The following is a 144,179-nucleotide window of genomic DNA, read 5'->3' as shown; positions in this document are numbered from 1 at the left end:
TTTTCTTATGTGTCATAATTGGAAAAAGGCAGCTGGGATGAAAATGCAGTCTAGTCCAGGCACATACTGTTGGGTAAAAAATCATCCACAAACTTACCATTTTATAGGACCATACAATTTTGTGTTTAGGAACCTAGGCTAGGCAGTTCTGCTCTGAGTATCTTTGACTTAGGTCACTCCGTGATATTCAGTTGGGGTGGCCTGGCCTAGAGGCTCCAACACCACTTCCATTGCATGTCTGCCACTTGGTGGAGTTGGGTGGAAGGCTTTGTTTAGTTGGAACTGTGATCACAGACTAGTGGTCATAATTCTTATATGGCTAATCAGGGATCCCAGAGAGAGCATTCCAAGACACAGAAAGTAGAAGCTTCCAGTGTCTTAAGTTCTGAGCCCAGAGTCTGCACAACATCCCAGTATTTTCCAGAATATTGAAAGAAGACTTCACTCTCACTAACTTATCCCATGCATTCCATTTGTGTCCATCTCCAAGCCCCTACTCCTTCCTTCCCTAGACCTCTGAAGCATACCTCCCTGAAGTCACCAAGAACCTCCTCTTAGCCAAATTAAAAGGTTGTTGTTTTCTATCTGTATTTTATGTAACTTTTCTGGAAGAGCTGGCTTTGCTCAACTTTTCAGAAACCATCTTCTCGTGGTTATTCACAGTAGGTCATCTTCCTCTGCCTTCCTTTTAAATGTTGGTGGGCCTCAGGATCCAGTCCTTTGTTCTCTTGCCATTATTCTCTACCAATGGCTCTATACCAGGGACAGCTGTGCTCCCCAGGAATATTTCTGTGACATCCAGAGACAGTTTTGGATATCACAAGTAGAGTGCTACTGACATCTACTGGGTGGAGGCCTGGGGTGTTGCTAAACATCAACAATGCACAGGGCAGCCCCACACAAGAATGATCCATTCCTGTTAATAGTGCTGAGATTTAGAAACCATGTTGTGGTTTTAAAGAGAAGGCCCTGGAAAGAGGGTAAATCTTTCTAGCTTCCCCTTCTTGGAGAGTTATCTCTGAAACGGGGTCTCCTTTTTTTTTTTTTTTGTCAGATAGAGAGGGAAGAAGAGAGAAAAACATTGATGTGAGAGAGAAACATCGAGGGGCTGCCATCCACACGACCCCAACCGGGGCTGGGGACAAACTGCAACCAAAGTACGTGCTGTTAGTGGGAAATTAACCTGGGACTCTTGGGTCCACGGGCTGACGCTCTAACCGCTGAGCCAAACGGCTAGGGCAGGAGTCTCCTTCTTGATGAACAGCATGGTGTTGGGCAAGGATTTGTAGTCAATGCACCTAGGTTCAAATCCTAACTCTCCCAAAGTGGAGATCATAATTTCTATTTCGTAAAGTTGTCTAGATGATCAAATAAAGTAATCTATATAGAATACCAAGAACAGAGTAGGTTCTTAAATGTTAACACTTACATTTAAATCACATGACATAGCAGATGTTCCCCTCAAGGCTGGGCTTAGTTCCCCATTTAATACTTAGGAGGTACCTACTACATAATAAAAGTTGAATAAATATTTGCAGGAAGAAGCATGAATAAACTAGCTACTTTACCTCTTTAAGAGTTTGGTTGCCATGAAAACTCTTTAGCTAGAGGTGGTTTTCTTTCTTCTGTTCTTGCTGGAACTAAGGTTTAGAGGTGAGTTTCATAACTCTAATTGCATTGTAGCTTAGCCCTATCAGTATAATAACTAGTGAGGTTTTAGAAGGGCTAGGTCATTGGCTTGGCATGCGGCCCTCCAATTAGAGGGCTTGTGACTGTCCATAATATAAGGCAATAAACACGGGCAGCCTTATTCTCTTGTGGTCACAGCAAAAGTAGTAGAGAAGAAGAATAAACTCAAAGGCCTGTGCAGTATCTCTTGGTCCTTAGTATTGATATTAACTGTAAAAGGAAAGGTTTGCATTTTTGGCAGTTCTCTTTCCTTCTACTTTTTTGAAGCCTATGAGGAAGGCATCAGCCTAACTTTTTTTCTCAGATACAGAGAAAGAATCGCAGTTGAGACTACCCCTTTGGGATTTTATACAAGGTGAATCATTGGCATTTAACATCTTCCTGTATGCCCCTGTCTCATTTGATTCATTCTCCATATGGTAATGAATGTAAGTTTGTGGAAACATAAGTCTCTTATGCTCTATCTCTAACTTCCTATTCAATTTAGGATAAAAACAAAATTTCATAACATGCATATAAACCCACAAGTGGTTAGGCTTCTTCACCCTCTGCTATTTCTCCTTCAGACTTCAACTCCTTCCCTGAATATGTCAAACTTCCCCCAGAGAACTGTGTATCTCTCCTTCATGGCCTTTGCAAAGTTATACAATTATTTATTTGTTAGTGTCCTTGTATGATTAACATCAGTCTCTCTCTCATAAACTCTTTGTTCCATAACAGCAAGCATTGTGTTACAGACACGTTGTATCTATCCCTGGAGCCTGTCACACAACAGCTGCTCAGTAAGTACTTCTTAAATAAATGAATAATTAAGCAAATAGATGATATCATTAGTGGACATCACTTCCCCACTTCAGCCTAGGACCCAAACCCACATTTTAAGAAAGATGTAACTACCACTTCTAAAACAAAGAAGATGTGAGATAGAAACAGAACAAGTTCATTGATGATGATGATGGTGGTGATATTGTATAATGTTAATATGTAATTAAATAATATAGTAATTGCACTTCATAGTTAAATCTTAGTATTTATTGAGTGCCTACTGTCTACCAGGTGTTATGTTAGGTAATGCAGATACAATATGGAGCAAAATCAGACACGGTACCTTTCAAATTAATAGGTCCATTAATTTGGTACAATTATTTTCCCATTTTATAGATGAGAAATTGTGGAAGCTTAAGTAAATTGCCCATAATCATACATCCAGTAAGTTGATGGTGATAAAGCACGTATTTGAACCCCGAAGAGACTCCAAAGTTGTTAACCATTACATTGCATAATTTTTGAAGACAAGATTGTACGTGGCTAGTGCATCAACCTAAAAGATAATTATCTATCAGCAAATGCTGCAGATACTACCAGATTTCCCAGTATCCATAGTGAACTGAACACCACTGCATGCCAGACACTGTTTTAGGTGCTATGGGTACATTTTCTCTAATATTTATTTATTTATTTATTTATTTATTTATTTATTTTTATCCTCATCCGAGGACATTTTTCCATTTTTTGTACAGACAGAGTGGGAGGGAGAGAGAGGAAGAGAGAGAGAGAAGGGGAAACATCGATGTGAAAGGGACACATTGAGTGGCTGCCACCCGCACGACCAACCAGGGACGGGGACAAACTGCAACCAAGGTACATGCCCTTAACGGGAACCGAACCCGGGTCTCTTGGGACCGCAGGCAGACGCTCTAACCACTGAGCAAAACCGGCCAGGGCTCTCTAATCTTTAAAGAGATTCTTTTGGTAGGTATTATTAGCTTCACTTTACAGGTGAGTCAACAATGCCTCAAACAGGAGGAAGAGACAAGGAAGAAGGCAAAAATAGGTTGGATACTTGAAAACTTTCCAGCTTCTAAAGTCTTTACAATACTTGTAATATTGAGACACTGAATCATAGACTTTTATAATTGAAAAAAAATACCTGAGAGATCATCTAGTCTAAGCCCTTCATAGGACTTCTGATTGAGTTTAAAGTTAGATAAATCTCAGGTAGCTCAAATTTTTATTTTATTCGTATAATATTATGATTTATAAGCCAATCACAACTTGCCATTTTAGGAACCTACTCAGTTTTAATGAATTAGTAACCACTTCAATCAATTTATAACTACACTTGTATGTAAGAAAAATATAATTCTTTATAAATATTTTATATTTGTAATAGTTACTAATTTAGATCGGAGGTTACCAACGGGGTTCCTCGTGTGGAGGAATGAGGTATGAACAAAATTTTTATTATTCAAAAATGTCTCGGGACCTGAAGCACACACATATTAGAGAAGAAAGGCACATTCCCAAAGTGAGATGAAAGCCTTCCTCCTCCCCTCCCTCCCTGCCCCCTTTTTTTCTTTCAATCCTGTGCCACATTCTATTGTCTTGAACAAGTAAAGATAGAGCATCTTTTAAATCTTTTGTCTTCTGGTCATTAGTAGGATCTTGAATGCTTCTGGCTCCCCAGGCCATGCAAAAGGAATAACTGTGGATAGAAAAGATGACATTATTGGTGAAATTGAAGGCTCACCTGAATTTACTTTAATGGGGGACCCCAACTCCCCAGGGGGAAATGTCTGCAAAGATATCACTGGGAGCTCAGAGGAAAATATTATGTTCTAACCTTTTAAAAATTAATCCAACTATTAGCAGGGTTCCCAACTGTATTTCATTTAAGCCATGATCTGAAAGGTAGGATGATTAAACCAAGACAAATGTAGTGTCATAAGCAAATGTCATGCCATAGATTTACCTACCAACAAGACATTGGCATGGTTCAGGTCAGAGGTTAATTAAAGACATCGAAAGGTCATTCTGTGATTAGCTGAAAGCAGAGTTTTAATAGGGCATCAGTCCGACCCACACTGACAGAAGATTTATGCCAGCCACGATGACACCGCCACGAATCCTGCTGATAACAAGAGCCTCAATATTGGACTGAACAGAATGATGAATGGAGCACACATATCCTCACACTTCTCATTACAAGCTCTTTCACTCCTGGTGGCACTTAGCAGCATTTATTTACTGGGGTTTGAAGGTGTGGGACAGCAGAACAGTATATCTAATACTTTTAAATGTAGACTTGTGATATAAAAATGAAACAAGAGATAAGATTAGGTCTTTGAATAATTGCACAGCTTTTCTTCCAAGATTATATTCACTAGTACTAACATTATTTTTCCCCCTAATGTTCTTCTGGTGTGTGAACAGTTCAAGAAAATTAATTGTCTGAGGCAGAAGGTCAGAGGGAAAAAAATGCTGATAAGCATTAAACATGCTATAAAATAGTACCTCACCACATTTTGCCTTCCATAGCCCTCAGTATGTGAACAAAAGATAATATAAAGAAAAGGATATATACATTTCCCCTTATGCCATATTTAGGGCTGCTTAAATGCTGTTGTTATGTGGATTTGGTTAGGGAAAGGATCTAGAGAGGAAGCCAAATAAATGAAATATAAATAAAAATTAAACAAACAACTTATAATATTGCTCAGCTGAAAACAAAATGTAAGAGGAACTAAAACCCTGATGAATAATGTTTACTTTTCTATGAACTCCTTTTCAACATGTTATATATTTATCAAACTACTAGAGTGTAAAGTCTATGAATAAGTTCTATCATCCCTCAGCCAGCAGACACCATGAAAAGTATAACTACAAGAAATTGTAATAGTATAAAAAGGCTACTTTCTATGGATTCGAACATACCTGCTGCTGCAATTTCACAATAGAAAAATCAGACTCCTGCTTGGGCCACCGATCGAGGCCAGACCAAGGGAAGATCATAGCACATCTACCCCAAGTCAGTCCTCACATTTATTCAGAAACAATTGCATGCAAGGCAGCCTGCATGGAAGTGGGGGCGCTAGGGACCTGGGGGGGGGGGGAAGAGCGCTCTGAGAAGGTTCCTCTCCTTTCTTCAGGCAATTGGATTTGTGGGTAGAGAACAAATTGTAGGTAGATTTACACAAACCAGTAATTCAGCCCAGCTAGAAACCATGACAGAGGCAGACATGTGTGTGTCAACCATGCACACAGTATTAGGAACCACTTCTTGGCACTGAACAAACTAAAGAAGCATTTTGAGTGGCTGATTTTACCCCATCTGAGTGTATAAAAGCTGCTAACAATGAAGAGGATTTCCTTGTTGGCTTTTGAAAAGAGACTTCTTTCATCACCTGTAGCTTAGGATTTTCATTTGCCCTAACAAATGTTAGCCAGCAAAGTCTTCAGAACAGATAATATAGCCATACAGAGACTCTTGTCTCCTCTAGTCCGACCCACCAGGCGACAAGGCAACCTCCAGTACCGAAACACAGGTCATTGCAGAACAGTCCTCCCTGGGACCGTAGGTCTCAACCAGGTCACTTGTTCCACCAAGTGGCCATTAGGAAGATCAGTGTGATGGCCATCAGGGAACTGTCTTGATCAATTTTTGCCAGTCCACATTACAGAGCCCTTCAGTTTTGCGTGTGTGTGTGTGTGTGTGTGCGTTTTGCAACTGTTTTGAGGGTTGTCGGAATCAGTATATGGTAGATGAGGAAAGTATTAACGTTACATATTTGTGTACAGAAAGAATAATATTTTCCAGGCTACTTGTAAGAAATATATGGCTGTCCCTTTAAGGTTTATTTTACTTTCAGAAAAATTCAAAGCTAAATGATTTAAACAGCTTGTGCCCACTTTTCATGGCAAACCACAGGACTGAATGGTATGAAAATGACATGATATCATTTACTCTCTCCTTTTTGGTACTAGGAGCATCTTATGGAGAATTTGGATAAATTGTGCACTTTCAGACAAAATCAATAAAAAATCGATGATTAGCTAATGTTTATTAATAACCTTTTCTGAGATAGGTTTTACAAAAGATTCATAAAGGTACAAATCATAGGCCTTGCCCTCAGTGAGCTTAAAAGGTTAAATCTTTTGAGTTTTACAGTGTTACAGAGGGTGGAAAGGGAAGTCTTCATACAAAACATCAAAGCATGGGTTACAGCACAAAGTAAGGCTATATGATAAGTATTGAAGAAATGGTGTAGACCACACAGAAATTTTTCTGTAAAGGAAAGATAGTAATCATGTTAGGCTTGCATGTTATATGGTTTCTGGCTCAACCACTCAATTTTGCTCTTTTAAAAATAAATGTTTTATTGATTTTTTGTTTTTTAGAGAGAGAGTAAGGGAGAGGGAGAGAGAGAAACACAGATTGGCTGCCTCCTGCACACCTCCCACAGGGGATCCAGCCCTGACATGTGCCCTGACCAGGAATAAAACTGGTTACCTCTCGGTACACGGATGATGATCAACCAACTGAGCCACACCAACCAGGTCTCAGTTTTGCTCTTTAGGAAGAAAGCAGCTATAGACAATACATAAATGAAGAATTGTGGCTGTGTGCCAATAAAATTGTATTTACAAAAAAATGGCAGGCTGAATTTGGATGGAGGACCATGTTTTGCTGACCTCTGGTATAGTCATTAAGTAGTGTCGGTATTCAGAGAAATGAGGAAGTGTTACAGAGGGTGGAAAGGGAAGTCTTCATACAATAGCAGCAGGAGGATTATGTGGGAGTGAGTTGAGAGGTGATATTCTTGGTGGGAACACAAAAGCTATGTATAACAGGGAGGCTCTGTGGCGTTGTCTGTGTAAAAGTAGAAAAAAGGACTTGTTCATGAAAGTACCGCAAGAGGGAAGGGCATTTCTCTTCTGACAATCATCTGCCAAGAGATTAAATGCACAAGTTAGGTCCTGAGATGCACATTCCTAAAACCATGGACCCAATGTAGGTCCTCTCCCTTCCATCAGCCTCTCTTTCTGCAGGATTGGCATTTCAGGCTCCAGAGTACAATGATGTCAGCCCACAGGAAGAATGAAATTCATTGTGAGAGTGTTTGGGAGAATTCTTTTGCGATGTTTTCTCTGTGTTGTCAGCAGCCACACACCAATCTGAATGACCTAGGTAGTTCTGAATGTTTGTCTCTGATGACAAGAGCTCCTAGTTTAAGCTAAACTCCAAGTCAAATGGGTGGCATTTGTTAAAGTGTATTAATCAGAATACTAGTCTGGCCAGATGATGCCCGTAAAAGAGGTTCTGTGGTACAGACTATGCTTCCTCCTAGAGATCGACCAGGTACATTGGAAAATTAAAGGACATGAGAAGGTCTGTTGCAAAGAAATCTGTTTCAGTTGGATAACCATAACTTGCCTAAACATTTAGCCACAGAACCTTTTCCTGTGCAGCATCCCTGAACACTTCATAGAATCCATTTAGAAAAACACTACTATAGGGAAACAGATGTGGAAATAAATATTGCTAACAGTTTCTAGTTATGGCTTCAAATTAGCATGAACAAAAAGGGACGGGGTGATGAGAGAGAGCGAGCTTTGAAAACTCAAATGACTTTTGAGGGATATAAGTATAGGGTACAGTTGCAACTTCTTATTTATTTTAACTCTTTAAAGTCTACCGTTTCCAACCTCCTTGCAACATGCCCATTGCAGTTGAACAGGAATGATAAAATGCTAAGATGGGAGAGCAGCAAATGGGGAGCAGGGTATTTAAACATAGAGTGTTTTTCTTTTTCCTTGTTGTTGATGTTAAAAGCCTGGCTTTGTTGCCTTCTTCCATGTCCTTCTGGAACCTTTGTTTGACTGAAAGTATGAAAATGATTGTCATCCTGAGCTATTCTTGGCAGGCAGAACTGAGCTTAGAGGGAAAACAAACGTATGATTAGCAAGTACATAAACATCCCCATCCAGGCCTGAGTCCCCTCCTCTGCAGAGCAGAGGAAAAGCTGTGCAGAGGAGCGAAGCAACCAAGAATTCTGTTGCAGTATCTGGAGAATTCCATGGGAAATGGTGTGAAATTTGCTGCAAACAAGTCAGACTTTACAATCTAATGAAACAGAATTCTACATTAAAGAGGGTCTAGTTAGCATTTTATAGCATTTTCTTTTTTTTTTTTCTTCTTCTGTGAACTTCTGTGAACATCCTAATTTTTATACACTGTATTGCTATCTAGTTTTGTCAGTTCATTCACTTCGTAAGTATTTGTTAAGGACCTACTATATAACAAGTATGAGCAAACCGTCTAACAGTAAGACATGATCCCTGCCTTTGAGAGGCTGACAGTCAAGATGGGGAGTCACGGAAGCTCACACATGCAGTCAGATGTTGTAAATGCCATGCTAGACATCTGCGTAGGCAAAGGGGAATCCAAGGGAAACGGTTGGCAGTTCTACCTGCAAATGCCAGGAGAAGCTTTGTGCAGGGAACCAAGTCTGTAAAAATGAGCAAGTAGGCATTCACATCCTCCAGAAATATTTTGATGGTCAGTTTCATGTGCACTTGGATGATCAGCGAATCCTTAAGCCCATCCCACCCCTATACCCTTTGTATTTGAGAATATTGTATCAGGTATTTTCAAAGTAGAGCATGTGAACCCAGAGTAGGGGATGTTTAAGGTGATCCAGTAGAGTAGAGCATGAACAGAACAGTCAGAACTTTAAAAATTTCTATTTTTGAGTTTTGCAATATGCATATGAATACCATTGTAGATGTTTATAATTGATAAGCAAATATACATCTATTGGGGGTGCATGGTAGAAATTGTTTTTACTCATGGGGTATAAGATCAAAAAGCTTTGTAGAGCTCATGCATTCATTATTCATCAATGAAGTGATTGCAAGTTTCATCTTTCTTTTTTAAGATATTTTCTAAATTGATTTTTTTAGAGAGAGAGGAAGGGAGAGATAGAAATATTGATGTGAGAGAGAAACATCAATAGGCCGCCTCCTGCACCCCCCGACTGGGGATCGAGCCTGCAACCCGGGCATGTGCCCTGACTGGGAATCGAAGCAGGACCTCTCAGTCCATGGGATGATGCTCAATCCACTGAGCCCATTTTGTTAACTATTAGGCTATATTTCTTCCCCATAAAATGGCTGGGCTAGACATTTTTTTAAGTAATAATAACACAGTACTTTATGTCTCTACTGTGTTCCAGGTTCTGTACTAGGCATTTTGCACAAACTATCTCAGTTAATTTTTACAGTAGTCCTAGTGAGATTGAGAGAACTGTCCCAGCATGAGATTAAAAAACCAAGGAGCATAGATATTTAGTAATTTCCCCAGATTAAAAAGTGGCTAGACCAGGGTTAAAATTAGATGTAGTAGTACAACTTAAATATCAGTTTAGTGAACAATTAACAGTTTCCATTTCAAAGTCAATGAAAATAAATTACTAATGGGCTCTGTTTTGTTAAAGATGTTAAAAGTTAAATATTCATAGCCTTTTGCACTATAATTTTTATTTATTTATTTATTTTATCCTCACCCGAGGATATTTTTCCATTTTTTGTACGGATAGAGTGGGAGGGAGAGAGAGGACAAGAGAGAGAGAGAGAAACATCGACGTGAAGGGACACATCGAGTGGCTGCCATCCGCACGACCAACCAGGGCCGGGGACAAACTGCAACCGAGGTACGTGCCCTTAGCGGGAACCGAACCCGGGTCTCTCCGGACCGCAGGCCGACGCTTTAACCGCTGAGCCAAACTGGCCAGGGCTGCACTATAATTTTTCTATGAAAATGTGTATGCCTGTGAACAAAAGTGAACTGTGATGCTTATTAGATTTATTCCTAAACCTTTTATAATTGCATTTGATTTTTGAAAACATATCCCTTTGATTTTGAAAGAATTATTCATGTCTGATGATTTATCATAAATAGATAATATTTATTTAGTACTTACCATGTCAGACACTGGAAAATGAATCTTTCCACATAACAGCAAGTTTCCAGTTAAGTCACTGTTCAGAGTAATAGCTAGTAAGTGATGGAGCCAAACTTTGCATCCAGGCATTCTGACTTTGGCTTTGGAACCCATGCTGCTAACTATTAGGCTATATTCCCTCCCCGTAAAAGGGCATACAGTTGTCTGGACAAGAATGTCCACTGTAGCATTGTCTGTAATAGTGCAAAACTAGGAGGAACCTAAATGTCCATTAACAATGCCCCTCACTGTATTACATTCCCTATGGTACATCCATGTGGAATGGAATACAATAGATGCTATGCAGCCAATAAAAATGCTAATTGTATTGGTTGCCTAGGGCTGCCATAACAAATTACCACACACTGGGTGGCTTAAAACAACAGTAATTTATTCCTTTACTGTTCTGGAGGCCAGAGGTCCAAAATCAGGGTGTTACCAGTGTTAGGGTTCTTAGGTTCCGCAAGGTAGAAATTGAGGGAAAACCTCAGAGAAATTCCCAGACAGATTTTATTCAGCGTACACTCAAGCACAAGGGAGGCCGCACAGAGGGAAGGAAGGTCTGTGACCTGGCTTGGGGGTGGGCTCTGCTTGGCTGCCTTTATAAGCTGGGGCCAAAGCTGGCTAGGGACAAAATGGATTTATGTGAAAAGGTGGGCTTTTTGGAAAAAGCAGGCTTACGCCATTTTTCATTTCAGGGTTGGGTGACTTCCTTTTCCAGCCCAGTTGCCTGGTAACTACTTTCAGCTTGTGCTGTAGGGCAAGATGGCAGACTGCTTGTTACCACCACCCTAGGAAGCTCCTGCGGAGCGCTCAAACCTCCATCAGTGAACTCACAGGTCAGTGGTTCAAGCAGCTTCTGGTGTCTCCAGGTGTTCTGTGGCTTGTAGCAGCATCACTTCGTGTCTCATCTTCACAGGCCCTCTCCGTGTCTCTTTCTTCCTCTCCTTTCCCTTATTACGAACACCAGTCATTGGATTTAGGGCCCACCCTAAATCCAGTTTGATTTCATCTCTAGAGACTTCAATTAGAAAGACACTATTTCTCAATAAGGTCACATTTTGAGGTTCTGGGGGAACATGAATTTTGGGGGTATACTACTCAACTCACTATACTAATTTAAACTTATATTCACTGAGATGCAAAATGAGATATTAACTAAAAACCCATTATAAAGCAGTATGCCTAGCATTTCATTTTTATTAAAAGCATCTTAACATGTGGGCATACATGCACAGAAAAGTGTTTATAAGAGTATACATCAAAATGTTAATATTGTTTATCTCTGTGTAGCAGGATTATGAGCAAATTTTGCTTTTCTCTTTATCGTTTTCCATATAGTCTGAATGTTTTGCTATGAAGAACAAAAATAATCAGAAAACAATTTCTATGTATTTTTTTAAACAAATCTATATTTGACTCAGAATTTCCCAAACACTCCAATGACAGAGTATGAAATCCTATTGGTCTACACTTCTGATGCTCACAGAAAATCACTTGGGGGAAATCGTTAGAAAGGATTTTGCTTTTTGTTTGCACAGAAAAACAGTTTACTAGCTCTCCCAGATTTCTGACCTCAAGTCCTTTGTCACTGTCCCCCACCTCACCCCATTAACTACAAAAAGCCTCTAAACTCAATTTTTTACCTCTTGGTTATGGTCATACATCTTTTTCTTCCATAGAATCTTCAGCTATCAGGCAAAGGTTTTGAAAGTATTTTACAGTGTGAATCAATATCCCTTTAATTTTTTTTATGTGCAAAACCTCATCTTCTCACCAATATTGTGGCTGAAGGAAAAGATCGTGTCCCACTTCCTTGTCTTCTCATATTGTGGCACCCCATCTCTCAATGCTAAGAAAACCTGTGGTTATCTGAGACACATTTCTCTATGTAATGACACCTTTTAAAAAGAAATGTTTAGTTCCCATAATTGCCTAATGTTTTATGAAAAACTAAAAGGCTTTTCCCAAGAAATATGTTTTTATTTACAGCAGATCGGCTGTGCTTCTCGACATACTAGTTGTGAACATGCGCTGTCAGCTATTTGGATGGCATGGTTTCTCGGCTGACTATCTCTGCAGTAAGAGTTCCAGTCCCCTGGGATGTTCAGACTATTTTCGTCATTACCTTAGCAATTTAGTTTAATGTTTTGCCACATGAGAGATACATTGGGAAGCTTTTAAAATTGAGAATAATGTTGAGAATATTAACAGATCTATATAGTCCAATTTACCATGAGCTCCCTACCAGACTGAGAACTCTCTGAGGGCACAAAATGGGTTTTCTTCCTTCTTGTACCCCGCTGCCTCATACCCTGTTCAGCCCATAGCACTCACTAACTGAGCTTGCTGCTATAGCTTCCAAGACTCTAGACTTCCCTTCAGCCTTATTAAGCTGAAGCTCAGAATACTCTTTCTCCATCAGGGATGGGCAGTGCAGTGCCTGGCAGAGCACTAGGAGAAAAAGGGCTGGCAGATTCTTCTTACCCTGCTTCTGAGTATGCAAATTTGTCCCTGGGATATAGGGCGTGCAAGTGTCTTGGCTCTTAGCTCTGGACACACTTGCTTTTAGGCTGTGATTTAGGGATGCAAGAAGATGAGCAGTGGGAGAAGTAGCTTCTTCAGTGATTATTAAAGAATTAAAGATCAAGGAAATATTGCCAGCTCCCTATGTATCCCGCCCCAGTCATCAGCCAGTCAATGCATGTAGAACCACATGTCTGCATCCATCCTACCCCTCTCCCTGACACGCACATTCACTAAATGAACACTGTGTGTGGCCCCTGGGACCAGCACATCTACCACACACAGACAGACAATGTCCAGGAACCCAGCCCTCTTGGAGGGTGTTGTGATGGACTCCCTTTGTGTATTATTCGGTGAGTGTGTGGTGAGAGTGGAGGTTGGGGATAGCCAGGGCCAAATGGACTCAGGGTTTCTGGAACGTGGGCACAAACACTGGATCCCACTTATTTTTCATGCAAAGACTGAGAGGAACCCAGAAGAACTTTGGTTCACACAGTGGGGCAGCTGCTGCCTCAAGGCTAGGAGTAACTCCTTCAGCAGAGGTGGTAGGGAAGATCATAAGGTGGAGGAAATGCTCCGTCCCCTCCCTGGCCACATAAAAGATCGCTAGTGCCGAGCCGAATGTCCGTTTAGTGATTACTGGCATGACTGAACTGGGTATTGCTTCAGCAACTGTCTCTCAGAGAAAGGAGGTGACATTGGTTAAAAAGGAGTACAGATCACTGAGTGGCTTCATCCAGAGTCTTCAGGATAATGTCAGGAGTAGAACACAACTTCCTGCTAGAAGAATCAAAACAAAAAGAAAGCTGAGTCATCTGGGATGCTGAATCACTGAACAGCGTTCTGCATAATTGTTGGAGCAGGAAAGAAATGCCACTGTTTGCATCATTTCTTGCTTCCAAAGAAGAGAAGCTAAAAAAAAAAAAAAGATAAAAACAGATGTAAAATTTCTGTTTCAAGATTCCCAGTTGACACTGATTCCCAGATTCCTGTTAAAAACAAAATGTTTTCCAACGATTAAAATAAAATCTTACTGCAAAAATAGCAAAATTATAAAGGAAGAGAGAAAAGTAGCCTCAGATTTCTGAGAAATATTAATCTTCAAACTCCATTATCCAAAGACCTTGTACATCAATACTTGATTTGAATTATGAAGCTGGATTGTACCTTCATTTACATGGTATTTCCCCAAGTAGCCAGATAATATCAATATCTTGCATTTATATGGCGATCATCTTCCCAGATGGCTTCATTAAATTGTATGTTTTATGAGACCCACTTTCTGAAATGTGGTCATCACTGAATAAGAATGATGCTCCTGGGTAACTCAGGGCACGGGGAAAACCGTGTTTTGCATTTATGCTGTCTTTCTATCTGCGATCATAAAAATCTTCAGTTAGCAAGCATTTCTTGAGCATCTGTGTGGGCAGTGCCCGAGATGAGGCTCTATATGGTAATGTACAGAAGATTAAAAGGTGTGGTACCAACTCTCCAATACCTCAGTCTCTATACAGAACAATTTTTCTGTTTCACAAATGTGGAAACTTGTGGCCAGAGAAGTTGAGAGAATTGGCAAAGGTCAGATAGTGTATCTGTTTCAGAAATGGGAGTCTTAATTTCCAGGTTTGGGTACAAGTCATTTTGATAATAATATCTAAAAATGTTTAAGATGTTCCACTTATTTATGCATTTAATGGTTGATTCTTGTATGTACCCTGACTGGAGACTGAACCTGCAACCTTGGCATATTGGGATGATGCACCAATGAATTGAACTACCAGGCCAGGGCCCATATGATGGTCTTTCTCTTTCTCTCTGAAAATTTACTGGACTATGAAATTCAAAGATCTGGGCACCACCACTTAGGTGATCATTCCTGATATTTGGCCTTTATTGCAGCCCTCACCCATGTAGTCCAAGAGGTCAAGTACAGCTTTCTAGCAAGGAAAAGAACCACTGCATTTTAGGATTTTATTTCCCTGATCTTGTAATACTGTCATGGTTGTAAATCCTGGTAAGGCTTAGCCATGATGATGACAGAGTTAAGCTTGATATGCTAGACCTAGGACATATCCCAGGTCTTTCAACGATAATAGCACCCTAGAAACTGCCATCTGCTCTGCAGACTGTTACTTTACTTCAGAGTACATGCCACGCTGGCAGCAGGCAAGCTTCCAGCTTTATCAAAGTCCCTGCTTTGTACTGATTGAATAAAGGAACTCTCTCACAATCCTGTCTCATTCTCCTGATGTAGAACGACTGGATGGTTGGATTTTTACTCTAGTGCAGGTGTGCTGAGCTCCTTTCTCAGAAGCCAATCTTGGGTATTTAAAGTGCTGCTTAACTTCTTGCACACAGGCTGGGTCCACCCCTCTAAACCACCATGTAAACATTCATTTACCTCTGGAGGAAGTAAGTGTGGGGACACCGTGTTTCACTACACAACTTTATGCTTTTATATTCTAAAGTTGCTCCTCATGTCTCCTGGCTCCTTACTAAGCAGAATAAGGGAACTTTAATGGTGATACTAGGGCTGGTGCTGTTAAAAAAAAGAGGAGCTTTCTATGTTTTAATAGGCAACTTTCATACATGGTTTTACCGGAGCATCGTGATCTGTGAGCTATTAAAAATATTTTGGAAAAAAATACCTTAGATACACGAACTCTGATTTTATCTTTTTCAATCCATAGATAAAGGAAACCATGACCCAGATTAGGTAGTGACTGGCTCAAGGTCACCCAGCTACTTAGCTGAAGTGCAAGGACTTGAAGTTGATCTAGTGTTCTCTTTCCTACCTCCCTCCAATACCCCATTGGAATTGAAATCACTGCAATAGCCACTGCCAAGTACTTAACAATGGATATTTGATGGTGGTCCTTTAAGTCTGCACCAGGGTGGTTTTCAGTTTTCCCTTCATCAGCAAGGACATTGCACTGACTCTAATATTTCATGCTTAGCTCTGGATTCCCTTGGTTTTATATTTCTGATTCTTCCCTCAGTTTCTTGTAGGGCTTTATGATTTAATTTAATTTTAGCTTATGGCTGGCTTTGGTACCCAGAGGAGTGGTAATTTGTCCTTTAAATGATTCACCCAGGGGAGTCGGTGTTCTTAGAAAGAGAGGGGGGAGAACCCACAAGCTCCGTCCCTCAGAGGGCTCTGTGGCACTCACGGTTCTCTCTCCACAATCCCTTATCTCCTGCCTTCAGCCTGGTTCCTATAATGCCGCGTGTTCCTGCAGAGCTTTCCACAGTCACAAATAAAGCAATTTCCAGAGTATTTACACAGGGACCAGTGACTAATTATACACCTGCGAGCACTGCAGTCACCTGGACTAGCAGCATTCCTCTGTGGGAAGGTGTCTTCGAGTCACCTGCAGAGAGAAATTGGGGGCAAGTCCTGGCTCTGACTTTCAATGGTCCAATATGGGGACAGTTTATACCATCTGGGATGCACCTCAGGACCTTGTAGTACAGGCCTGAGCTAGAAGTGAGAAGGGTTACAAAAGAAGAGAAAAAAACGAGTGACCATGACTCTAGCAGATATTACTAAAACTGCCGATAAAACCAGGCAAAAATGTAGGAAACAGCTCACAAAGAACACGTGATGTTATAAAGTCACTTGCCAGGGTGTTCGGTATAGAAAGACAGGTGATGCTTTATGAAGAATTGGAGTACAGAATGGAGATTGTTGCAGATTTCAGTTAAAAGGGTAAGAGATGAATACTATTAAGTGCGACTGTTTAATGAGTGCCTAGTATGTGCTCAATTTTTTATCGTATTCTTTTCATTTTCTGTCATGTAACCCACTGCCATCCCATTGATCACTTATTGACGAAGTTTTAAAGAAGAACATCAGCCCTGGCTGGTTTGGCTCAGTGGTTAGAGTGTTGGACCGTGGATCAATGAGTCACGGGTTCGATTCCCGTCAAGGGCACGTACCTCAGTTGTGGTTTGTTGCTGGCCCTGGTAGGATCATGCAGGAGGCAACAAGTCAATGTGGCTCTATCACATCGATGTTTCTCTCTGTCTCTCTGTCTGTCCCTCGATGATAAATGAAAAATATCCTCGGGTGAGGAATAGAAAAAAAAAAGAGGTATATCAATGTTCTTCAGATTACACAGATAGGTAAGGGAGAGTGGAAATTAAAACCCAGGCCTGTCTGTTAACCATGGCATTATACCTTCCTCGCCCTAAGAAAAAGATGACAAGCACCAACAAGAGGCAAACACCTAGTGTGTGTACACGTATATGCTAAAGTAGATTATGCAGACAGAAGAAGAAAAGGATTGGTAGCATTCCATTATAGGGAAGTTAAAAAAAGGAATTCAATATCTCAAAGTTTAGCTTGGGGCAATACAGTGGGATGGAAGCAATGGAAGAACCCTAATAAATGGCTGCGGCTCAGAGGGAGCTCTTGGTTGAGTTCACACAGCAAACAAAAAAGTAATCATGTTCGAAGACAAAACAGCAATATAAGCCTATATGAATGTTAGATGTTAATGTCCAGAATGAAGGGAGGTGTGTGAAAAACATAAGTAACCAAAAAAGACGTGTACACTTATGTGGGGAAGGAAGAACAAGTAGCCGGGGCTCTGCTCGCTGGGCTCCACTAATCTGGTGGTGCTTTGAAACTTGTCTGCAAACTATATCTTCTCCCTTTGAATCTGGGCTTACCTTAGTAGTCAGTTGAACAGAGTATGGCAGAAGCGATGCCATATGACTTAAAGGTGAGGCAGCTGCTACCTGGTTTGATACGCAGCAGTGATAACTAGAACAAAACCTGGTGAGGTGTCAGACCCAAGCGTATCGCCCAAAGGAAAGAACCCATTTGCTGAGGTGGGACATTTACCATTGGGAGACCAAAGGGGTGTAGGCAAGGCTTGGGAGCAAAGAGGAAAGTCAAAGTATGAGCTGTATGAGGTGTAAGGAGGGAAGTAGAATTGAAAGATAAAAAGAAACCATGGGGTCAGACTGGAAACAGGTCAGACTGTGGAGTGGAAGTCTTCAGGACCAAAGTTATGAACAACACAAACGTAAGTGGGCTGGAACTGGCGTCGTGAGTCAGGCACATTTTCACAGGTTGCACAGAAATGTGCCTAAAGTATAAGAAGCCTGATACTTACAATGTTAAAAGTCAAAAGTAGAACCCCTTAACTGCTTTAATTCCTATTTTTTTAAAAAATATTTTTTATTAATTTTTAGAGAGAGAGAAAGGGAGAGGGAGAGAGAAAAACACTGATGTGAGAGCAGAACATCAACCTAATGGGATCGAGCCCGCAACCTGGGCATGTGTCCTGACCAGGAATAGAACCAGCAACCTTTCGGTTCACAGGACAATGCCCAACCAGCTGAGCCACAAAAGCTAGGGCTTTAATTCCTTTTTATTTTTATTTTTCCAGCTGAAAGACTGTCAGAAAGGGAAGGGAAGCACTAACATTTATTTTTAAAAGATAAGGTGGGTGAGGATCATGCACGGAAGTGTTGGCTGGTCAAGTGCATACACATCTCATGACCTAGGTGAGGCACGTTTGGGACAATAAAAGCATTTTGGGATAAAACAGAGGAAGTACTGTCAACAGTTTTTGAGAAATCTTAAGAATAAAGAAAGACTGAAAATGAACAAATGTCTTATTCTCAAAACAAAGGTGAATCCCGTGAACTCTAGGAGATGGGCTTAATATCTGGGAAGTCTTCTAGAACAAATCATTTAAGACACAATTTGCAAGCCAGCAAAAATGTCAGCAGAAATTAATGAAGATGAAATGGTTAGCTTGAATTTCTGTATGAATTTATCAGTCTCTAATGATGTCACTGAACACGAGCTGGGCGTATAGTAAACAAAGAGTGCTTTCTTATGAATGGATTTATGTCAACCGAAAGGCAGGGCTACCTCCGGGGCCCACCACAGGCCTCTGTGCTGGGCACTGTATTACCCAAAATGTTTGTGAAGGACTTGGAATGAGACTTTGATGGCACAGTGGCACACTGAGGCAGGCTGCAGGTGACATGGAGCAGAGAGCACGGGTCGTTACGTTGAATCATGGAATTCTCACCAAAAAGATCCTGACAGGTAGTAACTATGGCCATGGTTTAAGGAGAAGAACTTCAACAGGAAAATCATAAACCCTTTTATTTAGGCATCCAGTCCTCAACCTCAATGAAAAACATGGGAAAATACAAACACCCCAAAATTCTACCCACAACTATAAAAGAACAGGATAGAGCAAATGTGGCTTGTGCACATGAAAAGAATTTAAGAGCTGTTTAAATTTAACAACTCAATACAACTTAATAATGGGATGTAGCTGCCAAAAATGCTACTGTGGTAGGATGTTGTGTTAAAAGAACTTTCCAGAACAAAGGACGCAATGATGCAGCTCTGTTGTTTGTTCTGGAAGTGACTGTATGGAGGGGATGCTGACAGATTAAAGTATGTCTTGAAGAAAACAGCAATTATGGTCAGGGGACGGAGAACCCGTCATATAGAAAATGACTAAAAAGACGAGGTATATTTAGCCAGAATAAGAATCTGTGGTGAGTTCAGAGTTGGAGGATTAAAGCATTTTAAGGTTGTCACATGAAATGGAGTCAAAGGGTGGGTGCCATACAGAAGTTGAGCACAGCTGAACCCTAGGAAAAACTTTTTCATATCTGGAGTTATGTAAAGATGAAAGTAGAGGTCATTTGTCAAGAAGAATAGCAAAGTGATTATTAATACCCACAAAACTATAACTTTTCATGACTATCAGATGTACTCTCTATAATAGGAAGTACTTTAATGATGAGAAAACGAAGGCTCAGAGAAGTCAGCCTATCCAGGAACCCCCAGCTGATAACAGACAGCAGAGACTGGAGACCAGATCTGCCTCATTCTAAGCAGTGCTCATGCTTTTCCATTTCCCTAGGCTTCCTAACATACAACTGAGCTCTGGGCGAGGACACGGTATCAGTCTTTAAAATAACACAGGAGCTACGGGATCTACTGGAGCTGAAGTGTCTGATAAACCCTCTGAGAATATTAACCATCACCAGGACTCCCCAGGCCACCACTGAGCTACATTGTTTCTGAGTTTGGAATGCCTTGTGTGGTTCTATCATACTAAAAATATTATAAATCTAAGATCTTCTCCTGAAAAGTCCAACTTCTTTTAATTCTCTGGAATCATTATCAGAGCATTAACTCCTAGCCTTTAAAAAAAGCAATGTTTCTCAAATTCCAAAGAAATTAAATTTAAAGTCATTTCAAATAATTTTTTTATTTCTATGGCAATTTTTTTTGTTAGTTAGCTTTGGCAAATCTAAGTTCAAGAAGAAATCTAAATTCAAACCCTAGAGTTTCTGTAAGTGTGTTTTATGTCAATTACATCACCTAGCTTACACACACTTCTCTTGGAAAGTTTTTAACTATTTGATCATTTGTGTCCTCCATTTCTATCAGATTAAATACTCTGCTTTGTGAATCTCTCTCTCTCTCTCTCTCTCTGTCTCTCTCTCTCTCTCTTTCTAAATCAGAGAAAATTCAGTTTGAATAAGTGTCACAGAGCTGAAACAACAGTGTGGTGAATTAGCATGAGAGAAATCTCTTAGAGAACACCTTGTTATTCTTTTTTTAAATCCTCACCTGAAGGTATGTTTTTATTGATTTTTGGAGAGAAGGAAGGGGGAGAGAGAGAGAGAGAGAGAGAGAGGGGGAGAGAGAGAGAGAGAGAGATATGTCAGAGAGCAACATTGATTGGTTGCCTCTTGCATGTGCCCTGACCAAGAATCGAACCCACAACCTAGGTATGTGCCCTGACTGGGAATCGAACCCGTGACCTTTTGGTGCACGGGACGCCATTCAACCAACTGAGCCACAGGGCCAGAGCACCTAGTCATGTTTTTGTTTTATTTTTTTTTACCTCAAATTGTGTAGGCCCTTGTAATAATAGCTACTGTTGCCTCTTTATTCTTGGTCTCTATTATTGCCTCTCTGACAAATAGTTTATAGTCTATAATCTTTCCAGTTGTCTTCTCACCCCAGTGTTTTATATCTCAGTGACTTTGTCTTAGAGTTGTTCTGCATTTGCTTGCTCATCCATGGTGACCTTGTTTGAGCTTTGTTTAGTTTATTTGTTGCCTGACGATACAGACCAAGCCTTACAGGGACCACTGACTTTATATACATTCAATTTATTGACTTTAGTCATCACTGCTTTCTTACAGACACAAAAAGCACCCTGAAAGGGGTACACCAAGGCCACCCCTAAAAGGTGAATGCCCTTATTGCATTATTTCAGAGCTGTGGAGGTTCAACCTTTCTATTCCCCATCCAGTCCCCTCTTTGGCCATGTTTTTTCTTTTCTTTTTTTCTGTTAACAGCATTGATCTTATGGATAATCACAGACTGCAGCAATGCAACCCTGAGAATTCAAGTTAGTTTGCCTGCTTGTGACTAGATTAATTTATAAGCCCCTCTGTCATTCCCCCACCCTCTTTTATTCAGTCTGTTTGAATGTGGTATGCAGTTTATCACTGATTAAAAAATTAAAATGAGGTCAGTTATTGCAGAAAACATTTTATGAATTTATATCCAAGAAGATAAGCATCCCTATTATAAAATTGCCTCACATTTGTGAACTATTACTGAATAGTGAGTGACCTCAGTATAGTGAGTTACAAAATAATAACTTATATTAATATTCTGGGCATATTATCAAGGAAATGTATAAAAGCTTTATCTATTAATATCGCAAGAATTATCCATTACCATTTCAGAGTCTGTTAAACTAATACAGTAGAAAAAAATCTTTCACATGATCTAAAAGATTTAAAACAAGGTCCTTAGATCTGCTTTTTTTTTAAGCACTGGATTAAGACTCAAAAGATCTGATATCTATTTTGATCCAACTAGCAAACCTTGGGCAAGTCCATCCTGTGTGCCTCTGTCACGTCACACGACCGCCTCTTTTTCCTGGTAGAGCCTAGTTCATTCCTGGGGCCCACTGCCTCGTGCAGGTCCAGCCCAGCAATTAGGTGTGTGTCCACTAAGAGTCTGTTGTGATCGCTGCCAGTCGTGTCCTAGTAATTACATAATGTAACACAAAATTTGTAAATTGATGAAAACATAAAAGGGCAGTTTTATGTCTATGGCAAATAAATAAAAGCTATAGTCTTGGTTAAGGAGAATGTTACTAAAGAAACGTGCAGATATATTAAATGTGAGCTAGATATTTGTATACGACTGGACACAACATTTAGAAGGGTTCACTTTACAGGCATTTTACACTCTATCATTCTGAGACCATGTTAAACAAAATTAAAGACAGGAAGTTTTTGTATTGGTGGGGTGTAAATTTGGAAAGCAAATTTGCCTGAGGGCCAACTTGTGGCTACGTTTCCACAAGTACTTTCTTTCTTTTTTTTTCAATGTTTTTATTTTCCTCTGCTCTGCTCATTCCCTGCTATGGGTGCAGAGTGGTGTTACTTCATATTATTCTTATGACGATGGTACTGTTCTTTGGGGTCCCACCTTTCAAATTTGAGGCCTCTGACTCTCAAGTTTAGTAGGCCCAAAGATTTTATATTTGTCTTCTTGTCTGAAAAATCTGTCAAAACAGAATTTCAATATTTTCCAATCAGTGAAAACTTTCAGGGCAAGAGTGGCTTCCTTGCTATGCTCACTTCCCAGAGGCCTACTTCCCCTTAGAATGTGGTCTGGCAATCCCTATTTCCTTTTCCAGCTCGTAGACGATACTTAAAACACATTCCATCAAACACTTTTTTCAGCAGGAGGATTTTTCTTCATAACCTGGCCCACATTACATGCTATAGACTTTCTACAGGCTATTTACTCATGACTCTTGCTGAAAAACCTAACTGGCTTTTGAAATGGACATGTGTCTGTCTGCCCCCCACCTCCTTTTTAAATTTTAAATTTAATTTTTTTAAATTAATTTTTGTATCCCTCTGGAAGTGGTTGGTACCAAGTAAAGCTTAGTTTGCCATAACTCAAGCTTTTTCTAAAGTAAAACTGAAACCACTGGACTCTTTTGCATTACCTGATTCTGTCTCCAACATCCTAAAAGACCTTATAAATTTTAGGTGGCTAAATTGGTGGTAGGTAATGATTTCATTTCACTTCTGTTTCTTTATTTCTCTTGTCAGTATTTTGAGAAAGCTAAATTTATATAAATCATCTAATACAGTGCTTTCCAGTAAAACTTCATGTGATGACAGAAATGTCCATGTAGGACTATTTCATACTTGTTATGTGGCTAGTGTGATTGAGAAACAGAATTTTTAATTTATTTTGTTCTAATTAATTGAAATAGCTGCACATGGCTAGTGCCTACTATATAAAACAGTGCATATTCTAAGAAAAATTTTGTTGTGATACTTCAGGACAAATATTGGCTGTATAGGAAGGCTTCATAAAAATAGTTTTGTAACCATGGTAGAATCCAGAACACTAGAGACAATCCTATTTATTTGGTTTTGGTCTTTGTGCAGTGTTCTGATGAGGGCATACATAGAGTAACGGACATAAAAAGTCAAGGAACTTTGCCCTTTTGAGATTACAGGATGGATCATTTATTAATCTATTTATCCCTTTCACCTGAACTGGTAGCACATTCCAGGCACTTGGCAGGGGACCGCAGGAGGAAAGCAAAACGAGATTCCAGCTCTTGTGAAGTTTGCAGTCTGAGGGGAACACAGGGCGAACAGTTAATATACAATTTTAAATTGAGACAAGTGCTACAATGATAATGAGTATCTCCATACTCCCCCCCACCCCCCCAGGATATTTTTAATTTGGGAAAGCTTCCAAGTCCAAGGTTCTTAGAAACTTACTAAAGGCTTAGTAATCAACTCTTGGGCAATTATGTTAGCCTAACAATATCTCACTTCAACAAGGCAAATAAATTTGTGGGTGTTTGTATTAGCTATGAAAAGAGTTTTTGTTTGTTTTGCCATCTACCTTTTGGCCTATTCGTTTGGGAGACCAAACAACATATAAGGTTAATGGAAAAAAGTCTCTGAAGTCACAGATTTATCAAATCATTGATATTTTTGCCTATGAAAAGGACCTTAGAAATAATCTAGGCCAATCCCTCATTTTACAATGAGAAAAAATAAAACGAAAAATGAATTTACTGGACATGAACACAGTATGAACTTGCTTTCATAGTATCAAGTTTCAAAAATCCTTCACCAGTATTCTATTGACCATATTATACCAACTTCAAAGTAATCCAAATTGTTCTGATTTCTCAAAGTTCCTAGTCAATTCATATTCTGGCATCAGTTAATTTGAGATTTTAATGTTTTCTTGATAATAGCAAAAATTTAGTACAAATTCATGAGCTTGGCACTCAGATCTCATATGTCATGCCACACATCCTTCCACACTGCAGGGTCTCCATACAATGTTTCACATTTTTCCAACTGTGCGCTCCCACCAGAAGGTACAACCCCCTTATATCTGCCTACTTACCCTCAGTATCTACCGAAAGACTACAGCTTCCATTAGAACTGTTCTCAAACCTAGCCAGAAGAGGACGTTGGCTCTTTGAATTTCTCCTAAGATTTTGAACTCTGCCTTGTACTGCAGCAGGAATGACTGCACTGGATGTAAGAACCTTAGGAAATGGTGCCACAGGGTTCTTGATATTTTAGGCCTTGTCCCTTGCTGCAATAAAAAAATATTTAAACTAAAATAAATGCCTAAGTAGGTTCAAATTTTCCATAAGGTTTTTCTTGAAGGCAGTTTCTAAGTGTCTGAAAAGACTGGGTTAGGGAGACATGAGCTGGACTAAGACTCACACTGATTTACAGAGAGCCTTGATGTCCAGACATTTTGTCTTTTCTGGGTTATTTTTCTCTTTTATTTTTTTCTTTATTGACTTTAAAGAGAGAGAAAAGGAGAGGGAGAGATAGAAACACAGATGAGAGAGAACATTGATTGGCCGCCTCCTGCGTGCCCCCCACTGGGGATTTGGCCCACAACTTGGACATGTGCCCTGACCAGGAATGAACTCACGACCTCTTGTGCACGGGTTGACCCTCAACCACTGAGCTACACCAGCCAGGTTCTCTTTTATTTTTTAAATTCCTCATCTGTTCAGTATAACAATTTTTTTTTTTTACTGGTGGTAGTGTAAAAACCTACGAGAGAAATTTAAGAGCTATAGGAAACATTAGAGAAAACAAGAAAAGTCAAATAAATACTTGCTTAGATGCATTTTGTTGCAATTTAATCTCTCCTCCAAGTTTCATAAATAAACACACCCATAAAAAGTACAAACATAAAAATCCATTTAGTCATTTACCATTTCAAAGTAAAAACAACAAAGGAATTCCCCCAGTTGACACTCCTTTGCAAAGCTCTTAAGCAATCCCTCTAGGCCCAAATTTCATCTAACACTTTCCTCAAGACCACTGTAATCTGACCACATCCATAGTATAGTACTACTTCTGATAAATAAGTTGTAAGGTTCTGTATTTTCTCTACTTTTCTGTAAACATCTCAAGCTCTTCCTACTCAATCCGTGTTACATGGTCGAGTCTGGTGAATGATTATGAATGAAAACCGCATAAAGTGCTGTGGAATGGAGATGAGAAAAATATCAATTGCACTCTTCTCCTAAAAGAAATGATGATTTAGCACGGAAGAACAAAAGGTCAAGAATAAAGCCCAGCAAAAGCACAAGGGTAGAGAGTTAGCATCCGTGGCGGGAGAACCCGAACTCGGCGGCCTGGCTCCAGAGCCCTCGGTTGGGCTGCGAGGAGAGGGGTCCGCTGAGAGCTGCTCCTTCGAAAGAGTGTGCGTGAGACAGTGCACGACTCTCTGACACCGCCCACAGGGTCTGGGCACTCGTCACAACCCACGACCGCCTGGTCAGCAAACAACAGCAGATCTGGCACCCTCCCACGACGGTCCACGCCTACAACCTGCAGCTAATCTCAGGCGGACCGGAAGCCCTTTTGCCCCAGCTCGCGGGCCTACCAACTAGATCGGTCAGAACCGGAAGTTTTTCTGCCCCGATCTTCTGGGCGCGCCTTCGTCGGCCGCACAGGCGCAGTGGAGCTCAGGCCGAGTTGTGGGAGGGGAAAAGGAAGAGGGGGAGGGGGCGGGGCCGGTCCCAGAAGATGGCGGAGGCGGAGGCGGGGGTGAGTTGGGGTCCCCTGCGAAGCGCCATTGACTGGTGCTGAGGGAAGTGGCCGGAGGAAGTGGGTGGCCTTCGGGAAGAGGAACTCCTGGTGATTGTGCATCCTAGGAACCCTGCTAGCCAGTGCGGGGAGCCCGGGCTGCGGACGGGGCCTGAAGGGCGAGGGGTTCCGCTCATCTGGAGAAGGGTCGGCGAGGTCCGGAAGGGGACAGAGGGGTCGGGGAGAGGTCACCGGAGAGCCGAGGCTCCCCGGACAGTGGAAGGGTGTCCGAGAGGAAAGAAGGCTGGAGGATGGCGGGAAGGGTGACCCTGGAGATCTGAGGGGGGTGGAGGTCGGCGAGCTGTCAAGCGTACAGCTGACAGGACTTGGGAGGCTTGTAGCCGGCGAGACTCAGGCTTGGGAGGGTGGTGGATCCCAAACGGTAGATGCTTTAGTAAGTTTATAGTTCACAAAAAGGACTTTGGCATTTTGGACTGGAATTGGAAACCTTAGGAGAAGGTGTGTGGGTATGCCAAAGAGAACTCTTGTCAAGACCCAGGAGTCGGTTGGTGATCACAATCACCGTGGGATTTTAGAGTTGGGCAGTGGCTGATGGGGGGCAGGGAAAGGGTGCCAAAAAGGGGACAAGGATCCATGCCCAGTTAGTGTTGGTAAAAAGTTGTTGGAAGTATGGTGTTAGCTAGATAGTCTGGGAAAATATACCTCAAAGAGCTTACTATTTTGTAGGCTTGATGAAGAAATGCTTTAGGAAGGATAGACTTGACAGCTGTAACTGGTGGGGATCAGCATCGCAGTGGAGCTGAGGATTGCAGGGAAGACACGTCCCAGGCCTGGCTGGGTGCAGGAAGAATGAAGGCAGCCAAGCAGTGGTTAGATTGCGTTTTCCCACTTTTGGGTTTGGCCTTGATAGCAAACTGCTTTGTGAAAATGAATGAAGAGGGTGCTGCTGCTGATAGGGTAGTGCGTGTGTGTGTGTGTGTGTGTTGGGGGGGTAGTCATGTATTCTTTCAATTTTCTTGCCTTCATCCTTTCTCTGGACATGTTGAGTAGTATGTTTTGTTGGAGTCCTAGGTAGATATCTGATACAAAGTGACCAAGCCGTGAATCGTGAATCGTGTACATTTGGGAAACAGGTTGATTCGTTTTAAACTGACAACTGTTGCTTTTACATATGGTGGGCTGGAAAGGAAAGGATAAAATGTAATTCAGTAGTTTAAAGACAGCTTGTTTTCATTATCAGAAAATTATTCCCAAACGGTGGAGTCACCTTTTTAGAGACTGAGATTTGACATTTAAAAGCAGTAATGGGATGTGAATGCTGCTTGTTTAATGGTTTCTGTTTGGATTTTAATGTCGAGAGGAAAGGTGAGTTTGTGTCTTCAAGACAAACGTTTTCTTCCTGGAAGTTTTTAATGCCTATAACTTATAATTCACCTGTGTGTACTTATATTTAAGGAGAGTTTAACTTTTTCATTGATTTAAGTGGGTTTTTCCTAATGTTAATGCTTATTCTATTTGGTGAGTGCCATTCTTATTAAGAAAGCATATGGTGAAAAAGATGAGGTAGTAATTTAATTTTATTATTTAGTAGCCTATGTGACCTCAGCACCTGAAGAGATTGGTTAATCTGAGGGAGCAAACATACTTCTGTGACTACTAATCTTTGGAAGATGAATGATCTTGTTTGGTGTTAGGCGTTGTTGCAATTGTTGAAATGCACTTGGTTCTTAAGGTCACTAGGAGATTTTGTTTGTGTGTTTGTTTTCATTTCAATTGCCTGAAATTGTTTCAGTGGCAAATACCAACTATGATTTTCATTCACAAAGCCCAGAATCACTTATAATCCTCTTTTATTCATCTGGAAACAATATTAATCCACTAACAAGTAGTCATATACCTGGAATAACGTCTTTCCTGTTTTGATGATTTGTTATTTATCTATCCAAACTATTTAAACTGTATTTGTTGTTGTTGTTGTTCAGTAATTCACTTTATAGAAATTGTAGGTCAGGGCTCAAGGTAGAATTTTTCATGTGCTGTGGAAATTTTTTCTTTGTAAGTTTTTTTTTTAATCCTCACCTGGGGATATTTTCCCATTTATCTTCAGATAGAGTGGGAAGGAGGGAGACAGAGAGGGGGAGAGAGAGAGAGAGAGAAACAGAAGCATCGATGTGAGAGACATGTCAGTGGGATCCGTCGCTCACGCAAGACCCTGACTAGGGCTGAACCACAACCAAGGTATGTTTCCTTGACTGGAATCAAACCTGAGACTCTTTGGTCCGTGGGCCCACACTCCAACCACTGAACCAAATCGGCCAGGGCTCTTTGTAAGTTTTTGGAAAAACAAACAAACTTATTTTGATATTAACAGTAGTTTGTCAACATGACTTTAAACACTGTTTCTTGGTGGCACTTGTTTTTGTACGATGTTTGGCAATGGAGGGAAATGGGAAGTACTCTAGACATGGAGTCATAGTGCTTGGGGCCAATACTGGTGCTATCTGGTAACAGTTTCATGATCTCAGAAAGTTCCTTGGCCCATTCTAGTTTATAAAGTGGGGATTTAAAACACCTGCCTCCTTACCAAAAATATTATTATTGAGGCTCGGTTGAGATATTGTCCTCTAATGGGTATCTTTATACCAGAAACTTCTTTCCTGATCAGCAAATTATTTCTTGAGGGATCTAAAATTTTCAAATATAGATTATTTTTTAATTTTGGAGAATCAAATTAATTATTGATATAAGAGTAATATTTATAAGTATAAGCTTCTTTTTAAAAAAATTAATTTATTTTTATTTTTGTTACAGGTGTTTCTTCTTTTTCCCCCATTGACACCCTCCTCCCATGGCATTCTTTGTTTTAAGAGAATAATTTCAACACATAATTGGAAAACCAAACTTTAAAACAAACAAATTAGTGGATACTTTTTCCAGGAGCTTTCACTTTAAAATACCCCACTTCCCTAGTGCTTGACGAATATTATAAACAACATTCTTTTTTAGTAACTTAATTGTTCCACAGTAGAGAGTGAATGGTCTAGGGGAATTTCTTATTCCTTCGATGAGTCTGGCCATTTTCAGGGTTTCACTTTACATGTTTGTGGTAGCATGATCCAGTAGAACACAGCCTTCATCTGGTCACTTCACTTGACCATGTTGTGTCTCATTTGCTTCTCCAGTAAAATGAGAGAGCAGTTAGATCACTGGTTCTGACCTTCTTTTAAATCATGGACTTTTTGAGTACTTGATATCAACTGTGGCACTGGCTTCTCACTCAGAAAATGCACATATGCACAACTTTTTTTGTTTTTTTGTTTTGCATTAGGTCACACACCCCTTGGAAGGGATGATCTTCTATTTCTCTGCCATTTCTTAAATTTTAGGGTACTGTGATTCTAAAGCATTTTTAAACTTTTGTTTACAGTAATTATATACTATTGTATCATTATGTAGTCAGTCATAAAATTATATTTTTGGACTTAAAAAAATTAGCTTTAAAAAAAAGCTCATTCAAATAAATATCAAACAATGTTGTGTTATTTTTATTTTTTAAATATTTTTTGTTATTGATTTTAGAGAAAGAAGGGAGAGGGAGAGAGAGATAGAGAAAATCGAGAGAGAACATTGATTGGTTGCTTCCTGCATGCCCCACACTGGGGATCGGGTCCGAAACCTGGGCATGTGCCCTGACCAGGAATTGAACCAGCAATCTCGGTGCATGGGTCAGTGCTCAACCAGTGAGCCACACCGGCAAGGCTGTTGTGTTATTTTTAAAGAAAACTTTTGGGGTGAAGTAGGAAACTATAAACAAGCACTACCAGGAAAGGTTGAATAAACAGCTGTGGTAGAATAATATAAACAGTTTAGAAAGTCTCTAGCAGCCTTGAAATAGAATGAAGAAAGAGTCTCTAGCAATCAGTGGCTCTCAGTGGTGGGCATTGCCTGTCTGGGGGCATATGGAAATGTGTAGGGACATTTTAAAATGTCTTAAATTGGGGAGAGGGGATGTAGTGACTTTTTGTGGGTATAAGCCAGGGGTGCGAAGCATTTTGCAATGCTTAGGGCAGTTCTGCACGGCAAGGAATTGTCCAGCCCCAAATGCCAAAGCCCTTTGACAACCCCTGGTGAGTGAGTGTGAGATGGGGCCTACCACAACTGAAATAGGTTTTAAAACTGAAGTTATTTTGCTCTCTTAAAAACATTATTGTACATAAAATATCCTTTGCCATTAATTCCCTTTTGGAAAAAAAAAATCACAAACTTAAACAAATGATTTACTAAAGCAGTTTGGGTTACCAAAAAATGTATATCCAGTTTACCTTTGAACAACATGGGTTTGAACTGTGTGGGCCCACCTATGTGCAGATTTTTTTGTTTCAATACAATTGGCCCTTGGTTACTTCAGGTTTTGCATCCATGAATTCAACCAACTGTTGATTGAAAACAGTATTTTTGGCCCTGGCCAGTTTGGCTCAGCGGTTAGAGCGTCAGCCTGCGGTCCACAGAGACCCGGGTTCGGTTCCCGCTAAGGGCATGTACCTTGGCTACAGTTTGTCCCTGGCCCTGGTTGGGTCGTGTGGGTGGTGGCCACTCGATGTGTCCCTTTCATATCGATGTAAAAAAAAAAAAAAAAAAAAAAGAAAACAGTATTTTCGATCTGTGGTTGGGAATCCACAGATGTGGGAACCGAATGTATACATTGTGCTCTGCCATTTTATATAAGGATCTTCAACATCTGTGGATTTTGTTATCTGTGGGCAGTGCTGGAACCAGTCCATCGAGGATACTGAGAGCCAACTTAATTAAGTTTTTTTGGAGGGGGGTGGGTCAGAAATTATACACAGATTTTTGACTGCAAGGGCATAGGTGCTCCAACCCCCACATAGTTCAAGGGTCAACTGTATACTCTTTGTTCTCTAGTAGCTGTTTTGACAGCAAAAGTGGGGGTTTGCTGTGCCTACCGGAAGTTTAAGAAGTGAAGAATCAACTCTGTTGGTCTAATGAAGTATGTTTAGTTGGCAATATGAGTTTTTTTTTCCTCTAAAACGTTTGTTTTACTCCTTGATCTAGTACATTTAAGAAAATTTCAAGGTGTTTGTACATTTATTCTCATGGTCTTTGTGTTATTATACAGTTGCCTACTTATAGTGGCATTAGTACCTTGATAATACTATAGTTGAGATTGTTTTCTAATATCTACCTGTTAGTAGCAGTGTTAGACCTCAATTCTTGAGTTTGGCAAAAAAAGAATTCAGAGCCAAGAACTCTACCATAAGGTTTATTTGAAAGTCACAGAAGTAGAAGTGAGCCAGTTGGGCTCTGCAGACTCAGGAAACAAGTTATAGAGGCAAAAGAGAAAGAAAGCAAAGGTACTTGCCTGAGGGAAGAAAAGAGGGGGAAGACATGGGCTAACTCCAGAGAGGGGGTGGCGGGAGAGAGAATGAGAATAGCTGGGTCCTTTGTCTTAAGGGTTTTTATATGTTTTCTAAAGGTGGGAATTTTAGCAGTGGTATCAGGGAAGGATCTCAATAGAATATTCATCAGCTTTCTAGGTGTGTCCTTTCAGGCTAGAGTAGGGGGTCATTAGTCATTGCAGCTGGTCCTGATGTCAGCCATAGCACTGCTCCATCTGATTTTGCTGCTTTTCTGGGCCTGGAGCTGAAACACAACTGAGGCCTAGATGTTTTCTTTTGTTTGACCAAAACTCTGTCTCCATGGTCAACAGACCTGAGGATTTATTCCTAAGATTATTTGATGAATTTTATTGTCCTGAGGTCTTAATGCTTAAGGGAGTGAGTGGTCGTGTAAGGGAGAAGGAGGCAGGGTGCTGGGATGAGGCCAGTTAATCGGCTTTCTTTCTCAGTTTCCCTATTCTACTTGCCAAGGAATTTTCCTGGCTTCTTACTATCCTGCCTCATACCCATCTTTTCAGTAACCAAATCCTTTTCTACAGACGCAGGTGCCAAAAGAGAAGCCTGAGGAGTTAGGTTGGAATTTGCCTCAAGGTGTGGAGAAAAGAGAAGGGGTTTTGGAATCAGTCGGATGTAAGGACAAAATCTAGTTCTAATATTGCATGTCATGTGACCATAAGCAAGTTGCTAAATCTCTTTGACTTCATTTGTAAAATGAGGATGATAATACCTACCTTTAGGATTATTTTGAAGATTAGAGTCCCTGTATGTCTGGCATGGAATAGGCCCTCCATAAAGGGGTGCTATATCAATAGTCATGATGGTGATGATGATGATGAAGATGAAGAATAATTCTGTAGAAGAGAGTATGGTTCAGACTGACAAACCTCAGAGGCGATGGGGCGAGGCGGAGGGATGAGATAAACCAAAGAATTTACATGCATGTATGCTTAACCAATGGACATAGACAACAATGCTTGGTGTGGGGGCGGGATAGGGAGGAGGGTGTATGGGGGGGGGGGAGAAACATCTGTAACAAAAGTAAACTAATACAAAAAAAAAAAGAAGAATTCTGTAGTTACTGAGCACCTTGCTCAGTGCCTTAGAATCCATGTCATGCTCATGTGCTGTGTGCTGAATACTACAGCAAGGAGTAGTCTGCAAAACCAGGTCAGGAGGAGATGTTTTCTGGGCAATTTCAGTTGGTATTTAGAGTCTATTTTCCCATGAATCAGCTGTAACATGTACTGTTTTCTTGAGTCCTCTAAGCTGTGGAGCTTTATGCTATAGGATTGTGAGCACTAGCTTGAGGACACAATTACCCCCTTGAGTGTTAGGCAAAGAGCTTTGGGTGTGGCAGAGGCTCAGTAAAAAAAGTCTCTCTGTATTTATCACATGAAACTGGTAGGCTGTGAAAGTTGCTATTACTTACCAGTGTTCTCATTTTCATGCTGATTGTTTCTAAAGTCAGTACCCACTCCCCTCAATTTACACATGGGTTTTATTCCACAGTTCATTTGTAATACTTTGAAACTTGGAAACTCAGAGGAAATGCATTTTAAATGGTGACTAAGTGCTTCGTTTGCCTCCTAAAAGGCCTGTTGAACCCAATGTAGTTTGATTTTAAAAGGGTTAACCCAATTTCAATAAACAAATATGAATATATAGAGCTCCCACTGTGGGCTAGGCAGGTACCTTTCTGGGTGCATAGGCACAGTAGAGACTTGATAGTGAATAAGACCTGTATAAAAAATTTATAATCCATGAATCAACTGTACATATTATTATAAGGTAGCTATTAGAAGTGCCATCCTAACCTTTTAAATAAACTGCTTTGAGATTCAAAGGAAATACTATTTAGGTGCTGACTTCTGATGATGGCCAGGATATATTGTTGGATGGGATAAAAGTAAGTTACAAAAAGAGTCTGTATAGTATTTTCCCATTTTAAAAAAAGATAACATTTATAGAAAACACATGGAAGAATATGCAACATTTGGGAGGCTGAGCATCATGAATGAGGGCTTTGGAGCCAGATGGCACAGATATGAATCCCAGCTCATCCTCTTATCAGGCGGTATAAATTTGGTTAATTGACTTAACCTCTATTTTTTTTTTTTTTGCTTTTCTGCCTCATCTGTGAAATGGATATAATAATTACACTTACTTTTTAGGGTTCTTGTGAGAGTTATATGAGTTACCAGATGTCAAGTGCTTAGAACAGCTCATAGAAAGCCTCAAATGTTGTCTGAAACGCAAACATCACTTTGGTTAGAGGAGTGAACAAATACCTACACTGACTGTATTAGCAAAGTTCTAGGTTTTAGGAGTCAGAATCTATGTGATAAAGCTCTTTAGAATCTAGCTTCTTTCTTCACTTTCTTAGTTTCCTTTCTTCTGCTTCCTACTCTAGTTTTTCACAAAAGCTCCCATGATTCCAAGGGTGGAATGGGTCTAGGCGGGGCTGGGACACGGCTGTGGCTCTGGAGAGAAGGTCAGGTCTGCTTTCTGTGATTGTTGTGTATGTAGGTGACTGAGTGGTGTCTGCTTTTGGTAAGACTTTTGTGCAGAAATTCAAATTTATAAGCGTTAAACATTAAAACACATCATTTTGTTCCCCCCTGAAGGTTGTCCTCATGGGCAAGTCACATTTTATAGTGAACAGTTCAACATTCTCAATCAGAGTGTGTTAATTTTCTGTAAAGTATAAATTAATTTATTTTCTGTAAAATATAAAGATTTAGGTAGAAGAAACAGAAATCTGAATTATCTTCCAAATTCTAATGGGAGTATCTCGTATAACCTGCTCCCCTTTTCTCTGAGGTAGGGCAAGCTATTTCTTACTACTATTCTAAAAGTCTCTTAGTTTACTTATTCTGTCCTAGTAAATGTTAAGTGTTGCACTTTAAATAATATAAGGCTATTTTATTGTTGATCCTTTTAAATTAATTAATATTGACATTAGAAAAATTACATAATCATTTACTAGACCACATTAATGCTTTTTTCTTATCTCTTGCAGGATTTCTGGTAGGTCCTATTTCAGGGCAAGATGCGGTACTGTTGAAACACCAGTCTGCTTTGATTCACAGATAGTTGTCTTTTCAGCTGGGAAGCCTTTTTTTTTTTTTTTTTTTGGCTGGCTGGCTTACCGAACTTATGAAACCATGGCAGAAGGAGAGACAGAATCACCTGGGCCCAAAAAGCGTGGTCCCTATATCTCATCTGTGACTAGCCGGAGTGTAAATTTGATAATTCGAGGAGTAGTGCTGTTTTTTATTGGAGTATTTCTGGCATTAGTGTTAAATTTACTTCAGATTCAGAGAAATGTGACACTTTTTCCACCTGATGTGATTGCAAGCATCTTTTCTTCCGCATGGTGGGTACCACCGTGCTGTGGCACAGCTTCAGGTACGTGTAGGTCATTTCTGTAATGCTTAGGAAGAAAATGGGTGGATGAGGGTGGATTTTGTCTGAGCAGTGGTTTTTTGTTGTTGTTGTTTAAAGCAACTTTATTGAGGTTTAATTTAAATACAATAAATGTACCTGTTTTAAACAAATAATTTGATGCGTTTAGACAAATGCATACAGTCATGTAACTACCATCACAATCCAGTTATAGAACATTGCCATCACCCACAAATTCTTTGTGCCTTTTCGAAGTCCACTTCCCCCCCAACATCAGGCTTCCACTGATATTTCCATGACTAGTTTATGTTTGCCTGTTATAAACTGTAATATAAATGGGATCATAGAGTATGTGCTCTTTTGTGTCTGATTTCTATCTGACCTATGGCTTTCCCCTCCTTTTTTTTTTTGAGGACATTTTTTGATATTTTGTTCAGATAGAGTGGGAGGGAGAGAAACATCGACATGAAAGGGACACATCGAGTGGTTGTCACCCACATGACCCAACCAGGGCCAGGGACAAACTGCAACCGAGGTACACGCCCTTAGCGGGAACTGAACCCAGGTCTCTCCGGACCACAGGCCGACGCTCTAACCGCTGAGCCAAACTGGCCAGGGCTGACCTATGACTTTCAAAAATGTAATCCTAAAAGTCTGATTTCCGAGAGATGAGGCTTTCAATCTCTTAATTTTTTCCTATCTTCAGCCCATCTCATGTAAGTCTTATTTTAAATTATTTTGATGATGATCACCACTGTTTGGTTTGAAGCATTTTGTTTGAAGGATGTGTTATGGTCTTCTTTTTAAAGTAGATAACAATTACTGAATGTCTACTAATGTGCTTGGAGCATCTTTTACCCCAGGGAGCTGCAGGGCAACTTTGGGAGCACCGTGCCTATTTTGGGAGGATGAGGAAGCTGAAATGATGAGAGGATATTAATGAACCCAGGGTCCCAGAGCCAGTGACTATGCAGCTAGGTCAAATGTCCCAAGCTGGTGAAGGGGAAAAAGGATGCTACTCAAACCTCCTCTCCTCAGTGTGTCTTTTTCAAAGCCTCCCTACTGAGTGTGAGGCTTGGATGGAGTGCACTGGCGTTTGTTACACATTCTGGGATTGGGCAGGAGAATCTGACAGAGGTTTTACTTTACCTCTGTATGGAGAAGAATAGTGTGATGTGGGCACTTCTGCCACAAACCTTAAGCTTAGGAAGGAGAATTCTAAATGTTAATACAGCATGCAAGTCACTTGGCCCCTCCTTTCCTTCCTTTTCCTAGCCACTAGCTTTCTCACACTTGCAAACTGAACATCACATCTTTTCATTTGGGGATTTGCATTTCTTGCTTAACTATTTCTTCTGAAAGCAGTGCATTCCCTGAGGCACCTGGGCAAAAGAAAGTAGAGGCATTAGGAAATCTAGTTATCAGTTACCACTGCTACTGATTTTGTTGGGTAAGATATCAGATTTGTGAAAGTTGCCAAAGATGGAAAATGGATTCTTGTATAATTGCTGCCCCTCCCCATTTGAGGGTAAATATCAAGGAAAAATAAAGTAAATAAAGTAAACATAGTATATATGACTTTGCTTGTGTATGTAGCATGCTTATATTTTTGCGTATGTGTTGGTATGAATTTTCAAAGCTCTCGGCTCTTACTATCTTAAATCAGAAAAACTGATCATTGTCCTTTAATTTTCCTCTCCAACGAATATTCATAGACTGCTGCCATCACCGCTCTCTACATGTAAACAGAAGGGTCCTGGTTATTTCTACCTTTCTGTATAACACATAGGGCTGGGGAATTTGCTACTGGTACTTCTGGAGGGACAGCTGGTAGAGAACTTTGGTAAATTGCTTTTGATCTCATTTTCTTTCTCTACTTTTGTTTAATAATGACTAGTGTTTCAAGTTGATTAACTTCTTTATGTGAAGTGCTTTAGAATTGGACTTAGAAATCTCTTCAACATTATTGAGGATGACAAAGGAATCTTTATGAAGAATAAATAGGAGAAAAAAGACAACTATAATTGTGTGGGTAAAATAAGTAGAGAAGTTGACTCAGAAATCACAAATTACAAGATTGGATTCTTACCTATGAAACTAATGTCTAATTTAAAAAGAAAAAAAACAAACCTTTTCTGTTTAGCCGTGCAGTCAGTTACCCAGTTTCTGGAGAGCCCTGCAGGACTCCTCTCGACTCCTGCAGCTGGTTTCCACGTTTCACATCTCTCCTCTGTCTCTTTCTTGGGCCAGACCCTCTACCACTCTGCTTGGAATTTTCAGGTCTTCTGCCTCTGATTTGCCTCCAGTCTCCCCTCCCCTGTCATGTAGTGTACACTCACTGCTGTAAGAACGATTGTCTCTCTATTGGGGACAAGTGTGGTGGCTTTATTTTCCTGGTTCCCACGATCTGCAGGGTCAAGTCTCTCTGATATGGCCCTTGCCTACTTTTATCTTCCTCAGAGCCTCTCTGGATCCTGAGCTCCCTTTCTGCCTAACTCTTACAGTTTCAGGTGATACTGGGTGTTTTCTGTTCCCAAATGCTTCTCTTTGGTTAGAAAGCTTTTTCCACACCATTTACCTGCTAAACTGCTCTTGCCTCAAGGATCACCTCTTTGTGAAGCTTTCCTGACACCCTAGCACCTCTCCTCCCTCAGCATGTGCCTGGAGAAGACTGGGAGCTCAGTGGGCCCTGTCATTGCTACCCCTAGCACATTACTGTATTTAATTGTTCTGTGGTCACTTTGGGACTGGGGTCATATCTTACTCTTGTTTTCTTTTTAAATCCCCAGCAAATACCAAGAACCAGACACATTGTGGGAGCTTACGTAATTATTGAATGAAAGCATTGCCTATCCTATAATGGTTTTCCATGAAAGTATGTCTCACTCACTGGTTTTGTTTTTTCAGCCCCCTTTCCTGACAGATGTTTGATTTAAGTGTTTCTTTTAGTTATCACTGCATTAAACACATTACCATGTAAAAGTGATGACAATATTAATGTTTTACAGATTCTTTTTCTTTATAGTCTTGGTAGGCTCTAACTGGTCACTAGGAAATAAATACAGGCATACGTTGGAGATGTTGTGGGTTTGGTTCCAGAACACCACAATTAGCAGATATTGCATTAAAGCGAGTCATGTGAATTTTTCATTTTCCCAGAGCATATAAAAATTATGTTTATATTATACATTAGCTTGTTAAGTATGCAAAAGGATTATGTCTAAAATAACAATGTACATACCTTAATTTAAAATACTTTATTGCACCCTGGCCAGCATTGCTCAATGGTTAAGAGTGTTAGCCCACGCACCAAAGGGTTGTGGGTTTGATTCCCAGACAAGGGCACGTAGTTGGGTTGCAAGTTTGATCCCTGGCCCCAGTTGGGGTACATGGGGGAGGCAACCAATCAATGTGAGAGAGATACATCTATCTCTCTCTCTTTCTCTCTCTCTCTCCACACCCTTCTCTTCTACTCGTTCTAAAAATCAATGGAAAAAATATCCTCAGTGAGGATTAACCAAAAATAAATAAATAAACAAATTTATTGCTAAAAAATGCTAACCATCATCTGAGCTCACAATGAGTTGCAATCTCATGCTGGTGGAGGATCTTAGTTTCAATTAAAAAAAAAAAAACTGCAAAGCTCAATAAAGCAATGAAACGAGGTGTGCCGGTATCCCCCAAAAATATGGTTTTGCATCATAGAACCATCTGATTAACCAGACTTGTTTGCATGATTTTACACAGGCATGTTTATAACAGTCTTTCTTGTTAAAATAAGAAAGTGGAGAAAAAGGAAAAGAAGACCACAGATACCTGTGCTGAGCTCCTAAACAGTGGTGCTTCCCTGTGCTGTAGATATTGCTATCAGATTCTGCCATGCCTTTATTTCAGGGGAAGAAAGAAGACATTTAATGGGAAGTGACAAGCTTCCTTGAATTCTCCCTCTCAGTGAGCAACCAAGAACCATGCATACTCAATGGATTTGATTTTTATTGGCAAATCCCAAGGTTGGCAGCATGGTAGTTTAAATTCCTTTTGTGTTTTTGCTCTCTCTTCAGTTGTCTCTCACTTGTGAGTCTGACATCACATGCGTAAAAATATAGTCCATTTTACTTATTTATATCTTTGCACACATGTCAGTCCTCTCTATGTGATAATTTTTTACCTATGGCATCAGCTGCTGAGGAAAATTGACTTGGAATGCCTGATCGTAGTTGATTGTACTTAGCAACAGGCAAAGGGAAGAGAAAGAGAACACAAATGAGAGTGAGGAATGTCATATGAGCTGTTAGTCTCATGACCCCTTAAGAAAAAATAGAGGTAATATTCATTCAGATATGTTTCAACTCATAGGCATGCTTGTTGCCACTTTAATTTTGTAGAAACTTGGAAATGCTGTCAGTTAATCTTACAGGATTTTAGAGCATAGCCTTTTAAAAAGAAATATACAGTAAGTACTTACTTAAAGTCATCAGTTAGTTCTGCAACTTTAATGGAAATGACAGATAATAAAACCAGTTTTATCATAGGTTAATTGATATAAACGAGTTTAAGCTCCTACAATGCTATAATAAAATGATGGTGAATGAAGTGACATTATTCAAGGACCTGTTGTAATGAAAAACTTTAAAATTTACTAGCAAGTTTTGAACCTCTGCCGTACTGAAGTTTGTTATTAATCCCCGATGGTCTGTTAATCATCTAGATTCAGCGAAGGCCTCACTGAAAAGAGCGTCTTCAAGTGTTTTGTGGATTAGGAAATGCACGTGTTATTGCAGCCTCTTCATGCTGCTCCATTGGTCTGCTGGCCTGTGATGTTTGATATTAACTGATTTCCATTTTCCTTGGAGATTGAATGATCTTTTGTGAGGTATAGCTAGCCAACATCAGGTTAGGCAGAAACTTCTGACCCTTGGACACACCAATTTTGGTGCAGTAGTTTCATGATATGACATAGATGGTATTGGACATTTTAAACATGATTTTCAACTGATGTGATAATTGTGTCATTGTTTCCTAGTGGCAGCATGAACATTCTATTTTTGGGAAGATTAATAGGAAATAGCTACGCAGCTTTGACTTGTTAAATTTAATCTTTGGAAATACATTTTCCTTATAACTTGTTGAAGAAAGTTTTGGTTCATTAAATAGTCTTTTTTTTTTTTTTTTAAATGACTGAGCATTTTAAATCTTCTTCAACCAAATGAATAAAAAGTTGAGGTTTGACAAGTATTTAAGTTAAAAATTGGGTGTGAATATTTTGAGTCTCAATTATAGACATTTTGCATATACTTATTATAATTAATTACACAGCAGTTAAGATGTTCTTTCCAAAAGTAAGAAATGTACTAAAATGATTTCTTATATTTTAACAGTGAATTTACATTTTTACCAAGAATTTATAGTTCTTATAGACCATGTTTTCTCTAATTTTTCTATATGCAGAATGAGTCTTATATGTAGATTTTTGCTGCAAGTTTCCCTGCTTTGACAATGTGACCTAGAGTCTCATTAGAGGGCCAGGGTGGAAGGAAGTGTCAGATCAGGGCTAGAAGCAGGAGACTGAGACAAGAAGCTGGAGGGTCAAGGATGGTCATTAATAGGACAGCCATAGCCATCTGAATGTTGTGTGTATGATGAGCTTGTTGTACGTGTTTAACCCTTAGCTTCTCTTTAGATTTGTGGCATTTGATAGAATGTTTCATGGTTATATAGCTTAGACAGAACATTGCATAACCGCCAACTGGTATGATGCTTCTCAAGTCTCAGAGATGTTAGCAGTAGAAAAGTAACATGAGTCATCTAGTCCATTCTGCTAAATTGTGAATCATAGACTGAAATATTGTTTTGTCTGTTATAATATTGAATACTATTGCAATCGTTTATAATACTTTCTTCAGTGGTGTTCTCATTTTTTTTCTTTTGGGAGGTAAGTTTAAAATACATATCAGCAGTTGACATTAAGTATCTTAAAGAGTTTTTTTAAAGACTGTTTCAAATGCTTATGATGGTTATAGTGACTCTTAGCTTAAGTTTTGCCAGTATCACATTGGAGATGACTTAATTTTTTTCTCTTTTCTCCCCCCCCCCCACAGCTGTGATTGGGTTATTATACCCCTGCATTGACAGGCACCTAGGAGAACCACATAAATTTAAAAGAGAGTGGTCCAGTGTAATGCGGTGCGTAGCCGTCTTTGTTGGTATAAATCATGCCAGCGCTGTATCCTTTTTGCTGTAATGAAATGCGTAATAACAAAGCAGCTCCTGACAAACCAAAGGTTAACTGGTCCCTTGCAACTTCACTGTTGTCAAATTGTGATATGCCCACTGAGTCATAAAAAGAATGTGCGTCGTATTGCTGAAAAATCATGGTAGCATCTATATGTGCAGGCTTTAGCCTTTCATTTAAATCCCATTTTTTTCACTATAACTTAGAAAATTTACATGTTTAAAACATTTACATGTTTTTCTTAAATTAGGTTACTAAATTACTTACATATAAGTTTTGGTAACTCTAGCATTGAAATGTAAATTTTCAGAGGATTCCTTTCCTCTTACTTCATTTACAGTTTGCCAGTAAGGACAAGTGGTAGCTTCAGGAGCTGGTTTTTTGTTCTCTTTTGTTTTTAATTTCAAGAACCTATAATTTAAAAAAGAAAAAAAAGACAGACTGTCATTTATTGGTTTTAATCAACACTAGTAAACCACATAAGTGTCCTTAAATGTGGCATAGTAGAAATATCCAGCTTAGACCTTGGTGAAAAAGAACATTTTTCCTTAAGGTACTTTTTTTTTTTTTTTCCTTAATCCTCACCCAAGGACATATTTATTGATTTTAGAGGGGGTAGGGGGTAGAGAGAAACATCAATGTGAGAGAGAAACATTAATCGGCTGCCTCATGTACGTGCTCTGACAGGGGATTGAACCTGAAACCTAGGTATGTGCTTTGACCAGAATTGAACCCAAAACCTCTTGGTATATGGGTCAATGCTCCAACCAACTGAGCCACCTGGCCAGGACAGGTACATATTTTACAGGTACATATTTTGATCATTTAAGGATTCTGACATTTTATTTAGTGATTAATGGTCATTTTTATAGTGTCCTAGTTAGAAGGGCATGGTAGCCTCCCTTTCCCTTCTACCTCAGAAAACAATGTCTATCCCCGGAACACAAGTTTTTGTTCTAATAAGGTTTTCATTCTATCATCCTCTCTACTTTCTTCTTCCCCACCCCCAACTTCCCTTTGTAGAAGAGGATCTGGGAAATGCTAGTTCAGTCTTCCCTTTTCTCAATATGGTGTAGGGAGTGGATGTGGTGGGAGCTGTGGCATTGGGAAAAGCAGGAAGTGTGACTTGGGTTGCCCCAACTTTTCTCTTATAACTGCATTGAGCTTAGGGCTGGCAGTTGGTTAGAGAGAGGGTGGGTCATGTGGCAAGTAGATTGCTGTGCCTTTTACAGAAAGTATCGAGGTGCTTTGGAGAAGCTTGGGAAGAAGGACCAAGGAAAGAATAGGGTCCTATGTCCTGAAAACACCTTTGCCTTTCTGTTCCCAGATGTACTGGCCCTTGGAGATCTGTGGATTTGGAAGGCCCTCAGTGGCTGTTATTATGTTGGTTTTCCATTTCTTTTTGTATTAAAGAATTTCCCAACATGTTTAGTTTTGGGAAAGTCTTTGATAGTTAGGATTTTATAGCAAGCAAATGTAGTGGTTATATTATTGGTGGAGCGGGGTGTCCACGGGTAGAAGTAGGGAATCCCTTTCTCCATTGGATGCTAGGGGTTGGGGTCTTATGATATCTTGAGAAAAATAATTTTCTAAGGTTCTCACGGGAGAATGAGTGATTTTTACTTTCGTGGAAGTACATTCCTTGGTTTCTAAAGTCCCATTCCCCTTAAACTGGTGTTGGAAGAGATGCAGATGGGGATTCAGCAGAGTTAAAAGCAAAGCCAGTGCCCAGAGTTTCTGCTCCATGGTGGAGTTAAGTCTGGCACAGCATCAGGCTTCTTCCAGTACATTAGTGCGTTGTATGGGGGCAGATGCAGGAAGCATGCCCCCTGTAGCAAGGGAGCCAGGAGCTCCGGCAGGCAAGAGGGAAAACCCCTTTGTTTAGGAATTTAAATTTCAAGTCTTCCAGCCCTTGCAGTGGCCACACCCATTCTGGCCAATGACCTGTTCCCAGGTGTGACTGACAGACAAGTACATTCCCTATTTCATTCAGACTTTACTGGGCATGCGTCTATTTAGCCTTTCCTCTGTTCCTTTCCAGTTATCAATTAGTAACTGGGTTAATTCCAATGGTATCAGTTAGAAGCGCTTAAAAAGATAGACTCATAGAATATTATATCTAGAAGAAAACTTAGAAATCACCTAGTTCCACTTTTTTTAAAAAATAAAGATAGTAAGACAAATGAAAGCTAGAGAGGTTAGGTACTTTGTTAAGTCATTCATATTGTAAGGCTGCGCCACAGATGAGACCAGAGATCCTGACTCCAATCTAGGGATGTTCATTCTCCTATGCGGGAGCTCCACAGGTGTGTAAATGCTCTCTGTGGACTAGACTTTTTTTTGTTTGTTTGTTTTTGTTTTTGTTTTTATCCTCACTCAAGGACATTTTTTGATATTTTGTTCAGATAGAGTGGGAGGGGGAGAGAGAAAGAGAAACATTAATGTGAAACATCGAGTGGTCGCCACCCACACGACCCAATCGGGGCCGGGGACAAACTGCAACCGAGGTACATGCCCTTAGTGGGAACCGAACTCGGGCCTCTCCAGACCGCAGGCCAATGCTCTAACCGCTGAGCCAAACTGGCCATAGATTAGACTTTTTTATTGCAGACATTTCTGCTATTTTTAAGTTGAGAAATGTCAATAGCCTTATTCTGGAATTTTAAAAAGTTTATATGTCTAATTTAATTCTTTGCTTTGGTCATTCTTTTCTTTCTCTCTCAATCAAATACTTAAATGTGGCAGTCTTAGCTGGACATCTTTTAAGCAAAACCCAAAATGTTTAAAAATTTACAGCATAGACTTAGATTAGTTTGACTTCATAAAATCCTACAGTATTGTTTTTAAGATTGATAATTTACCTGTTTACCCTAGAAGCCTCCTTATTCTGCTTTAGTTCTTAATGAAGTTAATTTAGTAGGCAAAGATAGATTAGAACCCAGTTAATGTCAAAGTTTACTCTTTACAAGAATGTTTTTGCATAGAGAAATCAGAGCTCACAAGCTTTCTTTGTGGAGTTTTACATATTTATTATGCCTGCTAAAAAATAAGAAAAGCTTTTCCAGAAAGCATATTCATAACCTATAGGTTTCTTGATAAATCAAGTCTCAACAGAGAATGACCTTGAAGGAGTGGCCCTTAACAGCTGAGAAGTAAGCACACTGGGTATTGAGGATACCAGCTGGTTGGGTAGGGGAGGGGGAGTGGTGGGAAACAGCAGGGTGTTAAAGGAAGTAGGAAGTGGTTTCAACCTTTTTTTTTTTTTTGAACTTCTGCTCTCTTCTCTGTAGTTGCAGCGTGGCCAGTTAGTTTGGTGAGCTGTGTAGTCTCCCCTGGGGAGCTGGAAATAGAGCCAAGATGTGGCCTTTGGGACATCGATAATGTCCTTTTAATGATAGTTGAAATTAATTTCTTTAGTGTAATCCCTAGCAAAGAAATGAGAAAATTGAATGTGTAAAGCTTCGTTTTGCTTAGAGATTTTGGAATAGAAAAGGGCTGTACATTTGTGAATAGATGATGGAAATAAAATATCATTTGTGCAAACTGTCCTATACCAGAATGTCTCAGGCACCAAAATAGCTTGGCAGGTTGCAAGATAATGTTCACTTCAAGGCTTTATCCTCAACAAATTAAAACTAGAGCAGTTGACATAATAGAAAGGGATACTGTGTCCTTGGTGCTCTTGTTTCTGAACTGCATTATTATAAAATGTGTCTGTCAGTAAATCATATAGAAAATGTGGACCCTGTTAAATAGCTGTCAGCTCTTCTATTTTCAAGTTTCTGTATGACTCTCAACCTGTTTGAGAAGTAATATTGGTTTTCTTTTTAGCAAAAATGTGTTTCTTTAGTAAAATTTGTGTTCTGAGGCTTCCCATTAACATTTTTAGCAGAGAAAGCAGTTCTCATATAGTGGATCTGATCTTATAATTGGGAATGTATATAAAGTGTTTTTTTTTTTAGGATCTATTAATGAAATATCATGCCCTCTGTGTGTCATTAGTAAGTATCAGAGACTATTTTAATCTCACCAATACATTGTATTAAAAGATTGAATGCACTGTAGAGTAAGTGATTAATTCCCTTTTTAACAGTAACATATCTTATTTTAGAAACATGAACAGGTGATTTTATTTGATTATAAGTTTTAAGATGATTCTTTAACACTGATCTCAGAAAGTGGACTTTGATAACAACATACAGTTGTCTCTCACCCTGGCTGCACTATCCATTGGACTGTGGTGGACTTTTGATAGATCTAGAACTGGTTTTGGTCTTGGAGTAGGAATTGCTTTCTTGGCAACCCTGGTCACTCAACTGCTAGTCTATAATGGTGTTTATCAGTAAGTATTCTTATTGGTGCTTATTTACTAAAGTAGATAAATGATAACTGAATTCAGATTTAGTTAGCCTGAAGAACAGCTTATTTCTATTGTAATTATTTTAATAAGTGTCATTGTACAGTTAAAATCATTTCTATTATTCTAGATATACATCTCCAGATTTTCTCTATGTTCGCTCTTGGTTACCATGTATATTTTTTGCTGGAGGCATAACAATGGGAAACATTGGTCGACAACTGGCAATGGTAAGCTGATGCTTATTTAATCACTTGTGTATTGAGATGTGAGACAATTTTTCTTCAAATGACAATCCTTCTTCAAGGAAAGGTGGTTTGTGATGATAGCATCCTTTGATTTCTCTCTTCAATTCCATTGAAATAAATCATTTTGAAGAATTTAATTACAAGTGTATTAAAAGTTGAATAGAACACTGGATAAAAAAGCTAAAATATGTTATGGACAGGGTGATATGCTTTATCCTCCCTCCTTTTAGTAAACTAATTTATAGGTTTCTGCTCCTCAAAAAGGAACAATATTAACAGTGAAAAGAGGCTTTATTAATAATGACATTGCGCCCTGGCCGATTTGGCTCAGCGGTTAGAGCGTAGGCCTGTGGTCCAGAGAGACCCGGGTTTGGTTCCTGCTGAGGGCGTGTACCTCGGTTGCAGTTAGTCCCCAGCCCTGGTTGGTTGTGCGGGTGGCAACCACTCGATGTGTCCCTTTCACATTGATGTTTCTCTCTCTCTCTCTCTCTCTCTCTCTTCCTCTCTCTCCCTCCCACTCTGTCTGAACAAAAAATGGAGAAAAAAAAATAATGACATTGCTACAATAGATATAAATTAGAACTATCTCCAGCAAACCAAGATGTTTGATCATTTTAGCTGAGAAGGAAAGGACATTGTTGATGACCCCAGTCGAGGAGTGACATTCAGAGACCACACCAATCTCATGAGCAAGTGTTGTCACTTTTGCCATTTTAATCAGTAGGAGAATTGAGTGGTTTATGTTGCTGTCCATCTGATAATCTAACTACCCAATTATTCTAAGGACATTGGTTTCCTTTATTTTTAATTGTAGGTGTACATTTCTAGTGTTGTATTTTTAAAATATTTTGACTAGAAGCTTTTGCTAATGTAATAGATTTTTTTTCTTCAAATTATAAAGTGATTTGAAAAAATATTATCTGAATTCACTATATCAGTCCTGTCCTTAAGTTCATGACTTTTCCTTTGCTGATTCACGTTACTGAGCACTCAAAGAAACCTACTTTGCTTTTGGTCATATTCTAGGACTGATCTGAATCATATACTGTCTTTATTTGCTTATAATAAGGAAACCTCATCTTTCTTCTGCTTTGGCTGTGCCTCTTTCACTTCTAGAATGCGAATTTTTTCCCTACCACATTTGTCATTTAATCCTAATAGTTGCATAACTCTGAGATTCTTTGAGGAATAAAGTGGGTATAGAATAATAAAGTATTAATTTTTTGAACATTTTAATTTACATTGCTATTCAAAATAAACCTGTATCTGTTAACCTTTTAACCTTTTCAATTTTTCAGTATGAATGTAAAGTTATCGCAGAAAAATCTCATCAGGAATGAAGAAGGCAAAAATATATTTTTTGTACAGAAAAACAAGATGAAAAGGGCATGTAAATGATAAATATACCAATGAAACTATGGACTATAAAATTGCCAGGATGCAGTTTTTACCTTGATTGTTATATATATAGATATATATATATCTATCTAGATATATATATACACATATACACACACACATTACTGCAATCTGTGATTGCTCCATCTGTAAATCAGCTACAAATCTTTATGTATTTGATTTAAATAACTGTAAAATATATGTGCACTACATTAAAAGTGTTGATTAATAGATGAAAATTTTAAATTAATTTTTTAAACATACCATATATTGTATCACAATGTTAATGTGCCAAAATATTTTGTTACTGTCATGCAGAATATAGGAATGCTTTGAACAACTTATAAACTTACTGTAATAAAATAAGAGGAAAGCCAAAAAGAAGCAAATGGAAAGCTGGTATGTTCTCTTTCGCTTACTGTTGTGCCCGTTTATTTTTCTAATCACAGCAGTATGAGCTATGGGTGCCCTAGTGTGTAGTTACTTTCTCTAGGGTGGGCAAAAGTAGGTTTACAGTTGTTTGTATGGAAAATAATACAATAATTAATAAATAATAATACAAGAGTAAACTGTTTTTCATACTCATGACTGTAAACCTACTTTTGCCCCACCCTGTATTTTAATCTTGTTTCAGAGAACTTTGGATGTTTTACTATATGATGAAAATGAACTTCCATAGAACATTTTTCAAATCTGCATTACTGGAGAGAGTCCAAAGAGTAATCTTCTGTTTTGACAGAATTTATTGGAGGTAAAAGTGATAAGCAGGAATGGCTATAAGCATTAAATTGTTTTTAGTCTAAACCTAGAAGAGTATATATAATTAAAAGTAAGGACCATTGGGGAATTTATCTAGATTAAATATATGTTTTAGAAATACAAAATGACCTTCTGCAGTGCCACAAAGTGTTAAGTAATATTAACTGTCATTTGCAATATAGAATCCTGCTGCTTTTGCACATGGAACACCTAAAAAACCCCGAACAGATCTAAATGAAGTTTCTAATTCTATTGGGTTCTGTATTACGGTTCCATTATATTGGGTTGTATAAATTAGTTGGGCTGGGTCACGTGACTGCTTGTCAGAGGAATGCCATCTGGAGACTGGATGGGTACATAATGTCTTATATATTCATATGCCCCTTAATGAATAGTTGAAACCTGGTTAAGAATGTATCGAGATGGCATATTATGCATGTTAAGAGATCTTGGTAACAATTCTGTGCATATCTTTTCAACAACTACAGTCATTTAAATATGGCTTGAATGTATTTTTAGTTAACTGTCCCCTCAATTTTTAGTTTTGAAATTGATGGCAATTTTCTGATACACAGGGGTGAATGAAATCTGCTTACTCGGGGGGGATGTATGGTTTGTGTGTGCATATGTGCTGAACTGAGTGAGAGTGTGTATGTGTATGAATGTGCATGTGCCCATGCTCTCTTAACATGTTAACTAGATATTTTTTTAAAATTTTTGGTTTTAAAACCATTGCTGTCAGACTGAGATCTTGTATGCCAAACTTTAATGTGCTTTTTACATTTTAAGGCTGAAAATATTAAAATCCTAAGAGGATTTCATATTGAATATATAAACACAATCTTAACTATAGTGGTGGTAAACATACTACTCTAATTTATTATTCTATCTTCCAGATAATGTTATTCATTTAGAACAAATAAGGTATATTTTTAGAATCAACTTTGTAAGCACTATAAATCTTTAATAAGTTATAAGGTCTATGATGTGTTTACTTTGAAAATTGCTGTTAAAAGCAAGATGTATTAAATATATAATTATATTCTTGGTTTAGAGTCTTTTTTTTCTTCCTAATGTTAAGTAATAGAATATAGTATGGAGGATTAATTTAATAAAATTAAGATGTATGGTTGAATTTACTAAGATATGATGAAAAGAAATCAAGTTTAATATTACAGGGATTGAAGATGTCATTTTGGGGTTCTTACATTGTTTTCAGAACATCTAGAAAACATGAAAAAATATGGCAAAAATAAAATTGTTTTGCTATTTTGACAAGTATATAAATATATTACATCTTTTTTACAAGGAAAGTAAGCAGTAAACATCTTTTAACATTGCTATATTTGCAGTGCTTTCTTTTTTCCCGTTATCAACATTTTATTTAGCTTAGTATATGGTAGAATATAAATACATAACAATATGACCTTTCTTATCATGGATAGTCTTTTGTATAACTAAAATTGGATGCCAACATTTTATATTACAAAAGAAAAGTATATCTGTAAATTATCAGAAAAAGAACAAGGATATAGGAAAGTAATACTTTTTATATAAATTATAGAGGAGAGTTACAATGAAAATACATCACTTTTCTTTCTAACTCACCTTTACAAAATAAAGTCAACCTCTCTTATGCTGTAACCTGCTAAGAGGGCATAAACTCTGTGGCCCTTTCAAAAGATAGTGGTCAAAGACAAAATGTTATCTTGATGTCATAGCTTGTTCTTAGTTCTTAACTAGAGCTGAGCTTTCTTTCATAGTCTTCTTTAAGTGGCAGTAGTTGGGCAAGATTTTCATCAGGAAATCCAGCTGTATTGTCTGGGGCTGTGGTCACTCAGTCTGCACCCGACAAAGGCAGTCTATACCATATATCACTATATTCTCAGGGATGACTTCAAATGTATTTAGGTTGCAACAAGTTCCAATGATGCAGCCACTTGTCATTATTACATGTCTTCCTATGTTTGCTTTTGATTCAGTAACATTATTATCTCCCATTTTCATAGCTTGGGAATAATAGCCAACTTCACACACATTATTAGTGCCAGTGATCACAGGTTTGGATTCAGGATCTTCAGTGTCAGGAGTGATATTATCAGAGTGAGCATTTATGATCAGCACCTGTTCTTCTACTAGGTTACCATCACCAAACACTATGGGTCTGACCTCTGCAATGATTCATGCTTTAAGGTGGATCACTTTTTAGGTCCTATAGTTACATGGCCCTTGATTTCATGTTCTACACACACAACTGCTCCAGGAACAATCTTCACACTCATTTCAGTCCTCTCCGCCATGGTTTGGCCTGGGTCTCCAGTTGGCCTGAGATCAACACAAGTACCTGGGTAAGGCAAAGATTTGTACTGCAATGCTTTCTTGCTTTTGTTATTTAAAGTTATAGAAATTGAGGAGTTGAAAACTGAGACTAAATTCTACAAAAACACAATAAATTAAAATTAGCCAGAGCCCTGCTAATAATTTTGTTATAAAATTGATTTGTTTGCACTGAACTACGTTACCATCTTTTAAAAAAAAGAATTTTTTTTTCTTTATTGATTTTAGACAGAGAGGAGTAGAGAGGGAGATAGAGATAGAAACATTGAGAGGGAGAACATCAGTTGGCCGCCTTTTGCATTGCCCCCCACTGGGGATTGGGCCCACAACCCGGGCATGTGCCCTGACCAGGAATGGAACCAGTGAACCCTTGGTGCATTGGCAGTGGGGAGTGGGGGGTGGGGGCCATGCTTAACCACTAAGCCACACTGGCTGGGCTATGTTACCATCTTTAAGGTCATTGTAACCTCTGAATGGTGCATGCATTTCACACAACTTGCATTTTCTAGGTAGAACCCAGACTTGGTCAACATAATTAAATACCTCTCTGGTTTCACTAAAGAAAGTATATTCTTTGCAAGGTAATTCTTTCAGTAATGGTCTTTGAACAGTAGAATCTTACCTTTGTGTGCCTTAAAAGGTCTGTTTCATTCTTAAAGATCAATTTAGCACACCATGGAATTCTAGGTTCACATTTTCCTCTCTACTCCCATCACTTTCTCCCATCACTTTGAAGACTTTTAGCTCATTTTCTTCTGTCATCTAATGTAGACGACAAGTCTGCTACTGGTGTAATTTCTTTGTAGGCAATCTATATGTTCTCTCCAGGAACTTTTACATGATCTGTCCTGCCCTCCCCTGCCCTGCCCATCATTAATCCTCACCTGAGGATATTTTTCCATTGATTTTTTAGAGTGGAAGGAAGGGAGGGAGGGAGGAAGGGAGAGAGAGAGAAACACTGATATGAAAGAGACACATTAATTAGTTACCTCCTGCATGATCCTAACAGGTGTCTGGGATGGAATCTGCAACCCAGGTATGTTCCCTTGGCTGGGAATCGAACCCTTGACCCTCCAGTCCACAGGCTGATGTTCTAACTGCTGAACCAAACTGGCCAGGGCTACATGATTTTCTTTTTATCCTCAAGGTTATTCAGATTCATTTTGACTTGTGACATTGTAAATTTGTTTTTATTTTTCTTTCTTGGTGTTTGGTATGCACTTTTTTTTTTTAATTTTTTTTTTTAATCCTCACCCGAGGACATTTTTCCATTTTTTGTTCAGATAGAGTGGGAAGAAGAGAGAGAGAGAAACGTGAAAGGGACACATCTAGTGGTTGCCACCCGCACGACTCAACCAGGGCTGGGGACAAACTGCAACCGAGTTACATGCCCTTAGCGGGAACCGAACCCGGGTCTCTCTGGACCGCAGGCTAATGCTCTAACCGCTGAGCCAAACCGGCCAGGGCTGGTATGCACTTTCAGTTTGTGGGCTGTTGTCTTCAATTTTGGATGGTTCTTAAGTCTGGTTGCATATTGGAATCACATGGGAACCTATAAAAATAGTCTGATGTCTGTCTCCAATCCCCAGACATTCAGATATAATTGGTCCTGGAGTGTGCCCTAAGCATTAGGATTTTCAAAAGTTCCCCAGGCGGTTCTAATGTGCAGCCCAGGTTGCCAATCACTGGTGTAGATACATGTAAGATAAGGTGGAGGGTGAAGGAGATGAGATGCGTAGTGACTGGAAATGAAGAGTGAGGGACATACTGAGTTAACTGGTGGATACAATCATCTGAATGTGGTGACTTGAGTGTGTATATTAAGGAAGAAGTATCAAAGGTAACTTAGTTTTTCTTTCTTAAGAAAGTAGGTGGATGGTATGTCCATAAGCCAAAAGAAGTATGCAGAGAAGTAGGTGACTGGCTACAGTTAATGAGTTGGGTGTATGTTGAGGTTGAGATAAGTAGGGGACATCTGGTAAAGATGAGTCATAAGGAATTGGATATTGGAGTCCAGGTTAGTGGATATAAGTGAGGGAGCCATTAGCATGTGGCAGTGATAAGTGGAGCTGTGGGAGTGGATGAGATCACCAAGGGAGCGTGTTACAGTGAGGAGAGCTGAGGCCTACTGGCGTGTTGGCAGAGGACCTGGTGAAGGAAATCAAGGAGGTGTGGTCAGAAGTTGGAAGGAAAACAGAAGAGTGCTATGGATGAAGCAAAACCTACCTGGTAATATGAAGCACAGTTGGAAGGAATAATTAACCTTAGGAAGGAGGAGATATCTGATGTCTTATGTTGGAAAATGCTTTTTCTAGCCCATTAAATTTTAACGTTTAAAATATTTCGTCATATACAAATGGCTAACAAAACATATTTAAGAGAAGCCCGGTGATATACTAAGTCATTTGTTGCGAGTGACAGAAACTGGGGGCAGATTGAGATTTTGACAGCATGGTGGAGATTTGGACATCTGTGAAGAGTGGGCACAGGAAATGACTAGAGATGAAGAAAGAATTGTCAGATGGTTTTGAGGCCATCCAGGACCCAGGTGAAACTAGAGAACAGATCAGTTTGGAGCCGATTGCATGGTTGTGCCCATCTAAGTGGGCTCAGTAGCCCAGGAATTTAGGCCAGTTGTGACGAAGTAGATTGATTCCAGTTGCGGATTCATTGGTAGATGAATGAGGTTATGTGAACAATTAATGGAGCGTCCAATGAAAGATCAAGAGATTTGTCATGGAATCCAGGCAAGCTGGGAAGGAAGGTGAATTAGCAGAGCTGACCTGACAGCAGGAAAGAATAAGGTGAGGTAAAAGGCTGGCAACTCTTAAGGAGGGAAACCCTCTTTAGTAGGAAGGGTTATAGGTTTGGAGCTCATAGTCAGAGAGGAATTTGGTGCATCATTTCCAGATCTTGAGGTCCAGGGTGTGATCTTGATAACTGTTTACATCGTTCACTGAGGTGGGTGGACATGAACAGCTGTGGAGTAGAGATTCAAGGCCTGGGTGACTACTTGATACCAGTATCAGTGTTTCTTGGAATGATTCAGAGGACAGGTGGAAAGGAAGGGCTCATCTGTAGTCTTATGACCATTTAAGTGCAGTACTTATCCAGATGCTTCAATTGTCCAGGCAGACCTTGGAGATAGTGTGGGTTCGGTCCCCAACCACCATAGTAAAGTCAGTATCATAAAGCGAGTCTCGTGAATATTTTGGTTTCTCAGTGCATATAAAAATCATGTTTATATTATACTGTAGTCTATTAAGTGTGCAATAGCATTATGTATAAAAAATGGACATGCCTTAATTAAAAAATACTTCATTGCTAAAAAAATGCTAGTCATCATCTGAGTCTTCAGCAAGTCACAGTCTTTTTGCTGGTGGAGGGTCCTGTGTTGATGAAAATGCAGTATCTGCGAAGCTTAATAAACTGAAGCACAATAGAACGAGGTATGCCGGTGTTGGGGTTTTAGACTCTCTTTCCACCTCCTTTTATTTATTTATTTTTAGTCTTCTTCCATTGTGCTAGGTGTTCTGAAATTTTACCACAGAAAGAGTAGGAGTGCGTCTTTTTCTATTAATCATATTTAGTCAGACATCATCTCTTTAATTCTGGGCAACTTTTTTCTGTCTTTGCCCTTATTCCTCTGTTCACCTTCTCTATTCTTTGTTTCTAAAATGTCTTTATTCAAGAGATTGTTGACCTTTTGTTTCTGTTTTCTATGTATCCCTTAAGTGTGCTCTGTTGTGAGACATTCTGGAGGAATTACTTAAGTGGGTCTTCTGGCTCCATGAGTTGCTCTTCGACTGTATCCCTTCAGTGTTCAGACCATCAGCTGAATTTTTAATTTCAGTGATCACAGTTTTAATTTCCAAGATCTCTCTTGTGTGTGTGTGTGTGTGTGTGTGTGTAAAAGTGTGTTGTCATTCTTGTATTTTCTGAGGATATTAATTCTTCTTCTTCTTCTTCCAAAGTTCTAAACCCTTTCACAGAACCCTTGTAGGAAAGGGCCCTGTCTCTGTATGGGAGGGCACCCTGCTTTGCCTTGGGCACACTGCCGTGCCTCTCCGACCTTAGTGCTCACATGCACGCTCCCCTCTGTGGGCAGAAACTGTGTGTCTCTGCCCAGTCCAAGGTGGGTCGGTAGAAATTCGGAGGGTTGGCCAGATAGCTACTTCTGCAAAGAGCTTGCTCAAACCTGTCAGATCATTTGTCCTTGACATTTCCAGCTCCAGGCATCAACCACCTCTGAGCTTTGAATATCCCTTGTTTCATTTTAGCAAGTCTTGTGAGTGTTTTGGGCTGTAGTTTCTCTCCACCTACCTGCTTTCAATGTTGCTCTCAGGGATTTCTTATAGTGTCTAGTCTATGGAGGATTCTTATCCTTATTTGGCAGAATATTTGTGGATTTCTTCTTTTTAGAAATCTATTTTCTCATTATTTCTATGGATTTGAAATGGGGGGGGCAAAACTTGCATAGTCTGCTCCCCTTATTCAGCTTTCCCCACCACCATTTACACCACATACTCATTCTCTCTGCATGGTCATTTGTCTTTATATTTCAAACACTCAACTTAATTGAGAGCTGAGATAAATAGGTTACGTCAGTGGTCTCTTGGTTTCAATAAAAATTGGGGCATAGTGATTTTTCCCCCTTGAAATACATTTGGTTTATTGAGTTTATTGTGCAGGAAGTGTAAGTATACCAGTCTCTGTTCCTTTATGCCTCCCTCCTGTTTTATCACTGATGAAATCTATAAAATCAGTCATCTTTCTTGGTGATTTACAAGACAGACTTTCCAGGGTATGTCACCTGTTCTGAAGACAATATTGTTAAGTATCAGATTTGGCAGATCAGATAGATAATGATGTGCCTGCGAAAGACTGGGCTATTGATGAGCCCACTGTCAAAACTGATTGCCATATATGGGCAATTTTTCCCTTTCACCATTTCTCTGGTTACGGTCTCGGTGAGGATTTTCATGAACAAGGGGCAGTTTTGATTCCAAACTGAAACTGTGTGCTGGTGCAGCTGTGTCTGCTTCTGCCCTCCCATTCCAGGCTTTGCAACTGCTGATGGTGCTGGGGCCTCCCCCAAGGTGGGCTTTGAAATTAATGAGCACGTGGAAAAGGTGTTGCCTTTTAAGAACAATCCTGTTTTATTACTGTTCTGAAGACAATTCTCCCAGCACTGCTGTGTTTGCACAAGATCATTCCATTTGCGAGATTTGTCTCTTCTAGAAACAGTTTTTGAGGAAACTTGTACAAAATGTGATCGTGGACCGAGTCATTGTGATGAGCAATTGAGTAGACAAAGGAAAGAAAGAACTCAAGGGCTGAATCTATTTCTTTTAGAAGAAAAGTTTCTAAAATACATTCCCTGGGAATCTCCGCCATTGAAGGAAACTCATTTCTATTCCCTTTATAGTCATCACCCGTCACTCCTAGGTCTGGGAATGTCTGCTCCGCCAAAGTGTAACGGTGGCAGTTCTGTTTTGAAACAGTTCTTTCTGTTTTTACAAAAGCTTGGGACTTTCCAGCAGGCGTTCTAGAAAGACAGAGTGCTCCCCGCCGCGCTGGGGTCAGCTGACGGCCCGCTCTGCACGCTCGGCCCGGGAAGCCTGCAGACTGACGTGGAAGATGAAGTTGGAAGATGTGTGTGAAGACAAATCTTTGTGGACTTTTCTATGCCTCAGACCTCGTAGGTGTCAGTATGCCTGTACTAAGGGAAAGCCTGTCAGTATATGATGAAGCAGCGCCTTCCAAGATATATATAAAATTTATAGCAAAGTTGAGTTAGGTTCAGCTTTTTATTGCAGAAAAAATAAACTAGTGATTCGTAAAAGTTTGTTAGGATTAGTTATGGTCCTATGATCCCAACTAACTGCAAGGGGACAGGGATGTGAGCCCTCCCCTGAGGGACAGGAGGACCGTGTTGGGGTCGCGGGGAATGTCCTCAGGGGGAGTGGCGACGATCATTCTTTCCCACTAGAACATTTTTCTTCCTGAGTGATTCATGGTGAACACAACTATAAGAAAATGTAGTTTTTTGGTGGTAAAATTAAAATTAGTCTAAAATACATAAAAATATAAGCTCTATTCCAGTCCTGGGGTGTAGGAAAGAAGGGGTTCCCTTTTGTCCTTTTTTATCATCTGAAGAAGTGAGGGTCAGGAATGACCCCGGCAGCTCCTCTGTGCCTCCTGCGACCATCCTCGCCAAGCCCCGCAGGTATGGCCCGTTTACAGCCGCCAGTGTCCGCGTTGTCCTGAATGGCAGGACAGGGTTTCAAACCCTGGTTTGACCCAGGACTCTCCTTGTCACCACTGTACTGTCTCCGCCAGTTCCTGCAGGTGGTCTCCGGTGTGCATTTCCAAAGCGGACGCTGACAGGAGCGACCGGGCACGGGGGGCACTGCTGACATGGACCGCCCACATCGCCGACAGCGCCCACAGTTCGCACTCTGCATGCAGCGGGCTGCTCAGAGAGGCAGTGCCAGCACCCTCCACGCGCCAGCGACCTCAGCCCGCAGTGAAGGCCGGCACTTGGCCCACGCCTCAGCAGCGTGTCCCGAGAGCCTCCACAGGACAGTCCCCCGTGGAAACCGGACAGAACAGAAGGAGATACATTTTTGAAATAAGTTCAGTGTGAGAGAAGTCTGTGTGAATCACGTGCTGGGTAGTGTGGTTTTGGATCTGCCCCAGAAGACGTAAGGACTGGCCGTGTGGCCGGGTGTGTAGAAGCAGCATCTGTAGGGGTAAGAACAAGATGTTGACACATAGTCAGGAGAGGCCTCGGAAGGGTTGGGCACAGGTGCCCCCTGGGTTTGAAGGGGGGTGTCGCCTCCACTTGAGGAGGTGAGGGCATTTCTCCCTGGCGTGGGATGCACAGGAAGACCACGCAGATGCACAGGTGAATGTCCTCTGCAGAATCCACGGCCACTCTGAAGCAGAGGAGATTGCAGGGGAGGAGTGGGAGGTAGGACTCGCAACAGATTTACTTCTCTCTGGGGATTTAACTGGCTCCTGTCAAGCCTAGAGGTAGGTGTGCTGCTTAGGCAGGTGCAGAGCAGCCTGCGAGGTTGCCTGAGGAAGCCTGCAAGTTGGGGCTGCTGCATCACCACAGATGATAGCATTCCCATTATAACGGCCTATCAGACTTGCTGAAAAGGACACTGCGCTGAGCGTGATGCGATCCTGAAGTCCAGCAGAGTCCAGAGCCCTGGAACCCCACGGCTCCAGGCTTGAACGCGGCATGACTTATTACAGACGGGCCCTGGGAAAGTCTCCCATGCTTTCTAAACTTCAAGTTTTCGACCATAAAATTGAGATACACTGCCACCTTTCTTTAAGGGCTGTTAAATTAAATGCAATAATAAGTAAATGGACATCAATGAAATAGCAGTTCCTTTCTTTTTCCTGTTTCTTCACTTCGGGGTGTGGGTATGAGCCAGCACTTGGGCATTTCCTCTGCATTGGGGTGCTTCCCTGACGCTCCTGTCCAAATGAAAGGGGGCACAACACGTGGCTCCACTGTCCCCTCCGCCCGCCTGCAGCTTCTCTCTTCCAGCTGCTTACCAGGGAGCAGGTTCCGACGTAGGGCAGAGAGCTGGCTGGTTGTTGTTATGTTGAATTGATGGTTGGGTTGGAGGTGTGGCCAGGTGGAGCAGGTGTGCTTTCCTGGTAGGGAAAGGCAAGGTGCCACCGGATGGCATGAGGACACCAGAGGGAAGGAAGGAGGTGGGAACTAGGAGAGAGGTTTTGTCAGCATCTTCATTTTGTCTAGGGATGATGGCTCTGTCTCATCCGTTATAGTGTCACCACTGTGAGGTGCAGTTTCCTGAAGAAGAGTTACATCTTAATTAGCCATTAAGGTACCTGATTTCTAATGCATCAGTCCTTTTCTCGAGGCCTCAGTGGTTCGGATTCTTTTTGCCCATGTCCGCCACTTGCCTGCTCCTTTCATATGTATCAGAAGGAAGCCACCAAGCAGCCTGTAAATCCTATTACCAGACCTCAGGATAGTAATTGTCAAGTTCTCCCCCACGGTTACACAAGTGCTGAAAAAGTGCTTCTCTTTCAACAGTGCCTTGTCAAAACGCCAGGCACGGTTTGTTTTTGACATTTGCTGCTACTGTTAAATAATAGTCTTGCTTCTGTCATAGCTAATGTTGACTTGAAGGCATTTGGAGGGCATTTCTCAACTCCAGCCTTAACAGGGAGACCTGGGTCTTGACAGATATTTTTCTTGCTTGCCCAAGGCAGCTGAATGTAAGGGTTGCGACCTTTGCTTTTCTAAGCTTGACAAAATTTTCAAATGGGCACATACCACTTAAAACTTTAGATCTAAGTGTGCACATTTGTGTGCAGTCACACACACACACACACACACACACACACACACGCTGGAACTCTGGAAGTTTTGCCATCCTAGGGATGATATTTGTATTGAATAGTATCCCATTTTAAGACCCTTTAAATCCAGCTGTTCTGCCCTGGTAAATCTTTGTTACAATGTCATACTTAATTACAGATCTCTTACAAAACCAATAAGCAGTTTTATTGTTTCTGTATTTGCAGTGGAGCGAACCCCTGAGCCCTGCCCAGCCAGCCGTGTGCACTGCGTGCCAGCTGCCAGGGAGAACCTGGGCTCGCCACACGCAGCACCTTTTTCTGCTGCTGTGTCCATTGGAAACTTGATTATGCACCTTCTTTTTTCTACTTTTCTGTGAAGGCATCTTTTGAAATTTTCCTCCAGTGCCTTACCAACGAACATGTAGACACCTCTTTTTTTTTATTTTTTTATCCTCACCGAGGACATTTTTCAATATTTTGTTCAGATAGAGTGAAAGGGAGAGAGAGAAACATAGATGTGAAAGGGACACATCAAGTGGTTGCCACCTACATGACCCAACCAGGGCCGGGGACAAACTGCAACCGAGGTACATACCCTTAGCGGGAACCGAACCCAGGTCTCTCTGGACCGCAGGCCGGCGCTCTAACTGCTGAGCCAAACCGGCCAGGGCTAGACACCTCTTTCTAATGGGATCATCATTTCTGAAATGTTTGCCATTTATGAGTTAATGAAGGAATAAAAAAAAAAATGGGCAGAGTGAGAACTGGATAGGAATTCTGTGGAACTGCATAGGAGTTGGCATCATTTGTATGTAAAGAGGCCAAGAAATGTGCAGTTGGTTTCAAAATAAGTAGCAAAGGAATAGTTAAGTAGACAACTCTTCTGTTTTGCAGTTTCAGAAAAATAGAAGTATGCCAGTCATTAGGATTTCCAATAACTAAGGCAACTTGGGCTTGGTGCTTTCTACATGGAGCAGTAGATTGTAAACCTAATGGATAAACCATACCCTGCAATACACTTTCTTTAACTACACCTATGTCACAAAATTCATCTTTAAAATTTGAGAAGGAATTTTTAGAGATTTCCAAAATTACAAAAGCTGAGCGTATGTATCTCTGTCTCTCTCTCTTTCTCTTGTGGCTGACATTTGTTTGGGAGACTGATTTTAATTTGCAGCAGTTTTTCTTCTGAGAAGAACATGGATTTATTTGGAATGAGATTATAATTATCCTATTCCGATTCATATATATCACATAGTCACTAAATGAATTATAAGATTCACAGAGAAGACTGGTAGAGCTGGAAGGGACCCTAAATTCACCTAGGGCCACCCAGTCTTGTCATTTTACAAATGCAAACGCAAAACTCACACTGGTTAAGTGCTCATCTCTGGTCACAGAGCCATTTTAGTAGCTTTGACAGGGCATTAACATTTCAGTTCATGAAAAAGGTAGATTTGATTTTATAACTATGGAAGATTTATGGCAATGATGACAACTGGTAGGCAAAGAACATTCATGAATTGTGAATGTTTTCACTATGAAGGACAATCATTTGTTACCTTAAGTAATAGCTGGCAAATAACATTGAGTATCTATTATATACGTTACATATATCTCTTCATTTAATTACCTCATTTGAACTATGGGGTAAATATGATCAAAAAGGTATAAAGTTAGTTCTTTATATGTGAAGAAACAGAGATCAAATGTAACCTGCCAGTGTCCCACAGGAGACTGCAGCGCGGACGGAGCCAGGCCTCCCTCTCGGCGGGCTGCACCTGCACTGTGTGACGTCAGCACGGGCTGCATCGGTGGGCCCGCTTCATTCCTATGAAATGCTGGATGTGGAGCTTAAACATATATGTGAAAATCATGGCCTTGCCCTCCCTAAGCAATTTTAAATTTCATTTGAAGGGATGAACAACTTACTATGTAATTCTTGGCTAAGGAATGGATTCCGAGTCTGAGAATTATTGTTTTTTGATTAAATAAGTTGGATGTCTTAAAAGGAGGTGTGGGGAAAGATTATTTGCATCATGACATTAAAGTGGAGATATTGCTAAATCGAGGAATTGGGTTAAATATTCTCATAATGAAGAAATAGGATGTAAAACACCAGATATATTTTCATTTATGACTTAAATTTGAACCTCTAAGCCACTCTGTTTTCTTCTATTTTAAATTTAAAGTTGACATTCTTAAAAAATGTAAAGTGTTGTTAGCATATCCGCAAGAGAATAACAATAAAATGGACATATTATTTTCTAAATTTTCATTAGACTTGCACATAAAAAAATATCACAAGCATTATCTATGAAGTTGGAAGCAATTGCGGCATATTATCCCATATATTTTAAAATTCATGACGTTAATGAAGACAAAACAGAAAAAAATTTGATAATTAGGGTAATTATCAAATTGAGGACTCTAATTAATGATTATAAATGCAAGAGGTTAATTATTTCCGCTCTGCCCCACCTTTAGATCTGAAAAGGATAGTCCTACATACCACATTAAACTCCACTCCTCCCTATTCACATCCTTTCTAAGTAGGCCAATCAGGAGCCTAGAGCCGCAAGGTCATGTGGAGGGGTGGGGTTGTTCAGTGGGAATCCTACTGATCTCTCCCAGCTCTATCTCTTGGGACTTTAGGGATTATGCATGACTGAATACCTGATTCATAAATGGCTTATGCATGAAAGAAAATTATTGGCTCATGAAACTGAAGACTGGGACTGGCTTCACATATAGCTGGGATTCAATTTGCAAAAACTGCCATTAGGATTCAGCTTCTTTTCTCAATCTGCTGTGCTGGCATCTGTGTGGGCTTCACAGAGGCAGCTAGTGCTGGCGGCTCCAGTCTCAGATGGTCCCCCACCCATGCCCCATCCCTCAGCAGTCTCTGAAACAGTCTCACCATATCTTATTGGCTCTGGTCAGGTCAGGCCCAATGCCAAGTCAATCACCATGGCTGGTCTCCACAGAAAAGACAGAATACAATGACAAAAATAAAGGCAAGTGTAAAAAATAAATAAATAAATAAATTGGTGTCCTCTCTCAGAGCAAAAAAGTCATAATAAAGTGGAAGCTTCAACAGCAAGAGAAAATTGCTAATTACAGAGAGAATCGGAGACAGTAGATGAAGAGGAAAACCATCTGATGTCTTCCTACTTCCCATGAAACCTACACTTTTCCTCCAATAAACTTTATAAAAAAAGAATTTAAACTGAGTAGTTTTCTGTTCTTTTAACTAAATGACCAAGACTAATATAGTGTGGTAGTATTCTCTTTACTGATTCAGGCAGGATTGTGGGTAATATGTAAGCCGTAGATGCCCTACAGATAACTTGTGTTCCTCAATGGGGAGAGAAGCCTGCCCACCAAACAGATCGTTCAAAGATTATACGGAGCAATTTGATGTATGGTTTGAACTAACTGATCTTGGAAGCCCCATGTAATCTGAGGTTTTGAGGGTGTTTGGTTCTTAAAATGTATCCACACTCAGTTTCATGCAAAACTCACTTTTCTAAAACACTTTTATCACTTTTACCAGATATGTTGTCTGTGACTTGAATTTAAACCAAGTGAGAAAATTCCCAGCTCAGCTTTCTCACTGGGTGTAACAGGAGGCTCCCGATACCCTATGTTGTAAAGCATAAATCGATCATACTTCATTTTATTTATTTATTTTTCCTTTATTGATTTTAGAGAGAGAGGAAGGAAGAGGGAGAGAGAGAGATAGAAACATCGATGAGAGAGAACATTGATTGGCCACCTCCTGCCTGCCCCCCACTGGGGATCAGGCTCAAAATCTGGGCATGTGTCCTGACCAGGAATCAAACCAGCGACCTCTTGGTGCATGGGTCGATGCTCAACCACTGAGTCACACCAGCCGGACTTGACCACACTTCCTTTTAAATAGACTCTTCTTTTGCAAATAAGAACATTTAGTCAGGTCAGTGGGCCTGAAGACATCATTGACACATTGACTTGAATCTGAGCTAGGCCACAACTAAATCATTTCAGTATCTTGAAAACTAGGAAAACTGGAAAAGGCAAGCTTAGAACCTCTAAAAAATTTATCCCAGTATTTCAGCTGTAATCATCCTCATTTTGCATTTACCAAGTCCTAGGTTGGAAGGCTTAGGAGATCAATTTTCTCTTTAAGACGATAGACATGCATTTTATTCAGGTTCAGCTGCAGATCCCAAAGTAGTCTGGTTATAGGACAAATCATTTCATGATGTCCTGATTTAAGAGAAAGATCACTGTTTCAGTTCTCATAATTCACAGGTATTCTGTGCAACTAGAGGACAGATTTCCAGGGCTGCTAGTTTACCCCATCTTGCTGGCTTATGAATGATTCCAAGTGGAACACCATGAGCTCTAGCATCAGAATCAAGTTCCCTAACCTGAGTTTTGAAAGTCTCTGTGTGGAGTTGTACAAGAGTACCACATCTAGTCATTTGGCATAGGTCCCTGTCCTAGCAAGTTACACAACTTTGATTTTTGGCAAGCTAAATAATTCCACTGGGACAGGATGTCTTTATACTTTCAGAATGAAATTCTCTTATCTTGCCAGTACCATTATGTCCTTTCTTAGTAAAGTTAATACACTGGGTCAGTCTTCCCCCAAATGTCATCAACTCCTTCCTCTTTTCATAATTACTGGAATAAGTACAGAATGAAGAAAAAAATTTTTGCCATCTGAAGCCAAACTATGTAGGGAGATGTTAGATCACTTTTGGCAAGAGAGAAAGGCCCTCAGAGCTGGACTTAGATAGAAGAAATATAAGAAACTCATCCCTGTATGGGCTGGATTTTAATGATCATCCTCTCCCCTGAGGATTGATTAGTATTCTTTTCCATTGGCTATCTTTAGTTCCTACTTATCCTGGGAAAGTGCCTGTTTCCATGCCTGACACCCACAATCCATAAACAAAGAATGAAGGTCATGTGCATGGGAATTGGAGAGTACAAGAGATGCCTATTAAAAACACAGCTGCCTAGAAAGATTAATCCCTTGTAGAATTTTAGTTTTTTGTTATTTGATATCTTAGTCATATTAAAAGTGAACTTATTCTGTGGGTGAGTGATTTTTTCAGGAATCAAAAAGTATACATAATGGCTTTCACTCAAGATGGTGGCATAGGTAAATGTAGTGCTTGTATTCTCCTGCAACCACATCAAAAATACAACCAAACTACAGGACAACCATCATTCTAATCCACCTGAAATCTAGCTGAATGGAAGTACTACAGCTAAGGATATAAAAACGAAACCACAAGAAGACTGGTAGGAGGAGCGAAGGTGTTAAACAGGCTGGTACCATACCCACTTGAGGCAGATAAAAATTGGAAGGGTTATCTCATCTGTGGAGATACTTCTGAGGAGCAAGGAGTCTCAGTCCTGTACCAGGACCCCCATCCCAGCATTCCAGTGCCAGGAAGAGAAGTCCTTTCCCTTTCCCTTTGGGTAATTCAGTTGGTTATCTTGTCTTCCCAATACATCAAGGTTACTGGTTTGATCCCCAATCAGGGCACATCTAGGAAGCAACCAATGAATGCATAAATAAGTGGAACAACAAATTGCTGTTTCTCTCTCTCTCTAAAATTAATCAATTAAGAAAACCCAGCAGGGATTGTGGCTGAGTGAGATGGAAGGCTTCTGGAGTCACAGGTGTTTCTCTTAAAGAGTCCACACTCTTGGACTTATTTGGACTCACTCCCTCTGAGTTCCAGGACTGGGGCAGCAACTAAAAAGGCACCAAGGACATATGGGAAAGAACTGAAGTGCATGGTATCAGGGAGAGAGCTGGAGGGTCAGCTTTCTCCCAGACAGAAGTGCTGGCAGAGGCAATTGTTTTTTTCCTGAGCCCTCCCCTGACAAAGCAGGCAGGCACCAACCTGGCTGGCACTGTTTGCCCTGCCCTGGTGATTTCCTCAGACCCTGCCCCACCAACTTTGAACCTAAGCTATTTCCAGTGGCTTTTCCATATGAATGGCCTATCTTGGCTCATGCTTCAGACTTTCCTAAAACCTCTCAAACAAGCAGCATCTGGCCTTGATGTGCCCCATATCACTCACCAAGTGGCCCCAGGCCCAGCACTAATGGCAGCCAGACTTGGTTCACAGCTTGGCCTCTCCTGAACACCTCCAAGCCCAGCACAAGTAGCAACCATCTTCAGATTGCTTTGTGGTTCATGCTAGGTGGTCCTTAGAAGAACACAAAAGGCGGCTACCTTGGCCTGCACCTCCAGAAGGGGCTCAAAGCCCACACACCTGGTGGGTAGTTTCAGACCACATTGAAGCACTACCCAACCAACTCCACAAGCAATACATTCAAGGGCATATTAAGTGGGCACCAGAGATACATTGAAGTAAGTCCTGCTACATGGAGTAGGCCTCTGCACAGCTGATCCTCTATAGTGGTTGCAGCCAATCTTTGAAACTAATTGGCTTGAGGGTAAGATCTCTCTCATTGATGTGCCAATAGCAATCAAGGCTCAACTATAACAAGAAGGTGTTCATAGCCTTTACAAGGGGGTGCGCCTGAAGCACCCAACTTGGGTGAATGGGAAGGATGTGCCACTGGACCCTACAAGGCACATACTACACAAGGCCACTCTACCAAATCTAGGAGATGTAGTAGCTCTACCAAATACATAGAAACAAACATAAGGAAGCAAACAAAATGCAGAGACAAAGAAACATGTCCCAAATGAAAGAACAGGGAAAATTTTCAGAAAAAGAACTAAATGAAATGGAGGCAAACTACCAGATTCAGAGTTCTAAACAATGGTTATAAGGATGGTCAAGGAACTTAGTGAGAACTTCAAAAGCATGAAAAGGACATGAAAACCATAAAAAGGAACCAGTCAGAAATGAAGGATACACTAACTGAAATATAATTTACGGGGAATCAAGAATAGAGAGGATGAAGCCGAGAATCAAATCAGCAACTTGGAATATAAGAAAGCAAAAAACACCCAATCAGAATAGCAAAAAGAGAAAAGAATCCTCCAAAATAAAGATAGTGTAAAGAGCCTCTGGGACAACTTCAAGTGTACCAACACTCACATCATGGGGGTGCTAGATGGAGAAGACAGAGAGCAACAAATTGAAAGCCTATTTGAAAAAATGACAGAAAACTTCCCTAACTTGGTGAAGAAAATAGATATACAAGTCCAGGAAGCACAAACAATTCCAAACAAAATGAATCCAAAGTGGCCCACACCAAGACACACCATGATTAAAATGCAAAAGTTTAAAGACAAAGAGAGAATCTTGGAAGCAGCAAGAGAAAAACAGTTAGTTATCTACAAGGGAGCTCCTATAAGGCTATCAGCTGATTTCTCAACAGAAACTTTGCAGGACAGAGGGGAGTGTCAAGAAATATTCTAAGTGATGAAAAGCAAATAACTATAACTAAGATTACTTTACCCAGCAAAACTGTCACTTAGAATTGATGGACATATAAAAAGTTTTCCAGATAAGAGAAAGCTATAGGAGTACATCATCACCAAACTAGTATTACATGAAATGTCAAAGGGTCCTTTAAAGAAAAAGAAGGAAAAAAAAAGATCAAATACATGAATGATAAAATGACAATAAATACATATTTATCAACAATTGGATTAAAAACAGATAAATGAGCAAGCAGAACAGAAACAGACACATAGATAGAATATTTTGATGGTGCCAAATGGGAGATAGATTGGAGAGTTGGGTAAAAAACGATGAAAGGATTAGAAAGTACAAATTGGTAATAACAGAATAGTCATGGGGATGTAAATATAGTCAATAATATTCTAATAACTATGTATAATGTCAGGTGGGTATGAGATTTATCTAATCACTGAAATGTACCCCCAAAACTGATATATTGTATACCAACTATAATTGAAAAATAAATAATGAATTTAAAAAATGTATACATTATTTAGGTAGCATAAGATTAAAACATCTTTGCATTGACTATGGTGTTAGCTTTGCAGCCCTGTGAAGTTAGGCAGGCAGAAGTTGCTATTCATTGATTAGCCCATATCATCCAGCAAATTATAACCTCTTTGTATTAATAAGATGCTGCTCTATGCAAAGTGAAGGGCAGTGCTTTATAGTGGGAAGGCTCTAAATCAAAGTCCAAATATCAGGGATATAGTTTTAGCTCTGTTGGTAGTTTGCTGGCTGACTCAGCAACTTAATTTCACCTATAAAGTGAAGGCACTGGATGAGCTGGTCTCTGAAAGAAGCAGCAGAGCCCTGGTCCATTTGGCTTAGCAGTTAGAGTGCCACCTGCAGACTGAAAGGTCATGGATTTGATTTCTGGTCAATGGCATGTACCTGGCCCCAGTCGGGCTCATGCAGGAGGCAACCAATTAATGTGTTTTCTCATATCGATGTTGCTTTCTCTCTCTTCCTACCTTCTGCGCTCTCTAATAATCAATGGAAAATATCTTCGGGTGAGGATTAACAAAAGTAACTAACTAACTAACTAACTAACTAACGAACTAACTAACTAAAATCTTAAAAATAAAATAAAAGAGGCAACAGAGCATAGTGACTAAGGTTGGGATCCTGGCTCTGCTGCTCAATAGCACTTTGAACTTGGGAAAATTATTTCACTTCCACTTGCTTTGTTGTTTAATCCATAAAATGAGGATATTATGAGCTAATATGAGGAATAAATAATCTAAGACATACTACATGCCTAGAAGAGAACTTGGTTCACAGTAAATGTTAAAATGTTGTTATTAGTAACATCACCATCTAAAATCTCTCCAACGCATGAAAGGACCTTGTTCTACTCACCATTGAAATACAGAAGAAGGACTGACTTTTCCAACATGGTTTGAGAAACCACATCTATGTTACATACATATGCCTTGGTTAAATTAAGGGAGCCCCGTTTTATGGTAAGAGTGAATTTTAGTTGGAGATGATCTAATGAACATCAACAGACCTTATGATTTCTTCACACCCCACTTACCCCTGAAGCTGGCTCCTGCTCAGCCTTTCCACCTCTCAGACCAATTCAACCAAAATTAAATAAAGACTCAAAGACTCCAGATACAGAAACATAAAGGTATATGTGATGAATATAAATCAAACTATGTGCTCTGAAGGTGGGGAATATATTTTTGCTTTGAGTACCCATGGAACAGCCACAATAATTGACCAGACCATTGACCACCATGAAGGAAACCACAATAAATTTCAAAACTTGGGATAATGTAGACATCATTTCCTGTTGACAGTGCAGTAAACTTAAAAATAGAATTTAAAAATTAGAATTTTAAGAAAGTGGTCATTTAAACAACTTCTGGGTTAAAGGGAAACTACAAATACAAATGAAAGAATTTTTATAAAACCATTGATAATAAAAACACTGCCTAGTATGTTCTGAATCTAGAGGACAGAGCTAAAGAGGCACTCATAGGAAATGCCATAGCCTATAATAGAAAAGATATAGTTATTCAAAGTATAAAAGGAATAAAACTGAGAATCAACTAAAAAAGTTAGAAAAATAAAAACAAAATAAATCCCCCCCCCCCCAAAAAAAATCCAAAGGAATAAAATAAAAATAAAAGAAACAATGAGTCAGCTAACAGGGCTAAGGGGAGACATGGATCATTGGGGCAAAATCAGTAAAATGGGTGAGTCTTCTCAGTAATCAAGGAAGAAAGAGGAAATGCAAAAAAATAATAAATGACAAGAAGGAAATAATTCAAGAAGCAAAGAAATTTTAAATCAATTTAGTGCAACTTTATCTGAAAAAAAAAGAATACTTTTCTAGGAGAATATTATTTACTGAGACCAACCCCAGAATATCTAAACAAACGAGTTTTCATAGAAAAAGTTAGAGAAAATTGTGAAGGAGTTAATTTTTTAGATGCACCAAGGCTAGAAGTTTCCCAAGAAAGTTGAACCAAACCCTTAAGGATGGATGATCTCCACATTACTTAAATTGTTCCAGAACATAGACAAAGAAGAACAACTTCCAAATCCTTTTTATCCAGCAAGCATAGTATTGATAACCAAGGCTGTACCAAACAGAGGTGATAAATAAATCTCAAACATGAATATTAATGTACAAATCCTAAGTAAAATATTAGCAATCAGAATGCAGCACACTACCAGAACAATACTTCATGATCAAGTGCAGCTTATTCTAAGAATGCAAAGGCAGTTCGTTGAAATAGATTTAAGAAGAAAAATCATATGATCATCTCTATAGCTACTGAAGATGCTTTTGACAAAATTTCACAGATGCTTGTATTTGGATAAGAAACCCTGGGAGGACCAGGAGGAAGATAATGAAACGTGATCATAGGGGCAGAGCAGGGATAGGAAATGGGCAGATACAAGCATGGGTGGGGCAAGGTTCTCAGTGCACGTCTCTATCATTTCTCTTTTTGAGCCACACGGTCATTTTATCTGTTCAAAAATTCAAGTTCTTCATAACTGTTAAGTATTATTTTTTTTAGCTACCACTGTATTCTATGCCAAGCACTTTGAACTGTACTTTTGTCGAAAAGTGAAGCTTCCAGTGAATTGCTTATAGATCAGAGTTAACTAAAATAAAAACCAAAGGTGCTTGTTACTCCCTTCTAGACAGTCCCTCTTGGTGCCATCTTGAATACAGGATGTAGGCAGACCTTGTTCTTGCTGCAGCACAAACAACCCTACTTGTGGTCTTTGATAAGTTCCCTATAGCCCCGAGCTCACAATGCTGGTCTAACCTGTCTTCTGATGGAAAAAAACCCACAAAATCTTAAGTCAAGTCATTCTGGCACAGCCTGGGCCCCCAGTCTTTCTATTACCCACAGCTAGCTCCCTCACAAAGGAACTGTGAAGTGGTTAAATGGGCAGTGTTGCTCAGGACTATATAAAATGTCCTTAGCAATCCACTCCAGCAGGCTACAGCCATTGCACTGTGTTAGTCAAGGACCTTGCTGTCCCAGCAAGACTGAACTTAAAATACTGGACATGGAGCTAAGTGACTCCTCCCCTTCCTGCAGTGAACTCAGACTAGAAGGGGATACGGGTGGGTTACTTGCATACCTGCTCCTGCAGACATGTGCAAAGGGTGCAGAAGAAGGACCCAGCCAAGGAGCCCTGGCCAGCCAAGCCTTCCCAAGTTTTAATGGAGAAGTTGGAGGTAGCAAGACAGAGGCAGGGGGAGTGTTGAAAACAGTGAGAGCAAGAGGCCTTTGCTCTAGCCTCTCCTCTGACAACTCTCTCCTTCTAGATCCCTCCACAAAGACAATTCAAGAAGGTCATCCTCTGCCCTTCTCTCTCACACAGGCTGGTGTGCTTGATCATGTCTGCTGTGTACCCCTAGGACCTAGCCCGTTGCTTGGCAGCCAATTGGTGCCTGGTAAAGATTTACTAAATGAACAGATGAGCTGTAAGTTGTGTTCTTGAAGGAATTCTTGCATTGGTGTGTCTTGTTTCTTTGGATCAATCTCTATGACAAACTTGAAAAGCCATTCAGGTACTTACTCATTTCCAAAGAGACTATGGGACGGAGTGTTTGAGGGCAAGACTGAACTTAAAATACCGGTCTTGGGAACTGTAATGCTCTGACCTGAGTCCACTTAATTCTTTTGGTTTCCTTTGCTCTGCTCCCTCCCTACCCTTTACTTCCCACACAAAACTTCTCTCCCCATAAGTCATATCAAGGGTATCAAGGAAGTCAGTCCTTTAGGTGCATTTCAAAGGGCCACTCGAAGGCTCCACCCTTGGCAAGTAGTACACAAAGGTCCCATTGCTATTTATTTACTGTGTGATCCCCAGCTACTCACTTAACTTCTCAAGCCTTAGTTTCTCCCTCTGTAAAAGAGAAATGTTATCTCTACTCTGTTTATTGGCCATGTGTGTAAAACTCATAAGACCTGGTACATAATTAGCTGCTCAATAAACAAGAGATGAGACTCATTGAATAATAGGGGTTGCTATTATTATTGGTGATGTTGATGGTGTGTTTATTGGTTCATTCGTCAGTCTCAGCACATTACAGATACGTCAGCAGAACCTCCTCTTTCATCCTATTATGTCTATGTGTGCAGGGAGCAGTAATGAATAAACAAAGATATTGAGAAATTAACTGAACATACTAAATGAGTGGGGCAATGAAATGGAAATCTTGGAAAATGAAGACTGTAAAACATAAGACTGAAACCAAGGATGTTTTGAGTCACAAGGAACAGCACCGTCCTTTAGATATATAAGCCTGGGTTTAACTACTCAGGGCTCTGTTGGGAGGAAATTCTTGGTGTCTGACCGAATCTTCAACCTTCAACTTGTTTTGGCTTCTTGTGCAGATACTCGCTTGTTTTCCTCCTTCCTGTCTGCTCACTCTTCATCAGTTGTCTCTGGGCTCTGCTTCCTATGCCCTTTCTTAAATGTTAGTGCTTCCCAGGTCTTCCTCCTCAGGGCCTGCTGCATGCCACCTGACCTACCCATCATCCAGGCCGGGACCCAGCAGTCACTCTTGATTCTTCTTCTTTCTCTTTCAATAACCGGTATCTTAATAGTTTTCAAACTTTCCATCCCCACTGACACAGTCTTTCAGACACTAGTAATAGTAACAGCAGCTAGACTTCTGTGGTACCCCCAAACTGTCTCTCTGCCCTTAGCTATCACCCACTCCCCTCCCCCAATGTGTCTTTCACCCTGCAGTCTGAGCGATCCTTTCGATACAGTCTCTGCTGCCCTCAGAGGACAGTCAGGACTCCATGGCATGGCGCCCAAGGCCCTCCAGGACCTGGCTCCTGCTCACCTATCCAGCTACACCCTGCTCCTTTCCATCTCCCCCTCCTCATCTCCCTCACACTGCAGGACAGAAGCTTTCCTCTCACCCCTCAGCACCTCTTTTCGTATGCTCCTCTTGCTGGGCACACCTTTCCCCACCTGCTCACCGGACCTCAGCTCAAGGACCATCTCTAGGAAGCCTTTGCTGACAACACCTCACCCCTCACTCAGCGTGCACCACTTATTGTCTCCGGACCTCAGGTGCACTTACTGTATTGTAACACTCACAGCACTGAAGACATTGTGTTACAGTTGCCTCCTACCCGCATGTCTGTCTCCCTGTATGAGACAGTGCTAAAAAGTGGGAACTCCAGAGCCACCTCACATCTTGATGCTACCAGCTATTAGCTGTGGGCCCTGGCACAAGTTTCTTAATCCCCCCCATGCCTCAGTTTATCCATCTGCAAAATGAGAGAGTCATCATGGTACCTGCTTCTCAGGTTGTTGTGCAGATGAAATGAGCTAATATGTGGAGTGTTCTGGGAACAGAGTGTGACACACAATCCCTTCTGCATGAGTGTTAACTATTATTATTAGATTGTGATCACTTTGAGGGCAGGGCTCTGTCTCAGTCATCTCTGAATCCTCTGTCTCCATTTGAGCCCTTGGTGCTGAACTGATGACTAATATTAATAGCATAACAAAGAGTGTCTGTATGAATAGCACTTTTTTTTTTATCCTCACTCGAGGACATTTTTTTTTTTTTCCATTTATCTTCAGATTGAGAGGGAGGAAGAGAGAGAGAGAAACATCGATGCGAAAGAGATGCATCGAGTGGTTGCCACCCACATGACTCCAACCGGGGCCAGGGACAAACTGCAACCAAGGTATGCCCTTAGCGGGAACCAAACCCGGGACTCTCTGGTCCATGGGCCGATGCTCTAACCACTCAGCCAAACCGGCCAGGGCTGTATGAATAGCACTTTATATAGCCTGTAAAGGTGTTCACATTACTGTGTCTCAATCCTTAGTGCACTGCTGTCAGATACCGCTGATTAGCCCCATTTCACAGGTGAGGATACTAAGTCTAAGAGAATCCTGAATTAGTCCAATTAGTTGGAGGAGTATTCTGACTTTAATACTCATGATTTTGGAATTGGGGGTTTCAACAGCTGAAATTTGCTCAGCATCTCCTCTTTATCCAGAAGTCCCTTTTCCAGATTTTGTTTGGCAAACTCTCGTGTGTACTTCAACTTTCAGCTTCAAAGTCACTGCTCCTGGGGAGCCTCCCGGACCCTTACCTGCTGCCCTGACTGTGTGATCTGTGGCACCAATGGCATTTCTCTCCTTTTCTGATATATCCAGGACTCCGTGAGCTCTTTAAAGGCGAGGACCATTTATGATTAATCTCATGATCTCCCATGCGTAGCCCGGCACAGTCAGGTGAGTGAAGTGAACTGAAGCGTGGTCCCTTCAGCATGCGAGGTGCTGACAGGGTGGCATGTGATGCGGATCATAGGCAGAAGTACATTGTGGGTGTGGGGGGCTGGCCAGGACTCCTCCCTCCTGCCTGATCCCACCATTGAAGTTCCTGGGCATTGTTCTTCCGCTCCTTCCACAGTTTTTCCACCCTTCTCCAGGAAGGCCATGATGGCACCTCTGCTGGAGAGCTAGGCACAGGGAATTTGCTTTGCTCTTTCTGAAGGTTGCCAACCCTTTTTTGAGCCTTCATGGGAAGTATATGTTCTCAAACTCTGTGATATAATTTATTGACAGGAAGCAAAGAAAATACTTTGTATTCATAATATTTTTTTCTCCTTGAAGTCTGGCTTTCCACAGAATACAAGGATCAGTGACCCAAATCAAGAACTTCTCACTCAGGACAGTCACGAGGATAATGTGTGGTAAGGATTTGGAGCACTAGTGAGGCACTGGTTCTTTCCTGGTTACGGCACATTAGCAATTGACACTGGCGTCAAGGGTTCGGTTTTCCAGGGCTATACGATGTGAAAGGACAGATAGTTTTAAGCAGTTTTGGAAATTTTATTAACTAATCTTTTTGAGCCTTGATATCTTCATCTATAAAATGAAGACCCTATTAATGTTTTGCAGAGTAATTGTGAAGATAAAATGATGAAAATGGATATGGTTATTGCCCTCAAGGAACCTCTTTTCAGCCAAACTGGAGAGCCAGGTCTTTGGCAGATCAGTGTGATTGAAGCCGGTAGTGGGCTGTATTAATGGTTCCCATCTTCTCACTATATCATTGCCCATTGCCATGCATCTCTATAATGCTTTCCTGTTCAGACTCTGAGCTCAACCCTGTGACTTATTTTGATCAGTAGAATAAGGTAGGAGAGATAGTGTGCTAGTTCTGAGACTGGAGCTCAAGAGCCTTTGCGTGTTTCCCCTTTCCTCTTGTACTGCTTCCATCGTTGTGAGGGCATGCCTGAGCCAGCCCCGCCGATGCCAGAGGAGGATGAGCGACACATGGAGCAGAGCTGAGTCATTTCCACAAAGGCCAGCCTTGATCCACCAAACCCTAACCAAGCTGAGATTCCAGCTGAGATCATCAAAGCTGTCCTGTCAAGCCCAGTTTGGATCATCACTGGGCCCTGCAGATGTGTGAGAAATAAATGTTTGTTGTTTCAGCTTCTGAGGTTTTGTATTCTTGTGTGTGTGTGTGTTTGGGGGGGGGGTGTTACACAACAATAGCTACACGATACATGATATCATGTGTCGTATCACTTGAAATAATAATGGGACTGAGAACCCACAGGCTGGTTGGGACATGACTAGTCCTTATGGAAAGTTCATCATAAGTGTGTTTGTAGGTTTGGTCCTTTTGGTATGAGATTTTGCCTGTATAAAGTCAGATTCTCAAATAAGCTTTGTGATTATGGAAGTGATCCTGGAATAAATAGTGGTATTAGTAGAAGTGATCCTGAAATAAATAAGTAGTAGTAAGAATGTGCATGTAAAAGAATTTCTCTTTTTAGATTAACAAATTACCCCTCTCTCTGTACAACCAATCAGGATTTTTCTTGTGTTTGTCCTCTCCTTTCCTATCCCTCACTTGCTGTTTGTATTTGGAAGACTAGCATATAATCAGTGTTAAAGATCATTGTTAGCTAAGATAGGGGATCAAATACTTCTCTTTGCCAACATGCACACATCATGTAGCTCACTATTCATTTGGAAAAAATTATTATACATTTTTTGTCTATTAGTTTCCAGCAAATAAAACTTAAGATATAATTAGTTACTGTCTCTCTTTGAAGTTTTGTGAAAATATTGTTATGACTGAAATCGAGCCATGTACCAACTTTGTTTACATAATTCTCTCTTTGTTCATACATTCCTCTCAAATGTTCTTCATAGGACTTAAAATTTTATAAACCATTTTCACATTGATGTTCTCATCCTATTTTAGCACTGATCTCAATTCTAGCTGCCTAATAAGATGAGTTTGACCATTAATCACCCTGGAGATTAGCCTAGCCCTGGCTAGTTGCTGAGTGATCTTAATCAAGTTCAACTCTCTGAATCTCTATGGCCTAATTATTTATTTATTTATTTATTTATTTATTTATTTATTTACTTTTTATTTATTTACTACTATTTATTTAAATTTATCTTTAAAGTTGAATGTATTACAAATGTTCCTCATTTTCCCCCCACTGACCCTCCTCCCCACTCCTGCCTTTCCCCACACTGTTGTCTGTGTCCGTTGGCTATGCATATATGCATATAAGTTCTTTAGTTTATTTCCTCCCACCCCTCAACTCCCCTTTTCTCTGAGGTTTGTCAATCTAGCAACAATTTGTACTTCTTGATCCCTTCACCTTTTTCACCCATTCCCCCAACTCCCCTCCCAGCTGGCAACCAACAAAATGTTCTCTGTTTCTGTTCTGCTTGTTCATTTTGTTTGTAGATTCAATTGTTGATACATATATATTCATTGCCATTTTTTTGTTCTTATTTTTTATCTTTTTCTTCAAGAAGACCCTTCAACATTTTATATAATAGTGGTTTGCTGGTGATGAACTCCTCTAGCTTTTCCTTGTCTGGGAAAATCTTAAATGGTCGTCGATTCTAAAGGACAGCTTTGCAGGATAGAGTAATCTTGGTTGTAGGTTCTTGCTTTTCATCACTCTGAATATTTCTTGCCACTCCCTTCTAGACTGCAAAGTTTTTTTTTGAGAAATCAGCTGACAGTCTTATGGGAACTCCCTTGTAGGTAACTAACTGCTTTTCTCTTGCTGCTTTTAAGATTCTCTTTGTCTTGAACCTTTTGTATTTTGATGATGATGTGTCTTGGTGTGGGCCTCTTGGAGTTCATCCTGTTTGGGACTCTCTGTGCTTCCTAGACTTGTATGTCTGTTTCCTTCACCAAGTTAAAGAAGTTTTCTGCCATTATTGTTTCAAATAGGTTTTTGATTTCTTGTTCTCTTTCTTCTCCTTCTGGCACCCCCAAGATGTGAATATTGGCACACTTGAAGTTGACCCAGAGGCTCCTTACACTATCCTCATGTTTTGGATTCTTTTTTCTTTTTGCGGTTCTGATTGGGTGTTTTTTGCTTCCTTAGATTCTAAATCAATGGTTTGCTTGTTGGCTTTACCTACTCTACTACTGAATCTGTGTAAATTATTCTTTATTTCAATTAGTGCCTCCTTTATTTCTGACTGGTCCTTTTTTATGCTCTTGAGGCCTTCACTAAGTTTGCTGAGGTTCTCACTAAGTTCATTGAGCATCCTTATAAGCAGTGTTTTGAATACAGCATCTGTTAGGTTGCTTATCTCCATTTCACTTAGTTCTTTTCCTAGAGTTCTGTTCTGTTCTTATATTTGGAACCTTTTCCTTTGTCTCCTCATTTTGGCTGCCTCCCTGTGTTTGTTTCTATATATTACTTAACGAGAGGTATGAGACTAACTGAAATCAGATGCTGCTTGTTTGAAAGAATTTAGGAAAACCTGAAGCAGGATCCAAGACAGGCCAATTCTATGGTAAAGCAACTGGCAACAGCTTGGGTGGGCCTGAAAGTTGGGTGGGGCGGGGCCTCAAGGAATCACCAGTGTGGAGCAACCAGTGTGAGCCAAGTTGCTGGAGTCCCAGATATAGTGCTGTCTGCCGCCCCAGGGAAGGGCTCACTGAAGCAACAAAGGCCTCTGACAGCATGTTTGTTCAGGAGAAAGCCCCATCTCCAGCCCTCACTCTAATGCCAAACAGCTCAGTTCTTCCCTGTATGTCTTTGGTGCCCCTTAAGCTGCTTCCCCTCTGAGCTTAGAGGGAGCAAGTCCAAATAAGTCTCTGCGCGGGCCCTTTAAGAGGATCTGCCTGGGTCTCCAGCCACCTAAGCCTCCCTGAGCCTCAGTTCCCGCTGGTTTTTTCAGCCAGAAGTTATGAGGTCTTCTCTTCCTGGCACTGGAACCCTGAGAGGGGCACCTGTTGTGAGACAGAGACCCCCTCAGTCCTCAGGGAAGACCTTCCCAGCCCAGGTATCCTGCTAATTTTTATCCGTCACACGTGGGTGTGGGACCAGCCCATCTGCCTCCGCCCTCCTACCAGTCTCCATGTGGCTGCTTCTTTAATTCCGTAGTTGTAGGACTTCCATTCAGCTTGATTTCAGGGAGTTCTGAATGATGGTTGTTCTGTTAGTTTAGTTGTTTAGTTTGGTTGTTAGTTTAGTTGTAACTTTGATGTGGCTGTGGGAGGATGCAATACCGCATTTACCTACGCCGCCATCTTGACCGGAAGTCTATTGCCTAATTTTTAATCGGGGTAAAAAGTACTTAACCTACAGGATTGTTGTGAGTATCATCTATGATGACAGATGTAAAACACTCAAAACAGTGACTGGCACATAGTCACACTAAAGAAATATTTGTTTTTTAATGGACATTTTTGAATCGGAGTAACACAAATAAAAAACACTGAGGAAGAGTGAACACAGCCAAAGGAATATGTGGGACACTATAAAGCAGACCAAAGTGCACTGTGGGAGAGAAAGAAAGGAGAAAGAGCATAAAAAGAGGCAAAGAGAATATTTGAATAAATAATGGCTGAAAACTCCCCAAATTTTTTGTAAGACATTAATATAAATATCTAAAAAGCCCAATTAAGTCTAAGATGAACTCAAAGAGATCCACACTGACACACATTATAATCAAACTTTCTAAATACAAAAAGATAAAGAGAGAATCTTGAAAGCAGCAAGAGAGAGTGACTCAGCATGTACAAAGGATTCTTATAAGATTATCAGCAAATTTCCCATCAGAAACTTTGGAGGTCAGAAGGCAGTAGGCCAATATATTCAAAGTGCTGAAAGAAAAAAGTAGCAACCAAGAATACTAAAACTGTCCTTTAAGTGAGAAACTAAGACATCATTATTGTCCGAGAGCCTGGGAACTGGCACCAGGCAAACTGCTCAGCCGTTACCTCGCTTACCCAACCTAAACTCCCTCCCTGTTTCAGGAACTGTTTGCCCCAAACTCATAGATCAACTCCTGTCCCATTCTCCTGTCCTAGTCCAGGAACTGTTCGCTCCGGGACAATAGACTCACATTCCAGGGGCCCCCATGCGTAGCCCCTCAGGACCTAACCTAACAACAAGTTCCCTCTGCCACAGGCGCAGATATAAAAATCACAAACCCCAGCATCGGGCGCGGCTTCTCGGACTCAACCCCCCGAGTCTGTGAACCCGCCCGGAGTGTACCCAATAAAGCCTGATTTCTGCTTATTCGGCTGTTTGGCTCTCTGGTTTCTTCCCACCTGCCACCGGCGGCACTTGGCTACCTTACATCTGGTGCCGAAACCCGGGAGAGGGGTTTTGCGACCCGCCTCAGTCCCTGCAGGCTGAGGCGAGAGTCCCCCCTCTCTCTCTCCCTGCCTCGTGCCGCCCTCCACTGCTTTGAATTCGGAGCTCCCTGCAGATACGGCTTGCAACCGTAAGTAATTCGATCCCTTTCCCTTCCTGCCGGAATCCTGTGTCCCCGCCGGGGTCTCTCGTCCTAGACTTGGCCAAGCCGAGAGCCCTCCCCTCACGACTCCTGGAGTCTATATAGGGGGACTGATTGAACGGGACGCCTTTCAGTCACCCCTCTATCTCTATCCGGAGACGGGTATCTGGAAGGGACGCCTCCCTCATACCCTTTCTCCTCCGACACTTAGGGTTCCGGAAGGCCACTAAATTATGGGAAACTCCGAATCCAAAATAGACCCTAAGACTCCTTTGGGATGTCTTCTTATAAATTTCTCCAAATTGGGATACTCTCAGACCCTCCACAAGAAGAAACTCATCTTCTTGTCTCAGGTCGCTTGGCCTCAATACACCCTAGACAACCAGTCTCACTGGCCACCTACAGGTACTTTCGACTTTAATGTCCTCCGGGACCTGGCCAATTTTTGCCGGCGGACCAGAAAGGACTCTGAGATCCCATACATTCAGGCTTTTTGGGACCTCCGCTCCCGCCCTGACCTTTGCTCACACTGCTCTACTCTCCAGATTCTCCTAGCCCAGACTTCCCCTCCTCCAAAGGCACCTCCTATAGATCCCCCTCCTTACTCTCTGCCTGATGACCTCCCTGATCACCTATCGCCTCCCCCAACCCTCCTCAGAGAAGACCCCCCTGGTCCTGACCCGGCTCTGGCTGCCCCACCTCCCGCTGACCCCCTCGACTCTCCCATAGCAGCCCATACCCGATCTCGCACTCCCCAACCCCCGCCTGCTGTCCTGGCCCCTCTCCGCGAGGTGGCTGGGGCAGAAGGACTGGTGCGGGTGCATGTCCCCTTCTCCCTCCAGGACCTCTCTCAGATTGAAAAGAGGTTAGGATCCTTCTCAGCTGACCCCTCAACCTACATCAGAGAGTTCCGATACCTGTCCCAGACTTATGACCTGACATGGCATGACATCAAAGTAATCTGCACCTCCACTCTCACCCCTGAGGAACATGAGCGTATCCTCTCTGCCGCCAGGCAGCAGGCAGATAGAGACCACCTAGTAGACAATACAGTCCCCTTCGGCAATGAAGCAGTTCCCCAGGACGATCCTGCATGGAACTATCAGGCCGGCCCTGGATCTAATATTCTGCGCCGGAACCTCATGCTCCGGTACCTCCTTCGGGGTATGGACGCAGTCTCCAATAAAATAGTTAACTATGACAAATTGAGAGAAATTACCCAGCTCCCCGAAGAGAACCCGCCCCTTTTTCTCAACCGCCTGCAGGAGGCCCTGGTTCGCTACACCCGCCTAGACCCAGGGTCCCGCAACGGGGCCACAATCCTAGCCTCCCACTTTATCTCTCAGTCTGCCCCAGATATCAGGAAAAAACTAAAAAAGGCTGAAGAGGGCCCTGAGACTCCCATCCGAGACCTGGTAAAAATGGCTTTTAAAGTTTTTAACGCCCGGGAGGAGACGGCTGAAGCAGCCCGGCAGGCGCGGCTGCAACAGAAAGTTAGCCTCCAGACCAAAGCCTTGGTAGCGGCCCTCCAGCCGGCAGGGGAACCAGCAAAAAGACTGACCTCCAAAGGAGGACGGAGCACGCCCCCAGGCGCCTGTTTCAAATGCGGGAAGGAAGGGCACTGGGCGAAGGCCTGTCCGCAGCCTGGGCCCGCCCCCAAGCCTTGCCCTCAATGCAAACAAATGGGCCACTGGAAGTCGGACTGCCCGACCCTGGCTCAGCCCTCGGCACCTCAATGCGGGGGGACTGAGAACCAGACGTTCCTGGCCCTAGAACTGCTGGGGCTAATGGACGACTGAGGGGGCCCTGGCTCTTCGACTCCAGTTACCCTCGCTGAGCCCAGGGTCACGCTCCAGGTAGCGGGTAAGTCTGTCTCCTTTTTGGTAGACACGGGGGCTACCTACTCTGTCCTTCCCTCTCATTCGGGCATTACAGTTCCTTCCCAGGTCTCGGTCATGGGAATTGACGGATCACCCTCAACCCCACAACGAACGACCCTCCTTAACTGCCTATTTGAGGGTCAACCGTTCTCCCACTCCTTCCTAGTCATGCCCACATGTCCAGTTCCCCTCCTGGGGAGAGACATTCTGTCCAAACTCCAGGCAAGCATCTCATTCTCCCCGAAACAGACCTTCTTGCTGGCACTGGTGCCAGGCCCCGACCTTGAGCCTGACCCAGACCCCAACGTCCAGCTCCTACCTGGAGTCCACCCCGAGGTCTGGGACACGGATACCCCCACCATTGCTTCTCACCACACTCCTGTTTTAATTAAACTCAAAGACCCATCTTCTTTTCCTAACCGCCCGCAATTCCCCATCTCACACGCTCATAGGATGGGACTCCTGCCCATCATCACCAGGCTTAGGACACAAGGCCTCCTGATCCCCACCAATTCACCTTGTAATACTCCCATTCTCCCCGTTAAAAAGGCCTCAGGACAGTACCGCCTTGTTCAGGACCTCCGCATCATCAACGCGGCGGTCGTCCCCATTTCCCCAGTAGTCCCCAATCCCTACACCCTTCTCTCTCACATTCCCCCTACCACCACCCATTTTTCGGTCCTTGACCTCAAGGATGCCTTCTTCACTATACCCCTCCACCCGGATTCCCACTTCCTATTTGCCTTTACCTGGGAGGACCCTGTTTCCAATACCGCTCAACAACTGACCTGGACGGTCCTCCCCCAAGGATTCCGGGACAGTCCTCACCTATTTGGACAGCATTAGCTGCAGACCTACTTGCTTGCAATTTAACTCCCTCCACCCTTTTACAATATGTAGACGATCTTCTGATCTGTTCACCAACCAAGGCCGATTACCTCACGGCCACCACCCTCCTACTGAATTTCCTTTGCAGCAAGGGATATCGGGTATCCTCCAAGAAGGCACAAATAGCCACCTCGTCTGTCACTTACCTTGGCCTCCTAGTCACCCCGACCCATCGAGCCATTACCACCGACAGGCTACAGGCTCTTCGGGGCCTGCAGCCCCCTAACTCGGCGGCTGAAATCCAGTCATTTCTGGGACTGGTAGGCTTCTTTCGCCACTGGGTCCCAGGCTTTGCCCTTCTAGCCAAACCCCTCTATCTGGCAGCCAAAGAAACGCCCGAGGGGCCCTTGACATCCCCCGAAGTTGTTCGCCAGGCCTTCTCGGCCCTCCTGAAGGCCCTCTGCTCAGCATCGGCCCTGGCCTTACCTCATCCCTCACGACCTTTTGTCCTATATACTGAGGAGAGACACCACTTAGCTCTCGGAGTCTTAGCCCAACCGACAGGTCCAACTCTGGTCCCGGTAGCCTATCTCTCCAGACAGCTGGACCCCACGGTTCACGGATGGCAACCCTGTCTCCGAGCTCTTGCAGCTGCAGCCGATCTCACCACCGAGGCTCTGAAAATCAACCTCCAACAACCATTACAGGTCTTCTCCCCCCATCGCCTTACGGACCTTCTCTCACACCGGGCTCTGGCCCATCTTGGGCCCTCCCGACTCCAGCTGTACCACCTCCTCTTTATAGAAAACCCCTCTGTCACCCTCTCGACCCCCTTGGATCCCACTCTTCTCTGCCTGCCTGTCACCCTAACCCCCCAACTCATGGTCTACACACCTGCCGAATTCCAACAAAAATACATATATTACAACCCGAAACAAAAGCGGGCAATCTTTTTACCCCTTTTAGTGGGACTCTCCCTCTCAGCCTCGGCTGTCGCTGCTGGGCTGGGAGGGGGTGCCCTAGCACACTCCTTAGTCACCTCAGAATGCTTAGAATCTCAATTTCAGATTGCTATTGACAGCTCGGCTGAGTCCCTAGCTTCTCTCCAGAGGCAGATCACCTCCCTGGCCCAGCTGCCGATGCAGAATCGAAGGGCCCTGGACCTCCTCACAGCGGAACACGGAGGAACCTGTCTCTTTCTTGGGGAAGAATGTTGCTATTATATCAACGAATCAGGTTTAGTAGAAACCCGCATTGAAACCCTCCACCAGCTAAGTTCAGAACTAAAAAAACAAAAGTTCTCAGTAGACGCCTCCTCCTGGTGGAATTCCTCCATGTACTCCTTACTCCTCCCCCTCCTTGGCCCAACCATCATCATAATAATTATACTGCTAATTGCCCCCTGTTTTCTCCGCTTCATCCAGGACCGATTCGCACAACTCACACGGACAATAGAGGTCCACCAAATGATGCTACAACATTACCAGCCTTTGACCAGTCCCCCGAACTCGGACCACACCGACTCGGCACCCCTCCCCTGACGCCGCCCCCGTCCAGCAGGAAGTAGTCAGAAAGACGACCTGGCCCCTGTTCCTATATCACAGAGTCGGGAATGTCCGAGAGCCTGGGAACTGGCACCAGGCAAACTGCTCAGCCGTTACCTCGCTTACCCAACCTAAACTCCCTCCCTGTTTCAGGAACTGTTTGCCCCAAACTCATAGATCAACTCCTGTCCCATTCTCCTGTCCTAGTCCAGGAACTGTTCGCTCCGGGACAATAGACTCACATTCCAGGGGCCCCCATGCGTAGCCCCTCAGGACCTAACCTAACAACAAGTTCCCTCTGCCACAGGCGCAGATATAAAAATCACAAACCCCAGCATCGGGCGCGGCTTCTCGGACTCAACCCCCCGAGTCTGTGAACCCGCCCGGAGTGTACCCAATAAAGCCTGATTTCTGCTTATTCGGCTGTTTGGCTCTCTGGTTTCTTCCCACCTGCCACCGGCGGCACTTGGCTACCTTACAATTATCACTAGACCTGCCCTTCAAGAAATGCTCAAGGGAGTCCTGCAGGGTGAAATGAAAGACATTAGACAGTAACCTGAAGTCATATGTATAAATAAAAATCTCAATAAAGGAAAATAGTAGGCAATTATAAAAGCTTGCTTTATTATAACTTTGATTTTGTATGTTCCTCTTGCTGGGCACCCCATATTTTGTGGTCTATGTAGTTTAATAGACTGCTGCATTTATGAAAATTATTCATCTATGTTTTGGAGCATATAATGTATAAATATACAATTTTGTGACATTAACAACTGAAAGGAGTGGGGAAAGAGCTATAAAGGAGCAGAGTTCTTGTATGTTATTGAAATTTGATAAAATTCAAATTAAATTGTTATAACTTTAGGATGTTAAATAAAATTCCCATGGTAAGAGCAAAGAAAATATATATAGAATATACACAGAAGGAAATGAGAAAGTTATTTAAACATTTCACTAAGAAAATCAGCTAAACACAAAAAAAGACAGTAATGTAGGAAATGAGGGACACAATGTTATAAGGCATATAGAAAACAAATAGCAAATGAAGGAAGTAAGTTCTTCCTTATCAGTAATTACTTTAAATGTATATAAATTGAACTCTCCAGTAAAACAAAACAAAAACCCCCAGAATTTAGCAGAGTGAATAAAAACACATGATCCAGCTACATGCTATTCACAAGAAACTCTTTTAAGATAAAGACACAAATAGCTTGAAAGTGAAAACATAGAAAATTATATTTCATTCAAATAGTAACCCAAAGATAAAGTGGTGGCTATACTAATATCAGACAAAATAAATTTGAAATAAAAAAGTTTACAAGGGACAAAGAAGGACATTATATATTAATAAAATTTCAATATATCGAAAAGAAATCCAATTGCAGACCATCAAAATATATGAAGTAAAAACTGACAGAGTTGAAGGGAGAAATAGGCAGTTTCATAATAATAATTGAAGATTTCAAGACCCTATTCTCAAAATGAATAGAACAATTAAACAGAAGATAATTAAAAAATAGAGGACTTAAACAACACAGATGTATACAGGACATTCTACCCAACTACAACAGCATACACATTCTCAAGAGCACATGGGACATTTTTTATGACAGACCATATGTTAGGCCATAAGTTAAGTCTCAGTAGATTAAAAAAGACAGATATTGTACAAAGTATCTTCTCTAATTATAGTGGGATAAATTTAGAATTCAATAACAAAGGAACTGGAAAATTTACAAAATTGTGGAAATCGAACAACACACTCTGAAAGAACCAATTGGTTAAAGAAGAAACCACAAAAGATATTAAAAAATGCTTAGAGATGAATGAAAATGAAAAACAAAACATACTAAAGCTTATGAAACACAGCAAAGTAGTGCTAAGGAGGAAATTTATAGGTGTAAACACATTAGAAAACAAGAAATATCTCAAATAAATGACCTAACTTTTAACTTAAAGAATTAGAAAAAAAAGAACAAACTAAAACTAACTCAAAGCCAGCGTAAAGAAGATTTGAGCCCAAATTTTAAAATATTATATAGATAGACCTGGCTGGTTTGGCTCAGTGGTTGGAGTGTTAGCCTGTGGACCAGAGAGATGCGGGTTCGGTTCCCGCTAAGGGCACGTACTCTCAAAAAAAAAAAAAAAAAAAAAAGTAAAAATATTATATATATATATATAAGAGAAAATCTAAAAAACCAGAAAATTGGTTCTTTGAAAACATAAAGAAAATTGACAAGCCTGTACTTGAAGGCTTAAGAAAAAAGGAGAGGACCCAAATGACTAAACTAAAATTACTAGTAAAGTGCTATGAACAATAATAGTCCAACAAACTGGATAATCTAGATGAAATGGACAAATTCCTAGAAACACAAAACCTACCAAGTCTAAACTATGAAGAAATAGAAGATCTTCACACACCTGTAACCAATAAGGATATTGAATCTGTGAACAAAAATCTTTAAAGAAAAAAAGTCTTGGACCTACTGGATTTACTGGAGAATTCAACCAAACTTTTAAAGAAAAGCTAATACCAATGTATCTCAAACTTTTCTGGAAATTGAAGAGGAGGTCACACTCTCTAACTCAGTCTATGAAGTCAGCATTACTTACCAAAGCCAGAAAAAAACATTTCAAGAAAATATAACTGCAGACCAATATTTCTTATAAACATTGATACAAAATCCTCAACAAAATATTTATAAATCAAATTCAGTAGCATTTAAAAAAGATTACATACCATAATAAAGTGCATTTTATTCTTAGAATGCAAGAATGATTTAACATATGAAAACCAATCAATGTAACATGCCATGTCAACAAAATGAATGGAAAAAAAAAAAAACCACCAACAAAAAATATCATCATCTCATTTAATGCAGAAAAAAGCATTTGCAAAATGCAGCACTCTTTCGTGATAAAAACACGTAACAAAATAGAAATAAACTACCTCTGCATAATAAAAGCTACATATAAAAACCCACAGCAAACATAACAATAGCAAAAGACAAAGTTTTTTCTCTAAGATCAGGGACAAGGCAAGGATGCCTGCTTTAGGAAGTTCTAGTCAGAGCAATTAGGAAACAAAAAGAAATAAAAGGCATCCAAATTGGAAGAAAGAAGTAAAATTATTAGACTGTTCACAGATGATGTAATCTTATATGTAAAAGCCTGAAAGATTCCACCTAAAATCTGTTAGATGTGAGGTGGTATCACAATGTGGTTTTGATTTGCATTTCCCTTATAACTAGTGATGTTGAGCATCTTTAATATATTTGCTGGTCATCCTTAGAAAAGTGTCTTTTGAGGTCTTCTGTTCATTTAAAAACTCAGATTTTGTTGTTGTTGTTGAGTTGTATGAGTTCTTAAAATATATTTGGGATATTAGTCCTTTATCAGAGGTATCCTTTGCAAATATCTTCTCCCATTTGGTTGATTGTCTTTTTGTTTTGTAATGATTTCAGTTGCTATGCAGAAGCGTTTTGGTTTGATGTAGTCCCATTCATTTATTTTTGCTTTTACTCCTCTTGCCTTTGAGGTCAAGTTCACAAAAACCCCTCTGAGACCAAGGTCCATAAGTTTAGCGCCTATATTTTCTTCTATGTATTTTATTGTTTCTGGTCTTATATTCAAGTCTCTAATCCATTTTGAGTTAATTTTTCATGTATGGTGTCATATAGCAGTCAAGTTTTATTCTTTTGCACAAACTCACATAGGTTAAATGGCTATGATCAATATGACAAGAAATAACAAGTGTTGGAGAAAATGTGGAGAAAAGTGAACCCTCATACACTGTTGGTAGGAATGTAAATTGGTACAGCCACTATGGAAACAGTATGGAGACTTCTCAAGATATTAAGAATGGAACTCCCATATGATCCAGCAACCCCTCTGCTGCGTATCTTACTGGAAAATGGAAAAATATTTGTTTGTAAATGTATATGTACCCATACGTTCACTGCAGCATTACTTACAATAGCCAAGGCATAGAAATAACCTAAGTGCCCTTTGGAGCATGATTAGATAAAGAAGATGTGTTACATACACACAATGGAATACTGCTCTGCCATAAAAAGATAAAATATTGCCATTTACAACAACATGGATGGATATTGAGAGTATTACATTAAGTGAAATAAGTCATATGGAAAAGGACAAGAACCATATGCTTTCACTCATGTGGGGTATAAAACAAAAAGCAACAAAGGAATAAGCAAAACAAACAAATAAGCGACCAAGCAAATAAGAAACCAAGCTCATAGATGCAGAGAACAGAATGGTGATTCCCAGAGGGGTTGGAGGTAGAAGGAAAACAAATAGGATAAAGTTGGGGGGGGGGGTCAAATATACAGTGACAGAAGGAGACTAGACTTTGGATGGTGAGCACTCAACAGAGTTACAGAGGTTGTATTATAAAGTTGTACAGCTGAAATTGAGATAATATTATTAACCATTGTTACCCCAATAAATTAAAAAACTGTTAGAACTAATAAATGTAATCAGCAAAGTATCAGGATAAAAAAAAGGGAATTTTAATTAAAGAACAATCATGTGCCTTGCCATGTGATTTGCCAGGTTATACCAAATATAAGTACAGTAAAAATGGTTAAATTCTGGCCAATGATGTTGACCCAAAGGTCTGAGTGTGAAACCAACTTGCTCTATATGAAAAGGGAAATCAGAGATAGACTGGTATTCTAGCCACCAAACTAAGACTTTATCTTTAGTATAATCAGAATCGAAAAAGAAATTGTTTTCTCATATAATTCAATGTTGTTTAATATGATATCCAAGCTCTCCCATATGTGATCATATCCAACCCTGCAAAAGGCCTTAAACATTACTGATATAAGATTGCAGGAAGGTTGTTAGGCTTCACACTAAGGGCTGAAGTGACACAAGAAGCCGGTGGTGTGGTGAGGTTAATTGGCAAGGACTTCTTGAAGGGGTGGATCTTTAAGCCAACTTAAGGTGGGCAAGGTGGGTGGGATGTGATAGGGAAAGGAAAGGGAAGATACTGAGGGATGATGTATTTAGACTTGGAAACTGAAAAGGTGTGCACTGGGGGATTAGGTTTTGAGGGCATAATTTTATAAAGGCAAGGGGCACTTAGAGGCACCTCAAAAGAGAATCTCTAATATGACAAAAGAGCTGACAGCTAGGCCTAATGAAGACAGCAAAAGGAAACTAGGGCTCCTTGGGGCATAATGGTCTCTAAACCCGGGTAGAATAGTGGGGTGAAGAGTAGGGTCAGTGGGTCCCTGGACTAAGATTCAGAAAAGCTGCGGGTGATCTGGTGTGATTCGCCTGAGTAAATCAATGCATTAAGTTAGAGTTTCCAAGTTCAAATGCCTGCATGGCCAGGCAGGTCATATGACAGCTCATTTGGTGCGGACATGACAACAGGGAGTGGTGGGGTTGGGTGAGCACATACCGCACTGAAAGGCACTTTCATTCAGTTAAAACAAAACACCGGGCCTGTCAAACAAAATGTGCCCCGAGTTTTCCATGTTGTTGGACTCTGTCTTGTGTGGGAACACTTCTGGTGTTCCCACGTCTTTGAGACGTGGCTCAAGATTCAGATCTGGAGCTGTGCTAGTTCAGGTCCTCAAAGTATTAGACATGCAACAGAGAGATTTATTGGGGAAATTCCTGTGAAGAAAAAGGGGCAAAAAGCCAGAATAGACAAGAAGAGTGTTTAGACTGGGATACAGGTATGGCACTTTGGAAATGAGTTGGGGAAGGGGGAGAAAAAGAGAGGGTCTAGGAAGAGTGTCAGGCAGTAGGGAGCTCCCAGGAAAGTCTCAGCCAGGCTAATGAGGAGTCCTCAAGCCAAAGGTGTTCTTAAAGGAGCCTGCAGGCATGGGCCTGCACTAACAGGGCCATCTTTGGCTGGGTGCAGCCCAGGAGAAGTGTGGCATGGACACAAGGGTGGATCAGAAGGGCAGCAGCTGGAGCTGTCAGTCAATTAGTCTCCTCAGAGCAGCAGATCTGAGTGGGGCCTTTTCACAGCTGCCAGGTGGGTGGGGCTTCTGATTGCTTCTCCTGAGTCACAGCTTCCCAGTTGGCCAGTAACTAAACCTGTTTCTTTTGGGGTTCCCCCACCTCAGATAAGGACAATAACTGGATCTTGGAAGTTCAAAAAATGAGAAATGTCCACCTCAAAAAGAACTTGTGAAAGGCGTTGTAACTTTTTTCATTAAAAAAGGGGGGGGGGCTTCTTAGCCAAAAGAGTTTGAAGAACACCTGTTTTAAAGGTAAGGCGATGTCCAGGGTTCTCAGAGCTATGACCAGGCTGACACAGATTTTGAGTCTCCACAGGAATAAAATAGTGTGTGGAGTTTGTCACATTTATTTGACCATTGACTGATTCTCCACCCTTAAATTTTTAAACTACTTCTTACAGAGAATCTTACAAGACATAAACGCTGAACATGCTGTATATCTTCTGTTTGTCCTCCAGATCCACTTCTCATAGCTCTCCACCTTGCTCTGTGCCCACAGGCTGGCCTTCGCGGACCGTGGCCCATCCTTTCCTTTCATCAGCCTTGTCCAAGTGGAACTTAAGGAGGATGCAAATATTCGATATCTGTTCTGTCCAATATGAGTGCCATTAGCCATGTGCCATGTGAAGTCTGGCTCATGCGACCAAGGAGCTGGACTTTTAATTGTAATTAATTTAAATAGCTACATAAACCTAGCGGCCCCTGTACTGCACAGCATAGCTCTAGCGTCTGGCTGGGTTTGGCCAGTAAGAAGCACCAGCAGGAGACAAGGGCTTAGGAGAGTATAAAGTGTTATATTGATTTCCCTCCACTCAAAATTGCTTGAAATTATACCATATTTTGGGTTGTTTTCTATTTAGGCTCTGATTATTTTGTACACATTTTATTTTCTTAATTTTTGACTTTATTTTTATAGGAAGAAAAACTACATATATTCTTACTATATTCCAAATATATATATAATTCTGTAGTAATTTTATTAATTTCTTAGAATCCTTTTTTTCTTCATTAAGCCAATCTATTTGAAAATCAGTGACTTTTTATAACTGTTTTCAAGACTTTTGGCTTCTTTTCATTGGAATCCTGGTTAGCTCTACAATTTCCTATGTTCCACAGTTCTCTCTTTCCTGAGCCCACTCTCCTGTTCTCCGCTCGCTTTTCTGGGAGTATATCTTCAGATGAACTCTTTAGAAAGTGTATGGCTGAGGCAAAATATTCTGAACACCTGCATGTCTAAAATGATGTCTTTTTCTCATTCTCTACCTTAGAACTTTATGTGTAGAACTCTAGGTTTAAAATAATTTACCTTCATATTTTGAAATCTTTATTCAGGTGTCTTCCAGCATCCTTCATTGCTGGTGAGAAGTCTGGTTCATTTTGATTCAAATCCCCTTTCAGTTACTTTTTCACATTTTCCACGCTGCAATTCTAGCAATGCGATCCTGGGTGATTTGATATTTTGCCACGGTATGTCAAGGTCATGCTCTTCCTTTAATTGATTCTGATCAATGTTTATGTTCCTCTTCAGCTCTTGGAATTGTTTGTATTGTTTCTTTGATAACTTCCTTCCCTGATTCCCTCTTACTGTGCTTTCTGAACTTCTCTTAATCGGCTATTGAGCGTCCTAGATTTATCCTCCATGCCTCCTTTTTTTTTTTTTTTTTGTCTTTTTGCTTAATGTTATAGGAAATTTCCTCAATTATATTTTCTAATGATTCTATTAAGTTTTTAGTTGTTTTTATTTTGTCAATTTAATTTCCCAGAAATATTTACAGTTCTCATTGTCATAAAAACAAACAAAAAATCTTGGTTTCACCTTATGGATATTATGTCTTTTCAAGTCAGTTTCTTGGAATTCTTTTTATCTCTTATGGTGTATTTTTCTATTTTTTTCTCAAGTATCTGTTCATTTTAAATGTCCATTAATGTTTAAGAATGAATAAATAGAAGTGCTGCTTTATAATTTGTTTGTCAAATCTCCCCCCGCCCCCAAGTGCTGTTCACATTTCGCTATCGACTCATTGTTGAGAACGAGAAACAGAACTGCTCTCAGTTTCAGCGTATGGGAGCCGGTCACGTCAACTGGCAAGTTCTCACGGGTTCTCTAAACAAGAAGGCCCCACTTTGGGATGGCAGTACCACACTACTGTCCTGGTCTTCCCCAGACAACATACTTGCATTTCTTTAGAGAAAATACTTTTTGTTTTAGCTGGGGTTAAGCCTGAAGTCACACAGTCCTTCCTCCGTTGTCCTCCAACGTCACACACTTCATGTATTTTAGGCTGTGGACAACTCTACTCACATTCTGCCATGAGCATTTGTTGTCCCGAAATCTGTCAAAATGTATTCCTAAAAAACAGCACCTGTCCTATTCTATTCACTATTATTGATTTTATCATTAAAACTTCCTTCTATCATATTGAAGGGGTCTTGGGAAGGAGAAAAGGGGAGTTCTTGGCTTCAGTTCACTATCTCAACATAGAATCTCTAAAATATTACTTAGGCAGTCCAGGGTCTGCTCTGAGACCATCACCTCTGGCTTTTACTATGGCACCTCTCAAGCATCCCTCAGGGTCATTTCATGAAAACAACAGCAGCCGTCAGGTAATTTGATGAAGAAACTCTCCAGCTGGAAGTTTTCTATGTGCAGACCGAATGACCAGTGTTTATATGAGCTCTTCCTTTGCAAGGTTGTGTTACAGGTGGCATACTAGGTCTTCAGTAAACATCTACTGAACAAATAAATGATGAATGAATATGCAAATGAATTACTAAACCACTAACTTGAACAACAGTATAAGGAAATGGACAATATATATGTTCAGACAAAAATACAGGCATTGTTCCTCTATTTGCACATTCTATTTTTTGATACTTTTCTCTTAGGGGCATAGATGTGAATGCAAATAGAGGGATATAAATAAATATATATGTTAAAATAATGTTGACTTTGAAATCGGCTGTCTTGCAAGTGACACACATTCTGAGATTGCTCGCTGGTGGGCACTTCTGCAGGTTCTGTCTGGAACTTCCCTTTGGACCCCATGTGCATTTTTTAAAGTTTCTTTGGTGAGGGCAAATCTTTAGTCTTGGAAGGTATATCTCATTTTCTAAAATAGCCAAATATTAGTCTGAATTGATTATTTAGATTCAGAATGACACATTATTTTTGTGGCCAAAACCATGTGATCAGGCAGATTTCAACTGAGATTATCAACTGATTATCTATAAAACCCCAAAAGAAGAGGTTCTTTTTGTTTGTTTTTGTGCGAAACAGCAGCAGCATTTGAATAAGTGTGTACTTTTCTGAGGTGCTACTGTCAAGAGGAGGACACGCATGTCGACACACAAAATGAGCCTCGATACTTTGTGACCGCCCACCATGACTGTCTTCCTCGCTGTTCATGATTCCTGTGATAGTAGTGGTAGCTGTCATTAGTAAGTGCCTACTGTGTAAAGCCAAAAACTTCTTACATATGTTTCATTGCATTTGGTTATGACACCCATTTTCACAGATAAGAAAACTATAACTCAGAAATTACATAAAATGTCCACGATACCACACTAGGAAATGGCAGACCTGAAGTACAACATCAGGTCTGTGAGCCGAGTCTTTCCACCTCATAATCCTACCTGGACAAGTATTACGTCTCTTTTATCTAGGAGGAAGTTAAGACATTGACCAGGGTGGTGGACTAGATGGTTTAGTTCCTGGATCCCACCCAGCCCAGCAAATGCTCATAGCTCTCTCTTCCCTCTTGTTTGACAAGATCCTTCCAGACCCAGGGTGGTCTTCCCAGCCAGTGTCTATCAGGGCACAGCCCCCACACATACTCTTGCATAGGAACACAAAGGGGTCCTCTGCATGTCTGTGCCCAGCTTGATGTGCTAGCCTCTTGCAGGACGCTGAGAGGTAGGAAGCACCAAGATCATGTTTATTCCAGAGATCACTCACTGGTTACCTACCACCTTGGCTTCTCCCAGTGAGGTTATGTGCCTTGGTCCTGTTCTAATCAGAACTGTCTGTTATGCCTCTGACTCTAATGTTTTTCCTCTTTGGCTGCTGAATTATACCTTCTTCCTTCCTATCAAGGCTCCTCTGGATAAAATCTCTTGGGCTTTCCTCTTCTGGAAGTTTGGATTTCCCTTTGAGGTTGTCAAATTTTAGGCAAGTAGGATGCAGAGGCAAGTCTTCTCCCACCAGCTGTGAATTGGCAATCAGAGACTGTGGTTACACCAGCCTTGTTCCTGAAAGGTGGGGCTCAGGATGACTAAGGCCACATCTGACCAGGGAGGGAAAAGAGGTGCCAGCAGACGGTTCCAGGAATTTCTGAACATAGTGTGTCTGTATGTGTGTGTGGGTGCTGGTGGTTGTAAAAATTAAGGACCTGAGGAATGACAGTGACAAATACATGCTAACCAAAGATCCAAGTTGTGTAACAGTAGTTTCTACATTCTTGGGTAACCAGTGTCCTGAGTAACAGATCTGTGAGGCCCAAGAAATCGGTACCTGGAGGCATAGAAGGCATAGAACAACCAAAATGTATCTCAAAGCCCTGTTGGTTTGTGTGCTCAAGGATCATTACCGACTGACCCATTTGCTTCCCACTGGTTCTTGAAGAGAGCTGAGGCCGTATTTAGATGGCTAGATGCTTCTCCTAAACACTAGAATGGAGGTGAAGCCAATTAGCACTGTCAAATGTTCGAGAAAGTCCAAGCTGCCTTACTCAGTGCCCAGCCAAATGTTCAATAAAAGTTTGTTACAGATAACTCCTTTTGAGGTGGGAGAATGTACATCTATATAAATATTGAAATATATCTATGATTTTCTGTGTGATCAGACAGTGTATAAACAGACCACAGATCAGGTGTGGATTTGCAGATTTCTGCAGTGGACTATGGAGTTATTCTTTTTCCTAGGGAATTACATTCTTGCTCCCTTACTCAGCAAAAGGCCTCACCAAGGCTGCATTCTTCTATAAAAGGTCTGCTTGCTTGAGCCGTGGATGTCTTGACTGTGGTTATCATCTAGACTGTGGGCCAGATGTTTTTCTTTCACTATACTTAAAAAGCTTATTTTCTGAAGACTTCATAAAGTTAAGAGAACTATTGAATTGAGACGAACCAATCATGCAGTGTGGAGGAACCCTGGCTAATTCAGTAACAATGAATTTGAGACAAGTATGCGTGTGCAGTACCCAGATGCAAAAGTGATGATAGCGGGGCCCTGGGGTTGACTGCCCGTGTGCCCACCAGATCCTGTGCAGTTCTCAGTGTGCCTTTCCTAGTTTTTGTCTATGTCCCACGTGAAGCCAGGTCAGTGGGCGGGTAAAAGTCGATGTGCTCCCACCTCACAACAAAAGACTTATATAGGTTTAAAGTGAAGGGATGAAAAAAAATGTTCCAAGCAAATGGAAAAGAAAAAAAAGCTGGGGTAGCAATACTCATATCTGATAAAATAGATTTCAAAATGAAGGCCATAACTAGAAACAAAGAAGACCACTACATAATATTGAAAGGATCTATCCAACAGGAAGATACAACGTTGATAAACATGTATGTACCCAATATATATTGAGCACCAAAATATATTAAAAATCATCTGGAGGACTTCAAAGGAGAAATCGACAGCAATACAATCATAGCAGGGGACTTCAACACCCTGCTGACACCACTGGATAGATCCTCTAGACAAAAAATTAGCAAGAAAACAGAGACTCTAAATGAAGCACTAGACCAAATGGATTTAATAGATATATACAGAGAATTACACCCCAAAACTACAGAACTCACATTCTTCTCAAGTGCACATGAGACATTCTCAAAGGTAGAACACATGTTAGGACACAAACTTAGTCTCTACAAGTTCAAGAAGATTGAAATCATATCAACCATCTTCACAGATCACAGTGGCATGCAACTAGACATGAATTGCAAGAACATGCAAAGACATTTGAACACATGGAGGCAAAATAGCATGTGATTAAACAATAAATGGGTTACCGAGGAGATCAAGGAAGAAATTAAAAACTTCCTGGAAACAATGAAAATGAACACACAACAACACTAAATCTATGGGATGCAGCAAAAGCACTTCTGAGAGGGAAGTTCATAGCTTACAGGCCTACCTCAAGAAACAAGAAAAATTTCTAATAGACTATCTAACCTCCCAACTTAAAGAATTAGAAAGCAAACAAAAAGAAAACCCCAGAGCAAGTAGAAAGAAGGAAATAGTGAAGATCAGAGCAGAAATAAATGACATAGAGACAAAAAAACAATTCAAAGGATCAAGGAAAGAAAGAGCTGGTTTTTCGAAAAGATAAACAAGATTGATGGACCCTTAGCTAGACTCACCAAGAAACAAAGAGAAAGAACCCAAATACATAAAATCAGAAATGAAAGAGGAGAAGTAACAACTGACATCACAGAAATACAAAAGATCGTCAACAACTATTATGAACAATTATATGACAACAAATTCGACAATCTAAGCAACACATAGTCTAGAGACACATAGTCTCCCAAAACTGGACCAGAAAGAGATAGAAAACTTGAACAGACCAATAACAACTATGGAAATTGAAGAGGTAATCAAGACTCTCCCAGCAAACAAAAGCCCAGGCCTGGACAGCTTTATGGGGGAGTTTTACCGAACATTCAAAAAAGAACTAACACCCATTCTCCTCAAACTATTTAAAAAAATCCAAGAAGAAGGAAGACTTCCAAATTTGTTTTATGAGACCAGCATAATTCTAATTCCAAAACCAGAAAATGACACTACAAAGAAATAAAACTACAGGCCAAAATCCCTGATGAACAGATGCCAAAACCCTGAACAAAATACTAGCCAATCAGATCCAGCAATACATCAAAAAAATTATTCACCATGACCAAGTGAGATTCATCCCAGGGATGCAAGGCTGGTACAATATTTGTAAATCAATAAATGTGATACACCACATAAATAAAATGAAGAATATAAACCATGTGATCATATCAATAGATGCTGAAAAAGCATTCGACAAAATCCAGCTCCCATTTCTGATAAAAACGCTCAGCAATGTGGGACTAGAGGGATCATATCTCAACATAATAAAGGCCATATATGAAAGACCTACAGCCAACATCTTACTCAATAGGCAGAAACTAAAAGCATTTCCTTTAAGAACAGGAACAAGACAGGGATGCCCACTTTTGCCACTCTTATTTAACATAGTACTGGAAGTCTTAGCCACAGCAATCAGACAGGAAGAAAAAATAAAAGGGATCCAAATTGGAAAGGAGGAAGTGAAACTGTCATTATTTGCAAATGACATGATATTATACATAGAAAACCCTAAAGACTCCATCAAAAATCTACTAGACTTAATAAATGAATTTGGCAAAGTAGCAGGATACAAAATTAACGTCAAGAAATTGAAGGTATTCTTATACACCAATGATGAACTCACAGAAAGAGAAACTGAAAAATCAATCTCAATTACCATTGCAGCCAAAAAATTAAAATACCTAGGGATAATCTTAATCAAAGAAGTAAAGAACCTATTTGCAGAAAACTACAGGACATTGAAAGAAGAAATCGAGGAAGACATAAAAAAGTGGAAGCAAATACCTTGTTCATGGATTTAAAAAATTAACATCATTAAAATGTCCATATTACCCAAAGCAATCTATAGATTCAGTACAATCTCCATCAAAATACCAACAACATATTTCACAGAACTAGAACAAATACTTCAAAAGTTCATATGAAACCAAAAAAGACCCCAAATAGCCACAGCAATCTCGAAAAAGAAGGACAAAGTAGGTGGGATCACAATACCAGATATCAGGTTATACTACAAAGTGACTGGTACTGTCACAACAGCCCTGGTACTGGCACAAGAACAGGCATATAGACCAGGGAACAGAATAGAAAACCCAGAAATGGACCCAAGGCAGTATGCTCAATTAATATTTGACAAGGGTGGCAAGAACATACAATGGAATAAAGACAGCCTCTTTAATAAATGATGTTGGGAAAATTGGACAGCTACATGCAAAAAAATGAAACTAGACCATCAACTTATACCCTACAGAATAATAAACTCAAAATGGATAAAAGACTTAAATGTGACCCGTGAATCCATAAAAATTCTAGGAGAAAATGTAGGCAACAAAATTTCAGACATCATACGCAGCAGAATTTTCACTGATACATCACCTAAGGCAACAGAAACAAAGGGAGAAATGAATACATGGGACTACATAAAACTAAAATCTTCTGCACAGCAAAAGAAACAAATGTCAAAATGGAAAGGCAACCCACTGTATGGGAGAGCATCATTGCCAATGATACATCAGATAAGGAGTTAATTTCCAATATGTATAGAGTACTCATACAACTGAACAAAAGGCAGACAAAGAACCCAATTAAAAAATAGGCAGGGAAGCTAAATAGTCACCTCTCCAAAAAGGACATACAAATGTCCAAGAGACATATGAAGAAATGCTCAACATCACTAAATATCAGAGAGATGCAAATTAAAACAACAATGAGGTATCACCTCACACCTATCAGAATGGCCACCATCAACAAATAAACAAGTGTTGGCGAGGGTGTGGAGAAAAGGGGACTCTAGTACACTGCTGGTGGGAATGCAGACTGGTGCAGCCACTATGGAAAACACTATGGTGTTACCTCAAAAAATTGAAAACTGAATTGCCATTTGACCCAGTGATCCCACTTCTAGGAATATACCCTAAGAAGCCTGAAACACCAATCAGAAAGAATATATGTACCCCCATGTTCATAGCAGCACTATTTACAATAGCTAAGATCTGGAAACAGCCCAAGTGGATAAAATAGTCGTGGTACATATACACAATGGAGTACTATGCAGCTGTAAGAAAGAAAGATCTCTTATCCTTTGAGACGATATGGAGGGACCTGGAAAGTATCCTAAGCGAAACAAGCCAAGCAAAAGAAGACAAATACCACAAGATCTCACTTATTTGTTGAATATAATGAACATAACAGTCTGAGGAATAGGGTAGACCCAGAGACGTGGAAGTAGGGTACAGACTGACAACCCGCAGAAGAGAGGGTGGTGGGAGGAGGGAAGAGATAAACCACAGAACTTATATGCATGTATGCATGACCAATGGACATGGACAACAAAGCTGGGGACGGGGGTGAGGGGATGGGGAGGAGGGTGTCAATGGGGGAAAAAAGGAGAAACATCTGTAACAAAAATAAAATTATAAAATTAAAAAAAAAAAAGTCGATGTGCTGGCTGCAGTTGCTTGAGATGGGGATTGAGAGCGCCCCGCAGACAGCCGTGTCCGGGAGCTCTAGCTGTGATGGCTCCAGGAGGCATGAGCAGCGCTGAGCAAGTCCTGTAAGTGCAGCTGCCACTGCAATGACAGCAGATTTCCCTCACTCTTGGCCGGAAACTCCTGTGTTGAGTGCCACCTTAAAAACCTGCCATCATTGTTCAAAAAATATTTTTTCTGGTGACTTCCTGTACAATATTTCATTGTTAAATGTTACCTGTGACTGTAGCCTTTCTGTGATGCCAAATCATTTTGTGACATGGACTATTTGACTATATTGTGCCCAATTATGAATGATCTCTTTGAAGCAAATCCCTCCCCCATTATTGGTCAAATGTTGACATTATTGCATTAGATAATACATTCTTTGCTTCTTCTTTAGCTTCCTGGGGTTGCTGGAAATCCTTGGCATTACTTGGCTTGTTGCTGAATCACTCTAATTTCTGCCTCTGTCTTCACATGTCTGTCTTCCTTCTGTGTGTGCGTCTGTGTCTTCACATGACCCTTTTGTAAGAGCACCAGCTGTTAGATGTAGGTAGAGCCCACGCTAATAAAATCTGACCTCATCTTAACTAATTACATCTGCAAACACCCTATTTCCAAATAAGGTCACATGCGGAGGTTCCGGGTGGACGTAAATTTTGGGGGACACTAATCAATCCAGTGCACTTACAGTTTTCTGGACTATGGGTCTATTTCTTTTTCCAGGCACCCCTAGTTCTGCTTCCTAACTGGCACTCTTAAAAGAATAAAGTCCCACAGGGTACTTGCAATACTCCTTGTCTGAATTTGAAGGAGTTCAGAATTTGAGTACAGTAACTGGGTCTGTCCCTGGTACTGCTATAATTAGGTTACCTTTATTCCTCTCTGAATCATTAACTTTAAAAACTGCTGTTTCAACCTGTGACAACCAGTGATACATCATCTTTAACCAGTGTGAACCACCATAAAAACAATGCTGCTCAAGCACTAATTTATCGCTCCGTGACATGAACGGTGCATCTCAAACACACTCAGCCAGTTTTAGGATGATTTCTGGGCTGTGTAAAAAGGCTTCTTCTGCCAGCTTTTGGAAAATGTTGCTTTAGAGATTATTATTTTCTGTTTCAGGACAAATCCATGAATTTGGCCCCTTCGTGTTAGCTATAGTGAGACGATGCATCTCTTGTCCATAAAACTTGAATACTTGGGTGTCAGAAGTGATTTTTCTGAAGTTAACTTTTCGCATACTTGGAGTTATCAGTTTCTGTCGCTCTGGTGTGCGTTTCAGTTGAGGTTTTATTACGTTGTGTTGGCAGCACATTATGTTTCTTACACATGGGTTTGATTGAGAAATGAAACTGGAATAAGAATGAGGTAGCAGAAGCATCTGCTGCACATTGCTGTTGTCCATCAGCCTGATGGATTAAATATGGTGGTACACATTTTTATTAAAATGAAATACTTTTCTTGAAAAAAGGATATTATGCCGATAGATTATATGACTCTGCTCAAGAGTGTGCCCGAGGAAGAGGCCTCCTGGAGAAGTTCAATGACCGTCAATAGCTGGGACAAGCAGGAGGGTTCGGTTGTGATCTGACTGGTTTTGCAAATTGAAATTTGGGGGTGTATGGAAGAAGTGAACCAGCATTTTGGGGCACTAAGCCTTGTGGGAATGTTTGAGTTTGACTGGGTCTCCAAACACTGTTTTCACTTGCTGATGTCCCGTAGTCCACTCGGTTTTAAGGCGACCAGTATGACCTAGACCTTCTTTGAAATAAGAGCAAATATCCTGCCCAATCAACTGAGGTTCTATTTCCCTCACTGCCCACTCAGATCCATTTTAGCTTTGCCATTTTATAAAGCTGGAAAACTGACATCCAAAGAGAGGCAAGAACAAAGATTCTTGAGGCTGAGTGTGGGTACAGCATCTCATTGACCTGGATCAGGACCCAGCAAACATCAAGCCTGTGTGCAGAACTCTGACATTCGGAGACAAGTCAAAGAGGAAGTGAGGGGTTGGTATCAGACCATTACAAACCCAAGGAGGTGAAGCAGGAAGCCGGGACTGCTCCCTGGGGGACAAAGCAATGTTTAATTGGGCCTGTTCGATTTTACCGCAGGTGATTTTTTTGTTTCACTGCGGTCACTCAGGTTTCCCTGACTTGGGCCGGGTGCCGGTCTCCTTGGAGTGTTGAGGCCTCACGCTGGCCCAGGTCAGCCTAGAATCCAGGGAGCCTGTTTACTCCCGGCCCTCAGCAAAATGTCTCCCGTTGGAATCCATCTAGGATGATAACTCAAAAGGCTTTGCATTAGTGCAAAACACAGTGTTTCAGAAAAATGAGTGGGCGATAAGAAAGAAAAAACCTTTGGATTAATTCCTTGAATGCACAGAATGCTTCTGCTGCAGGGCTGTGTCAGAACTAATCTTGCAGGATTGAGATATTTTCAGCTGTATCCAATTTAGGTTTCGGCTTTTCTTACAGAGGGATTGCTCCCGAAACCATCTTTCTCACTACTCCACCCCCCACCCTTCCATCCCCCTCTTCTAAAGTCTGCTTGTAGATTTGGGGATTGCTAACAGATTTTAAGAATAACAAGAAATCTCTGAAATACCATGTAGCTAAAAGCCAAACACAGGACCACTTGAGAACTTGCTTTTTATTAACACAAAATATTTTGTCAAGGGGTGGTCTTCAATCGTCAGTCCACTTTATTCTCTGGACTCAGCCATGAAGGCTGAACAACCCACAGAGATTTGCAGATTTAAACTTGGAACTTCCTGTAGGATCCACAGACTTTTGTTTCACTTGGGATATGACCTTCTCTTTTCATCTAGTTTCTTTCTTGGCATTGTGCATTGCGTCCATGCCAGATCCATGAACAGAGGCCACCCGACGGGTGTTGGGATTGGAGTACCCAGTACATGGTCTGGAAGCACAGTCATGCTGGTCGACCAGCCAGGAGTCTGAGCTTTGCCGTTGCCAGAGGTCAGGAGCAGGGAGGCTAGCACGGGCCAGAGGCAGCACACGTGCTAAGGGTCGGGCAGACTCGTGGGGGTGAGGCAAACCAAATTTCAGAAATGCTGGATGGCACATGGGAGAGGTCCACAAAACAACGCAGACACTGTGTGCTGACCCGATTCAGAGACAGAAAGTTTAGTGATTAAAAGCACTGTGTCAGTCCTAGCTCTAAGGCAGAGACTAATCCAATGTCTATTTGAACAAATAGCTTCATCTTTCTCACTTTCCTCATCTGTCAAGTAGAGATTAAGCACCTTTCTTACAGAGTTATTGGGTGGACACAATAAAATAATGTTAACTCAATCTCTTGTCTAATACAGAGTAAGTGCTTAATATGGTGTAGTGATTATAGTTTCCAATTTATAATGTGCTTCAGAGAAGATATGAATCGGAGACAGCCTGAGCCCACACAGAAGGCACCAGCTGACCAGGCAGACAGTGGGACGTGGTAAGAAAGGGATGGTCCCTCTGGACCAAGCCCCGGGCCGATGCTCTTACAGCAAAAAATCGAGTGGCTGAGCACTCGCTGGTTTCCCCTCCTCCATTGTTGGTAGTTTTGAAGAAGTTGTACCCGCTTTAGTTTTGTTGCTGTTGTTATTATGGTGTATTTTATGTAACTTTTTGTTGATGTGTAATGTACTTATGCATAATCATAAGCAGACAACTCAAATTTTCACAAAGTGAGCACACTCATGTAACTAGTAGCCAAGTCAAAATCAGAGCAATTCTAGCACCCCCAAAACCCTTCCAAGTCACTATTTCTACCCTCCAGGGAGCCACTATTCTTGCTTCTAACACCTGAGATCAGTTTTACCTGTTTTGACTGTATATAAGTAAAATCATATACTACATGCTGTTTTGTGTCTGGCTTCTTTTGTTCAGCGTTTGTGAGATCCGTCCATACTGTGGCTGGTATTTCAAGTTTACTCATTCCAAATGGATGCTTATAGTTTCTCACAGTGTGGACATATCAGCATATTCATTCTAATGTTGGTAGGTATGTGGGATGTTTCAGTCTGTGGGATATTATGAACAGTGTTTCTTTGAACATTCTTGAACTTATCCTTTGGTGGACCTGTACATTCACTTCTCTGAGTATCTGTCTCCCTAAGAATGGAATTACTGGGTCAGCTATAGTACAAGCTGTCAAACTGTTTTCCAAGGTGGTTGTACCAGTTTACTCTCCCCTGCAACATACGTGAATTCTTGTTGTTCCATGCCTTGCCCATTACTTGGTATTGTCTCTTTGTCACTTTAACTTTTCTGGTGGGTCTAGTGTACTGAACTGAGACTTTGAATGTTTATTTACCTGGTGACAAATGAAGGTGGGCACTTTGCAGTTGGAAATCTGTGGCCTTGAGAAGCTAGAAATTCTCTTCAAAGACATACAACTAATAGGTGATTACAAATGACAAGGCTCGTGACACTGCATCAACACTGCTTCTCTAGACTGAGGTGTGGACTTAGGCCACAAAAATCAGAATAGGGGAGAATGGTTCCTCACGCTCGGGGTAACCTCTGCATCGTGGGTAGCATGTTCCATTCTGCCCACGATGCTTTAAGAAGGATGAGGACACATGAAGGTATGTTTACAGGGGAGTGGCCATGTGAGCAGCCATCAGTAAGGGGGATAGCAAAAAAAACTGGGATTGTTCAACCTATAGTGAGAAGACAAGGGGGGAACAGAAACATTGCCATTTATTTTATGGAGGGCTGTCTTTTGAAAGAGGGGTCAGGCTTGTTCTGTGGGACCCATGGAACAAGGTAAAAATGATAGGAATAAAGGTTATAGGATGGCAAAGTTCAGGCTTTTGTGGTCTTGCTCCTTCTTCCGGCTTGGCCTGGTGTTGGCCTAGACAACAAGGTCAGGGCAGCCTCCCTTGCAGGTCACAGAAGGGTTCTCACCTAATATGCATTGATTAGTTGTATTTTGTAAATAGCGACACTGAGAATACAAATGGCACCTACTTCAGCATGTCATCCTTCCAACAAATGTGGACCCTTCCGAACTGCAAGGTCCAGACCTGAGTTCTTCACAAAGGTCTCACATATTCAGTAGCAAATTCTAAAAAAAAAGTACTTATAAAGCAAAGCTAGTTAGAGGCAGAACAGGAAAGCGATCAGACAAGGAAGACAGTGTAAGGAGACCCGGTATTGGGCTCAGTTGCCTCAAGGTGAGTAAGAGATGGCTGATGGCCAGGAGTAGGCCAAGCCTCCACAGGAATACAGGAAACAATTTGATCTAAAGGAAGGAATGGCTAAGCAAGGGCTGTTGAAAAGGAGCAGGAAGGCAGGCCAGACATAGGAGGACACAGACTTCAGTGCGAAGGCAAGGAGGAGAGCCTGGAGGAAGGGTGTCAGAGACGAAGGAAGAGAGAGCAAGGGGGCAGAGTGAGAGGGTTTAGAAAACAAATCCATTGCAAATCCATATATGTGTTAAATACTGTGTGTGCTTATGTATAATGTTATGCACACAAACATTTGTTCTTTTTTTTTAATCCTCACCTGAGGATATTTTTTTTTTGTTATATCTTCAGATAGAATGATGGGAGGGAGGGAGGGAAGGAGGGAGAGAGAGAGAGACAGAGAGAGACAGAGAAAGAGAGAGAGAGAGAGAGAGATCCATGTGAGAAAGACACACCCACTAGCTGCCTCCCACATGACCCTGATCAGGGTGACCAGGGCCTGGGACTGAACCGAAACTAAGGTACATGCCCTTGACCGGAATCGAACCTGCGACTCTTTGGTCCTCGGGGCGAACACTCTAATTGCTGGACCAAACTGGCTAGGGAAAACATTTACAGTGATACCTCGGTTCTCGAACGCCTCGGATTTCGACCAAATCGGTATTCGACCAGGAGATTCGAGAAACTTTTGTCTTGGAATCCGAACAAATATTTGGAACTCGAACTTCCGAGATGAGCCGAGTTGAGCCGAATGGCGTTCATTCGGCCCAGCGCGCCTTGCTTGCGTCATCAGTGTGAGGGCAGAGAGAGAGTCACGCTTTGTGGAGAGAGTCACGCTTTACACTGAATTTAACCCTTAGACATACTGTACACTTTTATTTCTTGTTGAGACTTATGTTTTTCTACATATTATATACAAATTAGGCCAGTAAATAGGCATTTTCTGGGGCTTGGAACGAATTAATCCAGTTTCCATTATTTCCTATTGGTTTCATTGCTTCGGTTCTTGAACAATTTGGTTCTCGACCGTCCTCCTGGAACGAATTATGTTCGAGAACCGAGGTATCACTGTATTCTTAATTTTAAAGATGTACAAATGTTATGCTGATTTAAATATCTTTCAAAAATGATACTGAATTCATAGTTGATTTTGTCTTGTATTTTATCAACCAGTGGATTCCAAAAGTACAGCTTCTAACATATATGAGGAAGGGGAATGTTTTTGTCATTTAAAAGGTGTCTTATACTTGCAACCACTGGTAAAAGTTTAGTCTGAAGTATGGATGCTGGTGTCCATCTGAGAAAAACTGGGAATACAGAGAATTAAGAGGGGAAAACAGGTGAAGTCTGAAAGGGAATTTGGGTTACTGATGGTCACTCGCAGGACCGAAAGAAACACAGGAGCTCATCTTATCCATCCCTGCTTCTGGCCAGGGTCAAACCTCATCCACCTTAGACAGATGACAATCTATTTTCATCTTCATTGTCGGGATTTGTTTCCCATTTCTGAGTGGAAATCATTGCAGTGGGTACCACGAGAAATACAAAGGTCAATAAAGTATGTCCCTACTTTCTGGAAAGAGAAATGTATTACTTGCTTGGATCTTTCCTTTTGAAAGCTTGCAGCTCTCTCCACCAGGGTATCTTCACTGACTAGGGTTGACTTCTGAGAGTGTCGTGCAGTGGTCTTAGGGTCCATTTATTTTTTTGGCTTAGGGGATCACACAGAGCTGCTTGATGCTTAAAAGACAGGAAGAGCAAGAGGCTAGATGCTTCCCACAACCCATTTCATCACCGTGCACAGAACTATCGCAATAGCACTGGGGAAAATGCAGCAACACTGAAGGGGCCGAGCTGGAGTCACAACTATGAAAAAGACATCCTCCCTCCCATCCCCTCTGGCCCCAGCGCACGTGTGCGCGCACACACACACACGCACACACACACACCCCCTTCTCGCCAACTGTGCACCTGTAAAACAAGCTAATCAGTGCTGGAAGAGGCAAGCAATCAAACAAAAAAGACAGTTTAAAGAAGGCTCCTATTTTCTCACTGACAGGACACACATGAACTAAACTTAGCAACAGCTGCTCTGGTGGGAAGATATTTTCTTTGGGCTGTCAACAACTTTTGATCATCCCTCCACCATTCTCCCAGGATATATCTTAAAAATTCCAATGTGGTATCACTATTTCAGCAGTTAGCTAAATAGCATAATGCAGGAAGCATTCTCCATCCTCCTCTGAGGGGAAGGATGGGCTCGTTTCGCTTTCCCTACCAAACCATGAACTCTGGATAGAGGAGCACTGTCATCCCCCCAAATAATATACTTAGAGAGAAATTTCCCAAAGCTAATGATTTTGAGCTAACCTTTGAATAATGAAATCTACCACACCTCCCATCACAGATGGTGCATATATTAGTACCTCAGTACATAGTTATTGACTGGTTGAATTAATACACACCAAAAGGCATACACATATATATTTAGCAGAAAGATAATGCCATACATATATGACAATGAAGGTGAGAAGTTAAATTAGCCTCAGAGTATAAAGGCCAGATGTGTTGGGATGGATCCAAACTTATTCCATGAAATTAGAGAGGGGGAGAGAGGACTGTTGTTTGATGACTGAGGACTGAAGAGCACTATGATATTCAAAATCATTTATTCAAATATTTATAAGCTGCAACAAAAAATGAGATGACCTCTATCCACAAAAATCTCACAATCTGCTGGAGAACATAAATGTGAAAGCACACAGATTAGAACATAGTGGGATGAATGATAAAAATGATGTTTTATAGGCTTATGTAGAACAGCCACTGACCACAGCTGTCCTTAGGTACGGAGAGGCTCCCTCTGGTTAGCCAGGTAGAGGATGTGATATAATGTTCCTAGCAGAGGAAATTACATGTGCATGCGTGAGAGAGCGTGACAAGTTAGGCCAGTGGGCATTAACTATGATCTCACATTAGAGCCATTTATAGACTTTAAAACAACCAATCAACTTCCACTTCTGGCTATGAGTGAATAGCTTGTATGACAATATATTTACCAGTGAAGATAACAGTAAAAGCTCTATAAAAGAAAAAAGCAAACATATCCTTGAAGGCCCTGGAGAGTAACCCAAGCAGCCAGGCCTTATAGGTCCAAGATTCTAGGGAAAAATTTGAGCTCAATATTTTCTGATGCATTTATATATAAATTTTTTAAAATTATTTTTTAATTACACTTGCCATTCAATATGATATTACTTTTAGATGTACACCATAGTGGTTAGACATGTATATAATTTATGAAGTGATAACCCCCCCCCCCATTAATTCAGGAACTACCAGGCACCACACAAAGTTATTACAATATTATTAGCTATATTCCCTATGCTGTACTTTACATCCCTGTGGTTGTTTTGTAGCTTCCAATTTGTACTTCTTAATCCCTTCACCTTTTTCACCCATCCCCCGACTCCTCTCCCATCTGGCAACCATCAGTTTGTTCTCTGTATCTGAGTCTGTTTCTGTTTTGTTTGTTCACTTATTTTGTTTTTTAGATTCTACATGTAAGTGAAATCATATGATATTTGTCTTTCTCTGTCTGACTTATTTTACTTAGCCTAATTTCCTCGAGTCCGTCCATGTTGTCGCAAATGGTAATATTTCATTCTTTCTTATGGCCGGGTAATAGTTCATTGTATACGTGCACAATTTATTCTTTATTCAGTAGTCTATTGATGGACACTTCGGTTGCTTCCATATCTTGGCTATTGTAAATAATACTGCAATAAACATAAGGGTGCATATATATTTTCAAATGAATGTTCTGGATTTCTTTAAAAAAAAAAAGAAATAGAGTTGTTGGGTCATTGGTAGTTAATTTTTAATTTTTTTGAAAAATCTCCATGCTGTTTTTCATGGTACTGCCCCAATTTGCAATCCCACCAACAATGCACAAGGGCCCCCCTTTCTCTGCATCCTGGCCAACACTTGCTGTTTGTTGATTTATTGATGATCACCATTCTGATATGTGTGAGGTAATATCTCATTGTGGTTTCAATTTGTATTTCTCTGATGATTAGTGACAGTGAGCATCTTTTCACACGTCTATTGACCATCTGTATATTTTTGGAGAAGTGTCTGTTCAGGTCCTCTGCCCATTTTTAAATTTGATTTTTTTTGTTGTTGTTTTGTTTTGGTGTTAAGTTGTATAATTTCTTTGTAAGTTTTGGATATTAAATCCTTATCACGTGTATCATTGGCGAATATCTTCTTCCATTCAGTATGTTGTCTTTTTGTTTTGTTGATGGTTTCCTTTGCTGTGTAAAACCTTTTTAGTTTGATGTAGTTCCATTTGTTATTGTTTATTTTGTAGCCCTGTTCAAGAAGATGTATATCCAGAAAATGTTACTAAGAACAATGTCACAGATTTTACTACCTATGTTTTCTTGTAGGAGTTTTATAATTTCAGGTTTTACATTTATGTCTTTAATCCATTTGAGTTTTTCTTGTATATGGTGTAAGAAAGTGGTATAGTTTTATTTATTTGTTTTTGCATGTATCTGTCCATTTTTCCCAACACCATTTATTGAAGAGAGTGTCTTTACCCTATTACATATTCTACCAACTTTGTCGTGGATAAATTGACCATACAGGCATGTGTTTATTTCTGGGCTCTTTATTTTGTTTTATTGACCTATGTGTTTGTTTTTATGCAAGTCCTTGCTGTCTTGATTATTGTAGCCTTGTAGTATAGAGTGATTATCAGGTAGCATGATGCCTCCAACTTTGTTTTTTCTTAAGATTGCTTTGGATAGTTAGGGTATTTGTGGTTCCATATAACTTTTAGGGTTATTTGTTCTAGTTTTGAGGAAAATGCCTTTTGTATTTTGATAGGATTTACATTGAATCTATAGATTGCTTTGTATAGTATAGAAATTTTAACAATGTTAATTCCTCCTAGCCAAGAGCATAATATATGCTTCTATTTATTTGTAACTTCTTCAATTTCTTATAATTTAACAAGTACAGATCTTTTACATTCTTTTTTTTAAATTTTGTTTTCTTTATTGATTTTAGAGAGAGAGGAAGCGAGAGGGAGAGAGAGATAGAAACATCATGAGAGAGAACATCAACTGACCACCTCCTGCATGCCCCGCACTTGGGATTTGGCCCACAACCTGGGCATGTTCCCTGACCAGGAAACAAACTGGCGACCTCTTGGTGCATGGGTCAATGCTCAACCACTGATCCACACTGGCCGGGCTTTTACATTCTTGGCTAAATTTATTCCTAGGTATTTTATTTGTGTGTGTGTGTTTGCAATTGTAAATGGGATTGTTTTTTTCATTTTTCTTTCTAATAGTTCAGTATTAATGTATAAAAATGCAACCTATTTTTGAATATTTATTTTGTATTTTGCTACTTTGCTGAATTTATACATTCTAAAAGGTTTTATTTTTTAATGTGTGGAATCTTTAGGGTTCTCTCTATATACTATCACATCATCTGCAAATAATGACAGTTTTCCTTTTCAAATTGAATGCCTTTTATTTCTTCTTCTTGTCTGATTGCTGTGGCTAGGACTTCCAATACTATATTGAATAAATGGAGAAAGTAGACCTTCTTGTCTTATTCCTTACCTTAAGGAAAATGTTTTTAGCGTTTCCCCATTGAGTTTGATGTTAGTTGTGGGTTTGTCATATATGGCTTTTATTATGTTGAGGTATGTTTCCTCTATTCCCACTTTGCTGCAGTATTTATCATAAAGGGATGCTGGATTTTTTCAAATGCTTTTTTGCATCTATTGATATGATCATATAATCTTATCCTTCATTTTGTTGATGTGGTGTATCACATTAATTGATTTGCAGATACTAAACCAATCTTGTGTCCCAGGAATAAGTCACACTTGATCAGGGTGCATGATCTTTTTTGTGTGTGTGGCTGAATTTGGTTTGCTAATACTTTGTTGAGAATTTTTGTATTTATGTTTATCAGGGATATTGCCCTATAATTTTTTGTAATGTCTTTGGTTTTGGAATAGAATAATACTGGTCTCATAAAATGATCTTGGGAGCTTTGTCTCCTCTCGAGTTTTTTGAAATAGTTTGAGAAGGACAGATGTTTCTTCTTTGAATGTTTGGTAAATTTTACTTGTGAAGCCATCTTATCTAAGACTTTTGTTTGTTTGGAATTTTTTTTTTTTATTATTGCTTTGATTTCTTTAGTAGTTATCAATCTGTTCAAATTTTCTATTTTTTCTAGAGTCAGTCTTGAAAGAGTGTATGTTTCTAGGAATTTACCCATTTCTTTCAGATTGCTCAATTTGTAGGCATATAATTATTCATAGTATTTTCTTATCCTTTGTATTTCTGTGGTGTCAGTTGTTACTTCTCTTTCATTTCTGATTTTATTTTTGGGGTGGTCCTCTCTCTTTTTTATTGATGAGTCTGGTTTAAGGTTGATCAATTTTGTTTATCTTTTCAAAATGTCAGCTCTTGGTTTTATTAATTTTTTTGTTATTTTTCAGACTTTTTAAAGTTTATTTCTGCTCTGATCTTTGTTATTTCCTTCCTGCTGCTCACTTTGGGCTTTGTCTTTCTTTTTCTAATTCCTTTAGTTGTAAGTTTGAATTGTGTATTTGAGATTTTTCTTATTTCTTAGGACATTCCTGTATTATGATTTTCCCTCTTGGAACAGCCTTGGAAGTGTCCCACTAATTTTGGGTCATTGTGTTTTTATTTTCATTTGTCTCAAGATATTTTTAGATTTTTTTCTTGATCTTGTTGTTAACTCTTTTATTATTTAGTGGCATGTTTTTTGGCCTCTACATGTTTGTGTATTTTAAAAAAATTTTTCTTCTTGCCCTGGCCGGTTTGGTTCAGCAGTTAGAGCGTCGGCCTGCGGTCCAGAGAGACCCTGGTTCGGTTCCTGCTAAGGGCACGTACCTCGGTTGCAGTTTGTCCCCGGCCCTTGGGTGGCAGCCACTCAATGTGTCCCTTTCACGTCGATGTTTCTCTCTCTCTCTTATTCTCTCCCCCTCCCACTCTATCTGAACAAAAAATGGGAAAATGTCTTCGGGTGAAGATAAAAAAATATATATTTTTTCTTCTTGTAATTGAATTTTAGTTTTATACCATTGTAGTTAGAGAAGATACTTGATATGATTTCAATATTCTTAAATTTTTTGAGATTTATTTTGTGGCCTAATATCCTGGAAAATGTTCGAGATGCTCTTGAAAAGAATGCATGTTCTGCTGCCTTGGGATGAAGTGCTATAAAAATATCATTTAAATCCATCTTGTCTAATGTGTCATTTAAGGCTGCTATTTCATTGTTGATTTTTTTCTCTGGATGATCTATCCAGTAATGTCAATGGGGTGTTAAAGTCTCCCACAATTACTTTATTACTGTAAATCTCTCCCTTGATATGTGTCAATATTTGCTTCATATATTTAGATGCTTCTACATTGGGTATGGAAATGTTTACAAAAGTTATATTTTCTTGTTGGATTGATCCCTTTTTCATTATAAAATGTCCATCTTTGTTTCTTGTTATAGCCTTTATTTTAAAGTCTATTTTGTTTAATATAAGTATTGTACTCCAGGTTATTTTTTCATTATTATTTGCATGGACTGTTTTTTTCTATCCCTTTGTTTCAGTTATGTGTATGTCTTTTACCTGAAGTCAGTCTCCTGTAGACAGCATATATGTTTTCTTACCTATTCAGCCACTCTATTACATCTTTTGATTTGATCATTTAATCTATTTACATTTAAAGTGATATTTATAGATATGTAGTTATGGACAATTTATTATTCATATTTATGTTCTTTTATTCTTTGCTTATAGAAGTCTTTTTTACATTTCTTATACTACTGGTTTGGTGGTGATAAACGCCTTTAGCCTTTTCTTGTCAGGGAAGCTCTTTATTTGTCCTTCAATTCTAAATGATAGCTTTGCTGAGTAGAGTAGTCTTGGTTTTAGATCCTTGTTTTTCATTACTTTGAATATTTTGTGCCAAATAATGCTTTTATTCCTAAAGTGTTCGCTGATTTATAAGTAAATACTTTATAAGGGGCTTAGGGACTGAGAGGTGAGCAATGAATTGGAGCTCTGGGTGGTTTTGCGGGCTAGCAAGAGTTTAAGGCTACTAAGGGGGGCTGGGAATTAGAAGGCCAAGATTCCAAAAAAGAAAGAACCTCAGAGAAGTGAGCCCAATATTGTCTTGCTTTTACTTTGAGCAATTTGCCAATTTCTAAGTTGTATGGACCAACATAAAGAGACTAACTATAAAGCAATGTAGGACATTCTGCAGTCTCACAGTGCTGAGGGGATAATTATCGGATTTCAGGACACTATGCACAAATCCTCATAAACACTGGGGCTTTCAGTTGATACCTATAAAGGCTATACCCTGAAATTAAGGACAAATCTGAAATATATCAGCCCTTATGAAAACCATAATCAAGTCTTGAATTGTTTCAATTGTTACTCAGACAAGGTGATTTTTTTTTCTCCTTTAACGGCCATGAAAAATAAAATTAAAATCCTTAATGGAGGAAGTAAGCAGACAAAAGAATCAGACTCATAGGTAACACAGATATTAAAGTTATTTAACATAGTTTATAACTGTGATTAATATGGTATAAAGGTAGATAATAAGATAATTTCACCAGAGAGCTAGAATCTGTAAGCAAGAATTAAAAAAAAAAATTCTAGAACTTAAAGCTACAATAACAAAAATAAATAACTCAATAGAATAGTAGAAATATCAAGAACAATCATTAGAAAACTTAAGTATAACTGGTTGAAAATATCAGAATGAGGCACAAAGAGAAAAAGTTTAGAAAATACACATATAAAAGAGCAGAAGAAACATATGGGACATGGAGAAAAGTTCTAATAACCTGTATGTGTAAATTCAGAGAGAGAAGAGAAATAATGGAACAGAAGCAATATTTTAAAAGATGCTCTCTGAGAACTTTCCAGAACTGATGAAAATAATTTAGTTGCAAACATAATAAGTACTATGAACACCACATAGAGTAAATACAAATAAAATAATACCTAAGCACATCATAGCTAAATTGATTAAGATAAAAGGCAAAGACAAAAATCTTAAAATAGATAATTTAAAAATGGCATCTTAACCTCCAGGAAGTAGCAATAAGACTTACAGTTGACTTCTCAACAGCAATACTGGAAGCAAAAAGACAATTAGATGGTGTATTTATCATTCTGAAAGAAAAGATCTCCCATTCTGGAATTCTATACCCACCAAAAATATTATTTAAAAATTAGGATAAAGTCAAGACCTTTTATACAGTTAAAGTTGAGAGAATTTGCTACCAACTAACACACTAAAATGAGTACTAAAAAGAGTTCTTTAGGCAAGGGAAAAATGATCTCAGACAAAAGTGCAGAAATGAAAGAAGAAATAAAAGTCAGTACAAAAAGTAAATGCATGTATAAGTTAAATGAATGTGATTGTGTGTAACAACAATCACAAAGTCATGTCCTTGGGGTCTAAAAGTAGATAGAAGTACAATGCATGAAAATTAAAGCATATAAATAGAAATAATAGCAAGGAGTTAAACAGATCTCAGGTTGTTACACTATCTGGGAAATAGTAAAAGTATCAATCCATAGTAGACTCTAGTAAATCAAGGATATACAATGCAATATCTAAGGCAACGTTTCTCAAAGTGTGATTGCTGGACAAGCAGCATTGGCATCACCTGGAAACTTGTTAGACGTATAATATCCTGGGTCCTTCCTAGACCTACTGAAGCAGAAATTTGAGGTGACGTCCAGAAAACTACATTTTCAAAAGTCTTTTAGATGTCTCTTGTGCACATTATTTTTTGAGAACCACTGCTTTAGAATACCACTGAAAGAATAATAAAATAATTTATAACTAACAGTCTAATACTAATATAGGGGTATAACGGCATAATCAGAATACTTGGTTAGTCCAAAAGGAGCGGAGAAAGAAAAAATAAAGAATGAGCAAAGCAATGGGACAACCAGAAGATAAATAATAAAGTGGATACTTTAAAATAAAATAATATAATTATTTTAAACATAAATACACTAAATCCAGTTAAAAGATGAAGATTGTCAAAATGAATAGAATGCAAAATTCAACTAAATGCTACTTATAAAAGATACATCTTAAATATAAGGATATGGAGTGTTTGAAAGTAAAATGATGAAAAAAGATACAAGGAAACATTAACCAAAATAACTGTAGTTATACTAATATCAAAGCAGACTTTAGGAAAAGAAGCTGTTCTAGAGATAAATAGGGACATTTCAAAAGGTGAAATGAGAAACCTATGAGGAAGATGCAGGAATCATAATTTTAAGTAGCCTTAAAATAAATATAACAAAAATTACAGAAAAAGAAAAAAAAAGGAAAATTCTACTAAAAATATGAGATTTTAAAATAGCTCTCTTAGTAACTGATAAAATAAATAGAAAAAATCAATAGAATTACAGAAAATTTGAACAATATAATTAACAAACCTCCTAACTGACATCTTTTGAACACTACAATCCAATACTGCAGAATATATTTTCTGTTCAAGTGCTCATTAAACAATTACCAAAACATATCATAAACCAAGCAATGAAATTTCAACAAGTTTGAAAGGACTGATATTGTATATGGTATAGATTCTCTGAGACAGTGAAGTTTAACTATATGTAAATTAAATCCATGACTCAAGGAACAAATCAAAATAAAAATTAGAAAATATTTTGAAATGAATGATAATGAAGATAAATTATATCGAAATTTGTGGGTTACAGCTGATGTTATACTTGGGGAGAAACATATATCCTTAAAATGTATGTATTAAAGATAGGAAAGGATTAAAATCCATGATTTTAACATCCATTTTTAGATCTTAGAAAAATAATGGCAAATTTAACACAAAGGAGTAGAAAGAAGGCAATAACAAAAACAAGATGTGAAATTAGTGAAACAGCATAAGCATATTATGGGGAAAAAATCAATAAAGCTAGAAGTTGTATCTTTGAATTGACTAAGAGAATTGATAAAGCTCTAGTAGGAGTAATCAAAAAGAAAAAGAGTACCAATATGAAGATGGTCTTAATGTGAAGAAATGAACAAGAAATCACTATAGATTCTAGAGACATTAATATGATATAATGAATATTATGGTAATAAATTTGGAGATTTAAGTAGATAAGTTTCTTGAAAAACACAACTTGCTAATAGTGACCAAAAGAAAAAAAAGAAGAAGAAGAAAAGAAAGAAAACTAAACAGAAACTCTAAATATTTGCATGTGTTCTAATGGATACAGATGAATCACAGTTAAAGACAGTGTCAAATAACTTTAATATCTGGATTACTTATGAGTCTGCTTCCATTGTTTATTTCTTTCTTTTGTTTTTACTCCAGGGAAAATAAAAACCTGTCCACAAAGTGTCACCAGTGAATTCTTTCAACTATTTAAAGACAAGATAAGATCAATCAGTCACAGATACTTCTAGAGATTAGAAAAACAGAACAATTCAGAACTTGTTTTCTGAAGCCATGGGAGAATATCTGAATCACCTTGAGTGGCAAATATTTTTAAACCAGATACAAAATCATAACAAAATTTGATAAATTGGACTTTATTAAAATCATTAAAATGAAGAACTGAAAACTTCAGAGAGCATGAACAAACAAGCCACAGCAGGAGAGAAGAAATTTGCAATACATCTACCCAACAAAGAACGTTTGTACAGATACATAAAGCTCTCCTACAAATTAATATATAAAAACAGAGAACCACTTCACAGAAGAGTAACTGGTCCAAATGGCCAATAAATACATGGAAATGGCCTCAGGTCGATTAGTTTTCAAGAAAATTATAACCACAATGTAATACAGCTACACAGTCATCAATCAGTATGGCTGAAATGTAACAAGAAACTCAAAATACCAATTTTGGAGAATGTGGAACAAATGGGACTTTTTCATACTGTTTGTGGGAGTGTTAATTTGTACAACACTTTGCAAAACTATTTGACATTATTAATAGGGAACAAATACATATCCTGTTATTCAGCAATTTTATTCTTAGGTATACATATGCAAACATGTGGACATCAAAAGAATTGTCAAGAAAATTTATAGCAACATTATGTATACATAATATCCCTCAATGGAACAACATAATGCCAATGAATAGTAGCATGGATAAATAAATAATAATATATTCACACAGTAGAATACTATATAGCAATGAGAATAAATAAGTTATTGTATGCACAGAAATGGATGAATCTCGGAGTAAAGGAAGTCAGAATCAAAGAATGCATACTACATGCTTCCATTTATATATATATTTCAAAAACAGGCAAAATGTAGCCCTGGACAGGTGGATCAGTTGGTTGGAGCATTGTCCTATGTACCAAAAGGTTTTGGGTTCAATTCCAAGTCAAGGCACGTACCTAGGTTTCAGACTTGATCCCCATTTGGGGCATGTATGGAGGCAAACGATGGATGTTTCTCTCTCCCTCTCCATTCCTCTCTTTCTAAAAATCTAAAAACATATCCTCAGGTGAGCATTAAAAAAAAGGCAAAATTTAATCTATAGTAATGGAAGGAAGAACAGTGTTTCCCTGGAAAAGGGGAGCAATAATTCGATGAAGGCATAAAGGTGATTTCTGGGGTGCGAGCAATATTGTATGTCCTGGTGTGGTGGTAATATAGATGTGTTCACTTTGGGGTTGGTAGACCTGAACTTGGGTCCTGGCTTATTGTGGGTATAAGCCTCAAATTTCTTAACCTCTTCAAAATTTGTTTCTTCATTTGTAAAGTTCAAATAATAAGAGCTAGTAAGGATCGATGAGATGGCACAGGCAAAGCTCCTTGCTCAGGGCCTGACCTGAGCCAGAGCTCCACAAATACCAGTTTTTTCACCTCACATTGCATTGCCTGACCTAGTTAGACCAGATACTACCCCCACCTCCTTTTCTTCCCCACCACCCACATACTGTACATCATTCTTTACAAAAGGATTTATCCTGCAGTGGAGTTGGCGGCTATGCAACAGAAATGCAGCCCATGGCTACTCAATGGAGTAATGATATCTAACCAACCTGGTATCAAACCTATAACTTTGGTTGTGTTGGGCTAGGCTGCAGGCTAATGTACAGCATGTGTGCCTCTAGTGTTAAGGCTCTTTCCTAGTTCCAGCTCTCTTCACCAGGAGACCATCGCCTTGTAGACAGATGCCTGTCATTTTTCTTCATTCAGTCTCTTGGAGTAAGGGATGAGGCAATAATGTGGAGGGTACTCCCTGCATTTGGCCGAATCCCAGTTTGCAGGATTGGATTTTACCTCCCTGGACTCTCCCTGCAATTCCTCTTGGATCGAGTGTCCTTAGCTTCCTGTCCTAAACTGCTGGAGGGTGAGGGTCCGGCAGCTGTGAAACATCTGCCACTGCATTCCACCTTCATTAGAGAGGTAGACAAAGTGATATATGTGTGAATTTTTCCAACAGTGTGTGTGTCTGTGTGCACTTGTATAAAGTTTCATCTTTAAGGCCCTTCTTGGAGTCTTGAGGATGAAAGGCTGCATGGAGTTGACGCTATCATTATTACAGCGAGACCCTCATATTGCTTTGGCAGATATAATGTTTCCCAAGCATATAATGCTTTTTTTGGTGTATTTTTCATTTAAAGAGGCAGCCTAGAGCACATTCCAGCTTGAAAGATTTTCCTTTCTTTCTAGATGGTGGTTTCCTCCTCCAAGTCCTTGGGAAAATGTTGCCACACTTTTTGTGTTGTTGTTGTTTAACCCGAATGATTGACATCCAGGAGAAGAGCATACAGAGGTCCTGTAAAGATTTAATTTTTATGCGTTCTCTAATTCTTTCTGGAAAAACAGTTCTCTACTCAAAATGAGTCTACGGGTGTAGAGCCCCAGTGGGAAGGCTGAGGACAGGACAGGGGTGCAGAGTTCCCATTTACTGGTGGTCCTAGTGGTGCATTGCAGGCTGGGAGCTCAGGGCAGGAGGGAGAAATGTCTCCAAGCATCATCTGTTTGAATGTTGGCTCCATCTCTTACTTGTGAGTCCTTGGGCATTTAATCTCACCCCTGAAAGCAGAATTACAATCCCTGCTCTATAGAATTAAATGCAATAGTATGCATCAGTGGTTCTCAACCAAGACCATCCTCCCGTTACTGCCAGGGGACATTAGGCAATGTTTGAAGACATCCTAGGTTGTCACAGATTGTGTGTGTTTGTGTGTGTGTGTGTGTGGGGGGGGCAGTGTGTGCTACTGGCATCTAGTGGGTAGAGGCCAGGGGTGCTGATAAACATCTTACAATGCACAGGACAGCTTTTCACAACAAAGAAATAATAGGCCCAGAATGCCAACAGTGCTGAGGTTGGGAAACCTGGTGAACAGTTGGGACAGAGCTGTCACTTAGTCAATCTTCTGTCCCTCTCCTCTTTCCTTGGTCTTTAATCCCCCCCCCCCAAGCATTCCCTTCTGAGACCTCCTTGGAAATGTAGGTGCTTTCTCAGTGAGTTCACTCTCCTCTTCTCCACAGGGGTTATTTAGAGGTCCTGTCAGACCTCACACCCCAGTAGCTCTTTCCTCTCACTCTTAGCAGATGACAAACTTACCAAAAAAAAAAAAACAAAAAACCCAAACAAACAAAAAAATGCACATTTGATGAGAATTCATTCAACTTTCTGCCCTGTAACACACTAACCTACATTATCTGTACCTCTGAGACAGACACTGCTGTTTCCAACCGAAAGGCATGCCTTGTTTGCCAGTGCAGTCCTGTTTCCTTTGGGTTCTGAGTGGAGATGTCTTCACTTCAGGGAACTGAGCCCAGCTTTGGTCTACAGATGACTCTTCAGTGCTGATTTTAGGCAATGTGATACATCAAGAACTCTTCTAGAGAACTTCTGGAAAATATTTTCTTTCATTTAAGAGGGGTGTATGAGGAGAAACTTTCTGCTTTGTGCCAATCCATGTTTTCCGATTATAAATTTGTCATGTAAAGATGTGATGCTTAGAGCTGCTGCAGCCATCTTGCAAGCATGAGGCAAAAGTGAAGCAAATCACAAGGCTTGTTCTGAGCTCTGCCAACCTTGCACTGCTTGATTAACTAATGGTAGTGTATTGGGGAGTTAGAGAGGCATGAACAGAGCAGGAACAATGGGCCAGGTGCAAAGGTTCACCAGGATGCAAAGCCCTGGGTGCCTACAAGCCCTTGCACGACCACTCCCTTAAGCATTAACCCCTGGAGATGACATATAGGCCCAGCTGTATTTCAGCTCCAGGCCCAGAAAAGCAGCAAAACCAGGCAGAGTGAGACCATGGTTGACATCAGCTGCAATGACTAATGACCCTTGGTACTGACTAATCAGTGGAGATCATGACCCTGAGGAGATACACTTGGAAAGTTGATGAATGTTCTATTGAAACCCGCCCCTGATACCTTCAGACAAAAGCCTTCAAGATGGAGGATTCTGTGAAGCTCTCTATGCAGCACACCTGAACCTCTCCTTTCTCTATTGTCTCTCAAGGTGCCTCTCTCTCTCTCTCTCTCTCTCTCTCTCTCTCTCTCTCTCTCCCTCCCTCCCTCTTTCTCCTAAGCTCCAAGGGCCCCGTTTTTGCTCTAACTTGTTTCCTGAGCCCATTTCTTCTATGGCTCACTTCAACCTCTGTGACTTTCTAAGGAAACTTTCTGTTACAGTTTGAGTCTTGGTTCTGAATTCTCTCTTAGCCAGAACTCAAGGACTGAGGTTGCTGAACTGAGGTTAACACCTAGTACTGTTTTTCCATCTCTAACAGTAGCAAAAAGCTACCTCCAGACTTCTGAAATTTGAATTCAAGTCACAATCCTAGAGGATTGTGATCCTAGAGGATTTACTGCTATTTGAGCCTGAAAGAGTTTCTAACGGATACAGCATCTTCTTCATTTTTGTTCCAGTGAAATACCTCCTAGAGCCCATCTCTATCCATTTCCCTCCGATTCATCTCTATCATTGTTTCCTTCCTCTCTTCTATATTTTTTAACTTTTCCTTCCTGTTGTCCTTTTCTTACGAGACTTGAGACATGCTCAGGACTCTCCCACCCTAAAAAACAAGATTATTCCAAAACCCTTCCTATTCTCATTCCCTTGCAAGTACTTCCCTGTTGCCCGCAACTGGTTGTTTCTTCCTCCCCACTCCCACCTGCCCCTCAACACTGGCAATCTGCATTCTGCTGGAACTTGCCCAGGTCACTTTGCCCTACCCTATGAATCCTTCTCCAATCTTATCTCATTGTGGTGACACCCTCTACTTTCTTGGCTTCTGGAACATTGTTCTCTGTGTGGGGCTTTCTCCCTCCATCTCCAGTTGACTTTCTCTCTTGTGTTGCATTTCTTTCTTCTAAGAGGGTTCTCTGCCAACCCTCCTCTCTTCCTCTTTGCTCCTACTCTCTGAGAAATCTCAGCAACAGCCCAGAAGCCATTTATCATCCATATACTCCCACATTTCTGTCTCTAACCCAGAACCTTACTGATTTGGGATCCACATATTCATCTGTTCTTGCAGAGCTGCACTTGGATATCTTCCAAGAACCTCAATCTTGACATATCTGTGGATGATTTAAAAAAGGGGAGGAGGGGAGGTCTGCCCTGGCTGGGTGGCTCAGCTGAATGGAATGTTGGCCTGTACACCAAAAGGTTGTGGGTTTGATTCCCGGTTGGGGCACTTATGGAAGGCAACTGATCAATATTTCTCTATTCCTTCCTTTCTGTCTAAAATCAATAAACATATCCTCAGGAAAGGATGAAAAAAGGGTTCTATGGAAAGTAACCTCACAGGTTAATCTGATCATAAATTCCTAACTGGGCAGATCATGGTGGGTAGTCATGCCCCAGGCATATAACTTTTTAGTAAAAGGTTTATCTTTGTCTTAAGCAAGCCCTATTCATTGTTTCTGTCATTTGGGTTAACACACTTTTGAAATAAGCTGTAACCGCCCTCAGGAAAGCACATAATGTCACTGTCCTGTACTATAACCCTCCCCTTGCTTTTTCCACCTCCATGTCATCTTCCTCACAGCCCCTCCTTAATTGCAAGTGCATAAAAGAAGCCGCAAACTGTTCTTCTCTGGAGCATTTGAGAGCTTGCTCCATGGCCAATGTTGTTGGTTTGGCTCAAATAAACTCTGATAAAAAAAATTATTTACACATCTGGACATTTCTTATGTCAACATATCCAAAATAAGTTTTAACATCTTTCTTCAAAATCTCATATGACCTAGCTGCCTAAGCCAGGTACCTAGAATCACTGCTGACTTCTTCCTTTTCTCACCTTCACGCCAGTTTTTCATGAATGCTGTGAGTTATACTCTTTAAATATCTCTCTGGCCCCCTATAGTCTCTCCCTTATTTAATTTCTTGCAACTCTCCTAACTTGTTTCCCTATCCCTAGCCTGACCTACTCCAACCCATTTTGCTTTCTAAAATGCTATTTTGATCATGAATGCCACTCTCCTGCTTAAAAGTCTATTGGCTCTTATGATATGGTCCAAACTCATTACCATGACTGTCTTCTGGTCACTTCTCTCATACTCTCTGAGGGAATGCCGATCCCAGCCTTCATTCTCCCTAGAACCTTCTATTCCAACCCTTTCTGCTCCAACTTACCTCAGCATGAATGACTCTACTTGCCTCTGAAAGATGAGCTGTCACCTGCCTCTAATGAGTCTCTCCTCACTCACCTACCTGGATTAAAAGTCACTCCCACTTCATACTCTGTCTCCTACCTGGGAGCACTGAACCCATTGAATTCAAGTCGTTTCTTTGTGTCTGTACCCTTGCTCAACTGCAGGCTCCATGAGGGCAGACCTTGTGTCTGACTGGCTCACCATTTGTAGATGTTCATTGAATACTTGTGGGTGATGGGACTAACAGGATGAATGAGCAGTTAGGCAAAAAGTATGAGCTGGTGGGAAATCACATTCACAAAGCAAGGTCAATGTAGAGCAAAACAGCTTTATTGTATGCGCCTGGGTGCAGGCGGACTAAGCCCAAAAAACGGGGAGCAAGCCCCAACTAACAGTTGGGGTATAGGTTACATACACTACTTCTAGCTTCTAGGAATTCCTGCTGACGTACTCTGCATGGCCCATTGTCCACTGTGCAGGTGGACTGGTCTGGTATCTCGTCTTGCATCTGCTGTGTGATTCATTGTCTTGCAGATAATCCGATAACCTGTAGTCAACAGAAGGCTGAGCACAGTCATGCAAGCAATGCGTTTTTCAAAGTTTCTGCCTTTTGCAAGCTTTTACCTTTACCCTTCAAAACATAACTAACCCTTTCATTCCCATCTTATAATGATGATAGCAAGGAGAAAGGGGCAAAGTTTCTCTTTGTCTACTTCATGCAGGTGTGGGGTCACTGTGGACTCCTAAAAAGAATTTGTTAGATAACTTTTTGGAGAATGGGGCGATGGGGTACTGTTTCTGGGACAGAAAAAATGAGTGATCTTTGAGCGACATCTTGATTGGCGTATGGCGCTTAGCTACAGAAGGGAGGGCTGTGTCCCACACTATGGGGTTAACTAGCTCTGGAGGTAATGGTAGGGGGGTTATGTTAGGAGAGGAGGCCGATTCTTGAAGGAGGCAAAGTAAAGAATGAGAGGGGTTGGTGGGGAGGGTAGGAGTAATGGTTAGAGTAGCATGGAGTTTAGGTGGAGTGTCCCGCCCTAACAAGGGAGGGGGCAGGCTGGTCACACTAAAACAGAGTGGAGGAGGATGTAAGGGCCTGGAGAACAAGTGAGTGTCTGGTTGCTCTGGGTTGTGATATTTGGTCATCAGTTCCCACAACTGAAACCCCAGAGCACTGAAGATGTCCCCTGAACTCAGGAAGGGCAGAGTAGATTGCCCCGGTATTGATTAACAATGAAATTGGCCTACCTGCTACCATCAGAGTTACCTGAGGTTCAGAGTTCGAGATGATGGTCGAGTGTCCGTCCCTGGGCACCTTCAGTCTTCAGCCGCCAGGCCAATCAGATCCAGGCCTGGATTGCCCGACCCGCCAGCCCGAGGAAGGGATGAGGACCGACTCTGCGCAGTCTGTCCGCAGTCCGACTTCCAGTGGGCCCTCCACATGGAGGACATGGCTTAGGCGGTGGTCGGGGGTTGGGGCGTTGTCCTGCCCAATGGCCAGTCTGATTGCACTTAAAGTAGGAACCTGGGCGTCCGCTCTGCTGATTCTGGTGGGGCCCTTCCTCTGTCCCCGGAAGGGGGTTTGCTGACCCTTCAATCAGTGGGGCTCTGATGGCAGAGGCAGGCACCTGGAATTCTGCTATTTGCTGTTTAGCCTCTTCATCGAGATTACTAAAAACCTTAAAGGCTAGATTTAGAAGTTCCCATTGAGGGGTTTGAGGGCCATCTTCCAGTTCTTGGTAACTTTCTCCTAATATCTGGGCCGACTGAGAGATAAATCTCAGGTTTAAAATGACAGTCCTTCTGGGCTGGTGGGATCTAAGTTAGTGCATCTCCTCATGGCCTGTGTAAGGGGGATAGGAAGGTCGCGGGGTTTTCATTCCTTTCCTGGATTATTTCAGACAGTTTTTCATAGCTAACGGCCTTGTGTGAGGCTTTTTTAAGTCCCTCAGTGAGACATATTATCATGTGGTCCTGGCTTTCCACCCGCCCCATCATCCTGATAGTGCCACCTGGGTCCTGGCTAGGGACTGCTTCGGATCCTACCGTCTAAGTGGGGGCCTGTCGGCTCAGATTATCAGCATGGCCCTGAGTAACCCAGACTCGATCTGTATCTTCTGGATTAAGGGTAGAAGAGAAAATAACATGAACATTCCATGCTAGATCATAGGACAGGGTAAGGTACTCGAATTCCTGAGTATAATTGGTGGGATCCTCAGTAAAGGATCCTAATTTTCTATTTATTTGGGACAAATCTGAGAGAGAGAAGGGGACATGAACTCTGACAATCCCTTCAGCTCCTACTGTTTCCCTCAGGGGGCATCTAAAATGGGGGCTGAGGTCGGGGACGGGTAGGGAGCAGAGACGGTTCCGAATCGCCTGTGTGCGGGCGTCCTTTGCAGCGGGAGAGGAGTCGGGTCTGGAGCAGCAGGTTCAGGGTGGGTGGGGGCCCGCAGAGGGGCTGGAGGAGGAGGCCCTGCGGAGGGGCGGAGGGAGGAGGTGGTGGAGCGAGAACGGCAGGGTCAAAGGAGGAAACAGGAGAAGTTAGTTCGCTGTCTTTAGAGGGAGGTTTGGGAGAAGAGAGTGGAGCAGGAAGATTTGGGAGGGAGAGAGCAAGAATCGCGTAAAGAAGGGTGTGATCTGAGTGCAAAGGGCCTGGATGTTAGGAGCCTCAGACCATTTTCCTTGCCTTTGACAGAAATTGTCTGGGTCGGTGAGAATGTAGAAAGCGCTGTTCTCAGGTTATTGTGACCCACTGTCTAATTTGTACTGAGGCCACGCAGGGTTGCAGTAAAAATTGAGTCGCTTGGGATGTAAGTTCTGAGTGAGCCGTGGGGTCTGCAGATTTTTAGGAGACATCCTAGGGGTGTTGCACGAGATACGGATGGTTGAGCGTTTCCCATGTTGTGGTGTGAGATGTCGTGGCCTAGAGGTCTGACGGATACACTAGTGGAAGAAGAAGGTGTCCCCCCTTCTCCCCAGAGTAGAGACAGGCAACTCACCTATATCAGGTGTCCCTAGACATACGGTGAGCTGAGGAAACCTGATTCCCGAGGAGAGTGTCCCAACCAGCGCTGGATTTCGAGGGGGACGATCCCACAGACTTGACCGAGAGACCTGGCTCTCATGTCCAGGACAGAGGTTAACAGGACAACCTGGAGAATCAAACCAGTAGGCAAAAACACTCACCAGCGAATTAGTGACTGGTGTTGATGCTGGATTGGCCGGAAAGGTTGGAGGTCTGTATCTGGGTGAGGATGTGATTGATCCTGGTCCAACAGGAGGCCCGGAGGACACTGGGGGCCCACGGTTGCCCCCTACATGGGATCCTCACAGTCCTCCCAGATTTCAGCACCAAATAAAAAGTCTGAGCCAGCAGGAGATTACATCCACAACACAAGACCTGTGTAGAGCCAAATGGCTTTATTGCATGCACCTGGGTGCAGGCGGGCTGAGTCATATAAAGGGGAGTCAGCCCCAATAACAATTGGGATGTAGGTTACATACACTACTTCTAGCTTCCAGGAATTCCTGCTGACGTACTCTGCATGGCCCACTGTCCACTTTGCAGGTGGACTGGTCTGGTATCTCGTCCTGCGTCTGCTGGGTGATTCATTGTCTTGTAGATAATTCAATAATCTGCAGTCAACAGAAGGCAGAGCCAAAGTCATGCAAGCAATGCATTTTTCATAGTTTCCACCTTTTGCAAGCTTTTACCTTTACCCTTTAAAATGTTACTAACCCTTTCATTAGGGACATGCCAAGGGTCCTTCATCGCACCGCACAGACGCCCTCTGCTGCTGCCAGTGCACGATCCTTTCTCCTTTGCACTTCTCTTCTGTACCCCACTTCTGACCCCTCACCTTCTGAAGTCCACGTGCATGTCCTGCATGTAATCTTATCACGTCTTATTTAACTTGAAGAAAGGTTGTGAGGTGGCGTTATTACTTACATGTGGAGATAAGCTGAAGCCAACTCCCGAAGTCACGCTGCTGAGCAGTGGCAAAGCCAGCTGCAGACGCGCCCTCCTCCCAGCCCCGCGCTCCTCCCATTGCTGTAATCTTGCGTGAATGTCTCATAGAGGCGTTTTATTCGCAGGATTGTTCAGCTCCTTATGCGAATTTTCTGTATATTGCTGACCAGAGGGTTGAGATGTAAAACTGGTCTTTTTTTTTTTTAACTGGAAGGTTTCAGGAAATGCTTGTTGGCAGGTTGACAAAAAAATTCCAATTATACCTGGGTCAGTTTCTGTGGGGGGGACAGGAAAGAGGGGTGTTCTTTAGGGCTGATTCCAGCACTTCACCTTTCATCCCTGCAAGAGAAGAGTTTGTCTCTAACCACAAACTCTATTTCTGGCACAAAACAAGGGCACATGTATGTTAGTGGTCTTCTCTCAAGCCTTCAAAAACTTTTATGAAATTTCTAAGAACCCTCGAAGGGACCAGGTTTCCTGAAGCTGCACAGCCTGGAAAGTTCGCTTCCCACTTCGTGTTTCTGAAGCTCCTGTTATGATTGGGTGCTTCATACATGGAGCCCTAGGATTGCTAAACATGGCAAGTGGTAGCCCCTCAGTGTTCCTGGGGTCCTGGAGGACAATGTCCTAGCATTCGAACGCCACAAGGTCCCCTTGAGAATTTGACACTACTCTACTTGTTATCTTTCAAGAAAAAGCTATAGTTGATTGTCCTCTTAGGACAATCATATGGTCATATTCATATGTCCATTTATTTATTTACCAAATATATATATTTGAAAACCCATAGCAGGCTTTGCTTGATCCACTGGGAGTACAGATCACAAGCAATTACAAAGACTAGAAAAATTTTGAGGCTGGAATGTTGGGAAAGGTTCTCTCGGGAAAGTAATGACTAGCTGAGATGTGGAGGATGTTTTCTAGGGACAGTGTGGGAGCACTGTGGCAGCCACTGGAGGGGACTCTAGAGAAACCCAAGCCTCATTCTCTGTCTTTTGGAAACTTAAAATTAAGTTAACAGGCAAAGCAGCCTCCTATAATATGCTTAAGAAACACTGCCAAACAGAAGCTGCTGAGTGTCCAAATGGATAGAATAGACTTTAAATGCTAAAGAATTCCTATAAGGTGAGATCACTGGGTTTAAAGGATCTGGGAAACTGGTGGAGAGATTTCAGTTCAATAACAGGAGGAGAAGGCTCAGGGTGAGAACCTTACCACGTAAGGCTACCTCCCGAGGGAGTCCCTATCACTGGAGGCACAGGCAGGTCCAAGGAGCCAGTCCTGGGTACGATCGGGTGGTCAGGGGAGGTGGCAGAATTCATTCACAGGGGAGAACAGTGTGTTCTAACTTCAGTTGTTCGAATGCTTCTTTCATGATTCTGTGCTATATCTCAACGCCAACTGTGTTTAGTCACTGTTTTAATGAAAGGGATATATTTAAAAAGAAAGCTAATGCAGATCTACATTTATTAATCTAAATTATCTCTAACATTTATTAAGCAAAAGTAGCAAGATGTAAAAGAATGTGATGTATTTCATCAAATGTGTAAAAAGGTACATTTATATACTTATATCATATATTGAATATATAATATATGTCATACATAAACTATTGCTAGCAAGTAGAAAATAAGCAGGCAATACCAATTGCCTCTGCAGCGAGATGCTGACAGACCAGCGCATATATGACCTATTTAAAAAAAATAAAAATAATTTAAAAAATCAGTATCAATCATGTGCCCATTTTATATATTAGAATGTAGGCTATAAATGAGTAGTAGATACAAAGAGGCTGCCTTTTTTTATTTTTCTGTATCTTCTAAAATTTCTCCGGGAGCGCGAACACCGGTTTTTATTGCGGAGGGGTGCTAAGCGAGGCTGTTGGATCACGCACGCCTCGGTGTGCGAGGCAGGGGTGGGTGGGGGGCGGCGTGAGCGACATCCAGGCTTCAGGAGTCCAGGTGGAAAGACCAGGCCGTGAGGAGATCTGGATGGGGAGTTTCAGCCTGGCTGGGAAGGGCTGGGCCAGGGGTCAGGGGCAGGGATCCAGGGACGGGATCAGAGACTGGCGTTGCTGTCCAATGGTGGGGGTTGGAGGGAGGGGATGGCTTTGGCGGGGGAAGGCGTCCTGGAGGCTGGGCAGGGCAGCACCTGTGGAAGAGGAGGAGGGGCCGGAGGAGGCTGTAGGCAGAGCGCCGAGGCCGAAGCAAGATGGTAGCAGGGAGCAGGTGGTTGTCAGGCCCACCGCGTTCACGGTTCTAGAAGGCCCCTTTCAGTCTGCAGTGCACAAACCTCCACAGCTGGGTGTCCTGTCCCTGGCTGGAATTCAGGAGGGGTCAGGGCGGGCTGAGGATAGGCTTAGGGCGACCGAGAAGTGAGAGCCGAGAATGGGCAGGGAGGAAGCAGGGCTGTAGGAAGGGTCTTGCGTTGGGGTGAGTTGGGTCCAGATGATGGGGCACAACTCTGGGAAAACCTGGCTTGGGTCAGCTCGTCCCCGGACTGCAGAGGCTGTACGGGCCTCTGCTGATGTGGAACGGGCCTGCCGGGCAGCACCTGGCAAGTGACATCTCTGCGACCCGAGCATGGCTTACCCTGCCGTTCCAGTGGGGCACGCAGGGCCCACCTTAGGAAGCACTGGCTGCGTGGGGGCTGGGCTAGCTGGCCTGGAGACCGTGGGACACCAGCAGGTGTATGGCTCTAGGCAACCAAGAAAAGCCCTAGCTAATGGAGTAGGTGAGGTGGAGGGAGGAGCCATGTTTCCGGAGACAGAGATGACAAAAGTGAAGGAGGTTTAAGGAAGGGAAGGCGACCTCTGGAATCTGATTCGTTGAACAAACCCGATGCCCAGATAGGAAGGACTGTGGGCAGCAGAGAGACAAGAAGGTAGTCATTATTTCCCCTTTTCTCATGGTTCGTGAGAAAGGGGCTCCCTAGTAAGTAGAACTGGATAAAATCAACTTGGCCTTCCATCCTGAACCGGGATATTGGACATTCCAGTTAATATAAGACATCTCTCTCAACAGCCTTACTAGTCTCCTTGGACATGAAGTGAAGCCCTCTTAGAAACCTGAAATCTGAGGTTCTAAAATCATTCTGTATATCGTTCTGAAAACCTAACACTGTGTTTATCTCTCTGTTTGGGGCTCCATCAGAGATGGGTATTTCATTCTCCTTCCGGACTAACCAACAGGAAGACGTATTTCCTTTTTTTGTAACTTCCCTTAGAAGAAAATGACATTTTCCTATACAGTTGTATTTTTTCCCTTTTGGTTTTTAATTATAAGAAGCGCTAGCAGCTGATTTATTATGTGGGGAACAAGCTGTGTCTTTGGGAGCCGCGGCACCGTAATTACTAGAGTTAGCACTGCACATACCTGCGCAGGGGCCGGCAGTCAATTTTGACTCAGAATAGATAATACATGGACTGCTATTAAGTTTAATGTAGATTAATGTGAGTTGCTTCCTTTTGCACGTATGTATGCAGGTACCAATAATTAAGATTAATTTCCACTAGGTAGAATGGCCTTCACTGTGCACAGTGCCACAAAATGCTTCTCTAATAGCTGTTAATTGGATATATTTGCTTTGATGGTGAAATCCTGATTAGTCTTGTTACTCTGAACGCCCCTCCTTGCTCCCCCACCCCGTGCCCACTCTTCAGGAGAAAGAAAGAGATTGACAATAGCCGCGCCAGAGCCTTGGGGGTGATGGACTTTTGCACCCACCTATCCAAACCGTCCCATGCCCTCCATTTTTCAGTGACTCCATCCCAGCTGCTTTTCCTTGCTGAGGGCTCACTGTGTTCATTCTTACTGTCGGGTGCAAACGACACCCTGCTCATACAAATAAGGAATTTGAAGTTCAGCCAAGTTAAGGCATTTGCCCGGATCACAAGCTAAGAAACGATGCAGTGGGGATTCCAGTCTGGCCACTTTCAATACATAAGGGTTTCAGGGTGCCAAGATGGGTCATTATCCTGTCAACACTGCTGTACTTTTCCATTCTTCTGTTCCTCTGCAGGTCTCGGAGCCTGAACTGGATGCCATATCCCTACCTCCTCTGTTTCTCTTGTCACTATTATTTCCCTCCTTCTTGTACTGACTGAATGGGTCAAAGTCAATTGGAAAGGAAAGAGATCCCTCAGAGTTGGTGAGAAGCATCAGGCAAAAGCCTGTTTATTTCTTCAGCAGGTCCCAGAGGCTGGTTTATGGATGGCAACGTTTTGACACGGTAGCAGTTCTAGAAGGATGTTCTACTGCTCCTCAGAGCCAATCGCCCTTTCCATTCATATTCTACAACGAGAGCTTCCTTCCTTATGTCTTTATGTTTTTCACACAGCATGGGTGCTCTTATAAAAAACAAAAACTGCTGGCAACAGTAACCCGTTACCAGCTTCTGTGGGCTGACTCTGGTGCTGAAGGGGTTTGGTTGAAGGAACCACATGAGGAAGAGAGAAGGCCCTACATCAAGTTGCCCTCTCCCAGTTGGTGGCGTCTCCAGAAGACGTGCTGTGTCCACAGGGATGTATAACTTGGGGGCCCCACCTGCTGCTTTCAAGGTTCCAAGAAAGCTCTCTGTTGCCTGAGACCCGCGTTAGAATCTTGCCTCTGCATGAATGAGCCTTGTGACCTCAACTTAATCTCTGTGCCCAGTTTTCTTCCCTCCGATACCACTTGACTCCCAGGGTGTTTTGGATTTTTTGCTTGTTTGTTTTTCAGAGAGGAAATGAAATAATCTGTGTTAAGTATTGCACTTATTTTAGGATTTGGCCCATTCACTGAATATCACTTCTTTTTCCATTTCGAGGGACAGTGGCCCTACTAATGAGTTTAAGGAGAAGCAACAACATTTATACATTTTTTTCCCCTGGGGGAGTTGAATATACACTGACATCACTAGGCAGAAACAAAGGTTCTCGCTAAGTCTCTTTGGGAGAGACCATTCAAATCCTTCCTCATCTGTAAAAGAGAAAGTTGGACTCAGTCAATGCAGTACCACTGGCATTCTGAATGGGCAGTTTGTCATTTGTGGGACTGTCTCGTGCATTAGAGCCCATGTAGCATAATCTGCCTTGCTCACTAATTACCCACAGTGCCCTCAGTCACATTGCTGAGTGCCCTAGGGAGACACTAACTCCCCATTCCAGCTGAGGACCCTGGCTGAGTTCCTCAGGTGTCATGTTCCTCAGAGGCCCCCTGCAGCCCTTTCCCCATGGTGGGGGCAGCACAGATCAGGCTGCTTTCTGGAAACAGCCTCTGATGGCCTGAGATGATCTGTGACCGAGGCCGGTCTAGCCACTCACCCTCCCCACAGGTAGCAGATGTCAGCCTGGCTCCCAAGTCCTTACCCATCACATGCTGGCCAAGGACCTTATGGTTTGGAAGAGGTGAAATGCCCTGACCTCTCCTTGATACTCTGTCCCCATGTGGCTCTGAGTTGAAAGGGACAATTTAAGCCCTTTGTCCCTTCTGCACGGGGTCTTATAGGCTGGCTGGCTTTCTGATCAGGAGTCAAAAGTGAAATTTGAAAAAGTATTACTGATGTTTATTTAGACAGCAGGATATTATTTGGGGGGTAAGTCAAGTAGATGTGTTTAGTAGCTATAAGAGTATCTGCCTAGATTCTGCTTTCAGGATTCTTTTAAATCCCACTACACTTATAAGGTGAATATATTAAACTATATTTTTCTAATAGCTGTATGGCCTCATATTTGGCGTTTCTGGCTGTGAGTCTGGCTTGGGTTTGAACCCGAGTTCTTTCATTTGTCAGTGGTGTGATATGTGAATTACTGAACCTCTTGCAGCCCCGGTTTCTCACCTGAAAATGGGTAAAATAAAATCTATTTTGCAGAGGAATGTTGTGAGAATAAGATAATGTTACAAAGCAACTAGCAAGATGCTTGGCACATGGTAAGTTGGCAATTAACGATGCTATTATTAGGAAGGAGGATAACTTATGAAAGGACAAAAATCTTAAGCCCAAAGAATAGGTTTACATTAAAGCAAGATAGGTCAAAGTTAGCTCTGAAAAAAAGAAATCTCGAATGTATGTATTGTTTTACGTTAGAATAAAGAATAAGAGAATGTCTTGAATTCCTGGAAATCTTTAGGAATACATGACCTGTTCCATCAGAAATAGTTCTGCTGTGGCTTAACCCAGCGATTTCAACTGGTGTGCCATAAGAATTTGTAAAACATGCCACACCTGACTCTTTAGTTAGGGACACTGACCTCTTTTCCCATAGATTGTCAAATAAAAATAAAGTGACAACAGCTAACACAGTTGTCTGGTATGAATGAATCAAAATTATACCTTTTTTTTTTTTTTGTCAGATTGGCGAAAAACATACATATTTCGGTGTGTCACAGAATGTAAGCAATTAGTTTATGTGTGCCATGAGAGGAAAAAGGTTGAAAATTGCTGGCTTAACTCGACAGAGGGAGAGAGGTCGGGTTACCTCTAACAATGGTACATGATGGCTGTGTCCTCACCCGCCAGTACACGTCTGATGGGATAAGCATGTGCCAGGCAGGTGTGTTTGGGTCTTGGCTGGCCTCTAATTTGTGTGCAGCTCCAGAACACCCTGGCCAAGGAAGTCCCATGCAATTTGACCTGAATGGACATGCACAGACCTTACTTTTTAAAAGAACCAGTGCTGAGGTCCATCTTCCTAACAAGGCCACACTTAAAAGAAGGAACTTGTATATGTCCATGGTTGGCAGGACATGCTGGATTCAGAGGTCTGCACACAGGTAAAGAATCTGGAAGCAAAAATGGGCATTTCAAGATAATAACATTTGGGATATGACACATTAGCATGGAGTGGGACCTGTCTGGAGAAATGGGATCTGAGCGAGGCCCACCAGATTAACCTCAGTGTGACGGGTAAGCACAGAACTGGCGACCGGGCATAGCAAGGCACCGGTGGCCTTCATGATGGCCGCCCTGGCTTAAATGACCATGAGAGATAAGTATGGCTTTTTTAGGAATGCTCACAAGATAGAATCCTTGACTCTAATTCTGTGATTTTTGGAGAGTGTGAATGGTGGGGACAGCTGAGAGATAATGACATGATCTGAGGCCCTGGCATGGATGCGAGCCTGGCCACGTGAGGCTTATGCTAATGTTTGGGTCATTGGTGAAAGTGGGCAGCAGATGCTTCAACAGCTACTGAGGCTGCCATTGCTATTAGGGCTGGAGTTTTTCACAGGCCATCATTAAGGTATACACGGGCATTCCTGTTGTGACCGAAATATTTGAGATGGAAGGCTGGAGGACAGGATAGATGGAGGAAATGTGGGTAGGAGGAACAGAGGAGGAAGGAAGCAAGGAATGAATGAATCAGAGTGCTCTGTGCCATGTTGGGTTTCTTGCTCAAGAATGGAAATGCAGGGACACAGAAAACCCAGACAGTGACAAGGACCAAGGAGGATTCATAAACAACAACAACAACAAAAAACACACCCCTTTTACTACTCAATATGAGCTGGGATGTACTCAGAGCTAAAATCAAGACATGCATACAGCCAGCTTGGGCAGTCACAAGCCTCTTGGATTTTAGTCCAATAATCAAAATGCTTCAAGAGGTAGTTTTATCACAAATGAAAAGGAACATTTCTTTTTCATTCTATTAAATTATTATATGAAATATGAAGTGATCATGGATTGGAATTATGACCGGGACTAATGGATGGGATTTACGTGGAGGCAGGTTTAGCAGGAAATTTATCATTAAAAGACTGTCCAGCCATGAGGCGGACTTCCTGTGACATCTTGAGCTCTTGGTCATTGAAAATGAATTGTCAGACAGGTAGTGGAAGTGATTCCCGCACTGGGTCAATGGTTAGACCGAAGACCTCAATTCTCTATTTCATTCCTAGGTTTTATGTTTCTAGAATCAAGAAGGACTTAGATAAATTCCTGATGTGGCAGATCCCATTACAATTTCTTATTGGAGGTTGAAATATAGTATAATAGAAATTTATGGAGTAATGTCAAGGAGAACGCAAGGAAAGAAAGGGGTGAAAGAATGCGAACGAACATGTGTTGTGCTAGGTGGGACCCGTGCTGAAGTTTATATTGCCTCATTTAATCCTCAAGACTACCCTGGGAGGTAGGTGTGATTAGTGTCACTCTTACAGGTGAGGACACAGATGCTCAGAGGGGTTAAGTGACTTATCTGAAATGACACAGTTAATTAGCAGCACAGATGGATTTTTGCCTAGTCTTTCTGAAGCCTAAATCCAACTTTCTCTGCACTGCCATACCCCTCTGAAAAGTGTCTTTGCCTGGAAATTCCCTGGGTGCTGCTGTGCAGCCTGGCTCTGGCCAGGTGGCCTTGGTCAGAAGTGGTGTGACTTGCCTTCCCCTGTCATTATAAGGATGGCTCGCCTTGAAGCAGGGGGCACAGTGATTGGTGAGCTGAGATTTCACTGCCATTGAGCAGTTGCAGGTTTCCCCCACTGCTCACTACTCTCGTTTGATCCCCAACACATATATCATAAAAAATCCTAACTGAATAATACTATGTTACCTCAATTATTTAGCTTGGAAGTCAGGAAACAAGATTCTTTCCCCAGCCCCAGTTTTTCTTCTTTTTAAGACTTAGTTACTTAATTTCCAAAGGAAAGAAAAGGAAAGAAGGAAAAGCCAATTATCTCTAAAGTCTTTCAAATTATATATTTATTATATAACATAATAATTATATATAAAGTATATATGTATATATGCCTGTATATCTGTATATGCCTATATATACTTCTATTAATATTTAAATCAACATCTGCTTATCTATACTAGTATCTGCTATAGTGATATTGCTCAATAATCCTAACACAAAAATATAGATTAATATCAATTGGCACTGGAGTGCATTATTTAGTGATCCTCCTATAGACTTATTTAAAATAATAATGAAATAAAATTTTATTTTCTAATAGTGTCCTCATGGGTTGGTGCACTCCCAGGAGGACTGAAGGAAAGTCACATGGATTAAAACAAAATCTTCCGTGAAGTAATGACCACCAGCCAAGAGCTGATCAGTCATGTGGGCTCTGGTGACAGGCCCAGGTCTGGGTCCTGACTCTCACAGTCCCTGGCTAGAGGAACCTTAGGCAGGTTATTTAACTCCTCTGAGCCTCAGTTTCCTCACTGGAAAGTGGGGAGAATTATACTTATCTGGTAAGATCAGTGTGGACGATTGGGCATGCCAGTACCTAGTATAGGTTGGCATTCACCAGGGGTAGCTGATATTGTCATGCAGGTGCTGAAGTCCATCCGCAGCTGCCCTCAAGGGCATGGCCAGCATTTCTTCTGTGGGCTGGCATGCTGCACAGAGAGGCATTGCCAATCATTCGTGTAAGAGGTAATCCATCTTGACTGTAGAAATCAAAGTCTCTGGAAAAGCCATTCCCATTTGCTTTTAGCCACACCACAGAGGGTTCAGGGCATGTCCCCTGCCTCTGTAAATCAGCCCAGGTCACCAGCGTCACTGCTGCGGCAGGCGCACTGTCCCTGCAGCGCCTGCAGCCCAGCACTCCAGCCAGGAGGGGGTTAAAACCAACATTTGCAGATAAAGAGGTAAACATATTTACATTCCTCTCTCCACACTTTATGCATATGTCATGCAGTGAATAGTTTTAGAGGTCTGTTTGTACTATCTCTCCAGAATTTTTACAGTCTGGAGGACACAAAATCTCTATAAAGTGACTTATTGAAATAGAAGCAGATTGGTAAAACCGTTTCCCTCTTATGAACTGTGAAGAATGATCCTCTAAATGAAATCAGGAAGGAACTGGACAGAATCCTGTTTAATGGTCTGACAAAATGAATCACAACGATTCCAGACATCCATCACTGCTAAAAGGGAACCACAAATGATCTGTGAACCACTATATATTGATCACCCATGTAGTACAAGTGTCGGATTTAATGTTCACACACCATAGAGAGGCGGCAGGGACAGATGGTGCCTTAACTCTTCTTTGATAGATTTTAATGGTGAAATATTGATTTCTATCTGGCCAAGGCCTGCTGTTAGGGGCCAAAGTCATTTGTTGGGTATTGCCGGACACCCAGTCGGCCCAGTGTAATCAATCATTTTTGGCAAGGCAGGTGAAAATCCAGAGAGAAGCACCTTGGAACCCAAACTGGGGCGTGATATGTCTGAGTCCAGCCACCTAGAGAGAGAGAGAGAGAGAGAGAGAGAGAGAGAGAGAGGAGTCTTGGAGATTGTGCTTGTAAAGAATTATTAATGATAAGACATGTTTACTGAGGAGAGTCGCAGCGAATCAGAGCTGACATGAAATAGTCTTGGAGCCTCGTGGAGAAAATGAGCCTCTTGCTAAGAGAGACTATATTTTATTTAAACATCCTTCTAAGGCTGAGAACTCAGGTAATCTGTTGTGTTACAAGCCACTGGCTGTTCTTGCCATCCAGAGAGATAACACTGAGGCGCTAATAGGAACACATCAATCACAATCACGCTGCAATTCCAGTGGTGTCTCGTCCTCCCAGCTCCTTTTTAAGCTCCTTAATAACGGTGATAACATAGTTCGGGGGCTGCTGAGAGGGGCTCTCCCCTCTGAGGGTCATATTCATAAAGTGAATAGCTTGCCAAGTCAGCACCTGGGGAAACAGATCTATGCTGGGACTCCGTGCGCAGGCAGGGAGGAGCATGGACAACTGGGGAGGGTTGGAATCCAACAGGAGAATTTTCTGACATCTGTTGGCCCGGGTTCTGTGATGTCACTTCTACCTTCTTCCTAAGAAAGAGGTGTGAGTTTGTGTGTTATGTAATTATTAAGTAATGGGCTCATTTTCTTGGGCAGCTTATAAACTGGTCTTGAAGGCAATTCCCAAATGGAACTCTCCAGGTGTTTTGAGTGATGGCAACCTCATGGGAGTAGGTGTATGGCTTTCCAAGAAGACTCTGGGGTGGGGGTAGGGGAGGTCGGAGGGGGCATGTGAGGCGGGTGATGGGTGGATGGGGTCTTCTCAGCCTCCGAAGCTCCATGTGACTCTCTAACCTGTCACTCGCAAGGACAAACATCTGCTGGTTTGACTTCCCCAGAGGCTATGATCTACTTGGAGGGTGGCAGTCGTGTCTAATGAATTGTTATATCCTCAGGACTAACACACGATCTTGGGACTTACAAGATGCTCAGTATGTGCATATGGCTGCATACATAAATGTAGGTGTTTGTGTTGAAAAGAAGTCAGTTTATACTGCTTTGCACCTTTTGAGTATCCACATAAATACATGTGTTCTGTGTGTAAATAAATATACACATTCATGAAGGAATTCACTGACCTCATAAAGACATGTAACATATTTTATATTTATTTGTGTGATTTACTATTTACAAGACACCATATCACTATGGATAACAACCTGGGCTCTAGAGCCAGACTGTTCGGACCCAAATACTGGCTCTACCACTTCCTAGAGGATAACTTTGGACAAGTTGCTACAACTGTTTGTGCATCAGTTACCTCATCTGTAAAATGGGTTTTACAGATGCTTAATGTGTTTTGAGGATTAAATGACTTCATAGATTAAGCATGTATAATGGTGCCTTGCATACATTAGGCATAAATGTTTTATATTATAAATTTATATTTAAATCACATATCTAGCCATGGCATTATATTAAAAATTTTTATATAAATGAATGCATATATATGCATGGAAATACATATTGGCCTCATTCTCAGTGATACAGCAAGCCTGAGAGCAGTACATTTAATTTGGTGGTGGTTTGGTGTGTGGCAGGTATTTCGATTCATTGTAAATTAGTATACTCTCAAGCTATTATTTCATATCGAGATTTCAGTGAGACTATACTTGCTTCAATGGGTTTATCTCTCAAAATCTGTTCGCAGCGGTGTGTGTCTGTACTTGTTCGCTGAACACGTGCTTGTACTGGTGCACTCGTACAAAGGTGTGAGGCAGAATGAGGGCTTTGTGGACTGCCCCAGCTGTGCAGCCTGCCCCGTGTGAGTGCAGGCAGACTCCACTTAGATTATCTTGCTTACCTAATGATTTTTGCTTCGCTGCCTTGCTCGATTGTGTTCACCAGGATGGCAGGCTATTAAAATGTCAGGGCACATTGAATTGTTGTTATCCAGGAGAGAGACCTTTCCAATCAACCTGTGCTCTGGGGGTTGCATAAACTGGAGAAGGCGATTGGAGAAAGGCTTTATGGCTTTTTCACATAGATGGGGGAGAACAGGGAGGTTGGGAGAGGGCACTGGGAGGGAGGGGAAAGAGAGGTGGGACAGGAGTGGGGTTAATGGCAGCTGAAGTGTGCTAATTAAATGCCATCTCCTCAAACAGGTATTGGTGGCTCCTTGCATTTATGGGTAACTGCAATAGGGCCTTGCTGTGTGATGCTGCGGTTTAGAGAAGGGAGGGGGAGGTGACTCGCAGTGGGCGGTGGGGGAGGGGCTGAGAGGCTGCAGTGCTGAGAGTCAGGGTTGGGGAACAAGGAGCGATGCTATAAGGCAGAAATTCCAAGGAGTTATGCTGTAGAAGTAGCGAGGCATTGGCAGGAAGGACTAGAGAGGAACACAAAGGTTTCCTTGGCGCTGCGCCGGCCCCACCTTTGTGGAGGGCAAGTTCCTGGCACCACCGGAGCTGGTGGGCGTTTCCGGGTGACAGTTCGGTGCCACCCGCCGCAGTGCCGCCGTCGCGGCACCTCGGGCCCGGCCCCGCCTCAGCCAGCTGGACAGTCTGGGACGTTCTTCTTTTCTTGCCGTCAAGTCTGATTTGGTCCAGGATTTATTTTCCTTCGGGGAGAGAGGGAACGCAGGAGCAAAGGGCGTTCTCATAAAGTACCCCGCGACCAGAGCCGCCGGAGGCTCGCACGCACTCGGACTTGCCTGGGTTGACTTCTCCCCTTTGTTCACATCATCTCACACACGTGGCTTTCCCGACCACGTCTGCTTCATTTGTGTTTCAAAGAGATGGCTTTGTTTTTGCTCGTGCACGGCTTCGCGAGGCGCCCCGAGGTGCCTCCCCCACCCCTCGGGCCCCACTGACACGCCGGGCCGGCTCGTGGCCGCTGGGGGCTGCCCGCGCCCTCGCCTTTGTCAGTTCCACCAGCGGGATTCCCACTGCGCGCGCGCGGACACACACACACACACACACACACACACACACGCACACGCGCGCACACACACACACGCACACACACACTCGCACACGCGCGCACACACTCGCGCGCGCATGCGCTCCCTCCCCCCCCTGCCCATTTCCCTGCCTCGGTCCCAGAAAGCCACACCCACCCAGGATGCTCAAGCTCCTCGCCCTTCCTCCGCCGCTGTGCCCTCTTGAGCTCCCACTTCAGTTTCTGGCCCCTGGCGCCGCCCATTCTTTCGGCGCGAATCACATCACACTCACAGCTTCCCACTCCCTTCATTCGCCCCCTCTCTCCTGGCTGGGCACGTGCGGTGTCTTCGCGAGGCTGTGCCTGGCTTCCCCATCCTTGGGTCCTCCGTCCCCGCGGAGGTGGCGGCGCTCAGGGGTCTCGGCCAGCCAGAGCCGCTCTGGTCCGCTTTCCCGTCTGTTCCTCAGACAGCGCCCCCTCACAGCACACTCTGCTGTTGCCCCCCCTTCCCCGTCCTGAGCGGGCGAGGTGCCCCTCAGTCCCAGGGCCCCTCTATCTCTCTCATAGCTTTATCATGGTTTATTGCAAACGTGTTTACTTATCTCGAACCCCTGCAACACTGGTCGTTCATTCATTTACTCAACAAATGCTTATTAAGTGTCTGCTCTGTTAAGTATTAACCTATTGTTAAATATTGGTGATATAATAGGAAGAAAAACAGACACGCGGTCAGGGGCCATGTTATATTTATTTCTGTAACTTGGACCATAAAGATACTCAATGCATCTTGAATGGATGGATGAAAGAAAAAATAAATCTCCCCATCCTCTTGAGCCCCCTTGCCAGTATTTTGTTTGCTGTTTAATTATTCAAAACTGACAAAGGCGAACTGACAAGCTTGATAGGTTTTACTTTCTCAAATTCCTTATCTATTATGTCCCTGTGTCTCTGAAGCCACCTGCAGAGGTGGCTTTGGTCCAGTTCTAGCAGTCTACTTTAGTAAGGCTTAGTGAGTACCATGTCAAAGGTCAGGTGGCTCACTGGTGGCGGAGCCCAGACCAGACTTTACCCTGGGCCTCTGTACTCCTGCCCGAGCACTCTCTGCATTACACTTAGGCCTGCATGTCCCCTCTCCTGTGCCTGATGCAGGCTTCCCAACCAGGAAAATGGGAAAAGGGGAATAGGCGGATGCCCAGTTTCCACTAACTTTCTTCCAGACTCCTCCTGGACCCTCCCTGGCATAAGAGACATTGCTTAAGAGGGAGGTCTATTTAATAGATTTTAAGATATGATTTTCTTTCTTAGCTTCTCCTTAATGCTTACCCTTGTCCCCAGTTATCTTTCTGAAGCATGGTAGGCTCAGCCCTACGGTAATTGGATTTTCTGACAATCGCCAGGAACTTGAGGCTGAGTGGTGTGCCCATCACTTGGGTCAGATCTTTCCATGATTAGTTTTGTTTAACTAACTGGGAGGCTTCATGTACCTTGGCTGAGAGGGGCAGACAGCTCCTCAAATGCTTTCTGGACTCCGTGCTAATGGCAGCTTTGTTCTCATGCCAGTAACTTTAACCTCACCCACTTGTGGCACTTTGAGACCCTCACTGTGTTGGTGAGGCCAAGGTTTCTGCTCTCCCTCACCCCTAGGCTGTTGCTTTGGACCAACAGCCTGGGCAGGGGGCAGAAGAACAGGGAGCACTGGAGACTGGTCCTCAGCAGTAAAGCACAGCTGTCCTCTCCTGTGGTGCACAGCAGACAGTGTGGGCTCCATCGTACCTCAACGGACACTGCTTAGATTTCATTTCTTGAGTTCAAAGTTCTTTTTTTTTTATCCTCATCCGAGGACATTTTTCCATTTTTTGTACAGACAGAGTGGGAGGGAGAGAGAGGAAGAGAGAGAGAGGGAAACATCGATGTGAAAGGGACACATCGAGTGGCTGCCACCCGCACGACCAACCAGGGCCGGGGACAAACTGCAACCGAGGTACATGCCCTTAGCAGGAACCAAACCCGGGTCTCTCCGGACCGCAGGCGGATGCTCTAGCCGCTGAGCCAAACCGGCCAGGGCGAGTTCAAAGTTCTTATCTGTGGGATGGGAATAATAAAGACTGCCTTATAAGATTGCCACAAAATTCAGAGGCAATGTGTGTACAGTGACAATCTCAATGTCTTGCGCAGAGTGTACCCAACACTGTGTCTCTCTCTCTGATGTGAGCACATGCTCACACAGACGCATGTACACACAGTCACAAGCTTCTTCAGCCCAGCCGGGCTCCTCTTAATTCTTCCACTTCCATCTCAGCCTTTTCTAATGTTCCTTTACTTTCTTTCCTTTTGCTCCCTCCTTCTAACGTCCTCTTTTCATTTGGCCGCGTGCCCTTGCTCCTTTAGGAAGTGATCTTACCAGGGCCAGGTTCTTGCCTCTTTGGGCAAGTGCTTCTTCTCTCTCCTCACAACACCTTTCCTAGCCATGGTGTCCTGTTCTGTAGTCATTCACCTCCATGTTTGTCACCCCGTCAGACCCTGGGCCCCTTGTGGCTTAGTGAGTTAGCAAACAGGGAACACTTGAAATGGTTGGTGGGAGAAAGGAAGGAAAGAGGAAGGAAGGGAGGAAGGAAGAAAGAACTGTTTTTATGATCCAAGTTCAGTCTGATGAACTCCATGGCCAGAGAGTGCTCATGGCCACCACTAGCCCCCACAAACCTTTATGCAAACTCATAAGAAGGGCTTTCTTTCTCCCTCCAGGTGATGGTCTGGACAACAGGCCAGGGTTCCAGACCTCATTTGTCTCCTTAGTTCTGGTGCAGGACACTGCGCAGCGTGAGTTATGCGGCGAAGGAGCCCAGGATGCAGTGTAGGTTGCCTGGGCACTGGACTGACTCACATGTGGTCGAAGTGGCCCAGGCTTCCCCATTAAAGAAGTCCCTCCATTGGTGCTCTATGGTCACAGCTCCTTCCCAGGGTGACACAGCTGCTGCAGCCCCATAGACTGCTCTTGCCGGACAGAGGCTGTCGCCTTCGCGGCCGTGGGAGGAGAGTGCCTTTTCTGCTCGTGGACCCTGTCCTCATCGGATGACTTTCTGCTTTATACGATTGTAGAGAATAGCAGTCTTATGCATAGTTTCTTTGATTAAGTGCCTGGTTAATGCTAGTTAATATTAAAACACTGTGCAATGGTTTTGGCTCCCCACAAATCTCCATGGAGTAGGCAAATTCCCCCTATTTCACAGGTATGGCAATTGAGGCTCAGAGAAGTAAGAGTTGGTGGGAGACACTTTCCAGAACTCTGAGGTCTCCTCTCCTCAGGGATTCTCCTTGGTGTCTGCCAGACGCTTGGAAGGCTGCCGGTTACATGGGAAAGGGCATTCTTGAGTGGGGAGTAATTTGGTTTCAAGCACTTGCTAGGTTACAGCTGTGTTTGGCCAGAGCCTGGCCCATATCAAAACCACCTGGACACTCCTCTACTGGAAAAGCATCTCTTTTCTTCTTGCCGAAGACCAATGAGAAAAGAGGGATTGGAACTTGGAGCTCCCAGGAGGCAGCACGCATTCGGAGGCGATTCTGCTAAGATAGATTGCAGGAATATGAAACACTTTTGTCACTTTTTAGAAGCAGGAGAGGCAGGAAAAGGAAAAGGTCATAATTTCATCTCATCAAGTTTTTAATAATAAAATAATTTTTTTTTTCTTAATCTCCTGCCCTTTCCTTAGGTCTCAGTGCTCTCAAGTTACTAATTTTTCTACGATTTCCTGAAATATCAAGTCTCTCTCCTCAGGTTAAGTCTACTGGTAAGTGACTGTTTAGGTAACTTCAAAAATGCATCAGAAATGGCAGCATTGTGGGGACTGGGCTAGGGAAGGTGCGTACACTCTGCACTCTATAGATCTACACAGGAAACAGGACAGACCTGAGTTCGAAAGTCTGTCCTGCCAGCTGTGCAGTGATCCCTCCACCTCTCTGAGCCTCTGCGAGGGCACCTGTAAAATGGCAGTAATTATAAGGGCGTCACTGGGACACCTTGAGGAATGAATGAGAGGACAGGAGAGAAGGCAGGAGGTAAGATTTGGCCCACATAGGCTCTCCCTAGACATTTACCACTTTCTCTTCGGTCATTTTAGCCACCTTGGTCCCCACTGTAGGCTGGTCTTATGTGACTCTTGTTTGATTAGCTCTATGCAGCTGTTATGGGTTCTATGCCTAATTATTACATTTTCATTTAGATTATGTTATCGTATACTCCCCACTACAACTAGGATTCCTTCAAGAATGGATTTGCTTTGTGTCTCTCCCCCTGACGTGGGCATCTTGGGTGTCACACTGGTCTTGCAGCTGGCAGCTCACAGAAAGTGGAGGCTCTGTTCCACTTGCTTTGTAGCTCACATCTTCTGGCCACTAGGCACACGTGTCTGTGAACCACATATGACAACACCTGACAGAAGCAGACTTGCCTAGTGGTTGTGAGCCATGAAGGAAGTCTCTGACACTAAGTACGGATCCATCGGTGGGCCACTCAATGCCTCTGAACCTCAGTAGCCCCATTTTTACAATGGGGATAATGGAGAGTATCTCCCAGTGTTAGTTTGAGGGTTACATGAAATTGCAGATGTAAAGAGTTACTCTATCCCTGGGACAGAGTAAATGCATTGTAAACTATAGGTATTATTGTTTTTGGTTATATTTTTATTCTTAATGTGTGAAAGTTGCCCATCTGTCTGTGTCAAATATTTCTAGTGCTTTCCATTTTAATCTCTTAAGAAACCATTCTTACACAGACAACAGTGTGGTAGTTACTAGAGGGAAGGGGGTGGGGCAAGGTAGAAAAAGGTATAGGGGTCAAATATATGGTGGCAGAAGGAGACTTGACGTGGGTGGTGAGCACACAATGCAATATACAGATGATGTATTACAGAATTGTGCACTTGAAAGTTACATAATCTTATTAATGAATGTCATCCAATAAATTTAATAAAATTTAAAAAAGAAACCATTCATTATAAACAATCACTTCAATACTGAATAAAGATTGTGCTGTGACCACCTCGAGAAGCATTTTTCCCTGAGTGGGTTATGAACTAAATGCATTTAAATTGCTCACCTGACCATTAAAATAAACTGTTTAATGCCAGTCAACATTTAGAAATTTGACCTGCACATTGCAAAACAAATATATTAATATAAGCAAACGTCTAATTAGCCTGGAAAAGTTAGTTTATACACGTAGCAATCATTCGTATTCTTAAAAATAAAGTAGCATTATTCCTTCTAGAAATTCTATTAACTGTCAAAGAATACTTCAAAGAGTTTCTCATTTTTTTCATTCCATAAATATTTGAGATATAGAGGATCTGGAGATGAGCAAGACGTGGCCCATAGACCAACCACGTCTCGCTCATCTTTATATCCTTTGTGACTCAACTGGGCATACTGGGCACATTGGGGAAGAATAAGTAATATGATGTGGAAGTGCTGAGGGTTGGGCAACTGAAGGGAGTGGGGTTGAGGTCCAGCATGGAGTCAGGCCAGGAAGCATGGGTAGGCTCCCAAGAGTTGCTGGTGGGGAAGTGATGGGATCAGTTTGCATGTTAGATCACTGGAAGGATGGAGGATGGGCTGAGGGGTGGGGAGAGGGGTTCTGCTGAAGCTGGGAGGAAGTTAGGAAATTGCTTTTCAAAATGTGGTCCAGGAACCATCAGAATCTGCACCACCCACATCACCTGCATCATCTGCTTGCTGGACACACAGACTCTGTCTCCACTCTAGAGCAGCTGAATCAGAACCAGTATTTTAATAAGGTCCCTGGTGATTTGCATCCACACTGCATTGAAAGACTCTGGAAAAGTCTGGAACTGGACCAATGTGGGGCAGGGGCATTGGGAGAGAGGGGAAGGATCTGGATCCCATTTAAGTCTCTCACTCCCTGAGAAGTGCAATGACTTAGCAGGAAGTAGCTGAAGACGTTTTAGGTAGGTTCTCCCTAGAAGCTGCTGGGTACATGTGTGTTTTGTGCCATCAGATATGTAAATTAGTTTGCTGCCTAGAGTTCATTAAGAAGTCCTCACATGTACTAAAAGAGAATGTGAAAGATAAATTACCTATGCAGGGCTAGGTAAATACCATTTGAGTAGATAATTTAAAGTGAGTGGGGTTTCTTAGCTTGTTCTAATAGCCTTATGGGTGTGTAATGGTCTTGGGGAGGGGGGTGAGGAACTGGGACCAGGGATGGATAAACAATACAGGACCAGTGGCAAAGCCTTGCGG

General features: G+C 41.4%; 1 protein-coding gene, 1 long non-coding RNA gene and 1 pseudogene across 6 annotated transcripts; 1 reads left to right on the top strand and 2 right to left on the bottom strand.

Annotated features, from left to right (window-relative positions):
- The first annotated feature begins 26,122 nt into the window (after positions 1 to 26,122).
- INSIG2 (insulin induced gene 2) lies at positions 26,123 to 140,755 on the top strand. 5 transcript variants are annotated; one of them, XM_036254408.1, is made up of 6 exons: positions 26,123 to 26,147; positions 34,584 to 34,972; positions 41,068 to 41,192; positions 45,377 to 45,543; positions 45,689 to 45,788; positions 140,667 to 140,755. In XM_036254408.1, the coding sequence occupies exons 2-6, from the start codon at positions 34,729 to 34,731 to the stop codon at positions 140,715 to 140,717; spliced, it is 687 nt and encodes a 228-aa protein (XP_036110301.1). In that variant the 5' UTR covers positions 26,123 to 26,147; positions 34,584 to 34,728; the 3' UTR covers positions 140,718 to 140,755. The 5 variants fall into 5 exon arrangements, with proteins under 5 accessions (XP_036110301.1, XP_036110300.1, XP_036110299.1 ...); XM_036254407.1 differs by lacking the exon at positions 140,667 to 140,755 and adding an exon at positions 47,105 to 47,773; XM_036254406.1 differs by lacking the exons at positions 26,123 to 26,147; positions 140,667 to 140,755 and adding exons at positions 31,138 to 31,155; positions 55,841 to 56,180.
- LOC118625422 lies at positions 49,692 to 50,263 on the bottom strand (annotated as a pseudogene).
- LOC118625423 lies at positions 134,593 to 136,909 on the bottom strand. Its single transcript, XR_004958672.1, has 2 exons — positions 136,852 to 136,909; positions 134,593 to 134,993 (listed from the first exon to the last, which is right to left on the bottom strand). It is a non-coding gene; the product is annotated as an uncharacterized LOC118625423 (long non-coding RNA).
- Positions 140,756 to 144,179: the final 3,424 nt, after the last annotated feature.

The sequence above is a fragment of the Molossus molossus genome, unplaced genomic scaffold (assembly GCF_014108415.1).
Source record: "Molossus molossus isolate mMolMol1 unplaced genomic scaffold, mMolMol1.p scaffold_m16_p_11, whole genome shotgun sequence".
Lineage (NCBI taxonomy): Eukaryota > Metazoa > Chordata > Mammalia > Chiroptera > Molossidae > Molossus > Molossus molossus.
The sequence above is the reverse complement of the archived record's forward strand: the minus strand, read 5'-3'. Positions and strand labels throughout refer to the sequence as shown.

Excerpts from the sequence above, each read along its gene's own strand:
- INSIG2 (XM_036254404.1), top strand. Across the intron at positions 34,973-41,067 it reads GTGCTGTGGCACAGCTTCAG|CTGTGATTGGGTTATTATAC; the intron begins GTACGTGTAGGT and ends CCCCCCCCACAG. Across the intron at positions 41,193-45,376 it reads GTATAAATCATGCCAGCGCT|AAAGTGGACTTTGATAACAA; the intron begins GTATCCTTTTTG and ends CACTGATCTCAG.